The sequence below is a fragment of the Chenopodium quinoa genome, unplaced genomic scaffold (assembly GCF_001683475.1).
Source record: "Chenopodium quinoa cultivar QQ74 unplaced genomic scaffold, ASM168347v1, whole genome shotgun sequence".
NCBI classification, from domain to species: domain Eukaryota; kingdom Viridiplantae; phylum Streptophyta; class Magnoliopsida; order Caryophyllales; family Amaranthaceae; genus Chenopodium; species Chenopodium quinoa.
In genome coordinates, this window is record NW_018744745.1 from 1,435,470 (window position 1) to 1,564,181 (window position 128,712).

At 34.7% G+C, this 128,712-nt stretch overlaps 11 protein-coding genes, 2 long non-coding RNA genes and 1 pseudogene across 27 annotated transcripts; 8 read left to right on the forward strand and 6 right to left on the reverse strand.

The window, feature by feature from the left end:
* Positions 1–873: 873 nt before the first annotated feature.
* LOC110703686 (protein FAR1-RELATED SEQUENCE 5-like) lies at positions 874–1,845 on the forward strand. Its single transcript, XM_021881477.1, has 2 exons — positions 874–1,324; positions 1,787–1,845. Exons 1-2 carry the CDS (start codon positions 874–876, stop codon positions 1,843–1,845), a joined length of 510 nt encoding a protein of 169 aa, XP_021737169.1.
* An 8,492-nt stretch (positions 1,846–10,337) lies between these two features.
* On the forward strand, positions 10,338–17,597 carry LOC110703634. Of its 2 annotated transcripts, XR_002507716.1 has the most exons (12): positions 10,338–11,167; positions 11,962–12,019; positions 12,133–12,241; positions 12,765–12,848; positions 13,179–13,441; positions 13,717–13,937; positions 14,117–14,327; positions 14,802–15,098; positions 15,186–15,341; positions 15,492–15,672; positions 15,762–15,923; positions 17,557–17,597. It is a non-coding gene; the product is annotated as an uncharacterized LOC110703634 (long non-coding RNA). The 2 variants fall into 2 exon arrangements; XR_002507715.1 differs by lacking the exon at positions 17,557–17,597 and having other exon boundaries at positions 15,762–16,682.
* A 1,470-nt stretch (positions 17,598–19,067) lies between these two features.
* On the forward strand, positions 19,068–21,582 carry LOC110703595. Its single transcript, XM_021881376.1, has 6 exons — positions 19,068–19,247; positions 19,705–19,884; positions 20,266–20,396; positions 20,582–20,725; positions 21,214–21,276; positions 21,376–21,582. Exons 3-6 carry the CDS (start codon positions 20,343–20,345, stop codon positions 21,496–21,498), a joined length of 384 nt encoding a protein of 127 aa, XP_021737068.1. The 5' UTR covers positions 19,068–19,247; positions 19,705–19,884; positions 20,266–20,342; the 3' UTR covers positions 21,499–21,582.
* Positions 21,583–22,407: 825 nt separating this feature from the next.
* On the reverse strand, positions 22,408–23,292 carry LOC110703687 (protein FAR1-RELATED SEQUENCE 2-like). The gene has a single exon (XM_021881479.1). The coding sequence runs from the start codon at positions 23,290–23,292 to the stop codon at positions 22,408–22,410; it is 885 nt and encodes a 294-aa protein (XP_021737171.1).
* Positions 23,293–32,384: 9,092 nt separating this feature from the next.
* LOC110703635 (U11/U12 small nuclear ribonucleoprotein 25 kDa protein-like) lies at positions 32,385–37,923 on the forward strand. 3 transcript variants are annotated; one of them, XR_002507717.1, is made up of 6 exons: positions 32,385–33,246; positions 33,333–33,438; positions 34,853–34,952; positions 37,069–37,212; positions 37,395–37,583; positions 37,664–37,923. XR_002507717.1 is itself a non-coding variant. In XM_021881424.1 (5 exons), exons 1-4 carry the CDS (start codon positions 32,982–32,984, stop codon positions 37,162–37,164), a joined length of 567 nt encoding a protein of 188 aa, XP_021737116.1. In that variant the 5' UTR covers positions 32,385–32,981; the 3' UTR covers positions 37,165–37,212; positions 37,316–37,923. The 3 variants fall into 3 exon arrangements, 2 of the variants coding, with proteins under 2 accessions (XP_021737116.1, XP_021737114.1); XM_021881424.1 differs by having other exon boundaries at positions 37,316–37,923; XM_021881422.1 differs by having other exon boundaries at positions 37,395–37,923.
* A 1,687-nt stretch (positions 37,924–39,610) lies between these two features.
* LOC110703636 (rhomboid-like protein 19) lies at positions 39,611–48,175 on the forward strand. Its single transcript, XM_021881425.1, has 9 exons — positions 39,611–39,826; positions 39,942–40,077; positions 40,311–40,435; positions 43,001–43,061; positions 43,179–43,345; positions 44,861–44,966; positions 45,098–45,294; positions 45,388–45,525; positions 47,758–48,175. The coding sequence occupies exons 2-9, from the start codon at positions 40,054–40,056 to the stop codon at positions 47,858–47,860; spliced, it is 921 nt and encodes a 306-aa protein (XP_021737117.1). The 5' UTR covers positions 39,611–39,826; positions 39,942–40,053; the 3' UTR covers positions 47,861–48,175.
* A 3,921-nt stretch (positions 48,176–52,096) lies between these two features.
* On the forward strand, positions 52,097–53,466 carry LOC110703637. The gene is made up of 2 exons (XR_002507718.1): positions 52,097–52,272; positions 52,364–53,466. It is a non-coding gene; the product is annotated as an uncharacterized LOC110703637 (long non-coding RNA).
* A 3,953-nt stretch (positions 53,467–57,419) lies between these two features.
* LOC110703688 lies at positions 57,420–59,968 on the reverse strand (annotated as a pseudogene).
* An 8,394-nt stretch (positions 59,969–68,362) lies between these two features.
* LOC110703638 (high mobility group B protein 9-like) lies at positions 68,363–86,750 on the reverse strand. Of its 2 annotated transcripts, none has more exons than XM_021881426.1 (6): positions 86,450–86,750; positions 86,019–86,097; positions 85,761–85,926; positions 84,770–85,170; positions 84,579–84,663; positions 68,363–68,722 (listed from the first exon to the last, which is right to left on the reverse strand). In XM_021881426.1, the coding sequence occupies exons 1-6, from the start codon at positions 86,581–86,583 to the stop codon at positions 68,649–68,651; spliced, it is 939 nt and encodes a 312-aa protein (XP_021737118.1). In that variant the 5' UTR covers positions 86,584–86,750; the 3' UTR covers positions 68,363–68,648. The 2 variants fall into 2 exon arrangements, with proteins under 2 accessions (XP_021737118.1, XP_021737119.1); XM_021881427.1 differs by lacking the exon at positions 68,363–68,722 and adding an exon at positions 82,892–83,545.
* Positions 86,751–88,845: 2,095 nt separating this feature from the next.
* Positions 88,846–89,798, reverse strand: LOC110703596 (non-specific lipid-transfer protein 1-like). Its single transcript, XM_021881377.1, has 2 exons — positions 89,379–89,798; positions 88,846–89,107 (listed from the first exon to the last, which is right to left on the reverse strand). The coding sequence occupies exons 1-2, from the start codon at positions 89,729–89,731 to the stop codon at positions 89,092–89,094; spliced, it is 369 nt and encodes a 122-aa protein (XP_021737069.1). The 5' UTR covers positions 89,732–89,798; the 3' UTR covers positions 88,846–89,091.
* Positions 89,799–91,765: 1,967 nt separating this feature from the next.
* On the forward strand, positions 91,766–92,845 carry LOC110703689. The gene is made up of 3 exons (XM_021881480.1): positions 91,766–91,864; positions 91,946–92,197; positions 92,300–92,845. Exons 1-3 carry the CDS (start codon positions 91,766–91,768, stop codon positions 92,843–92,845), a joined length of 897 nt encoding a protein of 298 aa, XP_021737172.1.
* A 3,637-nt stretch (positions 92,846–96,482) lies between these two features.
* On the reverse strand, positions 96,483–103,951 carry LOC110703639. Of its 11 annotated transcripts, XR_002507723.1 has the most exons (6): positions 103,545–103,944; positions 102,658–102,703; positions 102,066–102,118; positions 100,984–101,180; positions 100,093–100,246; positions 96,483–96,790 (listed from the first exon to the last, which is right to left on the reverse strand). XR_002507723.1 is itself a non-coding variant. In XM_021881429.1 (4 exons), exons 1-4 carry the CDS (start codon positions 103,630–103,632, stop codon positions 100,182–100,184), a joined length of 252 nt encoding a protein of 83 aa, XP_021737121.1. In that variant the 5' UTR covers positions 103,633–103,932; the 3' UTR covers positions 99,832–100,181. The 11 variants fall into 11 exon arrangements, 2 of the variants coding, with proteins under 2 accessions (XP_021737121.1, XP_021737120.1); XR_002507726.1 differs by lacking the exon at positions 102,066–102,118 and having other exon boundaries at positions 103,545–103,942; XR_002507722.1 differs by lacking the exons at positions 100,984–101,180; positions 102,066–102,118 and adding an exon at positions 98,657–98,876 and having other exon boundaries at positions 103,545–103,941.
* A 222-nt stretch (positions 103,952–104,173) lies between these two features.
* Positions 104,174–106,613, forward strand: LOC110703641 (54S ribosomal protein L37, mitochondrial-like). The gene is made up of 2 exons (XM_021881430.1): positions 104,174–104,378; positions 105,788–106,613. Exon 2 carries the CDS (start codon positions 105,797–105,799, stop codon positions 106,190–106,192), a length of 396 nt encoding a protein of 131 aa, XP_021737122.1. The 5' UTR covers positions 104,174–104,378; positions 105,788–105,796; the 3' UTR covers positions 106,193–106,613.
* Positions 106,614–107,025: 412 nt separating this feature from the next.
* On the reverse strand, positions 107,026–108,267 carry LOC110703690 (F-box protein At2g26160-like). The gene is made up of 2 exons (XM_021881481.1): positions 108,196–108,267; positions 107,026–107,988 (listed from the first exon to the last, which is right to left on the reverse strand). Exons 1-2 carry the CDS (start codon positions 108,265–108,267, stop codon positions 107,026–107,028), a joined length of 1,035 nt encoding a protein of 344 aa, XP_021737173.1.
* Between the last annotated feature and the right edge of the window lie 20,445 nt (positions 108,268–128,712).

Below are 128,712 nucleotides of genomic sequence, written 5' to 3' on the forward strand. Positions count from 1 at the left end.
TTGTTCGTAATTTTAATTTTGAATTGCATGTTAATCTGAATGTTCAAAATATTTTGATTTTACATCTCTGAAAAATTTGGAATTGCATGTTAATTTTCAAATTGACTTACATGTTAATTTTCGAATTACATTAATCGAATTGAATGTTTAATTACATCAATTATTTGATTGAATTGAATCAATTATTTAGGTTTGATTAATTTGATAGAGATTTTAATAATATCAGATTAAACTTGATAGTGATTGAATCAATTATTTATGTTGTTAGTAGGTTTTTATTTTCAATTGAATGTTGTTATTATGTTCTTATTTTCAATCAAATTCAAAATGAGCAAATAAATTAAAATGAGCAAACCTAAATATATATAATAGAACATTTAAAATGAGGTAACTACAATTAAAATGAGAAAATATTAATGACATTCATAAGTGATTCAAGGATCTATAAGTACTCAGTGTTTCGGGTAGAAACACCAAGTATACAGAATTGTGTATGTATGTGTGTGTGTGTGTGTGTGTGTGAGTGAGTGTAACAGTGTGTCTGTGTGTGAGTGTGAGTGTGAGTGTGATTGAGTGTAAGAGTTTATATATGTGGGCATTGAATTGCATGTTCATTTGACAAATGAGCAAACCTATCCCCCCTGCCCCCTCCTCTTTCTGCTTGCAATTCTGATTTCAGAAACTGATTTCATTTCTAATTATAGATTATGAAATTATTGTGTGTGTGTGTGTGTATGTGTGTGTGTGTGTAAGTGTGTATCTATGTCTGTGTGTGTGTAAGTTTGTTTAAGAATCTGATTTTTGTTCTAATTATTGAGAGTGTATGTGTGTGTATGTGTGTTTAAGTGTGTTTAAGGAGGTGCATATTCACAAATGATGAGCAACAACGAACAAGTTGAGAGTCAATCAAGTACCATCACAAATGTGCCAACTACACCTACAATAGTAGTTTCTCCTAAAGTAGCACCTTTGATCACTCCTGGAGGAACAAAAGAATGGCATCCAATATGCCCCAATGAGTTGAAACCAGCTATAGGGATGAAGTTTAATAATCTTGAAGAGGGCCTTGAATTTTATAAAGGCTATGCATTTGCTTCTGGTTTCAATACAAGGAAGTCTACAACTAAAAGACAAAGAAGAAGCAAAGAATTGAAATATCAGTATATCTTGTGCAATAAGGAAGGATACAAAGAGAAAAGAAAGACTACTGTAGAAAAAGATTTAAATAACAAGGAAGGGGAAAACAATGAAGAAAAATCTTCAATCAAAAGGAAGAGACTCGTTACTCGTGTTGGGTGCAAGGCACATATTGTCCTAAAGCATTGTGATGATAACACATTCATAGTGACAAAATTTCATGAGGGACATACTCATGCACTTTATACACCTAGCTGCAATCTATTCCAAAAAGAAGGAAGGAAAATGAACATTTTACACAAAAAAATAATTGTGAATAATTCTAAGGTAACACTTTCAAATTCTCTTATGTTTCATGAATTCTATGTATGTTCTAATAAAAGTTGTTTGCTCATTTGTCAAATGAGCAAATAATTTTTTGCTCATTTGCCAAATGAGCATTGAATTGTTTCATGAATTCTCTTATGTTTCAAATTCTCTTATTTTTCATGAATTCTCTGTATGTTCTAATAAAAGTTGTTTGCTCATTTGACAAATGGGCAAATAATTTTTTTCTCATTTGACAAATGAGAATTGAATTGTTTGCTCATTTTAAAAATGAGCATTGAATTATTTGCTCATGTGACAAACTGTTTTGTTCTTTAAATAGGTGAATATTGGTCCCGTTACAACTTTTCGAATGATGAAGGAAATTGTTGGAGGATATGAAAACATTGGTGCATCTAAGGAAGATTTTAAAAATTTTCATAAAGATTTAAAAGCATACATTCAAGGAAGCGATGCTCAAATGTTCGTGGATAACTTTACCAACAAAAAGCTAATGTGGAGCGCTTTTTTCTTTGATTTTGAGATGGATGAAGATTATTGCCTTTGTAGAGCATTGTGGGCAGACCCCCTTTGTAAAAAGAGTTATGCTCTATTTGGTGATATGGTATCCTTTGATACCACATACCAAACCAATAGGTAATTCATTTATGTGTTATTACTAGCTATGTTAATTGCTCATTACTTCTATGTGAAAATTGAATATCCCCATAAGTCTAATATTCTTTGATAGGAGTATGTATATGGGCATTGAATTGCATGTTCATTTGACAAATGAGCATTGAATTATTTGCTCATTTGACAAATGAGCATTGAATTGTTTGCTCTTTTCACAAATGAGCATTCAGTTATTTGCTCATATGACAAATGAGCATTCAATTATTTGCACATTTGACAAAAGAGCAAAGAATTGTTTGCTTATTTCACAAATAAGCATTGAGTTATTTTCTCATTTGACAAATGAGCAATCGATTATTTGATAATTTTTCAAATGAGTATTAAATTATTTGCTCATTTAAACTTTATTTTGTATGTGTAAACAGGTACAACATGGTGTTTACTCCATTTACAGGGGTTGACCATCATAAAAATTGCATTAATTTTGCTGCTGGTTTCATAGCAAAGGAAGAGATATCGTGTCATTTGAATGGCTGTTCAGATCATTCCTCAAGGCAATGGGTGGGAATGAACCTAATTGTATGATCACAGATCAGGATCCAGCAATGAAAATTGCTGTTAGAAGTGTGTTTAAGAAGACTGAACATCGGTTCTGTATGTGGCACATAATGAAAAAGTTACCAGATAAGGTGGAGAAATCAATCATGCAAGAAGAAACTGATTTCCTAAAAAAATTATGTGCTTGCGTTTGACACCTTGAAATTGAACCCGCTGAGTTTGAAGAAAGGTGGAACAAGGTGATGATTGAATACCACTTGGAACAACATGAGTGGTTAGGTATATGTACAAGATAAGAGACAAGTGGTTTTCGGCCTATTACAGAGATGTGTTCCTTGGAGGAATAATGCATACAACATCAAGATCCGAAAGTGAAAACAACTTTTTCTGCTCCTTTATCAATCCTCATGTGTCACTTGTTGAGTTTTACTTGAGATATGAAGCTGCAATTGATGCCCAGAGACACACTCAAGGTCAGAATGATAATGATTCAAAGCACAAATATCCTGAGTGCAAAAAACCACTAGGGATAGAAAAGCATGCCTCACATTTATATACTAACTCTGTCTTTTATGAATTTCAATACGAGGTTGAAATTGCTTTTTTTTCTTGTGGTGTTGATGAATTGAAGAAAGAAAATGAATTGGAAGTTGCAACAATAAGTGAAGGAAATTGGACTAGAACATTTGATGTTGTGTTTAATCCAACTAACTATGACACCACATGTTCTTGCAAGCTATTTTATAGGCAAGGAATTCCATGTAGACATATGATTTGGGTTTGGAAAGCAAAAAGGTTTGAAACCATTCCCGAGCAGTATATGCTACACATGTGGACTACTATGGCATTAAAGAAACCAATTTTTGACTTGGGAGGAAACCTGTTGGAGCAATGTGCTAATATAATAGACAAGAAAAAATTGTTAAATGATTTATGGTCAGAGATACACACTTGTGTAAGTTTGGCAGAAGGAAAAGATGAAGATATTCAAGACCTTGTGATAAATCTTCAAGGAATAAGAAAGGATTTGGAAGCAAAGAGGATTGCAAGAAATAATGAAACAACAGCTGGAAGTGCAAAAAACAAAGAGCAAGACATTGAGCTATTGATTGGAGCTAGTGTGCCACCTGAAATAATTGTCAAACCTCCAAAAGTTTCAAAGAATAAAGGGATTGGAGTTCATGTATCAAATGAAGAGACTTCAAAAAAGAAAGCGACTAAGATTGATGTGTCAAATGTTGAAACAAGAGGTAGAAGTGCAAAAAGGCTTAAGGGAGAAAAAGAAAAGGCTGTAGAACAAAACCAAAAAAAGAAGAGATTATGTAGAGGTTGTGGTGAATTGAGTCATCATGATATTAGAAATTGTCAAAAAAAGTGTAATGGTACTTTAATATACATATAAGATTTTGTTGAATTTTTATATTTAATAATATATTATTAATTTTGTACCAATCATAGTTTAATGCTTTGTAATATTGTTGAATTGAAAATAGAACATATATTCAAATGAGTGACTAAATATTTGTTCATTTCTCAAATGAGCAATAATTCCTTGCTCATTTATCAAATGAGCAAATAGTTAACTACTCATTTTGTCAAATGAGCAAATAATTATTTGCTCATTTGGCAAGTGAGCAAATTAGCTATTACATGAACTTGGAACAATTGCACTCCTGTTTCATCTCCCAATCCAAAATCAGCTCTCCTCGGGCCAAATGAGCAAACATATCTTTTCTCAATCATCAAATGAGCAAGTAATTCCTTGCTCATTTAGCAAATAATCAAAAAGGTAAAAGCTCATTTCTTAAATGAGCAAAAATAGTTGCTCATTTGTGAAATGAACAAACATTTCTTTACTCATTTATCAAATGAGCAAGAAATTCTTTGAACATTTATCAAATGAGCAAGAATTCATTGATCTATCATTTAATGAGAAAGCATCTGTTTGCTCATTTAACAAATGAACGAATATTTCAAATGAACAACGGCTGTATATAACAAGGTATGTGAAGTAAAAACAAATAAAAGATTGAATATTAATTCAAATATAATCATCACTACAGTAAAAAAGGGTAGGCTTCTGTTGGTAAAATCTGTTTATAAATCAGTTTTACATCATTCAAAGACTACTTAAAAATAGATAAAATCTTAATTTACCCAATTCTTTAAACCAAAAAAGACAAATCATCACTACTAACTATTTAATTCCCTAACATTCAGCTTTCTTCAGTCTTTTTCTCTTTCTTCCTTGAACTTTTTCTTCTTCAGGCTCTTCTTTTTCAGCATTTTCTTCTTTGTCAGCAACAGAAACTTTACTTTGCTTTTTCTTCTTCTAAGTAATTTCTTTAACAGATTGAATAGTGTTCACTTCACTTGTAATTATTCCCAGGGTGTACTTTTCACAAAGTTTAGCCAAGATTATCAGCTGCAAAACAAATAACATAATCAAACCCTATACAATTAAGGAGATTTCAATAACATGAGCAAACATGTAAAAGTAACACCACAAGTTGCAGTTGTAACTTGGAAGGCAATGGCCTACGGTATTGCTAGATTAATGGACCATAGACCTCAAAATTAAAGTAAACATTTGATAGGAATCCTTGCTCATTTATGAAATGAACAAGTAAATCCTTGCTCATTTGTCGAATGAGCAAACATTTCTTTGCTCATTTGATAAATGAGCAAGTAATTTCTTGCTCATTTAGCAAATAATCAAAAAGTTAATTGCCCATTTCTTAAATGAGCAAAGAATTAGTTGCTCATTTGTGAAATGAGCAAACATTTCTTTGTTCATTTATGAAATGAACAAGTAAGCAAATAGACCAAAACATCTTATTATTAATGAGACTAATCTGAAAGACTTACATTATTTTTCTACAAACCAGGATCCCACTTTGCACAACCCATGTATGTTTCCATGAGTCTCATCACTACAACTCCATAATGCAAATGATTTTTATCCGAATACTTCCATGAACCATTAATCACAGAAATTTCCATCCGCTTGATATCATTTGCCAAAATAGAACTCTGTACATTTCCTTCACATTGAATAAAGTTTGAAAAAGCAGTTCTCTGAAAATAAAAACATCAAATAAGAAAATATAATAAAATCTGATCATTCAAGTAAAAGAAACAAACATAATGTGAATAGAGATTAACTTTTAAGCCATACCAAATGTTTTAAAAGCTGTTTATGATCTCCAGCATCTTCGTTATAATCAAAAAGCTCGATATTACCATTCAGTGTGGTAGTGTTAAAACATACCAAATAGTAATGATCTTCTTCATAAACTGGGAAGAAAAAAAGCTGAATATCCTTGTGTGGTACAACTGATTTCATGTACAAATTCTCAGCAACCTCAAAAAACATCTTATTCCGATGGGCAACAGAATCTATCTCATAGTGAATAAGACAGTCCTACATGTTAAAGAAAAAAAATTAATTACAACAAAATAACAAAATAATTCAATAAAATAAAATAAATGAAAGAATTTGAACTTACGGTAGCACTAAGGTCAAAAAAGAAACGAGCAGGAGAATTTGGATCTCTAAATTGCTCATTATAATTCAGAATGATACACCAAGCATTAATGATCTCTGTATCAACTTTATATTTATTATAAAGCTTCTCAAGATGTAATCTCAAAATTTCAAGACCATTCTCTCCATTAAATACTGGTTCACTGCATAAAAAGAATAAAGAAAGTTAGTATGGCTAAAACAAATGGAAGTTAATGTACAAGATAATAAATTCTATAGATAAAAAAAAATACTTACAAACGATTTTTATCATCAGCAAACATTGCTCTCAAGACGCTCATCTGAACTGGTGATAATGGATTGTAAATTATCATAATGCGGGACTTAAAAGGTGATCTAAGAAGCACTGATGGCTGAGGTTTGCGTTTCTTTGGAATAGAACTCTTCTTTTCAGTATCACCTTTTCTCTTATGCACAATCAAAGCTTCTTGAGCATCAGAAATGAGATCTTGAGGATTAGCATTCAGAGCATCACCAACAGCTTGAGAGGCATTAGCAACAGAAGCACCAACTTGTGCACTGACAGAAGCAACTACAGGTTCAGTAGGCGCATTTCTAGGGGGAGAATCAGTTTCTTGAGAAAAGAATCAGTAGGCGCATATTCATGAGATGCATATGAGTAATGCAAAAGCACACATATGGCCACTTGCCTCTATGCATCATATTGAGAAGAACTCTACAAACTACAATGCCAAGTCACCCCATTCCTCTTCCCAAAACTTGAAACAAAGATCTGCTCAACATACTACAACTCCACTTCAATTAATGAGTCTTGCAAACTGATGACCATGCACTAAGATCTAAGAAGACAGTAAATCTGATACAAAATAACTAGAAGCAATAGTACTAGAGCAAAAAAAAAAGTATTAATCCTTCCACTTCTTCATTTTTTTTCTCACTTGCTTCTTTATGTTGTTGATGGTAATTTCAAGAATATAATATGTTCCCTTTTTATTAGATTTGGCTTTTTTTTTCTTTAAAATTTAATTTTTCAATTCTTTTTTTTATTCTCAGGCTTTATGTGCTCTTCACATTCCACGGCCGGTTCTAGAGCAAAATATTAATTGCTCATTTCACAAATGAGCAAAAAATTGATTCAGATTATGATTGAAGAATGACAAATAAACAAGAATAATTGTGTGTGTTTGTGTGTGTGTTTAAGGGGTGGAGGAGGGGGGGAGTGCAGAATTAGAAGGGATAAATACTCTTGTTCAAACAATGTCTAAAAATGAACAAAAAATTAATATTGGTTTCCAGAAAACTCATATAAATACCTTCTTTGGATCTTGTTCACTTTCTTCATTTTTTTGTACGAATTGGATCAGATTGTTCCTAAAGTCAAACAAAAACAAAACAAAAAAAAAAGAAAGTTAGAACAAGTTGAAAGCAAATATCCTAACAAATATAAACCAAGCTTACTTATAACACATAACCAATTGCATAATTTGCTTATCTGTCAAATGAGCAAAAAATTATTTGCTCATTTCAAATATGAGCAAGTAATTGCTTACTCATTAGACAAATGAGCAAAAATTAGTTGGTCATTTCCAAAAAGAACAAAGAATATTACAGTATATATATGGTTACCTTATTGACAACTACTTGAGTTTCCACTTCAGAAGGAATGAATTTTTCATAAATAAAAAAACAAAAAAGTTAAAAATGTAGGATAAAAAGAAAAGAATAAAACAGAAAATTATAGTTAAACACCATTTTAGGCTGTGTCATGCTAGAAGAACCAGCATCAAGTTTTTTAGCACGAATATTTCCAAGCCTCCCTTTAAAGAGTTCCAACTTCTCACGTGTTGACAACATAGCTGTTGTCCACCCTTTCAAGATTGGAATTTCACGTGCAGCTCAATCTTCCTCAAGTACAAATTGATCAACATATAATAACTACAAACAAGTAAGAAAAGAAAAAATAGTAAATTAAAAATCAATAAATAAGTAAGAAATACTACATTAAAAATAAACAAAAATTATAGTAATACCATAAGAAACAATAAAGACCCAGGAAAAGAACGAGTTGGACGTTCTTCCCATAAAAGCTTGCCCTTCACGAGAGAATCAAGGATATACTTTGACCAATTCAAGTCCTTGATTTTATCAACATCAGAAAGAAATGTAAGAATATCATAATTAATATTCATGTTTTGTTTCCTTGACAAAAAAATGAGCAGAGCAAAAGAGAAATGAGCAAATAGAAATTTAAGTGAGCAAAATAAAATAGAAAGGAGCAAACTAAATTGAAAATGAGCAAATTGAAAGTAAAATGAGCATAATAAAAATAAGAAGACTACCATCCATCAGTGTAGACACACAAAGAACTACAAATTTCCGTTTGAACATAGCACCAGCTGACTTATGCTCCTTCAAAAACTCTTTAAGCTCCCCTATTTTGATAAAGAGTGAGTTGCTTTGGAATTGCTTTTTCCATTGCTGAATGACTTTTTTATTTCTGGAAAAATTATTTTTATTAATCTCTATGCCCCCTATTGGCAACCCAAGAACTTCATGCACAGGTCTTCAGTAATACGGAAAGGATCAGAATCAGGAATATTTAATGAGCACGTCTTAGCATCAAAGTGCTGCACCAACCATAAACCCAACAACAAAGGCAGTTGGGTCACCTTCAAAAACTCCATCGACCCAAATCCTATATCTCTAACTGCTTTCAACTGATTTTGTGAAAGTAAAACTGATTCCATAACTTGAACAATGGATGAGGGTGACATCCGACTATGCAATGTCCCATGAATGTGAGACTTCAAACCTTCCACTTCATTGCCTGACTTCAAACCTTGCAATTCATTGCTGGATTTCATCTCCACTACCTTAATCATCTGTTTTTCTTTCTTTAATGTGTCCTTTAAAACCATTTTTCCTTTGTCATTAGAAGATCATGTCTTGAAACTCCTTCCTTTATATTGTGGTTGTGTAGAACGACCAAAAACTCCTAATTGTGCTGGCCCTGCTGCATCTTCGCCACCACCAACAACTCCTAACTATGATGCCCCTGCTGCATCTTGGTCACCACCAACTCTTAATTGTGCTGCCCCTGCTGCATCTTGGTCACCACCAATAACTCTTAACTGTCCTGCCTCTGCTGCATCTTGACCACCAACATTAACAGCAGAATCTGTCTCAACAGATGTCCTGCTCAACAAAATAGGTATCCTTGATGTCAAATGAGCAAATACTTAGCTACTAATTTAACAAAATGAACAAAAACGTAAATGCTCATTTCTCAAATGAGCAAATAGTTAAATGCTCATTTCTCAAATGAGCAAATACTTAGTGCTAAAATGAACAACAAAACATAAAATGAACAAGTTATCAACTACTTTCAAAGTATGAAGAAGTTTGAGAACTTGTTTTTAAACTCAAATTCTTTCTCACTGATATCTACTTTAAGACCTGATGTACAACATAATGAACTAACTTCTAGGCTTCTGTTGTGAAAAGCCGAACAGTCAAACGCCTTCAAACTATCAGCTTCTTGGCTTCTGATGTGAAAAGCCGAACTAAGTACACGACGAAGTTGGTAGCTTTGTGGTGACGATAGTAATAACATTGCACAGGGAATTTTGATTGTGAGAATTTCTAAGACAAACAAAAGAGATGAAAGCCCTGTACTCCCATCTTAAACTGTTTTTTTTCCTATTTGCTTTCACATTCAAGTATTAACCTGTGGCAGTTTTAGATGTATTGAAAATTACTTCCCAACATAATCTACAACTTTTTATTGCTTGTAACTGTCAATTAAAAAGCTAATATTTCATAAATGAAGAACAAAACATAAAATGAACAAGTTATCAACTAATCTACAAGAACTCCCATACAAGTAATACAACTCATCAACTAATCTACAACAACAACAAAAATAATAATAACTCAAATAATAAAAATAAAATGAGCAGAAACACATACATTGTATTTTCTTGAGGAACATTTGCAGAATCCATAGCAATTACTTCTAGGTTTCCAAAAAAAACAAAGAAAATGTAAGATAATTACTCATATGAAGCAAAATTAAAACTAAAATCAACTAATAATTACTCAAATAAAGCTATAATCAAACAAAAAAATAAGATAAAACCAGAAAATAAAACATAATTGAGAACTAAAGTAAACCGAAAATCAAATTAAAATACACAAAATAATTAAAATACCTAAAATCAAGCTAAAATCAACATAATAGCACAAATTATCAGTATTTCTAGGTTTCCAAAAAAACGAAAAAACTGGACAATAACGAAAATAAGCAAAATCAACTTGATAACTACTAAAAAAACGAGAATAAAACTAAAATCAATGAAAAAAACAAAGTAAAACATTATCGACACAAATTGATAAACAATGTGAGCTGAAATCAGCGAAAATCAAAACGAAAATCAACAAATGTAACTGAATGTGACCTAAAATTAATTGAAAAACACAAAAATATAAACAATAAACTCACCTTGAAAAAGAATTGATGAATATTGAAGGAGTAGTGATGAAAAATCAGAGAGAATAGCAGAGAGAAAGAGAGTAGAAAATAGAGAAATTGTGAGGAGAGAGAAAATAGCGCGTGAAAGAGGAAGAAGGAGAGAGAAAAAACGCAGGAGTTTTGTTTGACCGGGATTTTATTGTGGTCGTTGGATGTAATTGATCCAACGGTTATAATTAGTCCTCACATATAATAGGGTTCTCACATAAGGGATGTGGTCTCATATGATCCCCCTTCTAGGGGAGGGATCCGGTAAGAACCCATCCTTATATAAGAACCTTAATTATATAAGAATCAATCTCATCCGTAGGATTAGATTAATTCGGACGGTTCAGATTAGAACACGTATCCTCTCTCTAACTCCTTACCCACCACCGAAAATTTTCTCTCTCCTCTAACTTTATCTCCCTTCCTCACGTTTCTTTCCTTCTCTCTCTCTTCAAACCCCAAAAATCTCCATAATATTGCAATTTGAAAGATTTTAATTTAAGGTATGTTTTTCTTTTCGATTTTGTTTAAATTTCTATGAAATTAGCATGATGTTGAAGTGGATTTTGTTTTTCTTTTCGATTTTTTTGAGTTCGATTTTCGAAAATATTGGGCTCGAATTTTCGAACTGTTGATTTTTTTGTTTTTCTTTTCGATTTTTGTTGAAAAATTTTATATAGTTCGATTTTTGTTTTTCTTTTCGAATTTTCGAACTGTTTTTCTTTTTTTTTGTTCAATTTTATTTTTTTTTGTTCGATTTTCTATTATTTTTTTTGGTACGATTTTTTTTTTGGTTCGATTTTCTTTATTTTTTTTTTGTTCGATTTTCTTTGTTTTTTGTTCGATTTTTTTGAGTTCGATTTTCGAAAATTTAGGGCTCGAATATTTGTTCGATTTTTGCGGCTTTAGTGTTCAATTTAGGGTTCAATTTTTGCTAATCTTTTGATTTTATTCGATTTGATGCTAATCTTTTGATTTTGTTCGAATTAATTAGTTCAATTTTTGCGAATTATATAGTTCGATTTTTGCGAATTAATTTTCGGCGATTTTGTTCGATTTTTATTGTTGATTTTTTTCGAGCTTAATCCTATGTTGAAACACGAGCATGTGTGTCCTTTGTCGATATTCTTGATTGACTTCTACTGGACTGCCAAATACTACTATGAGATACATTAGCTTTGTTCTAGATTTTGACGAGTCATGTTGGTATTTTATTTTACCAAATTTGTTTATGTTTATCTTTACATTAGTTTGGATGTAAATGAATTAAGATTATGGGAAGTTGTGTTGATCTCAGGACTAAATTAAGTTTAGAAGCTGAGTCATTTGACAAGTGGTTTCGAAGACAAGGCAGGGTATGATTCACTTCTGTTCTTATTTTTTTTTTGGTATTCAGAATTCTATATTTATATGAAATAGCTTAGTTTTTAAACTGAGACATTTTTATCAGCAAAGTCACTTTTGACAGTAATAAGGGTGCTTCAGTGGATCCTGAAAAGGGAAGACAAACTAAGGTAATGGCACGGTTCGGAACAACAGAGTACCTCATAGAACTTGAAAATAAGAGATCCATAAAGGTATTTTGAGTGGCTTGATACACTCGATTAGCATATACTATATCGATATTAGATTAGATTATGTATATGTGTAACAATTAGTATCACACTTCCTAAAAGCCTTCTTTCAGTGCTTGTGTCATATTTGATACATCAATGATGTTAATTATGTTTTTTTTTTTCTTATATCTTGATTGAAGGGTTGTTTCAAGTATAATAATGAGGTTGAGTTTGAGCATCGTTTTGTTGTCATGTTTATTCTCTTCTATGACATATCCATCTTATAGCTCCTTAAGTTGTTTGTTTTGACACAAAGAAGCTTGAGACTAAGATGGTGATTATGTTGGCTTGTATGCTCTTACCATTAATTGTAGCTAGAAAGACCTTTAAATGCATTGGACTTGAATGAATCTTATAAAGAGTTAAAACTTATATAATGCCTACAAAGACAACTATTTTCAGCATGTTCTAAACTATTCTTATGTTTAAAATATATTACTAATGTTGGAATGTTACTAATGTTTTTTATTTTTTAAAATTGCAGCAAAATGCAAGGCCAAAATGAAGAAAAATCAGAAGAAGAAATTACTATAATACCAGATGAAAAAATTGCTTATGGAAGAAAAAGGTAATTAAAGTTTATGTGTTATTTTTCCCTTATGTTCTAAAGTTTTCCCATTATGTTCTAAAGTTTTTCCTTATGTTCTAAAGATTTTCTATTATGTTCTAAAGTATTTCTATTATGATCTAAAGTTTTCTATTATGTTCTAAAATATTTCTATTATGTTCTAAAGTTTTCTATTATGTTCTAAAGTTTTCCCTTATGTTCTAAAGTATTTCTATTATGTTATAAGAGTTTCTATTATGTTCTAAAGTATTTATATTATGATATAAAGTTTTCTATTATGTTCTAAAGATTATCATATATGTTCTAAATCATTTATATTTGATTTTAAAGGAAATTTGTTGAAAAATGAAGCGGAAGTAATTGACAAAGCTGAATTTGAGAAACATGTGCAAAGTCAAAAACGAAAAAAAAGTGTCAAGCTTTCATCAAGGATTCAACCAACTAGAAAAATGAAAAAAAAAGAAGAAGAAGAAGATGATGACGATGACGATGATGAGAATGATGATCAACATGATATTAATGATGAGATGGATGGACCAAAGTTGGAGGAGAAAGATGATAAAAGAGATGGCGTGAATGATGATAGTAAAAAGGTTCTAAATTATATGCTAATGTCATAAATTGCATGTTTATATTCTACATTCATAATTAATATGTAACTTTATTAATTATATGCATATGTTCTAATACATTCATGCTTATGTTCTAAAGTAAATGATTTAATTAATAAGTAAATGATTTTTGTAAGTTACATTCTTACATTTCCAAGTTGATGTTTTAATTATATACATATGTTCTAAACTTTATTTTTATATAACAATAATTTATCTACTAATTCAAATTCTTTCTAATGTTCTACTTTTTTCAGGTGATTTTGAAAAAAAATATGAAAAGAAAGAAAAGGATGATGAGGATGTCAAAATAATCAAAATGGAAAAAAAATAAGAGATCGGCTTATTAAAGAGTTACTGCTAAGAAATTGATGAAACAAGTGTTGGTAGATCATTCTGATAAGCATAAACAAGCAACTAAGAAAATTGTATTTGGAGCTTTTTTGAACTTGGATGCACCACATTATGTGGATTCTTGGTAAGCACTAGCGTTAACTTTTATTTTTTGTTTTTATTATTTAAATATCACCTATTATGTTCTAATTCTTATAAAATTTTAATTAATGTTCTAAAGTTTAATTATCATGTTAATTTTTATTTTTATTTAAATTCTAATCTGTATGTATTTTGTATTCTAAACCTTTAATTAAAATCTAGGTTGACACAACAACTTCTTACGAATTTTGATCCCAAGAGATGTTGCTTGATGCTATCGGGGAGAGAAGAAGAAATACTCTTTGATGAAATTGATGTTCACATGACATATGGATTGCCAATGGGAGATATAGCAATTCTTGATACAATAGAAAACAAGAATAAATGTGCAAATTTTATGCAAAAATGAAGAAAAAACTTTAACCTTAAAGTGGTATGAATATTTTTATGTGTACTTGTATTCTAAACTTGTTATTTGGATTATGTTCTAATTTATTTTAATAATGTTCTAAAGTATTTCTGATTATGTTTTAAGATTTTCTATTATGTTCTATTATATTTTTCCCTTATGTTCTAAAGTTTTCTATTATGTTCTATTATATTTTTCCCTTATGTTCTAAAGTATTTCTATTATGTTCTAAAGTTTTCTGTTATGTTCTAAAGTTTTCTATTATGTTCAATCTTATTTTTTCCTTATGTTCTAAAGTTTTCCATTATGTTCTAAAGTATTTTTGATATGTTCTAAAGTATTTCTACTTATGTTCAAAGTATTTCTGCTTATGTTCTAAAGGATTTTTGCTTATGCTCTAATGTTATTCTGATTATGTTCTAAAGTATTTTTAATTATGTTCTAAAGTATTTTTGATTATGTTCTAAATTACTTGTCCTTGTTCTAAATTACTTACAGGGTTCTCCAACAAATGCACAATTGATTAGTAGGATCCAAAAGGTAAAGGAGGTAGATAAAGAACAAAAACAAGTTTCGGATGAATTCATTTGGAATTTTTTGGTTTGTGTGGTTAATAGTTGCATCCGTTCAACTAATAACAAGCAACTATACGTTAAGTTTTTGTATAGTTGCAAGGATACAAAGAATATAGTTGATTTGAATTGGTGCAAATTTGTTAATGAGCACTTGATGGAAACTACTAAGAAATGGCTAGATGGAGAATCTTTCTTTACGGGTCCTTTAATCTTTCTTATGGTAATTTTTAATGATGTTCTAATTTATATATCTATGTTCTAATTTACATATCAATGTTCTAAAGTATTTCTAATGATGTTCTTGTAGGTATCCTATTTTGAGCAAAGGAAGGGGTTAGAGATACCACGTCAAGTTCCACTAATATCATTGTGGAACCAAGAAAGGTTCCATACAAGATTGAAGTTTGAGAAAGACCTTGGATTTGGAAAAGGAAAAGTACTAGAAAGAATGAAATTGAATGTGGTATGATTTTTGTATATGCTTATGTTCTAAAGTTTATACTATATGTTCTAAACTTTGTAATATATATTCTAAAGTTTATTATCGTTTTATATTTATCTATACATTATATTTATGCATGTATTCTAAAATTTATAATGTATATTTAAAAAGGGATTGGAAAAAAAGGCAAGAGAATGACAAAGGCAAGAAGAAAGAGCAACCCTTGAAAATTAGAGAAAAACAAGGGGAGAAGAAAGTAATAAAAAAGCAAGGGAAAGACAAAGGAAAAGAGAAAGTTGTGGAAAACCAATCAATGACTTGTAATTTTATCACGTCTCCAAATGATATGATGGTATAATGTTTTAATATTTTTTTTATTAATTTATTTACTTATTTCTATAATATTTTAAATATTCATTATTTTATGTTTTAAATTATTAGGGCTTTATAAGCAAATTTGGAGATTTGGCAAAAAGTCTTGCATCGAATGTAAAAGAGATGTATAACATGTGGGAACAAGCAAAGGGTATCTTTGTTGAGGAAGAAACAACTGGGAAAATGCATCATCTTATAGACAACATTTGGTGCAAGTATACCACAAAGGTATTATAATCATGTTCTAAACTATTTTCAGCCTATGTTCTAAAGTGTAATTTTTATATTTATAATAGTTCAACATATATAAATGTCTTATTGGACTCTAACTTATGTATTCTTATATATAGTCATTGGTAAATCAAGAAGAAGAAAAGCAACAGAAAAAAAAGTCATTCTATACTTAGTCACGATCAACATTTCTTCGATGAACCGACATTCATAGAAGAATTGGATATGTTGATGAACATAGCATGGAAGAAATTCAATGGTGAAAAGTCACCAAGGGACACTAGTAGAAAAATACAAAACGGCAACCCCCAAATGGCACCGGTTCAGGCCAAACCGGTGCCAAAAATCGGCCTAAAAATGGGCGGGTTTTTAGACAAAGAGAAATGACACCGGTTCAGCTCAAACCGGTGCCAAAAATACAAAGGGCACCAGTTTGAACCGGTGCCAATCCTTAAAAAAAAATCGGCCTTTTTATCCCTTTATTTTTTTTATTCCATTTATATTGTTATACCACTCAAACCCTAAGTTATTTCACTCACACTCTCGCTTGTATTTTCGCCGCTTCATCTCCTCTCATTCTCTCTCTCATCCCTTTCTCTTTCTCATTTTCTCACTCATCCCTTTCTCGTTCTCATCTGCTCTTTCTCATCTCCTCTTTCAATCCATTTCTCGTTCTCTTTCAATCCCTTTCTCGTTCTCTTTCAAACTCTTCTTTTAATTGATTTTAATTTTTTTTTTTATCGATTTCTCGTTTTTTTTTTTTATCGATTTCTCGTTTTTTTTTTTTTACGATTTCAATTTTTTTTTCTGGGTTTTTTATTTTTCTTTCGATTTCTGGGTGTTTTCGATTTCAACTATTTCGATTTCTGGGTGTTTTCGATTTGTGGATTTTTCTGGGTTAATTTTTTTTATTTCGATTTTGATTTTTTTTTTCTATTTTTGGGTTTTTTTTTCGATTTCGATTGTTTTTTTTTTCGATTTTGATTTTTTTTTTCGATTTCTGGGTTAATTTTCGGTTACAATAATCGATTTTGGGTTAATGCATGCGTTTTTGGGTTTTTTTATGGGTTTGTTCGAAGTTGATTATTTTGGGTTAATACAAGTTGATTTGGGTTTTTTTTGGTCGAACTTTTGTGATCTGTTAATTTTGGGATTTTTGTTTGTTTTGTGGGTTTCTGGTACCTAGAAATGTGTCAAAGATGCAAGATTTGTTCTGGGTTTGTTGATTTTTTTTACTTGATTTAGATCCGTTAATTATCTTTTATTAATACCCTCAATCTGTGTAGAAAATTTGGATTTTATTTGAATGGCAACTGGCAAATCATAAAAATTTTGGGTTTTTTTTTCTTTTCAACTGATTTTCTTTTTTATTTTTCGATTTAAATTCGAAATTTTTTTATTTTCTGAGTTTTTTTTCCTGATTTTCGATTTTGGTTTTTAATTTATGGGTTCAATTTTGGTTTTTAACTGATCTTCTGGTTTTTTTTTCTTTTCAACTGATTTTGTTTTTTATTTTTCGATTTTCTAGTTTTTTTTTTAATTTTTTCGTAGCTTTATTTTTTTTGAAGGGTTTTCGTAGCTTTATTAAATCATTTTAATTGATTTATTTTGGTTGTTTTAATTGGTGCAGGTACACTTAAATCAAAGAATCAAGATGCAAGTATATTGATTTAGATGTTGTATGGGTTTTTTTTATGAAGTAGTAATTTTTTTTTTTTTTATTTATATTGTAATTTTTTTTTTAATTTATATGTTTTAATTTTTTTTATTTTGATTTATATGTTGTAATTTTTTTTATTGATCTATACTGTAAATTTTTGTTGATGATTATATATATATGAACAGAGTATATTATATTGATTGTGATGTTTGATTTTTTTTATTCTCATTTTATTTTAGTTTATTTAATTTATAAGTAAAAAATTAAAAAAAAAATTACTTTTGGCACTTTTGGCACCGGTTAACCGGTGCCAAAAGCAATGAATTAAATTTTATTGGAATTTTTTGGCACCAGTTAACCGGTGCCAATTCCGAGTTTTGGCACCGGTTTGAACCGGTGCCTTTTTAAACCACTTTTTGGCACCCCCACATTGGCACCGGTTCAAACCGGTGCCTTAGGCCAGGTTTGAACCGGTGCCAATTTTATTTTTTCACATAGTGGGACATGGTAATTACATTTTTAAATCAAGTGTTTATGTTCCAACTCAAATCTTTATGATATAGTTATGTTCTAAAATTGTGTTTTGTAATTATTATGAAGATTTGCCATCAAATGAAGGAGAAAGAGAAAAGAACAACGATGAGAGAAATATCAATGAAAAGATAGTTGATTGTATCTCTTCACCTATACTTGGTAATTTTGAATTATTTTCAAACTCATTTCTTATTAATGTTCTTTTAATTAATTTATTTTAAAAAGGAAAAGTACTAAAAAAATGAAATAGAATATTCGTATATGCTTATGTTTTAAAGTTTACGCTATATGTTCTAAAGTTTAAGCTATATGTTCTAAAGTTTGCACTTTATGTTCTAAAGTTTATGTTAATGTTCCAACTCAAATTCTTATGATACAATTATATTCTAATATTGTGTTTTATAATTATGTTTTCAAGAGAAAGAAGAGAAGCAAGACCAAGGACAAGAGGATAATCAAAAAGAAAGGCAAGAGGCGAAGGAAGGAGAAAGCCAAGAGAAGAATGAAGGAGAAAGACAAGAGGAGCAAGAAGGAGTGCAACAAAGAAGAAAACGAAAAGGAATGATGACACACCAAAGACACCAATTATTCCTCCAAAAAAGATGCATAAAGATATTTCACTTCCAAGATTCAATTTGTTGACGCCCTCACCAATAGTTGGTAAGTTTGACTTATTTTAACTTTATTTTTCTTATATGTATATTGAAAATTTATAATATTTATTATGTCAAAAGTTCTTTTAATATTCTAAATTTTTTGAATCTAGATCATCCACCTACATTGAATGAAGAAGAAGAGGACAACAAAACCAAAAAAGAAAAGAAGAAGCATGTTGAAGAAAAGAACAACAAAGAGAATAAGCAACGGTAATTAGATTTAGGCTATGGCGGTTGTTTGATTATTATTTGATTTTAGTTGTTGATTGTTTTTTTTTTAATCCAATTGAATACGAAGCAAGAAGAAGAAGAAGAAGAAGAAGAAAAAGAAGAAGAAACAAGGAAAAAAAGAGGAAAGGATAAGCTTCCAATGTACTTGCGTTCGCCTTTTATGGTTAATCATGAAAAACTCTTCAACAATGTAGATCATAAAATGATAGCTGAGTATGCTTTTGCTCAAGGAGATAACGCGTAAGATTTCATCCATCTATATTTATACGCTTATGATAAAAGTATGTGATTATGTTATAAAATATATATACTTATGTTCTAAACATTGTATTTATCTTCTAAGGTAGAAACTTATGTTTTAAAATACATGTTTAAAATTCCCATCTTCGTCTTCTAATCAAATTCAATTTCGATGGTTATATTTTTCCTAAGTAAATGTTCTAAAGTACTATGCTTATGTTCTAAAGTTGTATGTTTATGTTCAAAATTACGTGCTTATGTTCTAAACTATTATGCTAATGTTCAAAATTATGTTTTGATTAATATAGTTTATGTTCTAAAATATTTCTGATCATGTTCTAAAATTTAGTTCTAAAGCACTATGCTTATGTTTAAAATTACGTGCTTATGTTTTAAAGTATTATGTTTATGTTCAAAATGCTGTTTTGATTTAATATAGTTTTTGTTCTCATTTTAGGGAACTTTTGTATGCTGACAAAGCGGCAATGGTGATTAGGAGAGATGAGATGGATAGTCTTTCAGGATGTAGTCACATGTTCAACAACATTGCAGATGCTTTTTCTTTCATATTAAATTGTGAAAACAAAAGGCGTGGTGAAGACAAGAAGAGTAGATTTTTTTCTCTACTAAATGCTATGTATGTTCTAATTATCTTACCATATAAAATATACAAGACATATATGATTAGTTTTTTTTGGTTTAATTTGGTAAAGAAGGTTTTGGTGTTAAGAATTGACTTAGTTATTTATTTTTTTATTTTTTTTATTTTTTTTTATCATGCTATTATATGACTATGTTCAAAAGTAATTCTGATTATATTCTAAATTACATGTCAATGTTCTAATTTACATATCAATGTTCTAAAGTATTTCAAAAGATATTCTAAAGTAGTTCTGATTTAGTTATAAATCACATGTCAATGTTCTAAAGTATTTCTAATTATGTTCTAAATTACATGTCTATGTTTTAATTATATGTCAATGTTCTAATTACTTGAGTTTTAATATTTTTTTTCCAGCTAATTATTTGCACTGAAAAATACATCAAAAATACTGAAAGTTGGGAAGATAGAATAAAAAAGATTTGTTTCATCAAATGAGAAAAGAAATGACAAATGCCAAAGTAACAACATTTAACAACTTTCAATTGGTAAGTTTTTTTTTTCTTTATATAGTGTTTTATTTATTTTAATTGAGTTCTAAATTACATGTCAATGTTCTAAAGTATTTCTAATTATGTTCTAATTTATTATTATAATGTTTTAAAATATATGATTATGTTCTAAACACATGTTTGTTTATGTTCTAAAGTCTCTGATTATGTTCTAAACGTAGGTTTTCTTTCCGGCTGTTTTAACGGATCACTATTATTTGTTGCACTTCAACTTTATGGAAGGTACTCTCGATGTCATTGATAACATGATTCTTTCACCAAATGTTTCGGTTGAAGACAAATATGGGGATGATTTTACAAAAATGGTAAGGTGTAAAGTTTTGACTTAGTTAATTATAATTTTTTTATTATGCTATAAAGAAATTTAAGAACATTGATATCATATGGAACATTAACCTTATTTGGAATATTAACATAATTTTAAATTATTCTTATTATGTTCTAATGTTTTCCCATATGTTTTAAAGTATTTCTATTATGTTCTAAAGTTTTCCCTTATGTTATAAAGTTTTCTATTATGTTCTATTATATTTTTCCCTTATGTTCTAAAGTTTTCTATTACGTTCTAAAGTTTCTATTATGTTCTAAAAATTTCTATTATGTTATATTATATTTTTCTCTTATGTTCTAAAGTTTTCCCATATATTCTAAAGTATTTCTATTATATTCTAAAGTTCCCTTACGTTCTAAAGTTTTCTATTATGTTCTAAAGTTCACTTATGAAACAAGAAATGTTGAGATGAGATAGAAAAGCAACCGAAATAAACATGAATGTGGAGTATTTCTATTGCAGCACATGGAAACCTATGAAGGCCAATGTCAAAAACAATGGAATTCAGGACTAGAGAAGGATAATGTAAGTACAAGACATATATGATTAGGTTCTAATTAAAGTAATTCTTATTATGTTCTAAATTACATGTATATGTTCTAAAGTCATTTTTTTTTTGTGCAGTTTGAGCAAATGAAAAGGTTACGAGTGGAGTATTGTGGGAATATTATAACATCAGAAGTAAATGAAGAACGGAAAAAAGTGTTGAAAATGGCTAGAAAGTGGTCAAAGATCAACAAATTTTGATATTTGATTGTGTAAATCTCAAGTATATATAATAATACTTTTTTTGTACAAATATATGATTATGGAGATGACTATTTTGAACATGTGTATACTTTGAAACATTAATGTATATAAAGTATATAAAGTAACATAATATTTTGAACATTAACATAATTTTAAGTTATTTTGATTGTGTTCTAATGTATATAAAGTAATTATTAATATGTTCTATGTTGCATGTGTATGTTCTAAAGTAATTCTTATTATGTTCTAATTTACATAAACTATTTCTAATGATTGAGTTCTAAATTACATGTCAATTTTCTAAAGTATTTCGAATTATGTTCTAATTTATTATTATAATGTTCTAAAGTATTTCTGATTATGTTCTAAAGTATTTAAGTTGTTACTTGCAAAATTTGCCCAAAATAAATGGTTCACATTACTTTAAAAATATTGTGTTATCTCATACTCATCCAACCCCATTCTCATGTTATAATATTGCCAAAAATTATGTTAATAAAAGAATAAGAGTTATAATATAATCATGTTATATTATAATTGTAAACATAAGAATATAGAGAATAATTGGAAAAAAATAATATGTCATTATGTTCTCAAAATAATAAAGAAAATAGAAAAAAAATATAAAAAAAAATTTACACAAAATTTTTTCCATGTGCTATTTTCTAAAAATAAAATGTCCCATACGGTTGTACGAATAACATAGTCAACCTGAAAAAAAAAATTAATAATTAGAACATAAACACATTATAAATTTTAGAACATATTTGATGCATTTTAAAACATATACAATATGTTTAAATTAAAAATTCAAAGTATTAAATTTAAAACTCAAAATATTTATATAATAATAATTTTAATTTATTACTAATTAGAACATAAGAAAAAAAATGTTTACTTACAATATCACTTGACTTTCCCTGGACAATTACGACTATCATGATAACCAAGCTCTCCACATGCTCTACATAATCTTTTCTTCTTTTGACTTTGTTCAACAGCTTTTTCTCTGTCACTCTTCATTCTCTTGTCACTATTTGGAACATGCGTATCATTTGGAACATGGGTATCATTTGGAACATTAACCTGATTTGGAACATGAACCCTCATACCTTTGTTTTTTGAAATTTTAGGAGCTTTGATCAAAACTTCAGAAGGTAAACTAGCTCCAATAAGCATTTCAATGTCTTTAACTTTGCTACAAAAATTGTTGCTTCCATTTGTTGTTTTCTTCTGTTCCAAATCTATTCTCATGGCTCGAAGTTTTTTGACAAGATCACTTAGATCATCTTCATTGTTTTGCACTAAACTCACACAAGCATGAATTTCACACCACAAATCATTTAATAGCATCTTCTTATCTACTGCATTAAGACATTCCTCTAAAACATTACCCTCTAAATAAAAAATGGGCTTCGTATAAGCCATTGTACACCATCTATTTAAAACGTAAGTCTTGGGAATTTTTTCTAACATCCTTGCCTTCCACACCCAAATCATATGCCTACAAGGCACACCATCACGTTCAAATTTTTTACAAAAACACTTGGTATCTAAGGTAGTTGGATCAAAGACAACATCAAAATCCCTCCTCCTAGATCCTTTCCTTAATTTGAAAATGTTAATCTCATTGTCCTTCTTCATCTCCTCAACACCACAATTAAAAAATCCAATTTCAAGCTCATATTGAAAATCATAAAAAATTGTTGTTATAAACAACTTGGAAGCATCTTTTTCTAAAGGATTTGGAGTCTTACACTCTAGACGCTTATTCTTCGAATCATTATCCATTTTATTTTGAGTGTGCCTTTAAGCATCCAATGCACATTCAAACCTATAGAAAATAAAAATTAACTTTAGAACATAAAAAATAACTTTAGAACATAAAGTGAATTACATTAGAACATATTAAAATAATACACATGACATAATTATTAGGGAAATTCTCAATGGTACTCTTCAACTTTCTTTTTTTCTCAATGGTAAACACTAAAAAAACAAATTATCAATGGTAATCTATAATTTGTAAAACAAATTCAGTAGTAACATTAATGACATTATTCCATTATTATTAGCTTAACCCTAGTTAACTAGAGGAATAATGACTAATATAACCCTATTAATTAAATAAAAAAAAATTAAAAAAACCCCAGCCACCCAACCCCAACCCACTGCCAACCCCCTCCCCTGCCAGCGACGGCCGGCGACGGTCTCCCTCCCTTCCCATGGTGTCGACGACCTCTCCCTCCCTTCCCCTGATGCCGGCGACCTTCACCTTCCGCGATTTCCTCATATCTTTTTCCCTGATTCTTTCTCCTTCCCCTGTTTCTTTCTCCTTCCCCTGTTTCTCTCTCATTCCCCTGATTCTAAGCTCAGTCACCACCCTTTCATAAATTTCACAAATTTTTTCTCTCTCTCGAATTTGCAGAACACTCTCTTTCTCTCCAAATTTCCGTCACATTTTCCAGAAGACAGAACTACTCTGAAAAGTAACCCAAACCAAACTCATATTTTTGGATTTTTGGTTGAAATTGCTAGGGTTTTTGGAGGCAAAATAATCAGCTTTTGATTTGAATATTCAGTCATTATTTGCTCGATTCAAGGTGTGTTAGGGTGTTTTGGGTCGATTTATGCTTGAAAATGGGGGTTTTGGCTCGAAGTTGCTCGAATATGGTGGTTTTGGCTTAGATTTGTTGTGGTTTTCGGTGAGTTTGTTATCCGGGTCGGATTTCTTAAATCACGGTGGAAAATCAACGGCGATGGTGAAGAGCAGGGGGTGGTGGTGGAAGGAGTTTGCAAATGGCGATGGTGAAGAACAGGTGGTGGTGGTGGAAAATTAATGGCGATGGTGGTTTTCGGTGAGTTTGCAAATTAGTGACGGTGAAGAAGGAATCGCGGCGGCAAGAGAAGCCTGGCGCCAACGCCGGGGAGGTGATCTAGGTAGTCGCGGCCGGCGCCATCCTGGATCTAGGTGTCGAGGTTGGGCGTGCAGGGGTTGGCGGGGAAGAAGTGGGTGGTGGGTTTTTTCAATATGGGTATTTTAGGCATTTCCTTTTTCCTTCCATTTAAAAACATTAATCATAGTTAATATTTTATAAAAATGCTTAACTAATGTTACCACTGAATTATTTTACAACTTAGAGAATACCATTGATAATTTGTTTTTTTAGTGTTTACCATTGAGAAAAAAAAAGTTGAAGAGTACCATTGAGAATTTCCCTAATTATTATGATCTAAATACTATTAAAACATTAAAATAAAACTTTAAAACATGTAAGACAAAATTTATAAAATAAAAGAGAGTTGAAAAAAATGGTAAAACTATAAAACAAAAAAAAGGAAAACTTTAAAGCATTAAAGAAAAACTTTTGAACATAAAGATTAAAATTAGAACATATTTAGACATTTACATATTACCTCATGTAAAACTCAATCAAAGTGAGATGGGGATTTGTGAACATAGTGAAAAAATTATTTTCACTTTTGGATCTAGATGTGGTCCTCATGATGCCACCTAAAAATAAATCTCTGAAATACGCTGGAATCCACATATCACGTATGTTGAACATGTGTGCCAACCACTCATGATCGTTCAAATTGAATTCTGAAATAACTTTGTTCCACTTTTCTTCAAATTCTGCTAGCTCAATCTCTAAATGCCAAACACATGCACAAAGTTTTTTCAAAAAATCAGTTTCTTGGGTAATTGCCCGACCTACTTTTTCAGGCACCTTTTTCATAATATGCCACATACAAAACCTATGTTCTGTAGTTTGAAAAACATTATGAACAACAACTTTCATTGCAGGGTCTTGATCGGTAATCAAACACACATGCTCCTTATTTCCCATTGATTTAAGAAAAGTTTTGAAAACCCATTCAAAAGATGATATATCTTCATGAGTTACAAAAGAAGCCGCAAAAGTAACACATTTCTTATGATGATCAACTCCAATAAATGGACCAAAGATCATATTATATCTGTAACATACACAAATTATATATGCAGAAAATATTAGAACATAAGGATTAACTTTAAAACATAAAGGTAAATTGTGTAGCATAAAGGTATACTTTTGAACATTTAGGATAAAGTTTAGAACAGAAAGGTAAATTGTGGAGCATAAAAGTATACTTTAGAACATTAAGGATAAACTTTAGAGCATAGAAATTTATTTTAATTATTAAACTTGCCAATATTTTAGAACATAAGGCGTCTATGTTTAGTATATCAGCAATATATGTTTAGAACATAAGACATACATAATTTAGAACATAAGAAATATATGTTTAGAACATCAAAACATGATAGATATTAATTTAGGAACATAAAAAAATCTACATTTAGAACATCACCTGTTTGTTTGGAACGTTGTATCAAAAGAAACCATATCACCAAAAAGTGCATAATTTTTTTCGACAAATAGGATCAGCCCATAAAGCTTTACAAAGTCTACCTTCTTCATCAACATCATAGTAAAAAAAAAAAGGCTCTCCAAAGCAATTTCTTATTTTGAAAGTTATCCACAAACATTTGGGTATCTGATCCAGCAATATAAGCCTTCAAATCTCTATAAAAGTTTTTGAAATCTTGTTTAGATGCACCAACATTATCATGTGATCCAGCTAATTCTTTCATCATTGTATAAGACCTCACAGGACCAACATTTACCTGTGTACAAAAACAAAAAGAAAAAAAAATTACTATGATTAAAGATCAACTTTAGAACATAGTAAATCATAACAAAGAAAATAATATTTGGCACATAAAAATAAATCACCTTTGAATTATCAACAATCAACTTCTTATGCATAATATGCATTTTTCTATTATCCTTTTGAAATTTTGCACAACTTGGAGTACATAAACAATGATTATGTTCTTCTTTGAAATGATTAACAACATACTTTCCGACATCATATCTCTTACATATGTGAGCATTGCATCCTACACGAGTGACTAAACGTTTCCTAGTAATACGAACTTTTCCTTCTTCATCAACGGTTTGTTGAGAAATAGGTTTTTTTTGTTGCCTTGAAACCTTCCTTATTGCAAACTTCATATTGAAAAGCAATTATATCTTTGTTATTCTTCATCCTTGAAGTAGTAGATTTCCTAGAAGTAAACCCAGCGGCATTTGCATATGCTTTATAAAAACTAAGACCCTTTTCGGGATCTTTGAATATCATCCCCAAACGAGGTTTTAACTCTTCGGGAACTAAATGATCCAACAACCTCAGGAGTACGATAAATAACACCAACTGCATTAGAACATAAAAAGAAAAATTTAAAACTAGAAGTTAATCTTTAGAAATTATAATAAAAGTCATTGAATATAAAGAAAATATTATAACATTAAGAATAAACTTTAGAACATAAACAGAAAGAGAAACATACATAGAAAACTTTAGAACATAATGAAAAAAGTTTAGAACATTAAGAATAAATTTCAGAACATAGTAAATTACTTTATAACATACATAATAAAATTTAGAATAAAGTGAAAAAATTTAGAAAATAAAGAATTACTTTAGAACATAACTAGAATTTTTTTTGAATATTAAACAACTTTTGAACATAATCAACAAATTTACAAAATTACTTTAAAACATGTAAGTAAAGTTTAGAACATGTAAGTAAAGTTTACACCATATAAGTAAATTGAAATAGAATAAAGAGGAAAAGTTTAGAACATAATGAATTACTCTAGAACATTAACAGAAATAATTTAGAACATTAAAACAACTTTTAAACATAATCCACAAATTCACAAAATTACTTTAAAACATACAACTAAGTAAAGTTTAGAACATGTAAGTAAGTTGAAATTAAAGTATTAAAACAATGAAAATTACCTGAATGAGTAACATTGGAAGAAGGAGAATTATCTTCAACATCATCTAAATCCATGAATATGTCAAAACCTAATTATCATAAATACAAATTGTAGTAAAAAAAAACAATCTGAAATTACTTATAGAAGAAAAAGGTAATTAAAGTTTATGTATTATTTTTTCCTTATGTTCTAAAGTTTTTCATTATGTTCTAAAGTTTTCCCTTATGTTCTAAAGTAATTCTATTATGTTCTAAGATTTTCTATTATGTTCTAAAGTATTTTTATTATGCTATAAAGTTTTCTATTATGTTCAAAAGTTTTTTATTATGTTCTATTATATTTTTCCCTTATGTTCTAAAGTTCTCCCTTATGTTCTAAAGTATTTCTATTATGTTCTAAGATTTTCTATTATGTTGTAAATTATTTCTATTATGCTATAAAGTTTTCTTATTATGTTCTAAAGTTTTCTATTATGTTCTAAAGTATTATGCTATAAAGTTTTCTATTATGTTATAAAGTTTTCTATTATGTTCTATTATATTTATCCCTTATGTTCTAAAGTTTTTCCTTATGTTCTAATTCTATTATGTTCTAAAGTTGAAAATAAAAAATAAAAAAAAAAACTGGAAAATCGACAAAAAAAAACTGGAAAATAGAAAAAAAATGGAAAATCGAAAAAAAAAATGAAAAATCGACAAAAAAAACTGGAAAATAAAAAAAAAATCGAAAAATAAACTTGAAAATAAAAAATCGAAAAAAAAAACTGGAAATTCGAAAAATATATTCTGAAAAATCGAAAAAAAAAACCTAAAAATCAAACTTAAAATCGCAAAAAAAAAAAAATCAAAAAAATCGAACCAAAAATCAAAACAATCGAACTTAAAATCGCAAAAAAAAAGGCAAAAAATTCTAATGAAAAATCAAACAACAAATACATCAAAGCAATAAAAAAATTAAATTAAATTATATTTTTTTAACAATTCATAAACTTACCAAGTTCCTTCAGGTAGAGGAGAGAGAAGAGAGAAAAGGTTGAGGAGAGAGAAAGGGTTGAGGAGAGAGAAAGTGCTGAGGAGAGAGATTTAGGGTATTTTTGTTTAAAGTGTGGAAAAAAAGTTATAAAGAATTACAAAAATGTCATACTAAAGGAGTATTTTAGATGGTAAGATCAAAATCATTAAACGGTTGAGATGAGTTCTTATATAAGATTGGATTCTTATATAGAAGAGGGTTCTTATATGAGCCTTCCTAGTTCTTATATATATATATATATATATATATATATATATATATATATATATATATATATATATATATATATATATATATATATATATATATATATATATATATATATATAGGAGTTGGATCATGTGAAAACCAACCTTAAGTTAAAAACTGAAAACACAAAATCTTGACCGTAGATTCAAACTCATCTTATCCTACGGTAGGGGTTTTTTCCAGCCTTTTGGTTTCTCTCTCCTGCATTTTCATGCATAACATTCTCTCTCCTCTCTTTTCTCTTTCCTGATTTCTACATTCTTCCTCAAACTTCATACTACTTCTCCAAAGCATAGTTGTGATTGATTCGATTCTTCATCAAATTGATTCCTATTATTGTCTACGATCTATCAAGTAAGGAAATCGTTTATAATTTTGCTTTATTTTAGCTTTTAATCAATGTTTTTTGAGTTTTTTTTTTTTTTTTTTGAGTTTTTCGTTTCTTATTTGTGTAATTTTTGAGTTTTTCGTTTCTGTTTTTTGTTATTTTCTGATTTTTTAATTGTTTTTTGAGTTATTATTTTGCGTTTTTCATAATTTCTTCATATCGTTGTTTTTTGAGTAATTTCTTGAGTTTTTCGTTTCCGATTTGTGCAATTTTTTTGAGTACTTTGCTTCTGTTTTTTATTAATTTTGTAATTTTTGGCAAATTTTGTAAGTTTCGTAGGAGTAATTTAACTTTATTTGAGGTAGTTCATTCTTAATCGAGTTTCATATATGTTTAATTATGTTATAATTCAGCTTAATTTCTTCGTTTGGCATTCTGAGCACATCAAATTCGTCATCAAATTTTTCTACGTTAATCGATCATTTCATTGTATATTGATCAATTTCTCTATTTTCAATTTGTGTTTGATTTTTCGGCTTAATTTTTTGAATTTGATTTCGATTTTTTCGGTTTTATTTTTTCTCAATTGTGTTCGATTTTTTCATTTTAAGTTTATCAGTTTGTGCTCGATTTTTTCGGCTTAGTTTATCACTTTGTGTTCGATTTTCAATTTCATCATCAAATTTTCTGAACTTTGTGTTTTATTTGATTATTTTGATGATATTTTTCTAATGTTGCTGCATTTTATTGATGTATTTAGTCTGATTGTCAGAAATGTGATTTCCTTGCTTTTGTGTTGCCGTAGAAATTCTTTATATATACAACCTATAATTGGACAGTAAGCTGCTCGTTTGTGAATGGACTGTAAGCTGCTCGTTTGTGTATAGGTGTGTGATTGGGTGAAAGTTCTGCTTGTGATTGTGAGCGTGTTGATTTCACTCCTGTGTGTTGTGATGTGTAGATAAGTGATTTTGCCTATTAATGGGTTGTTATATGTTGTGTATAAGAAAGAATGTGATTAAATAAGTTCTGCTTGTGATTGTGATTGTGAACGATATTTTGTTTAATTCTGCAGTAGATTTGTACATTTTCATTTAAGATTTTATTCGAACAGTAGTGCAGATCATCCATGACAGTCTAGACATTTGAGTTATTGTTATTATTCCACTCAAAGAGTAAGAGAGTTGAATGTTAATACCAAGTGGTCAATTGTATTGTTATCCTACTATAGACTTTCTTTTGAAGTAATGGTACCAGAATCTAAGTGCACTCTGATACGGAGCTAGATATGTATTGTTTTGTGAATCATAGCCTCATAGGCTTATATCTGTTAAATGGTAGAAGTGTGTCCTTAGAAATTTATTTCTAAAATTCGAGTATGCTAGTTTGCGTTATTGCGAGCTCTATCATGCCTAATCTTACCTTGTCAGCTGGAGTTAGTATAGTAACCTTCTTCAGCCTTTGTGAAGATTTATCTCTGATTGTATGATTTTTGGTGCCTGCCTGTTCAATATCTACATTTAGTTGGGATTCCTCATATACAGGTGGCTTGCTCGTATCATGATATCCTGGTATGCTTTTATTTGCCTCTGCTTCTGTTCTTGAAACGTTGATCTTGTCAAGCTTGTTTTGCTTCAGTCTGTATGATGTTGGTCTGTATGATGTTGGTATGTGATGTTGGTATGCTTTTATTGGCTGTTTTGGCATGTTGAAAGCCTATTAGCTCAATTGGTCGAGCACCGTGTAATCACGGGATGTAGGTTCGAATCCTACATAGACTTTTTTAATACTTATTTTTATATTTATCGACCTCTAGGTAAATGGTGTCAAATTGATATAATTACCCGAAGTTAATATATAGTTACCTTATTTTCGATATAATGACCTTAGAATTATGGAAATGTTGTAAATTTTGTTTCAGTCACCTTATTTTTATAATATATAGTGACCTTTATTTTTGTATATAGTGACCTTTATGTAAATGGTGTCAAAAACTCAGACGATATAGTTACTTTATTTTTGTATATAGTGACCTTAATGTAAATGTTGTAAAAATTCTTATAGTTACCCTATTTTTGTATATAGTGACCTCTATGTAAATATGGTCAAAATTGAAATAGTTACCCTATTTTTGTATATAGTGACCTTAATGTAAATATTGTAAAAATTGAAATAGCTACCCTATTTTTGTATATAGTTACGTTATTTTTATATATAGTGACTCTATGTAAATATCGTCAATTTAGATAAAGTTACTTTATTTTAGCATGTAGTGACCTTTAAAACGCTGCGTTTGTAAAAAAAAAAAAAAAAAAAAAAAAACCTTTAAAACGGTTGAATTGATTATATGTAAGGTTGGAATGATCTTAGGGCTTTAGAACCGTCTGATCTTTTGTGCTAGTAATGAATGGCTAAGATTGCTTGTTTTTAGTTTTCACCATAAGCTCTGTTTTTAGCGGAACCTCCCCGTATATATATATATATATATATATATATATATATATATATATATATATATATATATATATATATATATCATTACATTATAGTAAAGGCGAAACTTAGAGAACACTTGGCAAAATATTATAAAAAGTTTTCCCTCCAAAAACACTTACTAAAAAAAAATTATTGTAATTAAATTATGACTTTTAGTTTGTATAAAATCTAAAATAAATGTCCTAACAAAACAAATTGCCCATTATAACTATTATATGTTTAATTAATTTCTAAAACAATATTTCATACTTTTTACTACTAAATCTATTTATAATATTTATATCCATTATTTTAGGTAAAATTTATTGTCATTAGAATTATTTAACAAACGTGCATTGCACGGGGTTTAATCTATTTTATATAGGAAAAATGGAAATTAAAAATCCAACCTTTGCACTTTTTCCTCCTAAAAATCCAACTTTCATTTTATTCCACAAAAATCCAACCTTTATACCCCCTTCATCTAAAGGTCCATTACCTGTTGATGACCGGTTTTTTAAGTTAGATGCCACGTGTCAGCTATTAATAGGTCGATTATAATTTTAATTATTAAAAAAAATTAATTAAAAAAAAATTTAGAAACCCAGCCCACCCTATCCCCACCGGCCACCGGAATACCCGCCCTCTTCCTCTAAATTATCTGGCAGCCCCAAAAATTTCCGGCAGCCACCTCTTCCCCCCCCCCCCCCCATCTGACCAACCTCCATGATTATTTTTTCAATTTTCTCCATCCTCCATTAAATTCGGCCACCATTCCTCACCACCTCCCTTTCCGACCATCCTCCCCTTACCCTCCCTTTCCGTCCACAACCTAGCTCGCACCACCGCCAACTCTATTTCCACCCTCAAAACCGCACCTGCTCCAACCCTCCAACCCACAAATACGCCAGCCACCAAGAAATAAACCCAGCCAACAACTCCGATCCAAACCCAAACCCCCACAAACTGTCCAGCCACCAATTAAAACCGCCCAGCCACGAAAATACCTGCCCACAAATTAAAACAACCTTTGGGCTTTGAAACAGACCGTACCACCCAAAAATCGTCGCCGAAAAACGTCGCAGTATCACGAATTTGGATGCGGTTGTACGTAGAGGAAAGAGGAAATCACTTGGGGTTGGATATCAGAGCGGCAAGAGGGTGGCAATTGGGGTTTCGGGGCGGCAGGTGGGTGGGTCTTGTGGTTTCAAGGGGGCAGCAGGTGGGTGGGTTGGTTGTTTCCGTTTTTGTGGAGAGAGAAAGAGGAGTGAGAAGGGAAAGTGAGAAAATTAAAAAAAAAAAAATTAACCTGTTAATCAGGTTAAATGGAGAAGGGGATATGAAGGTTGGATTTTTGTGGAATAAAATGAAGGTTGAATTTTTAGGAAGAAAAAGTGCAATGGTTGGATTTTTAATTTTCATTTTTCCTTTTATATATATATATATATATATATATTTTAAAGCCTTTGTTTGTCCAAAGAATCACACGACTACACGAGTCTATAATTGGTTTTGCCTGTGTATGTGAGTTGTGAGAGAGGAGAGCAGAGAAGAGGAGCATGGAATTGAGTGAGAAGAATGACCCTCTAATTTCTACTTCGGCCGGTGAAGGTGATGGCGACGGCGGGGGCGGTGGAGGAGGGTATAGCATTGAGAATGTGAAGAGGGCAAAGCTAAATTCGACGTTAGCCGCATTACTCGACGATCCCATTCTCGCCGATGTCCCAAAGAAACCATCTTTATCAGATGTCGACACCCTTATCAGCTTAGAGCTCGGCAGTGCCATGCGCATCACTATCCTCAAGCTCGACTCCACCTCTTTTGGTAGTTTTCTCATTTTATTCTCTCAGTCATTTTCACAAACAGTTGGTGTGCATTCTCTTATTTGACAATTTTTTTTGCTCTTGTAGATGTTGTGGTCATGAACTCGGCGACAGTCAAGGATTTGAAGCTTTGTATTAAGAAAAAAGTTAATGAAATGGAACAATCAAAGATGGGTCATCGTCATATTTCTTGGTACTACTCTCTTAACTTGCTTTTTTTTTTTCGTGATTGTTTAGTTTATTGTTAGTATGAGACTTCCTACATTCCTAGCTAAAAGATTAATTGTGAAACCAATTTGGAGTTCGGAAATAGAGGGATTAGCTCAGATGAATGATTGTTAGAGATATGAGATATCGGAAAATATGTGCTCTAACAATGATTTAGTTACACTTCTGAAATTATTTACCAAGTTGACAAATAATGGTAAATTGTAGTTTGGGTGCTCTAGAGAATGTTTTCATAAAAACACAACTGCAGATGTTGCCTTTCAATGAGGTAAAGTCAATTATAGTTTGGGGGATGCTCAAATACTCAGTGCCATTCTTATGCACCTGCCTCCCATGAGATAGGCGGCAGGTAAGTAGATTTGAATCACGGTTTATTGTTGTACTTGATGATGGTGTATTTAAAGCTGGAAATTGACAATACGGAGAAGAGAACATTTCTTAGGTTGCCTTGGTAAAATTTGTATGCACAACAATCGTTTAATTGTAATTCTACAATAAGTAGTCTAATTGTACTTTTCAGACAAATTTGATAGTTAGTATAAGTTGGCAATAATGTAATGGTTTAGTAGTGATTATGTGATGTAGAGTTCCCTGTATAGTGAGAATGTGAGATTGACTCATGAGTCAAATGGACTGATTCTTCTTCTTAGTGAGTGTGTAGCGAACTAGAGATTAATAGAGTGGTATTCGACGCTTCTAAATGCAGTGTCACTTGGATTTTGTTTCAGTTTCCTGAATCAAATTAGCTGCCAATCTGGGTAATTGATTAGTGAAATTATCAAACTGTAAACTTTGTTTTCAATACTAGTATCAGAAACTACCTTTGCTATCTCTTGAATTCTTTTGAACCAGTCTTTCTCATTGTTGCACTTTAGCATGAAATGCTCATGTTTTTTAGCTTGGGTGATGTTATACATTAGATTTCAGGGGAAGGTTTACTTCTTACTGTCAAGTGTCGACTAATAATTAGCATAAAATAGGTTTAGACTTTAGAGCATTCTTGTATTTTATTCACTCTAAGCTGGTCTCACCAAAGTAATTAGGCTTTGGTGGTTTGTTTAAGCTTGATACAACTATGATAACAGGCATTATATATTAATGTTTTAGTTGCTGTTTGCCACACATATTTTGATGCTTGATAATTAAGTGTATAGAATGTGACGAGCTAGTACTTCAAAGTCATTATAATGCCTTTGTATTCAGCATTTAAACAAATTCTTGCAGTTAAAAAATTCTATATTGAACTTTTAAAATTGGATAATTTGGGAGTTCAAGAAAATATTAGAAGTTTTTTTTTTCTCTTAACCCACTTCCATGCTTGACTTTTAAATCTTTCACGCTACTTTTTACTGAAATTACTTCATATGTTGAAATTACAGGAAACATGTATGGGCGAATTATTGCCTTTTGTATCATAATGAGAAGCTACTCAATGAAAGTGCGGCTCTTCAGGATTTTGGTATACGCAATAATTCTCAGGTACCCTTTGTTTCCCCAACTTTCCAGTACTTCAAATTTGAGTTCATGGAATGCTACATAACTGCGCCTTTTTACCTCAATTTGGAAAGTGCTTGCTTTGAATTTGACTTTTCGAAACTAATAAAAGCATCACTTGTGATGCGGTTCCAAGGCATCAATATTGTTATTATAATTATTTTTATTGTTATTTTTAGTTTATTATTAGATGACCGAATTTATTAGGATATTTTTGTTAGTTTAATTCGGTTAGTATAAGATAAGCTTAACTTTAAAGATCATATTTGCAAAATATTATCTTTACAAGTTAGAGTTAGTTTCCTAGTTAGATTAGAATTTGTTTTACTGATTTTTAGGCTAATTATTTAGCTTATAAATACGTGATGGTGTTTAACGAAAAGTATGATTGATTGATTTGAAATTTATAAAGTTTTACGTAAGCTTGTGCTTGTGTATTCTTGACCTAGTTTAGGTTTTAAGCTCGTGTTGCTTAGCGTTTCTTGACCGAGACTCAAGATTCCAAACCTTTCAACTGCGATTGAAGGTTATATCCATCAAAATACATATCAAATTGGTGTGACTGCTGTTTGACGAGGGACGAGTTTGACAATTTGTGTCAAAAAACTCAGTTTTGAATGTCATATTGATCGACTTGGTTCTCCTTCGTTTCTAAAGATTTTGAGGTGATTCTTTTTTTCAAATTGATTAATTTTTTGTCTAGTTTTCACCTGCAAAATTTGAGAATTTTTCGAGAAGCATAGCTATTAAACTGGGTTCGTTCTTTACACCTGGTCAAAAGTCAAATTAATCTGCCATTGTTGAGAAAAAAATAAACTGCGATTACTTGGCTGGGAATTTTTTTTCTGAATTTTTGGTCGAGTATTTTAGACAGATAGAGCTAGCAGTATACAAAATTTCAGAATTTTTCGAGGTGTTTTCATTGGGTTTTGGTCCTCGTACTTTCGATCAATTTCTGGACTGATTTTGCGTGTTTTCTCATCCACATAAACATGGAAAATAAAAGTTGGTTTGAAGCATTTATGATGGAAATCAAGAAAATGAATGAATGTTTGGATAGAATTGATGCTCGTTTTCAAATTCGTGACGTGAGATGTGGTGTACAAGATATGTCTTATGAGAAAGAGAAACTAGAGCAACCAATTGTTGAGGCTATATACGAGGAAAAGATTGTATCTTTACCGAGTGATAATCTTACAAATCCAATTTTAGAGCAATCTCATGAACAACTAGTTGAAGAAAAAGAAATTATGGAGCACAAAAGTGTATATTTGTCTAGTTTTGTTGACGAGGAGGTTACATTTGAACTATCTAAGTTGGTAGCAAAAAGTCAAATTTCTACAACTTCCTTTTATGGTGATAATTGGGATACAAATATTTTCACGTATTATTTCCATTATATTTATTGCATTGACAAAGGTGTGTCATCAATTAAAATTTTGGAGAATTCAATTGAAGTTTGTGGTGCATTCATTGGTGTAAAATATAAGCATGACGTGGTTGGATGGAGACATATTCTTTTAGCTCATGTTCGATTAATTTGGATGATATCTTGGTTCCATGATTTGCTAAAACTTGGGACAAGTTTTTTTCAAGAGGGGGAGTATGATGCGGTTCCAAGGCATCAATATTGTTATTATAATTATTTTTATTGTTATTTTTAGTTTATTATTAGATGACCGAATTTATTAGGATATTTTTGTTAGTTTAATTCGGTTAGTATAAGATAAGCTTAACTTTAAAGATCATATTTGCAAAATAGTATCTTTACAAGTTAGAGTTAGTTTCCTAGTTAGATTAGAATTTGTTTTACCGATTTTTAGGCTAATTATTTAGCTTATAAATACGTGATGGTGTTTAACGAAAAGTATGATTGATTGATTTGAAATTTATAAAGTTTTACGTAAGCTTGTGCTTGTGTATTCTTGACCTAGTTTAGATTTTAAGCTCGTGTTGCTTAGCGTTTCTTGACCGAGACTCAAGATTCCAAACCTTTCAACTGCGATTGAAGGTTATATCCATCAAAATTCATATCAACTTGGCACATGTATCTGGTTCCAAGGTAAAAGGATTTATTGGTTTGCACTCCTGTGTTTTGCAGGTGCAATTTATACCTTTCATTGCAGCAAGGCAAAATAAGAAGCATACGAAGAGGAAAAAGCATCGTTTTTTCCATGGTTTAAACAAACGCTCATAAGGGCTACATTATGAGTGCATGATCACCCATACTTCTTACACTTGACAGGTAAAATATGGGCTTTATGGACTTGTGCTCTATCTACCTTGATGCATATTACTAGGTCCACTTTGCGTGCTGCTGTTCTTATATCTGTGACAATGTGTTTCAGTTCTTCTTTGGCTGTAGATGACTTTAGTAGGCCTTGAATAACTTCTTGTGAGTCTGATTTGATGACAATATTGGAGTAGGATTGTGAAACTGCGTTAAGAGCTGCAAGGACAGCCAGCCCCTCTGCTTGGCTCGGAGTGCTAGCAAAAACTCGTTCTGCTACCTGGAAGGTGTCTAGATTCCCTACTTCTGCTACCCAAGCTATGGCAGCCTGCCATTGTCCTTTTTTGCCCTTTCTTGTCTCCTTTCAGGCTGCATCAACATAAATGGTAATAACAGGTTTGTACTGATGCTCCAGATTGGAGGGATCTTTGCTTTCTTCTGATTTGGTTCTTCTGGTTTTGCCAAGGATTTCTTCAAGGCAAGAGCTTTTTCCCATCTTGTGACGTGTGACTGCCTCTCTCAGTACAATGATGCCTTATACAATACAATGTGAGTTAAGGCGATATTGTAGGTAAAATTGTACATGATGGTTGTTGTACATGTCCCATACACGAAGAAAGATTGCAGTGGCTCATCTATTATTGAATGTAGTAAAAATCTCCCCAGATGTATCACTTACTAGTACATAACTCCAGATTTATGTATAATTTCCCTCCACTTTTGTTATTCATCCTTCACGGAAGATAATACCTCTTGCTCAAACCAACTATTTTTAGACTTTCATGAGCTCAAGAACAGAACAAAATATATTGGAAAGAAAATTATTTTCAGTTCTCGTATATGATGGATAAATAACCTCATGAGTCATAGCTGTGTTCCGAAGCAAACCATAGCTTTATATTGGTAAGAATTGTATTAAGTTCACTAATAACCATAATTGTCACCACTGTCAGCAAACAATGCCGTACACAATCTCCACCATAACCATAATCAACTATACCAACAGGCAAGCACTTTGTTCTCCTCCATCTTCCTTCTCTCAAGAACACTATCAAATACTCATCCCAACATTCAATAGAGGAAGTTCTAGTTTGGCACTCTTAGGAGCTAAAGGAAGGTTGTCATTTCTACTCATAACACAGAGCAACATCTTTGTTAATAGGAGGGGTGAGGATTTATGACTTGAGCAAATTGCTTTGACATAGCTCATATTGAGGTTTTATATTAGAGCATTCATAGTGATGAGAAGAATTTTCCTCGTCCATGAAAAACTTGGTAAAAATGAATTTCATGAATTTTCAAAATCAATTTAGAGAGTATTTTTGTTCACTTACATAAGGCATGATATGTATATGCATCTGTAATAATCAAAATCTTAGTCTCTTGCTCAAATTTTTATTTTATTTTTATTTTTAATTAGGTTGTAATTTTCCCTTTATTTATGTAGTTCTGTTACCCAATTTTTAATTGAACGAAATTTAATTTTAAAATTTATACCTTATACCTTGCATGAGATATAAATGTACACTATATGGATTTAATCCACAAGAGGAGGTGATTATAACTATTAAGTGTAAAAGTGTTTACGTCAATGGGGCGGGGCGGGGCAGTTGTTGACCTTCTCATCCCCATTCCCATCTCCCCATCCCAATCCCCACGGCGGGTCTAAAATTCATCCCCATCCCCACCCCAACGAGTACAATTTCAAAACCACCCCGTCTCACCCCCTACTTAGATATCTACCCCACCTAAGACCTGCCTAATTCCCGCCTCCCAATACTACATAAAATTTTGATAACAATGATAAAAAAATCATTATTAATATTACAAATTTTTTGTTTGCTATAAAATAAGTACATTACAAATTATTATACTTTTACTACAATATTTGACTTAATTTATTTTATAAAATTATAGAAGTAAATAATTTTATTTTTTTAAATATATAAATTGTGGACATGGGGTGGGTACGAAGTGGGGCGGGGTAGGGATGGAACACCTAAAATCCACCCTTGTCCCATCACCCATGAGTCCATGACGGGTATGGTTTTTATCTCTATCCTCGCCCCACCACCCGCCAAATGGGGAGTGGGGCGGAGATGGAACGGGTTTCCTACTTGACCCGCCCCGCTGACATCTTTACTCTTGAGCATTTATTTGTCAAATAAATAAAAAATATTCATTCTCCAACAAAGTCAAACAAGAGATGCAATAATCAATTTCCAAATCATACCATTTCCATGTCATTCCTAAATGTAAACTTGTACTACCCTATAAACCAAATGATAAGTGTTACTTTCCCTATTTAAATTTTAAAAGAGGTGTCAAAAATTAAGTTGATCCATTGGATTAAACCAACTCCTAATAACCAAATTTAAAATTTGATTATGTACACAATAATTTTAATATTAGCATGAACTCGATCGGACTAATCGAACTCGACTCGAATGTCAAAATTTACACTTCTAGTCCCAAATTGTAAATTTGTAATCATGACCAAATTCCTAAATTGAGTTTCACTCTTTCCCAACTCCGGGCTTCCGAGAAAAAGACTCGCCATCCATCAATCTCCTGAATTTCTCAATCCAATTTCTTCTACCTTTCGGACACTGGGGAGCAACATTTTCAGGTTCGTTCAATCCCTAATTTCATAAATTTAGATGTCACTTGAATTTGTATACACTTTAATTCAATAATTCCAGTTTTTTTACGCACAATTTTCTTTTCAATTTCAAAATTCTCAGGATTTGAATTCAAAGGCGAAGAAATTCGAAAATCAGCAACAAAAACAACGAAGATCATTGATAAGTGAGTCATTATTGGTTCATATTCGTCGTCAATCGAAGTCCTTAGGACATGAGTTCTCCGGCACTTTCTGGAGTATGATCTCTTTCTCATCACTTTAATTTTGATTAATTTAAGTTTAACTGAGATCTATAGATGTTCATATTTCTAGCTAAGTAATTTTCGTTTGATTATTGAATGTCCAATTTGCTAGATTGATTGCATTCAAATTGTGTTAAATTGTAAATTCGCCTTTTGTTATATATTTACTGGTGTTGCTATTTTTTTTAATGGTGTTGTTGCTTCGTTGTCGATGTTGGTGTTGGTAGGGCGGGGGCTTATTTACCGGGTTTACGAAACTGTGTAAAGGGCTTGCTGTGGTCCTTATTGGTGGACACATTCTAGTTCAGCTTTTCCCTCCGGCAGTCACTTATCTCGCTCTTATTCCTGCAAGGTACATTGCACTGTCTTTGATTGGATAGATCATGTTACTTCAAGAACTTTGTGAATGTTTATGTTTGCTATATTATTGAAATTGGAAATATGGTTTGTTATTTTTTTTTTTTTTTTTTTGGTTAGATATACTATGTGGTAGTTGGCATATGTGATGAAAAATAGCTATATAGGGGCTATGTTGCCATAAATTGGTGTGTATATTATTCAGTATTCTGGAGGCACTATTGGTATCATGTTAGAATTGATAGTTTTATACTGCCTAAATAACTGGAAAGATACATGGTGTGTAGACACTTGGGATTAAAACTGTACAAATGAAGTGTTAGAAGCTTGATTTGTACATAAATTTATTTTATGGGTAGTGAACACTAAATAATAAATGTAGGCAAGAACTTGAATTTTGTTGGAACCTTGGTTTTAAAGGGCGTAAGGCGCATCAAGGCGCAAAAAGTCCTTAGAGCCTAGGCGCAAGGCGAAGGCGCGCACCTTTTGTAGGTGAGGCGTATTTTATTCATATAGAAAGGAAGTAATAATTTCTATTAAATAGTGTAAAAATGAAATTATGAGAAAAGGTGAAAGGGCCATGTGAGGCGCACTTTATTCATATAGAAAGGAAGTAATAATTTCTATTAAATAGTGTAAAAATGAAATTATGAGAAAAGGTGAAAGGGACTTGTGATTAATAACAAGAGTTCTTCAAATCGAATTATAGGATATGGGATTTCTCTCTCCACTAGAATTGAAGACAACCTGTTCATAACAAAGTCTCTTGGTATACTTTAGGAAAAATAAACTTACTCAATAGTTTTGATGCTTTAAAGCATAAAGCGCAAAATAAGGTGCAAAGGCACAAGAAGCAGCCTAGAAAAAAGCGCAAAGGCGCGTGCCTTTTGAGCCTCAAAGAGCTAAGGCACCGACTCTCGAGCCTCACTGTGCTAGGCCCCTAGGCACGCCTAAGGCGCGGTTTTTATAACTAAGGTTGGAACTCTCAAATATTTTAATTTAACGCTTCTTGAGATCATAATTGTCCATTAATGCAAGAATCTCACTCAAATTATTCTTCATGATGTTATTGTGAAGGATTAATCTCTACCTAAACGCAATTTTTAGCTTTTTTTGGTCCTTGATGTCTAAGTCAATAAGGTGTTCTATTAACTCTTCTCTTTGATGCATGTGTGGGATGAAGCTTTGGATTTAACTGAATTAGATTCTCGCCAAAACTCAAGGATTACATTCAAAGATTGCTAGGTTTTCAATTGTTAATTTCTAGAAGTAATGGAAGGAACAAGGAAATGTGAGCGATATGAATTTAATCTGTGACATATAATATGAATTTAATAGAAATCAGAGACTAGCTCCATTATCTAACAATTAGCAAAATACTACAAGATCCATATTTACTCCACTTGGGTTCTCCTTTTGGAGGAAATCAACATTTGAACTCTTTTGATGAACTCTCTATTTCAAGGATTCATTAGAAATTGATTGGAGTAAGGTCTACTTTTCTCTTTCTGGAAGCATAGCTTTGATCATAAATTTTAGCTGGTCTTGTCCAAGATTTTGGCTTTTATTGAAAATAAGATTGAGAGGATGAAGAAGAATATATTTTGTCCTGGCATCTAGCAACACAAGGGATGATAATCTTGTGAGTTGGGATTAGGTGTGGTGTGGTAAGTGAAGGTAAAGCAGATGGCCTTAGGAAATTGGTGTCAAAAGGTTTTGGCAGTTGTAGGATTATGGTTGTGATGTTTCCTTGTGATTCTAATTTGCATTGAGTCCTCAAGAAAATCTTGCATGACAAAGGTGGGATGCTCAAAATGCCTTTATAGTGACACTTGGTTCTAATTTGAAGTTTGTTTGATAGTTTTCTATTCTTTTCTCATGTTTAATGAGGTTCTAGATAGGGTATGTTTGTGGTATTCAATTTTGGGAAGATGCTTGAAGGGAAAAGCAGATGGTTTTTCTTTCGATAATGTTTTGGATTTACAATTTTGAAGGCTAGTACATGATAGGGAGTTTCAGGGGTTCTCTTCTTCAGTGAAGGCTTTGGATTTTCACTTAGTTGTTGTGGAGGATCCTAGTGTATGGATTGGTGATTCATGACTCTTTTTCTTGTATTTTTATTTATGTCGCTTGAATTGACCCCAATTTCCAGCTTTTCTTGTAGCAAGCTTCATTTGGAAGGTGAAGAATCCCTCTTAGGCTTGCCTGGATTTGTTGGTATTGGGCCGGATTAATCATGGAGCAATAATTATGGGACTCTAAGTCTCTAACTAAGCCTGGAATGAGGGAAAATGTTTGGGCCTGAAACTATTGCCACCTAGATTGAGACGGTCTGCTACATTTCATAACAAAGGTCTTCATTTGACTTGTTTAAATAAAATCTTGCATTGTTGCTTTTTGAAGAGGAAGTTTTTTTTTGACATTTACTTAGAACCTTGAGGGGGTTGCATGAGAATTGCTTCTGCTCTCTTGATTTATATGCTGTTTGTGCTTGAGCTGCTTGAACTTTATAGTTTTATGTTTTTAATGGATTTATAACCCCAGTCTGTTTGATTTGTAGGACAATTCCTTTTGCATGGAACCTCCTAACAGCTGGTTACACTGAACAGACAATATATGGGGTAATTGCACTGTTCATTTCTTCCTGGCTATAATAGTTATTTCCATCTATCCTGGATGACTCTGCTTATCCAAATATTTCTTTTTTTTATTTAAATTCTAAATTTTAATATCTCCAGGTGGCGATTAGTGTATTTGCTCTGCTTTTCATGGGCAAGCTGCTTGAGCCGATCTGGGGTTCTAAGGAATTCGTGAAGTTCATATTTATTGTCAACGTTCTTACTTACATTTGTGTCTTCATCACGGCAATAGCTTTGTACTATGCAACTAGGCTGGAAGTTTATCTGTAAGTGCTTTGAAATTGTCAGATTACTGTGACTTTTTTTTTACTTTGTTCTTGGTTTATGTGCTTATCATGTAATAGCATATTTTATGTGTTTATTAGGTTTTGGCCTTTGGCAGAATATATGTATACAAAATCCAATGTGTCCTCTATCTCATTATCAACTGTCCCAAGTTGACTGCACATAAATCAAGGGGAAAAAATGGAGGAGCAATAATTAAGTGCTACATGTTATTAAAAAACCTATTTTGAGCATGTAAAAAGATTATGTAGTACATGAGTTTGTGAGTTAATTTGATTATGTGTATCTTTGGAGTTTGGACAAAAGGGACTGTTGATATGGAGTAGATTGGGTATTTTTGATAAATGGGAGCAATTTATCATTTTAAGTTTGGTAGTTGTGTGTTACATGTTCATTCTGTTTGTCTCATTAAAAACTCTCTCAACCATTGTTTGATTTTCAATAGTGTGGTCCAGTTACCCTGAGGATACCCTCTACCTCATCACTATGTTTGTACTTCTGTTGATGAAGATTAGAATCTTTTATTGGAATTATCCATGTCAGAAATTGGCATCTTTCTAAGCACCACTTGAATGCCTTGAATTTATGTAACTGAAACTAAAATAGAAAGCCGCATTAGCTATTTTAAAGACATAATGTAACTTAAAACTCTGACTTTGATAGTCAACATGAGGCAATCAAAGCAGCAAGGCTTTCCTGTGTGATGGTGCTCCCTAGCATCTTTAGTTTCTTGTGTCATTGATGCCTAACATGCTATTTTTAGCTCTGCCCTGGACGTAGTATTTTTTTTGTTGATCAATTCTCCTCCTTTACTCTCTAACTCACTTTTCTGCCTGAGTTCTCTTCTTTCAGCTATCTCTCCACTTTGTCATCTCTGTCTTGTCCTCATTATCCACTCTTGCGACCCTTGAGCTACATCAGATATCTTTTGGCGCACATGTTTGTATCTTGTATGATTTTTGTACCCAGTATTGCTCTTCCATTCATTTAGAGTTCATACAAACAAAATTATGCTACCCAGTTCCAGGACTTTGCACTTTGCCAGCAGCCGGTATATTTTTGGTTGTGGTGTTACTGATAGAATTAACAGTTTGTTATCACTGGATTTTTCAATCTAAATTTTATTTTTATTTTTAAAATTTATGGTTCTTAAAAGATCTTATGGTTTTAATAATTTCTTGTACTAATTAGGTTTGACTAGAATATTCTCCTGCACAGTTAAGTATGAGTATTATACCTTTTGTAAGCAATTAATGTTGGGTCTTGAAAGTCCTGAAAATAGGGATCTATGATCAGAGTGTATCTGTATAGATGCCTGTCCATTATTGTCATTTTGGTTTAAGGAAGTGCTTGATTTTGACTTTAGCCAACTTCAGTTACATTACTTGTCCTAAACCTTATCTGGATGTACAAAATCAGTTTCTTGTTTATCCCTACACTGCATTAAGCTCTTTCCATTTCATTTACTGATACATTAACCTTTTCATCTTCTGCAGCTATATGCCAATCTCTGGCTTCCATGGAGTGCTTGCAGGATTTTTGGTTGGTATCAAGCAAATTGTCCCAGATCAGGAGCTTTCTGTAATTAGCATCAAGGCTAAGGTATTTTTTTACCTCCCAACAACACTATCCTTAAAAAGATTTACAAAATTTAAAAACACCTAATTATGCAAAATATATACTGAAACATAAAATTCTGATTATATCACGGCTTTTGTGTTATTATAATGCAGTGGCTACCGTCTATCATGATTCTCCTGTCGATCATTGCAAGCTTTTTCTTGGCAGATTCGGCAGCTTACCTTCCCATCTTTGGTACATATATGAGCTGGATCTACCTGAGATACTTGCAGAGAAGATCAGAGACTAATTTCAGGGGTGACCCAAGTGATGAGTTTGCATTTGCCACTTTCTTCCCAGAATTTATAAGGTAACATCATGTTCACCTATTTAGGTATCGAAAAGTGAGTTGCACTTTAATTATATCTTCATTTGATCCTCTTTTGTTGCTGTTAACCTGCAGACCAGTTATCAATCCTATATCATCTATTTTTCATCGGATGTTCTGCGGAAGATCTGATATTTCTAATGATGGCAAGGCTTATGAAATGGGAGGTTTTCCACTTCCTGGTTCTGATACCTTTGAGGCATCAAGACGAAGGTAATATGTGTTCTTTTTTCTTTCACAAGCAATTGTCCTTGCTATTTCCTGCATCCAATGCAGATGCTCTGTCATTGTGTTTTGACTTCTGTGATTTTCATGATAGTTAAAGCCTCTTAGGGGGTGTTTGGTTCTCGGAATATAGGTATGAGGTATGGGTTTGGATTGACTAAAACCCATACCATATGTTTGGTTGTCAAAAGTATGAATTTTAAACCCATACATCAAACCCATGAGGTATATGGGGTTTAGAAACCTTGGGGGGAGGTGGGTTTGGCCCATTCCATTCCCTTAGGTATCAAATAAAAGGAGGGAATCGTGAGAGATTCCATTCCAGAATTGAACCATACACATGGTATTAAGTATCGAGTTCCGACCTGATACCAGTTAAACCCCATACCACTATGTGAACCAAATGCCCCCTTAATGATTTAAACTGTGCTAAGACTTGTGTCTTATTTATGATTTCTATTGCCGTAGCATTATATGTAAAGTTAATGTTGCTAGGGAGATAGATTGGTACCATATGTATCCTCCAGTTTTAGTTTGTACTATAGATACGTAAGCACCAGAGAGGTGTTCTCACATGAGCCTCTCCCTATATATATATATTTGTCTTCTCCGCCCATGAAGAGTCTACTTTCATCACCATGCCACATTTATTTGCAAGGCTTAATGTACCAAATCATGCACAGTGATACCTGATTGCATCTTTTTAACGGTTATCAAAATATGCCTAATAAGTCACTCTGATCCACCTATTTCTATTCTTCTATTTTCTCTATTCTAAATTTCTTTCAGCCTCATTTGCTTTCGTTCCCAGATGTGCAGCCTTCTGGCACATAAAATCTATATGTCACAATTTGTTTTCCTTCCTCTCTCTCTCTCTCTTCATACCTCAAGCCATTCATTCCACTCCCCCAGCACCTATTGCAGTCATGTCCTTTCGTGTAACATTAAATTGTACCTATGAGGGATTGATCATTTTAAAATAGTAGAATGTTCACAATCTGAAATCCCTTATTTTTGTGTGCTCACAAATCACAATAATATACTTCCTCCGTTTCTATTTAGTTGACACGTTTAATTTAGGCACGCATATTAAGGAGAGGAGAGAGAATGAGAGAAAATGATAAAGCAAGTGGGGTACACTAGTAAGTGGAAGGTATAAAAATTACCTCAAAAGGAAACGTGTCAACTAAAAATAAACTTCCTAAAAATTAATACGTGTCAACTAAAAAAAACGGAGGTAAGTAGTAGGTAGTGAAATTGTTTTTTTAAACCCAAAAACCAAAAGAGATACAAAGTATAATTTTGGATGTCCATATTAAAGAAGATGTGAGAAACTTTGAGAGACAAAGGGAGAAGCATTGTTACTTGTGTGTCTTTACATTCTTTACATTTAAAAATGATATTATGACATTAAAACAGGATTAAGTAATTGTGGGAGATATAATTCTAGACTTCCAAAATTAATGACCTATAGTACTTGGACTCAAGTACCCATGTTCGACACGGGTACGTGTTCAAGTGTCCGACTTGGCTTTTTTTGTGAAAACTATCTATGATTTTGAACTAAAATAAAGTGGTCGAATTGTCGTACTCATGACTGAGTGTCGAGGGTCTGACATGGGTACTTGAGGTGAAATGAAGAGTTGGAGCATCATAGTCAATAACTGAAGAAGAGGGTTAAAAGAAGATGAAGCCGGATTGAAGTTGATGGTTACTTGGCTAAATTTGAAAGAAGAATAGCTCAACCTTTAGTCTGATCAAAGATCCAAATTGAAATTCATGTGATTAATTCTGTACTTCTCAAATCAATGATGATTCTACCTGTGAGTGTGACTGTATGAGCTGCTTTATAAGCGGCTGCATTTTAGTCCTTGGGGTTGATATGTCGAATAGAAAACCTTAAATTATGCCATACATGGATATATGATTCTACAACTTTTTTATCAGCACTTTGCTGAGTCAGGCACTTTGAGATGTTTCTAAGCTCACACTATAACTAGAAGGTATCTGTGTTGTCCGATTTTGATCTCCCTGAATCCAAAATCAGCACTTTTTTCCTTTCTGAAGCATTTCTGTGCAGCAGTGCAGTATACCTGTTTTTTGTTTTTTCCTTACTGTTTTGTTTTGGCTTGCGTTTATGTTGTATGTTTTTTCCTTTTCCACTGGATGAACTGTCATAGTCATCTTTGTGCTTAACCTCCATTTGTTTTAATATATCAGGGAAAGAGGTGCTCGAGCACTGGAAGAAAGGTTAGCAACGGAAAAGTTGCCTGTTGCAACAAGTGCAGATGGATCGCATATTGATGCCTCTGAGGAAGTTTGAATCTGAACTGCTCCATTTTCAGCAAGCAGCTGAATGATTGTGGTAAATTTTATGGAGGTGGATTCCTTAATTTTAGTTAGAGAAGTAAAAGTTTTGATATTGTCTGACCTTTGAACGATAAACTAAATGAACTCTTTGGTTTCTTGGCCTTTGGGTATAATTTTTAAAAGGAATACTTGTTCATATCAAGTCGTTAGGAACTTCATAGTGCCTTGCGCATAAAATTCCTAAGAGCATGAACTGGCTTCAAATTTATGCTTATCTTTGATAGGAAAACTCGCTAGTAAATGAAGTCCGACTGAAATTACCGAAGTACTAAAAAAGTGCATTTATAAATGTTTAAAAATTTTCTTTAAACTAGTAGCTCACGAGAACCCCGTCCACCTCATGGCTTAATTATCATAGCCTTGATTTCTGGCAAGGCCTGCGTCTAGCCCCCTCCATTTTTTGTAGCCTAGCAGGCTAACTGCAGTAGCTTTCTCATGTTTATGGTACTAGCATCACAGTATCTGTAAGCTCCGATTTAGTCTTATCAGCCTCTTGGTTTAATCAGGCAAAATGCAATGGAACGGCACCTTTGATATATGGAAAATTGGAAGACATCTTTTGTCTCATTTTTTTGTTCATCATTCTCAAGATGGCCATCGTGTGGACAAAAGCTATCATGTGTGGCTTGTGTCCTTTTGCCTTGCTATAACAGCTCGCAATGTAAAAAGCTCTACTAAACAGCTAAATGTCAAATACATCTGCTTGAACATATGATGAATAAAATATTGATGTAATTGGTCTGCATTACCTAGCATGAAGATCAACATTATCTTTCAAGTTGGCTCCATAGTGTTTCGGATTGCTTGACTTGCTTCTATCCTATCCCACAGATTTTGGGTTCATAGCAACCAAGGCAGTAATTGAAATATGATTTACTTCTGGGTATTGGACATCACCCCAAAATTCTATTCAACTAAACTAGTTGACATAGGAGGCAAACTTCTTCAGTCTACTTACTGCTTTTGCAGTGACATGATAGGTAATTTGCATCATCAGCCAGTTTATATAGTCCATATGTAACCATTAGGATTAGGTACACTTTGAGTTTAGCTCTAAGAAGTATTGTGTTCTGCAAATAATACAACAGTTCTTCCTGTCAATCGGTAAACTATGACTTGTTTGTATTGACTTTCAGTGCTGCTAACTTCGCGTTGTATTCCTGAAGTTCTCTTTTATATCTTTCCTTATCCCTTTCCTCTATATTCTGATGCACCTGCACTTGAACAAATATCAAAGCAAATTTCGTAAATCAATCTTCTATATTAAGACTTAAGAGCCATATAATAAGGCCATATGCTTCAATAATTGACTAACCTTTCGCTCTTCAGAGTTGAGATTGTTCCATAATTCTCCTATCATTTAAGTAAACTCCCTCTCTCGACTATTAGGATTAAAGGGATTTGAGGACTGAATGCTTCTCTGAAAAGAAGAAATTGTAGCCACTTCTGTTGGGTTTTGGGTGGCTGGGATCTCCACTCCATCGCTTCCTCTTACGCCTTCTCTTTCCTGATAGCTGGCGAGGTTGCTTATTGGGATCGTAAGGGATGATTTCCATGCTAAGATCAACAGCTGGAGAGGAGTAAGCGCATTGCTTATCTACAGGATGGTAAATCACTCCACTCCGCAGTTCCCGTCCTAGTCTGATTGAGACTAAATACTCGCAGTCAAATTTCCCATGAATTGTTCCTAGTGCTGAAATGCTCAAGGAACTAGAATCTGGAAAACAGAAGAAGAATTTTTACTACTAGCAGGAAAATAGGAGAATGACAGTGTTCTGTATATATACACTTCGGATTTGTACTTCATTCGTTTTACTTTGATTTTCATTATCTATACTTATTAGCCTTATCAAAGCTTGTTGACCCTTACCTAAACTCGGTTTAGTTGTACTAATTTCTCAACATGTACTAGGGACCAAATGGGCATTGATCAATCACCTGTAGCAGTAGGAATCAAATTTACAAGCTAATTTTTTTTAACCTTAATTAAGGATATGACATGATTTTACAAGAAGATTGTATTGTGACAGACGAGTCACTCTAATTCTTTATCACTTAAAGTTGTTGTGACATACTTCTTAGGATTAGAAAAAAGTTTATCATAATCTATTTTGAGGATTATTTAATTTAATACTTGTACAATATATGCAACTATTAATTCTGAACAATAAGAGTATATTAAAACAGTTCAAGGTGTATTGAAAGAGAAGTTGAAACAAATAGGCGCGACACCTGATGGAGGAGTTGAGAATACAGGGCTCTTTGTACATTAAAGAAGTAAAGTTGTTCATACTGGTAGAGAAGGCATGGAACTATTAGAACTTTTGCTCCAGTCTAGAATTTCTCTCTCAATTTGTAAATTGCTTAATTGAATAACTGAGGATATTCATCACGCTGCGGGGTGTGAGGACCTTAGGAGTTTAATTAGAGTGGTTTATAGATTGTTTTCACTTTTAATTTAAGCTCTTCCATCTGATGGAAGAGGCTAATCCAATTCAGCCTGTAGATCATAAGGATGAACAAATGATCGAAGCTAGTACGAATGAAGTGATTCCAATTGCAACCCCCACTATTTCTTTTAGGGAAGTTGTGGCAATCTCGTCTCAATGGTTTAATGAAGCACGTAACATTGCAATCACTAGCCTAGAATGAGATGATGTTTCTAATGATTTGCCGAGAACAGTGTGTGCTTCTCTTTTGAAACACTGACAAGATTACGAAAGCCATGGAAACTCACTTTAATGGGAAAGTGTCTAGGTTTGAACATTCTCTCTTCTTTCATGGCTACTCAAGCTAAGATAATGTGGAAAATCAAAGGTACACTAGAAACCATTGATGTGGGTAACAATGTTTATCTTTTTCGTTTTTCTTCCTTAGATGACTACGAACGTGCTTTATATGGTGGTCCATGGTTTATCCTAGATCACTATTTGGTTATTACCAAATGGAAGCCTAATTTCAGAGCTTCAAGCACAAATTTTGACATCATGTCAATCTGGATTCATTTTCCTAAACTCCTAGTTGAATATTTTGATAATGAAGCTCTCTTTGAAATAGCAAAAAAGGTAGGTATTCCTATTTGAGTTTATTATGCCACAGATAAACTCCTCTTTGGAAGGGTAAGAGCCAAAACTACAAAGTTCAAAATTAGAACTCAAAATCGAGTTTTTCTGGGGGTATTTCGGGAGAAAAAAAAACTCACAGCAATACCAAGCCTCATTTAATGCCAACCACATCTACTCAGAGTATTAATGCACATAAGATACTTGCATTCAAGACGTTCCTTATATACACTCCTCCCCTTCTTTAGTTTTTACTCAAAAAGATATTGTCTCTACTATTAGCTCACCTACTTCTTCTATAGCATTCAATACTTCTTCTTCTCCAAAGCTTTCACCATCAAAAAAATGGAAAAAGAAAAAATAATCCTACCATCATCTCTGAGTCTAACTTAGGAAATTCCATCCCCTAAGAAGGGCAGAAACAATAGTGAGTAAAACAAAGAACAGATGTCCGACTAAAAATCCATTTCAAATAATTGGAGCTAACACTAAGGCTTAATGTTCCAAATTGTCTACTTTATCTAACATATCAAATTATGAGAGCTTAACATTAAGGCATTGATGCAATCCATCATTATTCATTGGCAATATTAAATATGCATGTCACCCTTGTGAGAGATATCCCTATATGCTATTTGTTGACAGACGCTTAATAAGAGTTTAGAAAAAATAACCTTCCCGCAACATAATGATCTCTTGAGTACTTGACGCTATATTCAATCACACTCCAACCCAACAAAATCATAGCAAAGAAACACACGGTTTCCAAGACTCCGATAACAATGGCCAACACATTCTTTTGAAAGAACTCTAAAACGTACCATAAATACTAAAATAGTTGCTGAGAATGTATAATAATATAAATCTGGATGCAAAACATTGATGTCCATCCTACGTTCCTACTAACACCACATTTCAACAATACATATTTGTAATACTTTGTATTTTTATGTGTTTTTATAAAGTATTTAAGTATTTATAAAATATACTTTTAAGAGCTCAAGTACTTTAATTACAAGGTTTTATAAAAGTAAAATATATTTTGGGTCAACGTTTATTAATTATTTGGGCTTATTTAAAATATCGTATGTAAACTAGTTCTACATACTACTATTGGAATAACCCATTTCATTTTAATAAGCCCAACCCTTTATTTGAACCCTTGTGGGTCAAATATTCCATAACTCAAGCCCATTTATTTACCAATTCCAAACCTACCCTATATTCTTTACTCTATAAATAACCCTCATAACCCCAAAATTCCCCCACACAAAAGAGGCTCAAAGAAATCAGATTACACAATGTAAGTACTTCTTTTTTTTTTCTTTCCTCTTTTTTCTTTATTTTTCTTATTCTTTCTTTTGTGTTTCCTTGATGTTGTGCGTGGGAATTAGACATGAGGTCCAACACCGCTGCCACCTCACGCCTGCTGCTGCTACGTTACCAACCACGTCGCCGGACAACCACCTCCCGCCGGACTACCCGTGACCAACCCGACCACCATCCATGGTGGTACTACCCTCTCTCCTCTTATTTTAATTATTATTCTTATTTTACTTGGGTTTTGATTGATAAAATTATATTACTATATTGTATAATTATGTTTTGATGATTAAAGGTTGTAAATTTTAGAGTATAAAGTGTTTTATTTTCAGATTTTATAAAGTATTAAAAGTTAGAGTTTTAATTATAAAAGAATTGATTTTTAGGGTTATAAAAGAGGTTCTCCCTCTAAACACTTTTGCTCTCTTCTCTCTCTTGTCCCAACAACCAGCAAACCCTTAGGAACTCGTCGGAGTTCTAGCGCCGCAGCCAAACTCCGGCGAGTTCCTATTCCTTTTTTTCCCCTCTGTTTTCTCACAAATTCATCCTCCTTCTCTCACAAACAAATTTTTCTTTTTTCCCTAGCCTTCCATTTCTAAGAATTCAATCTCTTCTTAGATTTGTTTTTTAAAGGTGTGTTTGTAGGTTTTTATCCCAGTTAAGAAGACGAGGGGAGAGTGCTTTTGATCCACAACTTTGTGTCAAAGAAAGATTTCCGTCGGCGAAACAAGGGCAAAGGGCTAGGCCTAATGCCGCCGTCAGTGGTCATGGTGGTTTTGATCGTGACGGAAACGGTGAAGTTAGGGTTAGGGTTCCGGGTTCCTTGCGTTGGATAGTAACGCCACCGTCACGAGTGTTTGTGACGGAATTGGTGAAGTTAGGGTTAGGGTTTTGGGGTCTTTGCTTTGGGTAAAGATCGTTGGGATGCCGCCGTCACGAGCAGATGTGATTTGATTGTAAAGTATAGCAATATTGTATTGATGAATCGAGCAGATGTTAATTTGATATTAAAAGCTACTTTCAATAGGAACTTAGATCTTATAAATTACGAGAGCCTGTTAATCATGTTATATGTGCAATGTTAATTATTGATTGTTATGTTTTATCCTGGTATATTATCATTGGTGAACCTTTGACCCTAGGCTTTCTATTATTGATTTCTCCCTATTTTTAATCTCCGTAGTATAATTTCCTTTTAATAACAATATTTTGGTTACTTAATAGTTTAGATTATATTAATTAAATAGGTTTAGAAAGACTTGTTTCCCTGTGGATTCAACCCTACTTCCCTATCTACATTAGTTAGAGGACTTAAGTATACTTTTGATTAGGTGATACGACTTTAGCCTATTAAAATCCGTTTGATGCGTAATCAAGTTAAATAAATAAATTAGTTATTTATTGGATGGTCATGTGGTATGTTGTGTGCTTGTAAACAGGTGCAACACGATAAGTTGTGTGATGATAGAGTGAAAGCATGTTAGTGTGTTTTATTTACGCTTATGTACTCAGCATTGCTAATTGTGTGTTTTTTTGGCCTTGTCTATACTTTGGCCCTACAACGACCCATTTCTAATGGCGAGTTGTTGGGACAAATAGAGATGAGCTTTTCAGGTGATGAAGCATATTCATGGTGGGCATGAGTAAAGAGCGAATCATGCTTAATTTCCATAAGATTATGATATAATTTATTGCTTTATTGATTATATCATTATTATGCTTGTGAGACTAACACAAAGGTTTTCAAGTCTTTTTTGGTTTTAGTGAGGGCAATGGTTCCAATTTATAGGTTGTTTTCGTTTGACTTTAATTTCGTTTGGTTGACTTTTAAGTTGACTTATTTTGAATGGTTTTAAATAGTCTTCCGCTGTGTGTCTTTGATAATTGCCTTAGCCGTTTTCGTGGTGGCGGTAATATCTTAGATTTTCCTATTTTGAGTTTTAAAGAGAGCAAAACATGTATTTTAAAGGAAAGAAATTTCTAGGGTGCTACAAAGTGGTTTACGAGTCATCTCTACTCTAGCCGGTCTAAGAAGTCATCCTCTTTCCCACTGCAACCAAATATCTTTTATACACTAATTAGTTAGATATCATCAACTTAGGAAGACAATGTTTAGCATATGTTAGAATCGATAACACTACCTACAATTTTCTATAATAATTCCAACACACACAATAAAAAAAATAAAAAAATAAAAAACATACATCTTAGATAGGGAAAGGAGGAAATCATTCTAGAAAACAATGTGTAGCATATGTTAGAGCAAATAAACCTCCTAGAATTTTCTTTTATAATTCAAACACACAAAAATAATAATTACGATTAGGAAAAACACCAAATCTGACTATGAGATTAGCCATCATAATAATCGCATTATTGAAACCATTGCATGCAAAATCAAAGATATACACTTGTATATCCTCAACCATTGATTGACGAGAAAAATTCCAATCTATTAGTTGAAACTCCTCACCTCGGGTGAAAAAACATAAGGCAACACTGCCCTCCCATAAAAGATGCATCTGGTTGAGATTTTTCCCAATTAAATCCAACCTATTAGCACTAGGAAAAACTTTTCTAATTTCTCCATAAGGTACCAAAGAATCTTAAATTCTCAAACGACAACTAGATTGAAACAACTGTCGACAGATAAAAATAGAGGGAGAATAACTAGTATTAGATGTTCCCTCCTTAAATACAAACCCAAAAACTGATATTGTCTCCGAATAAATGAGCTCATGGAAATTTGCATATCACGAAGTTGTCGAACCAATTTTTCTTCATTAGCAGCAATATCATGTCTGATCACTTAAGGTATAGTGGTGAGCATGGACAGATCTAAATTCAAAGCAACATAGTCAATTGACCCAACTTGTATTTAACTAAAAATTAAATGAAATAACTATGTAAGATATAATATTTATGTAGTTATACATAATTTGTTATTTTATAATAATTTCACGTAATTTGTTAATGCATAAATTATTTTAATACTAGTATTTTATATTTCAACAACTAACTTTATTTTAATTATATAAACACCGAATTAATTATTAATAAAACAAAATTGTGCTCATAATTATTTTCATAACAAAATTGTTTTTCATTGATTATATTTGTTTTGTAAGTCATTAGAAAAATGCATTTAAATGTTTTTAAATGATTCATATAATTAAATTTATTTTTATTTGAATCATGAATCCACTTATAAAAGATGCTAGATTCGCCCCTGGTAGTGAGTGATAAATTGTAGAATGTGCAAATCTTTAATCATGTTGGGACCTCCAATGACAATAGTGGGCTCTAAAATCGCATTATCAATCGTAGCCATGACAACTCCCATCACATCCTCAATGTTAACCTCAAGTTCCCGACTAACGGTCGCTACCAAATTGAAAAGAATTCTCCCATAACACCAACACAACAACTTGAAGCCAATTTACTAAATTGTGCCACTTTAAAGTTTGAACTCAATAATATTCCTTGCCCTATTTGAAGATAAAACTCTCGAACAAAATAAAAAAATTGAATCATATGCCAGATTTCATAGCCAAAACAACTAGGACATGATGAATTAGTTACTGAATTGTTGTTCCTAAAGAAAAAAAAATTGAGGGTTTGATATTAGAATATCCTTAGGTTCACGAAGCAAGTTAGATAACTTGTTGGTATCCATGGAAGGGAATGGAGAAAAGTCAATGATCAGCTTTCTGTAGTCGACATGGTTATCATGTAGACAAATTAGACTTACAACTTTCTCCTAATGAGATAGGTCAACATTATTAGGCTCCAATTATTTGGCTAGGCTTCAACAACTCTAAATCTGGACAAATAATCACAACATGGGCATACATAATTACATTGACGTTGTTTATTTGAAATTGAAAAGTAACTTTTGGGTTATGACACGTATATATATCAACGAACATTTGATTGAATTCTGGCTCTTGAAAAGGCATATTTACTGGTAGAAAAACTCCAACCATTAACCTAACAACCATTAATTGACACCTTTCTAAAATAGCATCATCGACATCAATCACAATAAATGGTTTGAGAGAAAACTGTAAGCCAATATATATGTGGTTAGCATCGCTAGTGGACCAGACCCTATACATCATATATTTGTTAAATCGTCAATATGTGTTACCTGAAATTAAAAAATTTGGAAAACATTAAAATAGATAAGAATATGTGGAACCATTTTGTTATATTGTTGTATAATAATAATCACAATTTCACATGCCATGATATTTATAAGTCGCATAACATTAAACAAAAATAAATAAATTGGAAACATTAACGAAATAATTATACCGCATTGAAAATAACAATTGGTTTATTGTTGTCATCCTGCCCATCAATTGTCTTATTGTTACCATCCTTCCCATCTATTGTATGGAACCATTGCAGTGAGAAGTAAAAATTAAAAGAATTATTAAAATTTATTAATTTAAGAAAATTGTGAATTACTTTTTGTTTAAAATAAACTGATTTTAGATAATTAAGTGTCTCATTGCCTATTTAAAGTGTAACCCATTTCTAAGTAACCATGGGCGAATCTAAGTTCAAAGCAACGAGTCAATGTATGTAAGATATAATATTTACGCATTTAGACATAATTTGTTATTTTATAATAATTTCACGTAATTTGTTAATGCATGAATAATTTTAATATTATTTTGGTATTTCATATTTTAGCAACTAATTTTATTTCAACAATAATACAATGGATTACACAAGTTTGAAACTATATATATATATATATATATATATATTTATATTTATATATATATAATAGAGTTACTGTATTAATTATATAAACATATAATACATTTATATTTAACACAAAAAAAAGTGGCAATGTGTTTTGCCACTGGTTAACCGGTGGCAATATTGGTTTTTGCCACTAGTTAACCGGTGGAAATATTGATTTTTGCCACCGGTTTTTAACCGGTGGCTTTTTGATGGAGAATTGCCACCCCTCAAATGCCCAGCGGTTCAAAACCAGTGGCATAATGGGGTTTTGAACCGGTGGCATTTACTTTTTTCAAACTAGTGTTACCTTTTCAAGATACAAATTAGTCAATATCTCAAAGTATTCAATAAAAGGTTGTTTTGATTCTTCTAGTCCCCTTCAGTGACCAAAAATAAGGATGGAGCCATTAATGTAACCTTTGTCGATGTTCCTTAAGAAAGATTGCAAGGATCAACCTCAAACTCTTGAAATGGAGGATGGTAAATTTTTGTGCGTCCATTAGTACCCTTTACGTTGAAGCCCTTAAGTATATCAGGTCAGCCCTGAAAATAAGATGAATTTAGTTAGATATACAATACTGATATGACTAATCACATCCCATACTTGCTTAAGTGTACAACTCCTGTCAAAACCGAGTTTTATCAATACCTTCAAAGTAAAAATAAAATGAGGAAAACACAAATGAGCAAAGAGCAAACGAAGAAAATTGTATCAACATCAGTTTTTCACTCACTTACTAACCAACATAAAATGCTAGAACAATTAAGTACTACTGACATTCATGGACAAAAAATGCTACTGACGTGTTGAGAGTAACCATTATCTAAAGGAAGTGCTCAGAAGAATACAAAGAAACATCAGAATAATTTTAAACATTGGTAACAAATTATTCAAGGATTGTACCAAGAACAATACAATCTACAACTAAAGAATTAAGCAAGAATCGAATATCAAGCATGTACACCAAGAGCTTACCAGTTTGTATGTGAGCATATCACATGAAGTTTAACATCCCTCTTCTTGGGAGTTAAACCAACCTAAACAATCTGAAGTTGCCATACACTCGATACAATCACCAGATACATATCCATGTAGTTCCTTTTCCCCCAGGCACAACGCTTCACCATAATTTAATGTTACATAGTTTATCAGGAAAGCTGCTAGCACATCCACATTCCACATCACCCGGATACTCCTTTCCAAGCTATAGGACCAGTTGATCCTGTGATGTTCACTAATATAAAAAAATTTCATTAGATAAAAAAGGACCCCACATAAGAGAGGAAAATAATTTTATCTTGGTAAATAGAACAAACATAAAGCACATGTGCTAAAACACATCTAAAAGATCCCGTCACAAACAGATAGATTTGTTAAACATTCAGGGTTTTCTAAAAAGATGTCAAATCTACATCAGATAAGCTATAAGAGGCGTAGGTCCAATGGGCAATAGAACACTTTTAACACCAGGCAGTCCTTCATTATGAATCCAGTTATTACATTAACACTTTTAACACCAGAAATGTAACTAACACTGCACTCGTATACTCTATTTTTGCACCATGATATTATGAATTCAGCTATTACATAAAAACAAAACCAATGTGGCGTCAGATATCAAGGTCAAAAATTGCATATTAGCCCATTTTTACATTAAAAATTGAATTAGAATCCAGTTTATTTCTTACTACAACATATATTAAAGTAATATGATTTGCCAAAAGTGTTTCAACATCAACATAACAAATTGGAAAACTAAGGACTCCATGAAATGAAGTACAACACAGAACCAATAAGAAAAATAACATACCTCATCCTTATTCCTTAGACAAGAAATCAAATGGGATAGCACCTCAACAATCACATGCTCACTTGCTGACATAATTTGAGTAAACAGTTGTTTCAAGGCATTTTTATCTACATCTTCCACATCTTTTGGGGTGATGTTCAGCGGTTGATCCACAATTGCAGCACCAACCAACTGGATATTTCTGAAACACCTTTAAGAATCCTTTGGAGTTCCTGAAATACAAGAGGAAACTAATGAATGAATCAGCCTAAAATAGGTTTCATGTTACAAGTTACTCATTGATTTCGTAAAATCAAGGGTGGTGGAGATTGCACTTCTAAGAGATTACTTCCTATAAGAAAATTTAACTATAACGACCTAAAGATAAAGACAATAGCGGTCCACAGAAATACATGTATAAGAAAAGAAGACAAAAGTTTCTCGATTATGTTTGAGTTAATGTATCTAATACACTACTATATCAAACAAACAACAACATATGAGCTCCTCATAAAAACTTTTAACATGTTAAAACAGCAAAGACTTCTAGTTTACTACAACTTTAGTTTCAAGCACTTTTTCAATAGAAACTTAACTCTGAAAATTCAGATAATCAGTAATAGAGATTAATGAAAAGGAAACTCGGGCAAGCTTCATACCTCGATACTGACAAAATCGCAAAGGATATCAAACTTTGTTACTACAAGAGCCCTTTTTGCTTATGATTGACAATCTTGTATACAAGTTAGTCCCTAATGTGCAATTTCTTTGCCAACTCCTTGCATGGATGAGCTTGTATCAACAATGTCTTTGCGATCGACAATGCCTATAGAACTTCAAGCTTCTGGATTTTTTGCACCGAGAGAGAATGATCATTGTAAGTAACTGATTCCCTAAGAATTGACTACCTTACAACTACATATATTTTCCTGGTTTAACTTCTTTATTGCAATTAATAATCAAGTTATGTAAGAAACTGTCGTAATTTCTTTATTGCAAATCTCGATGGATGATAAAATGCTAATATTATGATTACTTGGGGAATTGCAAATCTTGATGGATGATAAAGGCTAATATTATGATAAGAGCGTGTACTCTACCCCTAAAAATAATAACCATAAACAACATCTTTTTTCCTTCACTTAGATACAACAGCACCCTAAACAACTATGCACCTATAAGTAATTTATACCTATTTATAGCCTACTTATAGCCTACTTATAATCACATTCAATTTAATAAACAACATTATTTATATAAAGTTATATGTATAGTGATTTTTTATATAGTGACCATACCACCCAAATTTATCATAGCATTATTATTTATATAGTGATTTATAGAGGCAAATTATCTTGATTATTGTAGGGAATATTTCAAGCATTACCCCAAAATTGAACCCCACTGTGATCATACACTTAAGCATGGTGGTGTCCAAAGGGAAAGAAGATAGAGAAAAAGAGTCGCCAACAAGTTTTAGGAACTTGTAAACCGTTCACAAGGTGAAGGTTACACCCCTTCACGATCTAGGAGATCGTCAACTCCAATAGGTCTGGAACCATGACTGGTAGTTCGGGGATGAAGGTACAAATCCAACCTAAAAGAGATTGAACCTGCCCTAATTATAGGCCTCTACTTTATTCTGGTCGTATTCATGTGCGCTTTCTGACTAACATGCAATCAATAGGATTAACCCTAAACCTGTTTAATCTATGTTGGTTGAATATTAATGCACAATGATGTGTCTATTTTATATAGTATTTTACCCCCGTCCCTTGGTCATAATTAGTAGTGTTTTTGGCTCTTTAGAGCCACTTTCATTACTAATTGGTGTTTTCTAGTGTTTTCGTAGATTTGGTTGACTTTTGCAGGGATTTATGCTTTTGGAGTATTTTCCTGAGATATTTTGGAGCAATCACGAACATTGGAGAAACACGACCAGATTCTATAGCCCAGGGCCGGTTAGAGCCATCGAACCGATGATTAAGGGCTCGGTATAGGTGATACCGGGGCACTTGGACCGAGTATTCAAGACCGGAAGAGGAAATCCAGATTGGCCCGAAGAATTGGAGCCCAATCGTAGTCCAAATAGTGGCCCAAGTGAGCCGCCCGACCAAAGAGGCTGGCGCCCGGAGGCGCGCCCGGCCGGGCGGGAGAAGCTAAGGTGGTCGCCCGGTGACGCGCCCGGCCGGGCGTGAGATTAGTATTAGGAACCAAAAAGGCGCGCCCGATCGGGTGCGGGTATTTAGTAGGAGAAGATTAGCGTCATTTTAATTTGTTTTAGTTTAGGATTTGTACGGAGTATAAATACTCCTCCTTAATACGATTTTAGCTCTCTTCTTCTTCCTTTGACTCTTTCTTTACTCTCTTAATTGTTTTTCTTAGATTTTCTCTCTCTCAAAACCTTTGTTCTTAATCTACTCTTAATTCCAGATTTGTTTGGTAACGATTTCTCTTCTCTTAATCTTAGTTGTTTATTTTATTCCTTTCATCATGACTTGCATTATTGCTTTGATTAGTTTAGTTTTTACTATGTGTGAGTAGTTCTATTTCTAGGGTTTATGGGGATCCAAAAACAATATGAAGGGGTAATTTATTGTTGTTAATTATCAATGCTAGATTAATTCTCTATTGATTGGTTTAATGCTCTGTGACTAGATTTGCGCAGATCTTTTATGCATGAGTTTGACAATATTGATTCGAGATTCGACAGATGAGAATTGATGTTTAGGTCTAGTTTCAATAGGCAGATTAATTTATAAATGGTTAAGTCGAGATTCGAGAGATGAGATTTAATACCGGTAGATTAATTCTGTGATTGTAATACGTAGCGAAAGCCCTTTACAATCTGGTTAATTGATGCATTGATGATTGACTATTATTGGTTTTTGATATTGCATGATAATTTCTTATTGAATTGTTTTAACGCTTTACAATTATGGCTTGTAAAAGTATAGCAATATTGAATTGATAAATCGAGCAGATGTTAATTTGATATTAAAGGCTATTTTCAATAGGAACATAGATCTAGTAAATTGCGAGAGCCTGTTAGATCTATGTTGATTAATAAATTGCAAGAGCCTGTTAATCATGTTATTTATGCAATGTCAATGATTGATTATTATGTTTTACCCTGGAGTATTATTTATTGGTGAACCTATGCACTAGATCCTTTTATATATTGTTTTCTCCCTATTCTCAATCTTCGTAGTTAAGTTCATTATTCAAATATAAATATTGGGTACTTCATAATTTAGATTAAATTAGTTAATTAGGAATAAAAAGACTTGTTTCCCTGTAGAGTTTGACCCTACTTCCCTATCTGCTTTAGTTAGAGGACTTAGGTATTATTTTTGATTAGGGGATACGACTTTACCCTGTCAAAATTTGGTGCCGTTGCCGGGGAAACGGTTTTTTTTTTTTATTTCTGATTGTTTTTGTAGTCTATATTATTTTCCTTTTGTCTTAGAGAGCGTTATTTCTCTGAGGCAAATCTCATATTTGCTTCTAGTTTTTGTTTATGCCCAGGTGTTCCAGATCAGGGTACATCCCATTAGATCCTGAGACGAACGTTCCTTTCATAGACAGAAAAATCTCTACAAGCAAATTCTGGCGGATTCTGGTGACAATAATAATCACCACGATCCTCCAACTGGTTCTAGCGATTTAGAGGTATCATCAGACGCAGAATTAGAGATGGCGGTTCCAAAGAAGCTCAGTGATTACTCACAACCTAAGCTTACAGATTTTCCACATCTCACCCCTACTCCGGCTCTTGATGGGGTTCAATTCGAAATTAAACCTCAGTTTATAACGATGATAGAGAGGAAGCAATTCAGTGGAGCTAAGGGTGAAGACCCGAATCTTCACATTGCCGACTATTGTCAATATTGCAATACCATCAGGCAAGCCGAGGTCACTCAAGACCAAATCAGGGAGATTCTCTTTCCCTTCTCTTTAACTGGAAAAGCTAAATTGTGGTTTAATGGCTTAAATATAACTGCACTTGGTATAACTGACTGGGAAACTCTTGTTTTGAATTTTTATAACAAGTATTATCCCACAGAGAGAACAGCCGTACTACGGAGTGCGATTCAGAATTTTGCCCAAGAAGCCGATGAATCTTTATATGAGGCTTGGGAGAGGTTCAAGGATCTTCAAAGAGACTGCCCCCACCATAATTTAGCACAACGGCAGTTAATCCAAGCCTTTTATAATGGCCTTGGAAATTCTTCTCGAATAATTTTAGATTCTGCAGCTAGTGGGAGATTTATGAATCTTGATGTTGAAGATGCAGGTCAGGTTATTGAAGACATGGCGATACACAATTCCCAATATGGGAATCCTAGAGGATTTGCTAACAAGGGGAAACATAGTGTTGACTCTGTATCCTTTTTGCAAGCTCAACTGACCTCTATTTGCCAAAAATTAGATAATCTAAGCACTGCTAATGTAGCTAATGTTTCTGCGATTAATAATAATTCTAATGAGGCTTTCTGTGAAAATTGTGGTATTATAGGTCATTGGGAACAAGATTGCAGGAGTTCCGTGGAGCAAGTAAATGCCTTTCAAGCCTATAAGCAGAATAACCCATACTTCAACACCTACAATCCTGGGTATCGGAACCATCCGTACCTTTCCTACCGGAGTACTAATGTTCAGAATCCACCACCACAAGAACCACAGGCGCCACAACAACAGCAGCAGAAATATTACATCCCAATGCTAGTCAGAAGAACCAACCACAACAACCTTCCTCATCTTCTGACCCTTCTCTGGTGGAAATTAGAGCAATGTTGGCTAATATGCAAAAGCACATGGAGAGTAGAGATGCGACAATTGATCAAATTCTAGCACATAATAAAATTGTAGATAATCAAATTGCGCAACTTTCCGCTACTCTACAAGCCCGCCAACAGGGGGCTCTATCGGCACAGCCGACCCGACCTACGGATCAAGCATTTGCAATTACTCTAAGGAGTGGTTCAAACTATGAAGGGCCCCCTATGCCCAAAGTTGATGAACCTGTTTTATTAAATAATGCTAATCTTGATTCCGTTAAACCAAACAATGTAGTTGATAACCCTGCAGAGCTAAAGGACAATACTAACATATCTAATTCTACATTGCAGGGTACGACTCCAGAGAAGGTGGCTACTCCAGAAAAGAGCAATAATGCTCCAAAGCCAATTATCAAACTTCCATTCCCCAATCGTCAATTGAAGACAAACTTGGATAAGCAGTTTAGTAAGTTCCTGGAGGTGGTAAAAGATTTGAAGGTAACAGTTCCCTTCACTGACTTAATCACACAAATCCCCTCGTATCCAAAATTCATGAAAGAAATATTGACGAGGAAAAGGTCTATTAGTTAAGTAGAGACAATATCTTTCACTGCAGAGTGTAGTGTCGTACTTCAAAATAAGTCTCCACCTAAATTAAAAGATCCGGGTAGTTTTTCTATCCCTTGTCATATTGGCAATCTCTTGATTGATAATGCATTATGTGATTTGGGTGCTAGTGTTAGTGTCATGCCATTATCTGTGTGTTCTAAGTTGAATATGGGTAAATTAAAAGCTACCAATATAACTCTACAAATGGCCGACCGTTCTTTCAAATACCCCTTAGGTGTTTTAGAGGATGTCCCCGTTAGAGTAGGTAAATTTTATATACCTGTTGATTTTGTTGTTCTTTATATGGCTGAGGATGTGCAAACCCCAATTATTATGGGTAGACCGTTCCTTAACACTACAGGAGCAATCATATATGTGAGAAGTGGTAAGTTAACACTATCGGTAGGGGATGATAAAGTTATTTTTAATCTTAATAATACCCCTAAAAACTGAGGATGACTTCAAGTAAAATTATTTTCAACAGCGTTCGCTAAGATTATGGAAGTTGTCACCAAAGATTTGAGAAGATAGCACGAGATGGGCGGTCTTCGACGACATTCGCTAAGAATGTGGAGGTTGTCACCAAAAATTTGAGAAGATAGCACGAGATGGGCGGTCTTCGACGGCGTTCGCTAAGATTGTGGAGGTTTTCACCAAGATATGAGAAGAGCGGATGATGAGGCGATCTTCGACGACTTTTTCTATGATTAGAAAGGTTGTCACTATGATTCAAGAAAAGGCTCGAGATGTAGCAACATTGATCGACGGCGTTCCCTAGATTGCGGAAGATTGTCAAAACAAGCAGCAACTGAAGGTGATTTCAGGCGAAGTTATCTTCGATAGTATTCCCTTGGACGTGGAATATTATCAATACGGATGAGGATTGTTTCAAGCGAAACAATCTTTGATAGTATTCCCTTGGACGTGGAATATTATCAATGCGGATGAGGATTGTTTCAAGCGAAGCAATCTTCGATAGTATTCCCTTAAACGTGGAATATTATCAAAGCGGGAGAGGATCGTTTCAGGCGAAGCAATCTTCTGAATTGGGAGCAGTCACAAGCGTAGCAGTTTTCAAGCGGGATGACATTCTCTAGCTTGCAGGAGGTTATCAAAACAGTAAAGCAGCAGCAAATCGGTTACTTTCAGAGACGTGTGCTCGACGGTGTAAGATACGCGTTTCATAACTCTTTTATCTGTTTAACTAACGCTAGTTTGCAGGTATCGACGTTACAGGAATGGTTTAGGATCGCAGAACGTTCCGGATCATTCTCTGTCCCTATCGATACTTTGACTTTTGTTTTCGAAACTCGCGTTTCTCCAAACTCAGTCAAAGTGGAGGCTTCTGTAGACACCCATTTGTGTCTCCCCAAAACCAAACCCAGTGATGAGTACCTTTCACGTCGAATCATAATCGAATGAAGTGAAAGTGTGGAAAGTTTAGTGTTGCGGATAATTTTAATTTCTTTTCTCTTCTCTCTGTTTTTGAAAACTTATTTTAAGAAAACAGCCAATCCATTTTGGTTGGTCCATGATATGGGTCCAATAGTAGTGTAGTTGGATGGGGCTTGACAAGAGCTTTCCAACAATATATTATAAGCCCAATTCCGATGAATAATGAGGAAGTTATGACCAATTTACTAAACTGGGCCCGATTTGAGCCTTATACGCGGCCCAATGATCTAGGGGAGGGCCTAATATGATTTATCATTCCTAATTCAATTAGCATTGATAAATTGACTTTTTTTTTACTTTTCAGAGTGTTAATTAAAATCAAAGAGCATTTTTTGAGGGAAATACGATTTTATCCTCCTGTACAACAATTTTTATCTGATTTTAAGAAAACGTGTGATTTTTTGAATCAGCGCCAAACGCCAGCTGTAGCGCCTGGCGCTACGCTTGGCGCCAACAGCCAGCGTTGGCGCTGGTTCGTTTTTTTGTGCGCCAGACTCTATTTTGATATTTTTATCTTTTTAGCTGATTTTCTCTATAAATAACGTCGTAAAAACTCCGTTTTCATTCACCTACAACCAGTTTTCATCAACATTCACCTACAACCAATTTTCATTCTTTTCAATAATCATTCACCAACTCTCATCAAGATTCTTTTGATCTCTCTCTCTCCTTTTCTAAACTAGTTTTTTACACATACAAAATTCCGCTTTCATTAGATCTAGAAATACCTAGCCATATTCGAAGTTGCCTTCGCCCTAGACGTGAAAGGTTTAATTTCTGAGGGTTTGGTTCCAAATCTCTTTTTCCATTATTTAATTTAATTGTTTTGTTTATTATTTTCCTTGAAGTTACTAACGTGTGTATTTTGTTATTAGAAAGAGGTACGAGGCATTAAAGTAAGTACCTTAATTGGTTTTTATTGATGTTATGATGTAGAAATCATGTTTAGATTGTTATTATGATTCTTAGTATCATGTCTAGGGTAACTTTAATATCAAATATGATTAAAAGTATGATGCTTCCTATGTTCTTCCTAATGTTTATGATTGTTAGTATCATGTTAGGGTTAAAACTTTGATTTTTATTGTTTAGTGACATGCTAGGGTTTGTTATTAATCTTGTTAGTATCATGCCTAGGATCTTGCTATGCTTTAACATGATTATTATTATAATTATTAATATGATTGTTATTATTATAATTGTTATGATTATAATTTCATTATTATTATTATTATTATTATTATTATTATTATGTTTCTTGATATTTATTGTTATTGCTTGATCACACCTTTTATGCATGCTTAAAGGGAATTTGGTATTTGTAATCACGCTTGATAAGATATTTAATAATCTTGTTTAGGATTAATTTGATTATAATTCAAGTGATTGTCAATAATAGATTTATTTGTGCATTAATATTCAACCAACATAGATAAACAGGTTTAGGATTAAACCTATTGATTGTATGTTAGTCAGAAAGCGCACATGAATACGATCAGAATAAAGTAGAGGCCTATTATTAGGGCAGGTTCAATCTCTTTTAGGTTGGATTTGTACCTTCATCCCCGAACCCTTATTTGGTTCAAGACCTTATGGAGTTGACAATCTCTTGGATCGTTAAGGGGTGTAACCTTCACCCTGTGAGCGGTTTACAAGTTCCTAAAACTTGTTGGCGACTCTATTGCTCTATCTTCTTCCCTTTTGGACGCCACCGTACTTTAGTGTATGATCACAGTGGGGTTCAAGCTAGGGGTTAATGCTTGAAAATATTCCCTACAAAGATTCATGGTAAAGATTATAAAACCTACTTCCTCCGTTTTTAATTATTGTCACACGCATTTTTTCACGGCATTTAAGAAATGTGGGGTTCACATGATATAATACACTTTAAAATGAGGTAAGTGGTCGTTAGGAGTATAATTTAGTGGACCATGTGCTTTAAATAAGGGAAATAGTACATCTTTTCCCAAAAATAACTTTTCATGTATAGTGTGTTGTAAGTATTATGATATTTCTATTTTAGGAAAGTGTTGCAAGTATTAAAAAACGGAGGAAGTACAACTTAACAAGTCTTAAAAAATAAACCATGAATTATCTACAACAACATAGACATGTAAACATTAGGTACTCAACATATAGCTAATAGAAATTAATCTATAGCAATATCCTAATATATATACTCCCTTCTTTTTTAAATACTTGTTCCATTTCTCTTGAACACACATGTCGTCGATGCTAGTCTTTGATCACTAATATCATTTAATTACCAATAAGTATAAATTCTAACGATTGAAAATTAATAATCTATTCATTGATATGATTCCAACAAGTACCCACATGACTATATTTTTTCTTATGTATAAATTACAAACATTAGTCAAAGTAGGACAGATGAATAGTGCAAAAAAAAAAAAAAAAGAAATGGAGCAACTATTTAAAAACGGAGGGAGTACTTTCTTAACGAACAAAACAATACATATGTTCAAAAAAAAAAAAAAATTGGTAAATAAAACCAATTAACATATTTTTAAGTACTAAGTTCAAAACAAAAGCATAGAACAAAGACATAGAAATCATCATACCATGTAATATCACATATGTATAACATGGATTATGCTTAAGCCTATAAACTAATAATCATGTAACAAATAATACATTGTGGATAAAATAATCATCCAACATTATAATGCCAAAAATCACAACTCATTCATATAGGTAAAAAAAAACATGACTATTAGAATTAAAATCACATTCTAAGCCTTACCAAAATTAAAATCAGTTTAGAAAGGACCTCCCTTGAATTAAATCAAGTGACAAAGATGAGCATTCTCCGTAGTACGCTCAAATATCCTCTCCAAAATAGCAGCTCAAATATATTGTTATAAATCCAAAACGTGAGCAGATATCAACAATCCAACCGTTGAAAATGAAGCCTCGTAAGTCTCGAACAAGCTCCCAAAATTTCAACCAAATCCAACAACAAATGACCTTTGCAGTGGCGGATCTTGAAAAATTTTCTTTAGGGGGCCGATCAAAACTGAATGTGTTACGCCATACACATAAATACAAATTAAAGTATAGAACTTGAGTAATAAAAACAATAATCTTCATTGGTTGGGGTTGTATCATTCTGCGGCGCTTTCCTCTTAAAAAAAGAGGTAATTAATTTTGTTTGTTCATAGTTAATCTGAAATTTATTTTATATTAAATTTATTTGTTATTTTGTATTAAATTTATTTGTCACAAATCATATAAACTCATAAACAAATACGAATATCATGTTAATATTTCATTAAAATACATAAAACTAAAAAAAATCAAAATTTATAAAATTAGAAATTGAAAACATTAATAAATAATAATAATAATAATAAAAAGCACAGTAAAGGATTTAAATTTACCTATGGATTCTTGATTTGGTGCAAAAGTAATACTCATATTGTAATAGTGCTAGTCTTCCTAAGCAAATTGATGATAATAAGTACTAGTAACTTGCTTTGACCGTGTAGTACCTAGGGTTTATTAAAAAATTAGGGCAAAGAAAAAAGAAAATAGGCCACTAGGGGTAATCTAGAAGGGAGGTAGATAGGAAGTCAGTTACACGGTCAAAGCAATTACAACAAATTTGGGCCTCTACATGTATTTCTTGAACTATTTAATACACCAATACTCATCCTATTGAGCTAAATTTTTTTTTTGGGCTAGTACCAGGGGCCAGGCCCATGATGGCCCCCCATGAAGGTCCGCCTCTGGACCTTTGATCGAGGACCATCTTTGGGACTGCTCCTAAAAAAACGTGAACAGAATTTGCTTTCAAAAATTATTTTTTCTTCACACCATACAATCTTTCAATCAGTAGCCATTGAAAATTAGGAATTCGTTTTCAAAATTGTTGTAAAATAAGTGTTTCAAAAGCTACAAAAATATAAGAATAATGTTATGTGTTTGTTTACTCAAAAGGAAGATGGTGTGGCGTGACTTCGTCATCACTGACTTTGAAAACGAATTCCGACGCAACCAGGGTACACATTGTATCGCCAATACGTTCTCTAAGGTTACACATCACTCTCTCAAAGACTTTTTTGGGTGAGAGGTGGAGCCACATAAACTTATGCCCAAAAGAAGAAGAAATGTGTTTACCACTTTGTGGATAAGTATATTGTAGTACATATGTTCTCTAGAGAAAATGTTTCCAAGCAATATATATAATTCGCAAGGAGATTCAAAGAATTGAATGAATCTAGACACCAAAGGAGTGATTAAATCAAAATAATTATTCACTTTAATGGGGGGTTACAATGGAATTTAAGAGGAAAGAAAAAGAATATCAAGAGAATGACTTTATACATCAAAAAGTCTACTCTACAACTCGCTTGTGGGCAATCGTAGTTGGTCACAACCCACTTGTGGAGTAAACTGATTTCTTTCTAGAATAGACATGAAACAGTCTACTCCACCATCCACCATCGACTATTAAAAAGAAGAAGAGAGGAAGCAGGGATGACTTGGGCTCGCCGGTAGCTAGGAAAGTGCAAAAGGGAGAGGAGAAGGCGAGAAAGAGGAAGCACCAAGGGTGGGAGTGTGTGCGAGAAAGAGGAAAAAGCAGATGTTCGAGGTGGTTGTACAATTCGCCGGCGGTGGATGAAGCCCGGTGGTGATGGTTTGAGGTTTAATTAGGGATAGGAGAAAGAGTTACATTTTTAGGGTTTGATGGCAAAAATAGTATTATTACATAACAATCTGTACATCCGTTTTTTGCTGTGGCGTTTTCTCTCTCTCTTTTTTTTTTAAAAAAAAAAAAATCTTGCTTTTTCCTTTTTTTTTTCTTTATCTTTTTCTTTACAACTTTACTTCATCCAAATTTTGTACTTGTATGTTGTTTACCTTATCCAAATCAAGATATAATAAAAATCCAAGATAATCATATATACACATGATATAAAAATTAAGATATAAATTTAAGTTGTACGTTAAGATATTATTTTAAAAAGATTTAAATATCAAACTTAATGTTTTATGACAAATTCTCATTGTTTTATGAAATGAGTATATTGTTTTATTATCAAATTAAATTAGTAGTAATTGTAGAAGTATATACAATACAATAGTATACGAATCTCTAAACTCAATGTTTTACAACGAATCTTGATTGTTTTATTAAATGTGTATATTGTCTTGTTATCAAATGAGTAGTAATTGTAAAAAGTATATACAATTCGATGGTATCCCAAATCTATTGAACTTAATTAATGTTTTATTCATAAAACTCAATGTTTTACGACAAATCTTAATGTTTTATTCGATGGTATCCCAATCAATCTATTGAATTTTTTGAACATATAGACATTCCTCTTTATTAAAAAAATTATGAAACGAATAAAATAAGGAGACAAACAAAAAAACGAGGTTTACCTGAAATGTGGATACAAGATATAAAGATATTATATAAAAGGATATAAAACTTAAATTATTTCAAAAATAAATCTAAGTTAATATTTTCATCCTATGCTTTATTTATTTATTTATTTTTCTAATATCATAAGATATTATATCATGTACTGTATATCCATTAAAAATGTACATTAGATTTGAACATATTTGCTTTATTAATTTAAATATAATGTTAAATAAAAAGGATGTACACATGATGCTTATACATCCTGTTCCACCATCCACTAATTCCTTTGATGGTCGGCGAACATTGGAAAACAATGCACTACTAAGTACTTGAAAGTTAGGGTTTGTTTGACATTGTTTTTTGTTTTCAGTTTCTAGTTTTTTTTTAAAACCAAAAACCAAAAACAAGAAAGAACAAATAAGAAAAAGGTGTTTTCATTTTTTAGTTGTCAGCTTTCAAAATTATCGTGATTTTAATAAGTTTGACTAATTTTTGATTCATTACATGATATATATCATATGATTTCAAAAAACAAAAAACCATAGTGATGCCAAACAAACCTTTTTTTTTTCCCAAAACTATTTTAGTTACACCACTTTGATTTCTTAATTAAAAAAATTTACTTTCAGTTAAACACATTCATATTAATTCCTCGTCTGTAAGTGTACGTGTGACGAACTTCCCTCTAGGTTTTCCTTGGGAGGGCGATTTTTCTAGGTTATACTAGTCGATTTTCCTTCTGATCTCGAAGGTTTGATCTCGGTTCCTCCGAGATTGCCCTTAGTCCTTATGGAATCTTCTCAGCAATTGGCTCTTGACTCAAGTCTTACGAAAAGAGGTTTTAAAACTGGAAGCACATAGGATGTGGTTAGAGAAGGCTTATAGATTGATTGGGTGGTGGACGTGGAGGAGGAAGAGGATGCGAAAGTATCCCTTGCTATCGTTGGTAAAGTTCGGACTGAAAGAAAGGTGAATGTGAATACCATAATGTCCATGATGAAAAGGCTTTGGAACCCTAAACATGGTTTGGAAGCCTCTTGCATTGAAAAAATGTTTTCTACTTTAAATTTCATCACTGGAAAGATAAAGAGAACGTCATGGAGTCGCAACCGTGGCATTTCGATCGTCACACTATGGTGTTGAAAGACATTGAAGATGATTCGAAACTGTATGATACTCCGTTGTGTGATGTTTAAGGATTTTAACGAAATAGTCTGTTTGGAGGAAAAGGAAGGGGGAACCACTAGAAGCGAAAGAGCAATAGATGGTTTTCGTGGGGCAATTGACGAGTGTGAATTGAGGGACTTAGGGTTTAGAGGTAGAATTTTCACTTGGAAATGGGGCAATGATCCTACTACTTTCATTAGAGAACGCCTGAATCGCTTTTTGGGTGATACAAATTGGTGCCGACTTTTCCCGTACTTTGATGTTCGACATTTTCCAATTTATCAGTCGGACCATGCTCCAATTATCCTTACTTCTAGTGATCAAAGGGAGGATCATAGAAATAAAAACAATTCAAGTTCGAAGCCCTTTGGCTTTCGAGTGATGAATGTAGTGGTGTGGTGAATAACTCTTGGGAAGGAAGTCAAGGTGACCTTGTAGCTACCAAAATTACGAGATGTGTTGATGCCTTATCTTCATGGGCTGTTGCCATGTACGGAAATATTAAGAAGCAGATCAAACAAACCGAAAAAAACCTGAAGGAGGCCCAAAGTAAATGTCCCGATGCTGCCATGCTCGAACAGTGTAAGTTGCTTGCTTCTGAGTTAGATGATCTTCACCGTCTTAAAGAATCCTACTGGCATGCTAGAGCTAGAGCGAATGAGATGAGAGATGCTGATAGGAACACATTATTTTTTCACCAAAAAGTAAGCATTCGGAAACACTATAACCGCATATTGGGTCTCATTGATAATGAAGGAGTTTGGAGAAGCAGGAAAGTGGAGCTAGAAAAAATTGTTGCTGACTACTTTGGTAATCTATTTAATAGTGCCCAACCATGTGACTTCGAGGCTTCCATGGAGGGTCTGGAAACGGTGATGTCCAAGGGCATGAGCGTGAGCTTGGACGAGGTTTCGACAGATAAGGAGATTAAAGACGCCCTTTTTCAGATGCACCTTAATAAGGCCCCTGGCCCCGACGGTATGCACGCCCTATTTTTTCAGAAATTCTGGCATATTGTTGGTCCCGATGTGATTAATTTGGTTAAAAATTGGTGGCATGTAACTTTGATTTGACTGAAATTAACAAAACATGTATTGTATTAATTCCGAAATGTGAGCACCCAATACATATGAAGGAATTTAGACCCATTAGCTGCTATAATGTTCTGTATAAAATAATCTCAAAGGTGATGTCAAACAAGTTAAAACCTTTTCTACATTAAATTATTTCAAAGAACCAGAGTGCTTTTATCCCAAAGAGAATGATCACTGACAATGTTTTAGTTGCTTTTGAGATTTTTCATGCCATGAAAAGAAACGGGGAAGGTAGGATAGGCTCACTTGCGATGAAACTTGATATGAATAAAGCCTACGATAGGGTGGAATGGGTGTTCTTGGAAAGGGTTATGTTCAAAATGGGGTTTAGTGACAATTGGGTTCGCAGAGTTATGAATTGCCTATCTAGTGTTTCTTTCTCCTTCAAGATAAATGGGGCAATTTCAGGGTCGGTAACTCCTACTCATGGTCTGAGACAGGGTGATCCAATATCTTCTTACTTGTTCTTGATTGTGGCTGATGCTTTTTTAACACTTCTTTCGAAAGCTGCTAGAGAAAACAAAATTCATGGGGCAAAAATTTGTAATGCGGCGCCTAGAGTCTCACACTTATTTTTTTTCGACGACAGTATCCTCTTTGCTAGGGCAACAGTTAATGAAAGCTCGGTGATAGCTGATATTATCAGCAAGTATGAGAGAGCTTTAGGTCAAAGTGTTAATCTAAACAAAACGATGTTGTTTTTAGCAAATGTGTGAATTACCTGGAAAGAAGGAAAGAAATTGTTGATGTTCTTGGAGTTAAAGAGGTGGAAAAACATGAGAAGTACCTACGCCTTTTGACAATCATGGGAAAATAAAAAAGGTCATCTTTCCATGCCTTAAAGAGAGAATTTGGACGAGAATCCAAGGATGGGAAAGCAAGCTACTATCAAGATCCGGTAGAGAGGTGCTCATCAAGGCGGTTGCACAAGCAAACCCAACATACATGATGAGTATTTTCAAAATTTCCGAGGGACTCATCGATGAAATTCACTCTATGTTGGCTAGATTTTGGTGGGATTCGAATGATACCACTAAGAAAAATGCATTGGCATAGTTGGGATGCTCTTTGTCGACCGAAAAATATGGGTGTTGTGGGATTTCGTGACTTAAAAGTGTTTAACCAAGAGCTCTTGGCAAAACAGATATGGAGGTTGCACAATAGGCCTGATTCCCTCTTATTCTCAATTCTTAAAGCCCGATATTTTAGGAATGACTCTATTCTTGATGCCCAACGTGGGTATGACCCGAGTTATTCATGGCGCTGCCTATGGGGTATCAAATCTCTTTTGTGTGATGGCTTGAAGTGGCGGGTTGGTAATGGATATCTTATTAGAGTATGACTCGATGCTTGGCTGCCAGGTAACTCAAACTCAGCAGCTCCAACTCATGGACTTGTCTATGACCCAATGCTGAAGGTCTCCGACAATCCTTTCCTAAAGGCGAACCTATTGAGGGAAAGTTGGTGTACACCCTTTCCATCCCTCATTCATTCATTCCACTTGAACTATATAGGAAGTCGAGCTAATGACCTTTAAAAACAAGCGCTTATGGAAGGCAACCTATTTTCTTTCAGCAATCCTTTATTTTGTTTCGGTAAAATATTCGAAAGCTCCCCTCTGCAATTTCATCTAATTGATTGATTCGTAATTGATTGATCTGATGGATTAATCTTTGATTTTGGGCATTGATGTGAATTGATTGCTGCCATATTTATTGACAATTGAGAAGTGTGATTCTAGGGGTTGGAATCGAATCACTAGTAAATAATTAACTTTAAGTAACACCCAAAAAGTGTTACATAAGGTGGTAAAAGTGTTATCATAGACAATAGGTAACACTTTAGTGGGTGATACATCCGCCCATGTTACCTAAGGTATTATGTACCACTTTGGGTAATGTATGGTAACACTTTAAAAAGTGTTACTATAAACCGTCTTATGTAACACATTTTAGATTATTAGTATCACTTTTAAAGTGTTACTTTTTTATTTCTTATGTAACACTTACCTATCTTTAGTATCATTTTTCAATCATATAGTAACACTCTATTAGACATTGCGGGCGTATCACTTTTGCAAACTAGTGTAACACCTTATTGATTATTAGATAACATTTTTCAATCATCCTTTGACATATAGTATCACTATATTCGACAATATGTATCACTTTTTGCAAACTAACATAACACATTGTTAATTTATAGGTAACATGTGTTAGGATTAGTGTGGAGATGCATCAATATATGGAGGCATAAGGAAGAATCAAAGAGAAAGCTTGTTGAAGGAAGTTCGACCGAACATACTATGAGGTTCGGTCGAACCTTGAGACAGAAACTTTTGCGTTTTTAGCAAAAGTGGAGGAGTGGTCGAACCACTGCCTGTTCGGCCGAACCACCTTGAGTTCGACCGAAGCCTGGGTTGGTTCGGCCAAACCTCTTTGCGACTCTGTTTTGCGGTGCGATTTCAGTCCGTATTACTTGATTAATTGCTAGCCCTTGGATTGCCGTGTTTTACCTAGACTATATATATTCTTTGTTTTGCTTCTTCCCCAAGCATTCACAATCTTTAAACACTAATAGAGGGTTTATGAGAGGTTTTGTGAGGAGCATTGGAATTATATACAATTCATGCTTGTAATCTTGATTCATTCATCATCAATACTACTCCATAGTGCAAGGTGGGTTTTTTCTCCTGGTTCTCGGGTTTTCCCACGATAACTTTGTCTCCCTTTTATTTGCTTTAATTTCTTCATGGTTGTTCTTAATTGTTGTGCTTGCATGTTCTTCATTGTTGTGGGTTGATTGCAATTAGTTTGAGCCCTTAATCCTTTCAATTGGTATCAGAGCCAGGTTGAATCTTTGGTGTTTTAGTGATTTTGGGTTGTGTTAAACTTGAATTTGTGATTGAGTTACAAAGTTTGGGTCTTTAGGTATTCAAAGATTGAATCTTGGGTGTCAAGTTGCATTCTTTGTTGTTGAAACCTATTGTGAACTTTGTGTGTGTTTGATTTGCAATAGAGGAAGGCAAGTTAAAAATTGAGAAGTTTGATGGGAAGGACTTTGGGTTTTGGAAGATGCAAATGGAGGACTATTTGTATCAAAAGAACCCATTTTTGCCTCTTTCTAGTAAACCATCGGGTATGAAGGAAGAAGAGTGGAAAATATTGGATAGACAAGCTCTTGGAGTGATTATGTTGACATTGGCAAAGAGTGTTGCTTACAATGTCAAAGATGTGACAACGACGGTCGGTGTGATCAAAGCATTGACAAATATGTATGAGAAACCATCGGCTATGAACAAGGTGTTCTTGATGCGTCGTTTGTTTGAAATTGAGATGAATGATGGTGGTTTCGCCCCGGAACACATAATTGAATTCAATTCGATAATTTCTCAACTAGCTTCAGTTGAGATCAAATTTGATGATGAGGTGAAGGCCTTGATTTTGTTGTCATCGTTGCCTAGGAGTTGGGATACCGTTGTAGCCGCCATTAGCAACTCCTCCGGGAATACGAAGTTGAAATGTGATGATGTGAGGGACTTAATCTTGAGTGAGAGCTTGAGAAGGAAGAACTCGGGTGAGTCATCGGGTGGTGCATATTCTAGTGAAGGTAGGGGACGTGGAAGACAACAAAGAGGTGCTCAAAAGGGAATATCGAAGTCTAGAGGGAGGAGTAAGTCGAAAGGGAAGGTGAACATTGTGTGTTGGGGTTGTGGTGTGAAGGGACATACTAAGAGGGATTGTCCTAATCCCAAGAAGAAGGGTGGTTCAAACCACAAGAACCACGATGATGCTAGTTCATCGGTTAGCTTGGCATCAAGTGATGAACTTGGTGATGCATTGATCTTGAGCGTTGATAGTCCCATTGAGTCTTGGATCCTTGATTCGGGAGCTTCATTTCATTCTTCTCCATGTAAGGAGATTTTCCAAAACTTCAAGAGTGGTAAGTTTGGAAAAGTGTACCTTGCGGATGATGAACCGTTGGATATTGTGGGGAAGGGAGATGTTATGATCAAGACTTCAAGTGGGAGCTCATGGAAGCTTGAAGATGTTAGGTACATACCTAAGCTAAGGAAAAATTTGATTTCGGTGGGTCAACTAGACTCAAGCGGTTTTAGAACCATGTTTGGTGAAGGTACTTGGAAGGTGTCAAAGGGAGCTATGGTGGTGGCTCGGGGCACGAAGACCGGCACTTTGTACACGACCTTAGGGTGTAAAAGCATGATTGCTAAAACCGCAAATGATGAGACTAAGCTTTGGCATACTCGGCTTGGTCACATGAGTGAGAAAGGGATGAAATTGCTAGCTTCAAAGGGTAAGTTGTCGGGGTTGAAATCAATCGACATGCAATTTTGTGAGATATGTGTTTTTGGGAAGCAAAAGAAGGTGTCTTTCACAAAAACCAAACGGTCCTTGAAGAAGGAGAAGCTAGAACTTGTGCACACGGATGTTTGGGGCCCATACCCCATCAAGTCCCTTGGTGGTTCTCACTATTTTGTCACTTTCATTGATGATTCAACCCGGAAGGTATGGGTATATTTCATGAATCACAAGTCGGAAGTGAATGAGAAGTTCAAGACTTGGAAGGCGGAGGTTGAAAATGTTTCGGGCAAGAAGATTAAGGCAATCAAGTCCGACAATGGAGGAGAGTATGAGTTGGAAGCTTACAAAAACATTTGTAAGGAGCATGGCATTGTTTTGGAGAGGACCATTCCCGGTAAACCTCGCCAAAACGAGGTAGCGGAGCGGATGAATAGGACTTTACTTGAGAGGGCAAGGTGTATGAGGTTGTTTGCGGGCCTCCCAAAATGTTTTTGGGCGGATGCCGTTAGTACCGCGGCTTACTTGATAAACCGTGGACCTTCGGTGCCCTTGGATTTCAAGATACCGGAGGAGAAGTGGAGTGGTAAGGAGATGTCCTACACTCACTTGAAGACCTTTGGTTGTGTGGCCTATTTGCAATCCGAGAAGAGAGATAAGCTAGACCCAAAGGCCATCAAATGTTACTTCATCGGGTATGGATGTGAGAAATACGGTTATAGATTGTGGGATCCTAAGAATCGAAAGATTGTTAGGCATTGTGACATCACTTTTGATGAGAGTTCTTTGTATAAGGACAACTTTGGTGGAAAATCCGTGGAAAGAGAATCAATAGGAGATGAGTGGAAATATGTTGAGCTAGAGGGTGAAGTTAAAAGTGGCAAGGAGTTTGAACAAGTAGAAGTTGAGGTGCCAATTCAACAAGCATCTCCTCAACATGGTGCTCATGTCCCGGTGGATTCGGATTCCAGTGATTCTGATTATGATGATCATTTCGAGACGGATGAACGAGTAGTTATGGGTGAGCCCGTTGTGGTTCAAGGAGAGCCTTCTACACCACCAACGGTGAGAAGATCATCAAGACCAATCAAGCCACCTAACCGATATTCTCCATCCTTGCATTATTTGTTGTTGACGTATTCCGGTGAACCGGAATGTTATCAAGAGGCAATGGGCATGGGTGACTCGTTGAAGTGGGAGCAAGCAATGGAAGATGAGATGTCTTCATTAGAGAAAAACAACACTTGGGTGTTGGTTGAATTGCCTAAGGGCAAGAGAGCACTTTTGTGCAAGTGGATATTTCGAAAGAAAGAAGAACCGGATGGTACAATTCGGTACAAGGCAAGACTTGTGGTGAAAGGTTTTTCACAAAAGGAGGGCATTTATTATCATGAGATCTTTGCTCCGATTGTGAAGTTGACCACTATAAGAATCTTGTTGGCTATAGTGGTTTTGGAGAACTTATTTCTTGAGCAAATGGATGTAAAAACCGCGTTTTTACATGGTGATTTGGAGGAGGAAATCTACATGAAGTAACCGGAAGGGTTTCAAGTTCCGGGTCAAGAGAACTTGGTGTGCAAACTCAAACGGAGTCTATATGGGTTGAAACAAGCTCCGAGACAATGGTACAAGAAGTTTGACAATTTCATGCTAGGCAATGGTTTCGTGAGAGCGGAAGGTGATCATTGTTGCTACTTTCAAAGGTATGACAATGGCTATATCTATTTACTTTAGTATGTTGATGATATGTTGATTGCGGGAACTAGTATGCAATTTGTCAATGGCTTGAAAAAGAATTTGTCTAGAAGATTTGAGATGAAAGACTTGGGTGAGGCCAAGCAAATACTTGGCATGAGAATTTCTAGAGATAGCTCAACGGGTGTGTTGAAGTTATCTCAAGAGGAGTATGTCAAGAAGGTGCTAAAAAGATTTAATATGATGGATGCTAAGCCTCGAAGCTCACCTCTTTCAAGTGAGCTCAAGTTGACAAAGGAGGATTGCCCAAAGACAAGGGAAGAGAAGGACAAAATGGCCATTGTTCCTTATGCTTCGGCCGTTGGTAGCATGATGTATGCTATGATTTGCACGAGGCCCAGTATTGCTCACGCAGTGGGAGTTGTGAGTAGGTTCATGTCAAATCCGGGTGAGAGACATTGGGAAGCCGTGAAGTGGCTATTGAGGTATTTGTTGGGTACTTCAAGTATGGCTCTTTGATTTGGAAGAAATGGAGTTGTTTTGGAAGGTTTTGTTGATGCCGATTTTGGTGGATGTTATGATTCAAGCAAAAGCACTTCGGGGTATGTGTACACTATTGGTGGTACGGCCATTAGTTGGATGAGCAAGCTCCAAAAGTGTGTCTCTATGTCTACGACGGAAGCCGAGTATGTGGCTATGTCGGAAGCGGGAAAAGAGATGAAATGGTTGAAAGGTTTTCTTGAAGAAATGGGCATGAAACAAGATGTCTGTGCGTTGTATAGTGATAGCCAAAGTGCGGTTCAATTGGCTAAGAATCCTATGTTTCATTATCGCACTAAACACATCAAGAGACGCTATCACTACACTAGGAGTTTGGTGAAGGATGGCACGATGTGTTTGAGGAAGATTGCCGGTTCAAAGAATCCGGCGGATATGCTCACTAAGGTGGTTTCTAGTGACAAATTGAGGTTGTGTAGGACCTCAATTGGACTCCATCATTAACTTGATGGAGTGTTGCGCTATGGTGAAAAATTGCTTTGATGAATGCGTTGAGTGCTCTTGAGGAAGGAGTGTATATATGGATGTCTATGGTGTATGCATTATTGATCCTATCTCCAAGTGGGAGATTGTTAGGATTAGTGTGGAGATGCATCAATATATGGAGGCATAAGGAAGAATCAAAGAGAAAGCTTGTTGAAGGAAGTTCGACCGAACATACTATGAGGTTCGGTCGAACCTTGAGACAGAAACTTTTGCGTTTTTAGCAAAAGTGGAGGAGTGGTCGAACCACTGCCTGTTCGGCCGAACCACCTTGAGTTCGACCGAACCCTGGGTTGGTTCGGCCGAACCTCTTTGCGACCCTGTTTTGCAGTGCGATTTCAGTCCGTATTACTTGATTAATTGCTAGCCCTTGGATTGTCGTGTTTTACCTAGACTATATATATTCTTTGTTTTGCTTCTTCCCCAAGCATTCACAATCTTTAAACACTAATAGAGGGTTTATGAGAGGTTTTGTGAGGAGCATTGGAATTATATACAATTCATGCTTGTAATCTTGATTCATTCATCATCAATACTACTCCATAGTGCAAGGTGGGTTTTTTCTCCCGGTTCTCGGGTTTTCCCACGGTAACTTTGTCTCCCTTTTATTTGCTTTAATTTCTTCATGGTTGTTCTTAGTTGTTGTGCTTGCATGTTCTTCATTGTTGTGGGTTGATTGCAATTAGTTTAAACCCTTAATTCTTTCAACATGTATTATTACTACTATAATTTGTAGGGTGTCTTATGAAGATGGTGTTATGGAGAGTGGGCCTAAGCGGCTAAGCCTTGCGCGGCCGTTAAAGGGACTCAGATTATGGTATATTTTGTTAAAACTTTGATTAAATGAGACTATATTTTTATTGTTTTGTTACCAAGATTGAATGTTGAGTTGCCTTTGATGTTTATAAAGTAGGATGACCTCTATTTGCTGAGTTGCTGAGCTTTGATACTATTCTGCATACATTTTAATGTTGCTATATTCAACTCTTGTTTTTATGGGTTTCTAGATTTACATTCAACTATTTATTGCTCCTCTGTAGCTTTAAAGAGTCTACTCTTGTTATATTATTACTAAAGATTCTTGCATTTTGCTTTATATAATTAGATTACTGTTTAGAAGTTTGAGTATCATATGAAGATTCAACTCTTATTATGTTACTAGATGATTATTTTTATCTCTTGATGATGGTTACACCTTAATATTGCCTTTTGAAGGTAAGATTTTGTTTTCTGAGTTTGTTTGTGTTTGGGAATGAACTTTCCTAATTAAGATTCTGGGTTTTGTAATTAATTATGAACCGAATTTTTTATCCGAAAAGTTGCTGAAATCACGAAATGGTTTTTGATTTGATCAGAAAAGGAATTGTAAATGAGGATAATCATTTATCATTATTGCCCCTAAAAGGTTAGATCTTTTACCCATGATCTTTGTTTTGGAATTTTCCTCATTTGAATTTATAAGATTAAAATTATAATTATTGTACTTGTGAAATTTGCACGTATAACTATCATATACAATTATTGACCAATAGATTTACTGAGTTATTGATGCATTGTAAATATTATGTAGAGAGTGCTTGATGAATGATGTGCTGTCAGTAGTGTTTTTCTTGCATTTTGTGTTATAAGTACGTTCATGTTGTTGTTCTTGAAGAGGTTGTGGTATTATTGAGGTTTTTTTATGGTTTTCATTTAGTGTGACACATAATCTTCTGTTATTAAAGAAAGGGGAGGAAGGATGTGAGAAAGAGAGAAAAATGTTGGATTGTTGAGTCATCTTGCTGTTTTTTTTTATTGCCAAACAAAATTGCTTGTATTACACTGTCTTTATGTATGTTGAGGAGGCTAAAGATTGAGCATTTGAGCAATTCAGCTTGAGTACATGCTTCCATTTTTATTTAAACTCGAAATCCAATGTTTGATTTGCTGTGTTTCCAAGTGAAATGCAAGCTTCTATGTCTTAATAGACCAATAGAAGCTCTATTTAATTATTCACTGGATCCTTGCCATTTACTTGTCTGGGTTTGTCCTAAATTACAATTTTGCAATTTGCAGGTTCAGTATATAAGGATTGAGCTGAGAGTGCCTGAGCATGGATGGACTTTGCAGAAGTTTTTTAATCTTATGATTTTCATTGTGATTGGAGGCGATTAGCTGGATTATTTATTTTCTATAGTCCAGATAATGTTAATATCTGTTTTGACAATGAGCTCTATGTTTTCAGTTCAGGCAATCATATTCGGGTTCCTCAATCCTCAAGCAAGTATTCAGATTAAATTCCAGGGTATGTTCTCTTCCATGGCTTAGATTGTCCTTTCTTTCGCTGGTGCTTTCATTTTGTGAGAAATTGTGGTTCACACCCTTTACTCTTTGATTTGCAACTAATCATGGATTTAAAAACCATAATAGCTAGGAAACCACATACCACACACAGTAACTTGACAGCAATGAAAGCCTTTTATCATTTTAATTACCATGTACTCGTCCTTGTGATATATATGATCTCCCAGTCACTGCCATGCAGATAGAATTGTAATGATTATTGTGAGATAGAGATGTTTAAAGGAAACCCAATTGTGCCCAATTTAGATGATTTGCAGGTTTTTTGGTAGTCAGAAACCTGAATGTGATGCGCAGGAGAAGGTGGTGTTATCACTACTTAGCTATGACCTTATCATAGTGATTATTGTTAACACTTTGTAAATTTGTACCAAAAATCTATATGATGGATTCTCGTAAAGTGGAATATGTATAATTGGTGTTGCCTCTCAACCTGTCAAAGACTGTCTGCAAATATTGAGCCTTGGAATTTGTAATTGAAATGCTGGTAGCTGCCTTTTTTTTTTTTTTTTTTTTTGAGGAAATTCTGGTAGCTGCATTTAAACTAACTAATTTAGGTCCTGCAGGCATGATTATAAGATCTTGATGTATCAAAGCTAATGCAGAAATTTGTTTCATGTATTTCTAAGCATGAATGCAGGGATCTGAGGATGAACTCATAGATGCTGTGGCATTTGTCCGTCCGGTGAGTGTGGCATTTGAGGTTGTTGATGGATTCAGATTCTAAAAGAAGAGAGTTTACTCAAGCACAACTTGTGGCAGCATACCTATGGTAAGTTTCCAGATTGATGCATAACTACACATCCCTGCAATCATTTAAGAGATGAACAAATTTTTTACTTCGTATTGCTCATGAATGAACATGTTTGGTCCTTTCAACATATTTGTTTTTCTTTATATCTTCTAGTTTGTTTTTTTAAGAGGAGGGGTGACAGATAAGTTAGGTGCTACATTCTCAATTTATCACCAGCTGACAGCCCGTCGTTAGTTGTTAAAACTTTTATATATGGTTCTGTTTTGGATGTATTGCAAAAATGGAAAAAAAGGAACTAATAAACTTTTTTGGATTGATACTTAATAGTAGGGAAATTATCAGTAACAAAAGCAAGAAGGAAGGAAAATATGATATAGAAGGCTAATCAATGTATTACTTAAAACACTACTTTGAGATGTGAATATGTTTGATTTTACATTCACATATTCCCATGATGTCTCACTGACTCACTCGCTGTTCTTTTCTTGTTTGCTTTGCAGCTTTGGCAGGATGTGAACCATGCTGTTCTTGCTGTTGGATATGGGGTCGAAGATGGAGTACCGTACTGGCTTATTAACAATTCTTGGGAGCTGATTGGGGTGATGATGGGTACTTCAAGATGAAGATGGGCAAAAACATGTGTGGTAAGTTCAATAGTTTTTAACTACTCATTCAGTCAAATATTTTTAGCAAATTTACTTGCATTCGTCAGGTTTTTTTAAAGGGGAGAAAAACCATTTTTCTAATGGTGAAAAATTGTTATTTGAAAAACATGGAATACCATGATTTTCCATCGCCTTTTCATTTTCCTCTTTACTTCTGGGTATCGGACATGAGGAAATCACTCCAAAATTTTTATTCAACTAAACTAGTTGACATATGAGGTAAATATAGACTCCTAACCTTGTTCAATCTACTTAGTGCTTCTACAATAACATGAAAGGTAATTTGCATTATCAGCCAGTTTATATACTCCATATTTAAGCATTAGGATTAGGTACACTAGCTCTAACAAGTATTGTGTTCTGCAAGTAATATAGCAATTTCTTCCAGTCAGTCAGTAGATTATGACTTGTTCGTGTTACCTTTCATTGCAGCTAACTTGGCGTTGTATTCCTGGAGTTCTCTTTTATATCTTTCCTTATCCCTTTCCCCTATATTCTGATATACCTGCACTTGAACAAATATCAAAGCAACTTTCGTAAATCATCACAATCTTCTATATTAAGACTTAAGAGCCATATGATAAGGCCATATGCTTCAATAATCGACTAACCTTTCTTTCTTCAGAGTTAAGATTGTTCCATGATTCTCCTATCATTTTAGTAAACTCCCTCTCTCGACTATTAGGATAAAGGGATTTGAGGACTGAATGCTTCTCCGAAAAGTAGAAATTGTAGCCACTTCTGTTGGGTTTTGGGTGGCTGGGATCTCCACCCCATCGCTTCCTCTTACGCCTTCTCTTTCCTGGTACCTGGCGAGGTTGCTTATTGGGATCGTAAGGGATGATTGCCATGCTAAGATCATCAGCTGGAGAGGATGAAGGGCATTGCTTATCTACAGGATGGTAAATCACTCCACTCAGCAGTTCCTGTCCTAGTCTGACAGAGACTAAATACCCGCAGTCGAATTTCCCATGAATTGTTCCTACTGCTGGAATGCTCAAGGGACTAGAATCTGGAAAATACAAGAAACTTTTTACTACTAGCAGGACAATAGGAGAATGACAGTATTCTGTCGATATGTACTTCATTCTTTTTACCTTGATTTAATTTTTATTATCAGTACTTATTAGACCTTACCAAAACTTATTGACCCTTACCTAAACTCGGTTTAGTTGTACAAAGTTAATTTTCACAGCATGTACTAAGGAAATAGTGACAAAGATAAATATCTCTATCAAGTGGACTTTGAACTCTTTTGGGTGTAACTTTCTTATGATTATCACTAGTAATAGGACCAAATGGGCATGGATCTGCAGAGATAGGAGTCAAATTTTACAAGCTAATCCAATAATTGCTCTCTTTGTCCTCATACAATAGTTGGATTATTTTAATATTTAATTTATTAAGGATATGACATGATTTTATCAGAAGATCATTTGACATACTTCATATTGGAATAAAGTTTATCATAATCTATTATTGTTTAAGGAAGCACCTTTCGAGGATTTCCTAAAACAATATATGCGACTATAAATTCCGAACAATAAGAGTAAACAGTTTAAGGTGTATACAACGCTAAGTTGAAACAATTAGGCGCGGTACCTGGTGGAGTTGAGGATACAGGGCTTTGTACATTAAAGAAGTAAAGTTGCTCATACTGGTAAAGAAGGCCAAGGTAATGCTTTTTTAGCACAGATGAAGCACTTGTGGCAGTGACAGAAAACTTGAAAACTGAACTTATTTCCCTCCATTTCTTCTCTGAAACAACCTATAATTACACAAAATTCTGTAACATTAAATTTTAATTAGTAAAATAAAAAAGTAAAAGAAAAAAAATGGGGTTAAACATGTATTATCAACCTTAATATAGCCACCTCTCTTAGTAACTTCAACATATAACACATGCAAATCTAGCTCCCTTCTTCCAATTACTGGTACCCTTTTGGTAGATAACACAATAAATAAAAAAATTAAAAAAATAAAAAAAAAAAAAAAACATTACAACTTATAATTTTCGTGATAAATCAATTATGTAAAAGTAATTTAAAAATTTAGATAACACAATAAAAAAAAATATATTATAACCTTATAATTTTCGTGATAAATCAATTATTAAACGAGTAAAAATAAAATAAAAATTTAGATAACACAATTAAAAAATATTATAACCTTATAATTTTCGTGATAAATCAATTATTAAACGAGTAAAAGTAAGATAAAAATTTAGAGTTACGTAAATTAGATTCTAGAATCGATAATATGATATATTATAGATATTTTAGATGGCGTACGTGAATTTGGTGCCCAACATAGAATGGAGACTTTTGAGTGTATCAAAGAAGAGCTGAGGTTGGCTGATAACTTCTTCATGAGTAGCAAGTGGAGAAGGGTAGTTGTAATTCTCTTTTTCCGACGCTTGTATCATTGGTTTTCACCGGAAAATAATTATTGAATTATTTAATTTATGGTAATAGTTGGACTTTTGAGTGTACGAAGTAGTGTAAATGAACAAGGTGGTTACTTGGTTTCTAGATAAGATAGTGATTAAGACAATGAGGAAATTTTCTGACCCCAAATATAATTTAAGGAAATAAGTAGTCATAAATATAAATGGCATATGTAGTTGGTGTCAAAGGTTTACAATTACAAAAATTTGGCACTTCTTCCTCTTTAAGAGCATAGTTATCAAAAACTATTAATCCGGCTGCAATCCAATGATAGCTCAAGATATCCTTGGGTCTTACTGGCCCGTGAGGCCGTGACACTAAACAATATACATACACACATAACTCATTGGATAATATTTATCTTTACAAATTTTTGTATGCGGCTAGTCATGTGATGCGGCAGGGGTTACATATAGGGTGTTACTGGTTTTGTCAAGGGTTACTTGTAGGTGTTACTTGTATTCTGGGGTAACTTATATTCTGGGGATACTTGTATGGGTATTACTGGTTTTGGTCAGGGGATATTGTAAGGTGTTACTGGTTTTGTCAGAGATTACCTGTAGGTGTTACTTGTATTCTAGAGTTACTTGTATGGGTGTTACTGGTTTTGGTCAGGGATTACTTGTAGGTTGCTACTGGTTTGGTATGGGGTTACTTGTATGAGTTACTCAGAATACAAGTAACTCCACGATACAAGTAACCCATACAAGTAACTTCATAATACAAGTAACACCCTACAAGTAACTCATACAAGTAACACTAGAATACAAGTAACCCCTGCCGCACTATGTGGCTTGCCGCACTGAAAAACCTCTGTGAAAACCAAGGTGAGATCATGTGAGAATCAAGGTGAATAATAGAAACTGGGAACTAATCTCAGCCATTGATCACACTCCGTCTAATGGCTCACATTGCACCCGCTCTCATTAATGGCATTCTCATAATTTCACTGTTTTCAAATTTTTAAGGCAATTTCATTTACTTTAAGACTGATTTCATTTACATTTACTAAATTTTCATTTACTTTTGAGGAATGAAACCGGAAACTACGTTATAAAGTTAAAATATTACAAAAATGTCATTAATGACACGGGAAACATGTGAGTCGTCTGATTAACATGATCTAAGGGCCTAAATTAGTTCCCAGTTCTTATTTTAGCCTTGGTTCTCATTATAACTTGGTTCTATATATAACCAAGTTATAATGAGAACCAAGGCTATAATAAGAACTAGGAATTAATCTAGGGTCTTAGATCATGTTAATCGGGCGGTCGACATACATCCTGTGTCATTAATGACATTTTTGTAATAATTCAACTTTACAAAGTGATTTTCAGTTTCATTTCTAAAAAGTAAATGAAAAGTTAGTAAAAATAAATGAAATCATCAGTCATAAAGTAAATGAAATTCCCTTAAAAGTTAAAAAAAAATTGAGAAATATATAGTTTAAAAATTCGCAAAATTTACAAAAATGTCATTAATGAATACGGGTGAGATGTGAGCCGTCGGATGTAGCGTGATTAAAGGCTTAGATTGGTTCCTAATTCCTATTATTCACCTTGGTTCTCGCATGATCTCAATTCTAGTCCCATGTGATGACTCGGGGATAGCCCAAGTTCATATTAGTTATATTATAATGGATGCAAGGAAGAACAAATATTGAATGTAAAATTAACAAGAGAAATAGACAAAAATTTACGTGGTTCACCAAGAATGCAGCTACGTCCACGGGCAGACGAGATTAATGGTTTTTAATGAACTTGTGGAATACATATTACTGGTTCAGAACAACTTTAAGACTAATCTTGAAAACAGATTTATTGTCTCTAGGATTTCTAATGTTATCAGTCCTAGAATTCACAAATGAGAAATAAACACAAGACTCTCAGTTTTCTGAATAATCACTCAATTAATAATTGTTGCGGAACTCAAGAGTATTTATATTAACCTACAGACTAGAAAAGATATACTTTGTAATTTATAAGGTAATAAAGCCCAGATACGAAGTAACCAAAATCGGTCAAAACCAAATTTTATGTATATCTATCTTATAATTTTGTGCATTCTAGGTTCAACCCATTAAGCATGGAATCATTGACACAACACATAGGCTTGTGCAGCCTAGCTTGTACCTAATTCTACCGTTGAATTTGTGTCTTAATTGTGTCTTCTCAACAATTCTATGCATATCTATCTATATCTGGCCTTATATATATACAATAGCATAGACTAGATATTCTAGCTAGCACATAGGATCGTATGCAACAACATACTTCGTATATCATAATTTTATTTATGTATTACATTGGAAAAGTATAGGCTTCCAAATAATAAATGATCGATACTCATTGGTACTCTTCATGATTTTCCAGTAATTTCAAAGATAGATATACATAAACTTTATTCTAGATATTCCATATTTAAAGCTTGACTCTTTATTCCACGAAATGATCTTACTAGGTCTTGCATGCTAGTCACCTTCAGCTTCAGAACAACGTCACCCTGCAAATCATTGACACAATTATGTATTTTTACAAAATATCAATTGAATAATTATTGAAGACTAAATACGTAGTATTATTGTTACCGGACCATATCAACCGTAAAAGTTTAATCTAATGGTTAATCTCTAAGAATATGTTATATACTCTATCATAATGTATCACTTATGTTCAAGTTTTTTTTTTTACCATGAACTCAAAATCCAAGTAATTATATTGAGTGAATTTTATTTTCTAGACAAGCTAAGATCGAGTAGTATAGTAATACATACTTATTGCAATCAATATCGGGGCTGATGTTGATCTTGTAATTGACACCACACGCCTTAGGGAGCTTGTTAGCAAGGTCATAGTTGATCCCATAGGACTTAGCGGCGGGTTTGATGCACTTACAAGCTGCCTGGCGATCAGGCCTAGTCTTAGCCAAGTTAGCCAAGTTCTTAACCCCTCCACAGCAATTCGCTGGGATGGATCCACCTTTTTTCAAGTAATTGAGGCATGGCATAAGCATTGTTACCACCTGCCCACATGAAAAGGCTTGCGCGGCATGAGGTGCAACCACTATCATGGTTATGAAGATTAGGCATACCGCCTTTTTAGTCAGCATGGTTGAGCTAGCCATCATAAATTGATCGGTTGTAGATATTTAATTTGGCAAAATTTATTTTGTGTAGGGCAACTAAGGTTGCAACAACGTTTATACCGTACTAGCTAGTTTAATTTGTACGTGTTACACAAATGATTTGATGAATCCGAAAGAAGATCCTTGAGATATTTATAGATGGAATTTTATTGTGAGCAAACTCAAAGAGGAAGAGTCCCATTGATAACTCCAAACTTAAGAGTAGTATGATAACATCACATGCTCTATGTTTACTCATTAGTTACAGAACGAAATAGTATTTGTGTTTGTTTGTGTATCTTTCTTTTTTCTGTTTTTAAGGGGAGAAAATGGTTTGTTAGTGTAAAGGTAATGCTTATATTTGAGCTTTTTGTACCAACTGATAGTTATGTTTTGATTTCATACTTGGAGGTGACAAACACTCCTTTAAATCGGGTTTGATACAAATCGCGTGTTATATTATGTTCAACTATAGATCAGCAACTATGATAAATCAATTGTAATCACATAAATTTGTGGTCTGAATCATGTTAATTATAGAGTATTAATTTTGATTATTGTTAAAACCAAGTCATTCAAGTACAATTCAAGTTTAATTTGAATGATATTAATCGTATAATTTGGTATGACATGTCTCTGGTACCGGAATACTAGAGAACTTTAAACTCTAAAAGTGTTGCCAAAAAAAATAGTACATTATAAATGGAGGGAAAAGCATGGTTTGTTATGTGTAAAAATTAGTCCTGTTTTGTAAAAATAAACCTAAGTGTGTACTCCCTCTATATCCAAATAATGGTTACACATTGGATTTTGGCAACATTATTCATAAGCTCTAGTTTGGCCATCATGTGTGATTTAAAGATAAGGTAAAATATTGTTACAAAAGATCTTGTTGTATTCATCTCAAACATATGCATTTTTAAAATATCAACTATTGTATTAATAAATTTAACATATACATAATTATAGTACGTCTTAGAGATTGTATTCATCTCAAACATATGCATTTTTAAAATATCAACTACTGTATTAATAAATTTGACATATACATAATTATATTATGTCTTAGAGATGATAGTATTCATAGTTAAATAAATTGACACACATGAATGAAAAGGTGAAGTGTTAAAATTCAATTTGAAACAAAAGAGTACTCAGGTACTCTTATAGTCCTATCTTCTTAGAGATTTTTCAAATGATATACTATAATCAACTTCTTCTTTTTTGAAGGGATATACTATAATCAACTACTTTATTTATTATATTTGAAATTTTTTTTAATCATTCCTTACACCCATCACATAGTCCAAATAATCGGGGTTGTCTGACTTCGTTCCTGGTCGTGTTGTGTCGGCGGCGGCTCAGCAGAAGCGGGACAAGTATGGGGCACGTTGCAGGGCTAATGGCTATGGTTTTCTTCCTTTCTCCTTTTCTTCATTAGGGGAATTAGACAAGGATGTTATTGCGTTGCTGAAGCGGGTTCAGGCGTTCGCTAAGACTCAGGATATTGGTGCTCGTGCAGCTACTCATATCTTCAGTAGGATCGGGTTCGCTATAGCTAGAGGGGTGGGAGCCCAGATTGTATCTCGGCTCCCTACCAATTTCTTGTAAATTGATTGAATTTGTAGGTTTTTAAATTTTATAATAATAATAATACTAATAATAATAATAATAATAATAATAATAATAATAATATCAGTAACAATATTTATAAACAACTTTCTCTCACCTACCTAAAAAGTAAAAACAGAGATCCATTGCCCACATCATTTTATATGAACATTGAATGAAAAGTTGGTTCTGGCTAAGGGTGTTTCTTGGAAAGTTGGTTCGGGTTCTCAGGTCCGCATTCTTCAAGATTATTGGGTTCCTGGGGACTCAATTTCATTTCGAGGTAATTGTGAGACGCCTCTTCCGTCTCATGTTTCTTCTATCATTAATCCGCGTTCATACGCGTGGGATACTTCTCGGGTTTATCAGTTGTTTGATTCCTCAACAGCTAGCCGTATTTTGGCTTTAGAACGTCCGAGTAGACCAATGGACGATTTCGTTTACTGGAAATATTCAAAGGACGTGGTATTTTCTACTAAATCAGCCTACGCTATGTTGTTAAGAAATCCAGACTACTCTGCTGGGGTTTCAGCCTTCCCTTCTTCATAGTGGAAGGTTTTCTGGAGCCTGCCCCTCTTGCCAAAGCTGCATCTATTCTGCTGGAAGCTTCTTAATAATGCATTACCTCTCACTGGTATATTACAACAACACGGGATTCCAGTGGATACCACTTGTGTTCTTTGTCTGGGAAATCACGAATCGGTTGAACATCTTTTTAGAGATTGTCCTTTGGTTAGGGAAGTCTGGGTGACTGCTCCTCTTATTGCGTCGCTTCAAGTTCGTCGAGACATTACTTTCTCTGCTTGGTTTGTTGAGATAGTTTTGGATTTACGACGAAATAAGTCTTGGGAAACTTTGGTCAACTTAGTCTCTTTTCTTTGGGCCATTTGGATTGCTCGCAATAACAAAATCTTTCGTCGGGCTGTTATTTCTTCTAATTTTGTTTGTCATATAATGCAGGAATGGGTTTCTCGTAGTCTTGCGGCTGAGGATTTTAAGTCTGCTATTCGATCATTAGGGATGGCTTCAACTGCCCTTCGACATCATGTTTCTTCGTCATGTCTTTTACAAGGCTCATCGGATTCAAATGTTGATATATGCCTTGTGTTTGATGGTGCTTATACTCTTCATGACCATACTGCAGGGGCAGGTTGGATTTTTAGATCTTCGGATTCAGACATTGTACTTGGTGGTGGTTGTAGAGCCTTCACTTCGTCCTCGACTTTTCAGTCTGAGTTGCAGACTTGTTTGTGGGCTCTTAAGGCGGCTGATCGTCGTGGTTTTAGGCGTTTGCTTATCTACACAGATTGCTCAACTTTGTTAACTTTCCTTACAAATAAGAGATGTCAGGATATCTCTTGCTTATGGTTGCTTCAGGATATAAAGGTTATCCTTACTCGGTTTTTATTCTGCGAAGTTCGGAAAGTTCCTCGTCAGTGGGTGGCCCCAGCTCATTGGTTGGCATCTCAAGCTCGTCAGCGTCGTATGTTGTTATGGTCCTGCTAGTTTTTTCTTTCTTTCTTTTGTTTTTTTTATTTCTTAGCTCGTCTTGTCAAAAAAAAAAAAAAAAAAACATTGAATGAAAAGAAATAGAAACAATTTGCCATCATGTGTTAGCTTTGAAGCTCCCCAACCCGAACATTTTCGAACAGTAAATACCTAAATATGACACATTTATTAAATGAAGATTAGGCATCTGGATAGGTATGCCTAAATTCATGAATAGACAAATAGTACATAGCCCTATATGCACACGATGCATGTGTTAATTAGAATAATAATGCGAACTGAATAAATGTGTTGTTCCTAAGTAGTTCTAGTTTCGATTTTTGGTGCCTAGAAATTTTGTTCACCTACCTGCAACACAATGTTTATTATATATAGTTCTTTTTTATCTACACTAGTCGTTGGAGCACGCGCGTTACGCGTGCCCCCCCCCCCCCCCCCGACGGCAAGATAAGAAAAATTCGTGGATGTGTTCGGTTGTTGTGATATTCGTGGTTGTGTTCGGGTTTTGTAATAGCAAGGATGCATGAATTTATAAGTACTGAGAAGGAGTAGTGATAAAGTTTCTATGGGGAAATATCTATGGAAAAACAATTGTTATAAGTGAAGTTATCTAGAATTTGATAATTTAAAGATTCTTAAAAAAAAATATACTATTGTTTTAGACATTATTGTAGAACGCAAAATAGTTTCCTATTGAGGAGTACCTAAATATTTTTCGAATAGCTTCGTCTTAGAATGATTGTGATAATAAGGATTAGTTATAAGGAAATGCACCACTAAGGGATAAAGTTATGTAAAATGGATTAAATGTAAAATATACAAAAGTATTGTATATTTGTTTGTTAGACTATTTAAAGTAGAAAATTTTCGAGTGGTTCTTCTATTGAAAATTTTAGTAATTAGAGTTTGTAATCGATATGGAATGTATAAAATGAATGAGAAATATCATATGTTTATATATTAAATTTTATTTATTGGTTATTTATCTATAAATCATTTTATGTACGATTTCAACGATTGTAGTTCTTAGGCTCGCATGTAAACGGTAATAGCATCTTAGTGTTTGACGCATTTAGTGAAATGACATTTATTGTGTACAGTTATTATCTTTAAATATTGTACATACTAATTTATGTACTAATAATCTTTCTTTCCCCCTTCCCTTCCTCCTTTTCTTTTTCGAGATATATATAGCTATTTATGACATTCTTATCAAATAATTATGAGACATGCAAAGGCATATCTTTCTATATTCGTGGCCCTACCAAATTTGACAAATCTACACGCGTGGTCTCCCAATTTGGTGAAATAAATTGACTTACTACTCTCAAGAACTTTTTTTAGCAATTGAGCGTCTTTGGTTTATGACAATAATCACTAATTCTTGATACATGTTTATTAGGATTTAATTAATAGGTTTATAATAATTTTAAGTTTTATTAGCTTAATTAATTTTTATCTTCAAATTTGTTTTCTAATTACCATAATAGGATGTTCTTGTGTTGTTTTAGGAAAGAGAGTTAAGGGCTTTGAACAATAGATTAAGTTCAATTTTAATTTGGTGCGTTGATTAAATATGTATTTTTAATTGTGCATATGTAAACATGAAATGCATGATAATGCGTTTTCTTTCTTATATAACTACTCAATGGCTTTTAAGAGTACTAACTAATAATCTCTCTCTCTCTCTCTCTCTCTCTCTCTATATATATATATATATATCTCCCCTTTTCATTTAAATTCTTTGCAACTTTATCTCCCCATTCCCTTTTTTAAATGGATTTGAAATTATAAGTTCACTTGCTCACATTTCACTCGTTTTTCCTTTATTGATGGCCCAAACTCCTTATCTATCTATTTCTTCTGCCCTAATCCTTCTTGTCCTTGTTCCATTCTAAAAAAAGGCATTTAAAACTATAGATTATACTTTCTCGCTCTCCTTTTCCCCCAACATCTATCTTTCTTTCGCTTTCACCTAAGCCTTCTATCTCTTTCAGCTTCTATTTATCTCCCTCTTTCTTTCGGCCTCTCTCTCTCTCTCTGTCTCTCTCTCATCCTAGATCATTTTTCTCATCACTTGGCTCCTCTCCCCCATCTCTTGGTTCCTCTCTCCTAGCCCTTCTCTGTCTATCCTTCGACATGCCCTTTACTTTTAGCTCATGGGGTGCCTTTTCTCTTTCCCTTTTAAACAACTTTTTCTCTCTTTTCATAGCAGCTTTCTCTCTGAGGCCCTCTCCCCCCCCCCTCTTGTGACCTTGTCTTCTCTCTCTTTCTTAGCACCTTTATGTCTCTCTCTCTCTCTCTGCGTTGCCTTCTCTATATATCTATCCATTCTTTCTCTTTCTCCTAGACTTTTTTTCTCTCACGATCCTTCTCTTCCTCTTTTCCTGCCCTTTTCACTCTTGGCTCCCTCCCTTTTTTTTCCTCTCTCGACCTATAGCTTTCTTTTCTATCCGCCCTACTTTTTTCGATCCCTCTCCTCCTATTTATTCCTTTATATCTCTCTTCCTCTCCTCTCTCGAGTCTCTCCCACTCAATTTTGTAGTCATAAATTTGTAGCTCTATTCTTGTCAATTTTTCTCGTAAGGTTTTTCAAATTATATTGTTGTTTAGTAAATGTGAGTCGAATTCATTAAAATGGTGGTAATTAATTGGTGCAATGTTATGTATTAAGTAATAAAAACGCTTTTGATACATGTTTATTACATTTTAATTATTAAATTTATGATAATTTTAAGTTATGTTCACCTAATAATTATCCTCAAGACTGTTTCTTATTTAACATTAATAATTTGTTCTTTTATAGTTTTACAAAAGAGCTTCTATAGGTTTGAATAATAGTATGTTGACTTTGAATATAGTTAGTTAATTAAACATGTAACTCTGGTAGTACTCAAACTAAACAAATCTTCTTTGAGTTTTTTCATGTGAATTAAGTAGGTTGTAGATTCCTTAAATTTATTATTGAGGAATGAGTATACATGTGTAATTTGGAGTTAGAGAGAGAGAGAGAGAGAATTTAGTTGGGAATTACATCCTTCGTTTTTTTTTAGTTGGCACCGTTTGACTTTTACAGTATTCACCCAACACACTTTAATTCGCTTTTGTGGTTTATAAATACGATAAAAAATATTCATGTGAGATCTTGTTTGAATCATTTTAATGTATATTGTATTAATATCCACTTTTTATAATTTTGCAATGATGCTAATTTAATTAGAGATATTAATCGTAAAAACATGCGTTGGCAAACGTGGTAATAGAAAGGTGTTATAGGGAGGGAGGAAGAAACTATTGGGATTGATATCAAAAGACATTATTAGTACAAAAAAAAAAAAAAAGGTAATATTGTCAAAAGTATTGAAATAGGTTTTTAATTTTGCCTTCCCTAAAAAAGAATGCAGACTTTGTAATACTACCTCCGTTTCTTTTTAGTTGACACGTATTCCTTTTTAGGAAGTTTTTTTTTTAGTTGACACGTTTCCTTTTAGGGTAACTTTTTTACCTTGCATTTACAAGCTACCCCACTTGATTTTTCATTCTCTCTCACTCTCTCTCCTCTCCTTAATACATGTGCCTAAATAAAACGCGTCAACTAAATAGAAACGGAGGAAGTATGAGATAGAGGAAGCAGTACCTAAATTAGTGCTTAATTAAATAAGTCTCATTGTAATCAAACTGAGCCAATTTTGAATGATTCCAAAATTCATACTATTGTTAATGACTGTAGTAATTAGTTAATGATTACAAAATTGTCACTCTTATTTATAATAACTTTGTATACGGGGTATATTTCAACCCTATTGGATCTAAGAAACTTATCTTTCCTGTTTGCTCCTTGAGGCTTATTTCAAAGCTTGCAACAAATATATATCCGCCACTTTCTTTGTGTACAGGGACAGTCTCCAAAAGAACCTTTAATTTGTCCTCAACCTTTTGTTTCTGTCATCATGAAAAAGTAAGTTTAGGACCTTACCAGACATACAAAATAGAGATAGATAGATAGAGAGAGAGAGAGAGAGAGAGAGGGGGGGGGGGGTAGGGGTGGCAAACGGATCAGGTCGGGTCATATTCGTGTTCGGGTCATTTCGGGTTCGGGTTGAAACCCCCTGACCTGAACCTGATCTGTTTAGCATTTCGGGTCGAAGTTCTTGACCCTAACCTGATTTATTCGGGTTCGGGTCAACCCGAAGTTGACCTTATTCAACCTGATTTTTTTTTTTTTTTTTTTTTTTTTTTTTTTTTTTGGGTAGATTAAAGAAAAATTTATCACCAATAAAAATCTTAAAAACAAAAAGAAATCAATACAAGTTGAATCTCAACTTTAAATCTGTAAATCATAAATAAATTTAAATGTAATAAATTTACAACCAAAACTTCCAATTAAAGGGATTTGAAACTTAAATTTACAACAAAATTTTAACTTCTCAAAATCCTTCACATGCTGGTTTGCTGTTCGTTCTTTCCTGCAAACAATAACAAAAACACATTAATAAATATTCAAGTCATCAATTTAGATTATATAAAATACAAAATCAACTTTCAATAATATGTATATTCAATTCCAAAACAATTCAAACCATAAACACTACGACAAAGTAGTAGAAAGTAGATGCAATTTTCACCAATTTCATAAATAGCCATCTTAATATAAGAAATATCAAATCAAACAAGTAGATCTAGATATTAAAATACAAGCTAAGAACATCTAGATGTAAAAAAATTAATAACTAATGATGAATTCGAATATAAACAGCAAATGACTTCGAAATTAAACAAAAATTAACATGTTAAAAACGAAAAAAAAAAAAAACCTGAAAGCATGTAAATAAATTCAAGAGGAAAATTACCATGAGATGATGGAGAAGGTTAAAGGAATGATTGTCGGACTGAAGGAAAGGAGTGAAGGAGACACAAGTGAGGCAATGAGACAAGGAGAGAGGAAGAAACTGAAAAACGGCTGTTTGCCTGTTTCAGAAGGAGAATGTGAGGGTTTTAGGGTTTTTCTCTTTTATTAGGTGGATTTTTGGGCTTGGGCTTAAGAGTTATTTTTCGTTTTTTCTTGTTCGTTCTTTTTTTTTTTTTTTTTTTTTCGGGTTAGATGGGTCATTTTCGGGTTGAAAATTTCAACCTTAACCTAACCCATTTAATTATCAGGTCGGGTTCGTGTCGACCCATTTAAGTTTTCGGGTCAGAAATCTCAACCCAAACCCGCTATTTTCAGGTCGGATTCGGGTCGTGTTTTCGGGTCGGGTCAGTTTTTGCCAGCCCTAGGGGGGGGGGAGGGGAAGAGAGAACAAATATTAAGACAATAAAGTTCTTCATGATTTCATTCATCCCGTGTAGAATGAAATCAAAGAGCCAGTAACCAATCCATCTAAACTTTCAGATAATATTATGATGCTCTATATTCTAATAAGTTTGAATTACCAAAATATACCATATACAAATAGAAAAAAAGTCGTCAAACACAGATAAGTGCACATATATATATATAGGCTGAATAAAATCATCACAAAGGTATGATATAAATTCATCCAAGAAATGATGGTTGTCATAATATGCAACCAAGGTCTGCTGGCCTAGCCCTACCTAATCTGGTCAAAGTACCAAAATCAAAGACCAATGATGCTCATTTGCAAGCCCATTTAACTTGGTGATGCATGCATTAACTCAACCAAGAATAGGTTTCATGCGACTCTCAATGCCATGAAGACATTCTACTTAACCATGTTCCTCTTTTCATATCTTTGAAGCTATGAATATATACTTCTGATTAACTAAATATATCCAAAAATACTTTCCTACCTTGTATTTAAACATGACAGCATGACAGAATGAAGAATGATGCATCCATGTAATAAATGTATAATCAATTTGATTCTCTTCAAGTGCAAGCCTTGCCTTTTGGCTATCCACAGAGAAGGGGTGATGATATAACTACATTGTATCATCAATATCAACTCCAAGGATGTAATGTAGGTAGCATCTCAAAACTTATCCGGTCAATCAGGCAATAACAAACTTCCTGTTCAATAACAAACGGACAATCCACCACCCAAATAAGAAACAATACACAGCTAAAGGGTTTAATTAAGCTTAGGACTTGGAGTTCTGAATAGTTCATGAAGTCTGACATTACATTGAACATTTTAGGCTATATACAACTATACTACATTGAGTATAAGATTCAAGCAAATAATATAGGCTATATACAACTATACTACATCGAGTATAAGATACAAGCAAATGGTTTTGCCGTCACATTGAACGTTTTAGAGCTTTATCTTACTTTCACCACGACCTCGTCCATACAATAATAATAGCACAGCAATCTCAGGCAGATACTAAACATAATCCATTAATTAGAGATATTTTTTAAACCTCCCAAGTCAGCCAACCATGTTAATTGTGTGAAAAAATATAGAATGTGAGTTTCATTGGTATGTCAATTTTAATCCATGAAGATCACATTGACTGGAAAACTGGCATAATCTCCTTTTAATTAGTGAAGATCCTATACCAAATCAAATAGAAAACTTTTAGCAATATGATATTCTACTTCTATCAAACTAATTACAAAAAACTAACTTATTCACTTCTGCCAATAAAAAGGCATGCCTTTCTATAACTAAGTTCCTCCAATGATATTAGCATCAAGCTTTAAACACAAAAACACCTAGTAAAGCTGAATTAAATTCAGAATCAATATTAAATAAATAAATAAAAACCCAGAAAATCCAACTGCATAAAAACCCAGAAATGAACAAAAATTTAATCAGTCTAACATTCAAATAAAAGGAAAAATCTAAACGAAGAGATGAACATTGAACCAATTAGAACAAGAGAGAGAAAGCAAAAAGAACTATACTTGGACGTCGGATCGGGAAATAACCAAATTACCTTTCAAGTTACTTCAATGGAGAGGAAAGTTATTTTGCTTTAGTGGGGGGTTAGAGAAAGCTCTGAAGTATATAAAAAAAAAACCAAATATAAACTTCCCTGGCCATTTTTACAAGTAGATTCAACATAAGAACACAACATTAAGAAAATTTGAAACCAAATATAACAACAACAGTGCAAAATAAACCCTAACTTAAGCATTACCAAAAATTATTGACTTCTCCATCCATATGTAAATAAACACTCAAAACTCTCACTAATTCACTTACCAATCCACTAAAAACACTTCAAACTTCACAAAAAAATTGCAGAGACACCATGAAAAATACGTCTTGATTTACCTCCGAATATTAGAACATCTCCAGATTCTAATTTAATCTTATCAGCCTTTTCAGCATCTGCCTGATCACCATATAAAAATTCTGCAGAGTCACCAATGGAGAAAGACACAATAGGTATTCCTTTCCCAAGACTCTCCCGACTCTAATCCTTGTCCTGAAACAAGCAGATGAATGTATCAATCAAGGCAATGAGGTCCTAGAGCTTCACTTTGCTTGACATTATAGACTATAGAATCGTATAATTGTAGAACAAAAAAGCCAAGTTAATTTCCAGATAGGCAACTTACTCTTAACCTATTAAGGTGTTAGTTCCTTAACTTATTAAGCTGACAGACACTTTGGCCCTGTAGTATAGAGGCTATAGAGCATAAAGCAAGTCAGCAAACACCAGTTTCCTAATTTTATTCTACCTTTTGGGAGATTAGGTGGTCATTACTTATTAGAGACTATGAGTAAAGAAGTTGGAGTTTTTTTTTTACCAAACTTCAAAAGATGTTCTTTATTGTGTGATACAATGCCCATTAACTTCAATTTTGGAGATCATTTACTTGTTTCTAAGAATTAACAAGATCCCATTTGACAGCAAACGAACAAGCAAGCAAACAAAAAAGGTCATAGCAACAGTAAGACAATTTCTAATAGGTATTATAGAAGAGTTGTCCAGATGTTTCTTCAACATGAAAGTGTTAGTTGTCACACTGAAAGCTAAGCCATGTAATTTAAATACAAGAAAAATCAGATAAAACTTTCGAATTACGAGCCTGATGTAAACCAAGTTGTCCAGTTTGTGTATAATAATTTACAACTGGGAGAAGAATGTCTTCTACATTATTTGCCTCAGACTGTTTATCTATAAGAGAGTGAGAGTCATTGATGGCTCTTTCAACTAACATTAGAAATTCATGTGGAAGTGACGGTGGTTTTGCTTGATCAATTGGCCGATTTTTTACATATTTGCTGGCATCAGGATCCCAAAACTGACCAAAACACATCATGCTCAAATGCAACTTCCCTCCCTCTCGAAAACAAGGCTCATAGAAACCTACAGGGCCCATTCCATGGTCACGACATTTCTTTAAAATGTTTGCCTACACGATACAGGATTTACCCATGTTAATATATTTAATTCCTTGTATTAAGTTAAAGTTTAAAAATGATGCGGAGCAAATTCTGCATCAGAAGTTCCTCTCCTCCTCCATAAGAAAGGAATATTAAGTAGTGTGTTTGTAACACAACAAAAAGAAGTAAATTGACCTCATTTTAAATTAGAAGAGTAACAATTTATTATTTTTTGATGACAAGGAAGAGTAAAATTTTAACCTAAGGAATAGTGACAATTTTATTAAAGCCAATGGTACAATACTACTCTACTGATCATTTAAACGGTTCTGATCTTATTGGCCACCATTAGGCTTGTCACATAAACATGATTTTACATTCTTATAAATGATCAGGTTAGCAGCATTAGGTGGCATGATATATTTACCTTCCAATGAAAAACAGAATTTCCAAATTTCAAAATATGGAGTGTTTCATCTCATCTAATGTGACAACAAAAACAAAGGAAGCTAAAAAAAATAGTGGCACCTGTTCGGAGGTTGAAAAGTAGCCCTTTAGTAGAACCATTCCAGATCTCAATCAATCAAATTAAAATTCCATCAATTCCACAAAACAGAAACAAACATCAACAACAACACACAAATCACAACACAGATAAGAAAATCATTACAGATGTCCTAACATAAGAAATAGCTTTAGAATGCTTAAACCACCCCAAATATTTGAACTAATTAAATTAATTCGGAAAAGCTCCAATTTTAAAATGACCATAATTGAATCGAGAAAACCCCTAAATTTATGAACGGAACTAAAATATGGAAAAGCCTGAAATTTCATCAGATTGAATTGAAAAGTTCCCAATGTACAGACGAACTAAATAGAGGAAACCATGAGAATGAACAATGAAGAGATACCTTTGTAGCTAGTTGCTATGTAAGAGCCATTTGATATCAAATTCAATCGAAAACTGCAGTAAAGCCCACAAATGAACCACCACATAAACTACATTAGTTTCGTCTTGCATTTTTATAAGGGTTATAGATTGAATCAAAACCACCCCATAATTCTGAAATAATTTTTCACCCTCCATTTCTGCATATATAGAAATTAAAGCACCGCTCATAATCAAGGTACAAGAAATACAACGAAAAAAAGGGAAATGAACACAACCTTAAAGGAAGAAACAATGAAGCCCACCCAATCTTCATCAAACAATTACTCATACATCACTCATACAAAAGAACACAAAATAAATAAATTTCAAACCGAATTTAACAATAATGGTACAATCGTTCAAATGTACCACTTCATATTTGACAAAAAAAAAGTAGCCTAACATCAACTGAGCTTGTTTCTCAATCAATCAAATTAAAATTCCATCAATTCCACAAAACACAAACAAACATCAACAATAACACACAAATCACAGCACAGATCATAAATAAATCATTACATTCTAGAAATTAAAAACAAATCGACCATGCAATAATGTCTGAGTGTCTTCACCTCAAACTCGAATCCACCAAACCTTGCTCCGTCTTACTCCTTCCGCCTATTTTAGAAAAAAAAACAGAGAAACTGGAGGATGAGAAAAAAAAAAAAAAAAAAAGACATTCATATTAAAGGTTAGATGAAAATTGAACCAATTTGAACAAGAAAGAGAAAGGGGAGATAGAATTGTACCTGGAGATCAACAATTCTGTTACAAATCAGACAATAATGCTACTAACAATATAAAAAATCAACCCAAAAAACATAAATCAATCAAATTCAACCCAAAAAAAAACCACCACACAATCGAAGAAGCACTAAAATTCAACCCAAAAAATGAAAATAAATAGAACAAATAAACCCTTAAAATATCGAAAAACAATAGAATAAATAAACCCAAAAAATCGAAAACAAATCGATCAAATAAACTCCTATTAAAAAAGAAACGATTTCGCACAAATACACCCACAAAGATTCAACCAAAAACATTCGAAAACAACAGGAACATATTAATCTGCAGTTTGGTAATAAGAGTTTTGGAATGAGGGTCCCAAACCTGAATTAAAGTTTTTCATACCAAAACAATTAAAATAAAAAGGTTGTTTAATTTTATACACACAATACTTGGGATTGTATGTTAAATTATTTGTTACTGGTATTATCGGCAGTTCTAGCTATATATTGATATATGGTTCATCACAAATGCTTCATAATTTTAAACATTTAATTTAACATTAATATGATAATCTATTAATTGTTATAATTATATACTTTGAATTCTAACATAATTATCGGCAATGACGAAATACCCATGTAATTGATTTCCATTGTTTGTATTGATTCTGAACAAAGTTTGGGTCTTAAAATTTGATTGTGGAGGAGGAAGGGGAGAGAGAAAGTACCTGCTCGGAGGAGGTCTATGTTGTATGGAAAGGAGCCGCAAATGGCAGCGACATTGATTATTGGTTTCGCTGCTGCGTCCGCCTCCATTCTTATAAGAGGAAAAATCTAATCGAATAGATGAACAAAAGAAATAAACAAAAATTAAATCATAAATTCTTTTGTTTTGTACCTCAGAAACTGCTCCAATGGAGGAGATAAAGAATGGGAGCGCCGAGAGGAGAAGGAAGAAGCCTTAAGAGTTAAGAGAGAGAAGACAGATGGCGACAGCCAGGCCACCAAAGAAACAAAACAATAAAGGGCAAAATCGGCAATTCAATGAATTCAAGGACATCTCTGTAATAGCACCAGCGGGTACTATTCATAAGCTACAGTTAAAACTTTTGCATTTTTATAAGGTTTAAGGATAGCATATTAAATGAGGCTTATTCTTTCTATGGAATTATTGATAAATATATTGAACGAGATTAATATCTTCTCATATAACATAACTATACGACACAAATCGAACATGAAAAAAGTAGTTAGTGTCAAGAATTATTTGTACCCGTTTAATTTCAAACACGAAGTCAAAGGTCACGAATACTAACATGACACGATACGATTGCCATCTATTGGCACTTGCGCCGGTCCAAGATCCAGCCCATCTCTGTTGTGAGTGTCCAAACCTTGGACATTCTATGGGTCATTATTTCATCAATTTTCCTCGCTCATTTTTTTTTTTTCGCCTTCCCACTTGTACGTTGTTCTATTTCTCTCCTCCCTTGAAGCGTACTCTGAGGTCTCCATTGAAGCGGCTTTGCAGCTTTCTTTCCTCCATTGAAACAGCTTCTTAGGTAAGATTAATTTATTGTTTCAATCATTGAATATCAGCTTTATATTCTAGGGTTTAGGTTTATGGTATTGTCAATTTATTTTTTTAGTAGGGTTCTTCTAATGTAGATTAATTGAACTATTGAATAGAATTACTGAACTTATGAAAACTAGAGATTTTGCTGCTGCAATTTTTTATGTCCAATTTACGTTGATATGCCTTAAAATTATGTGATTTTTCGAGCCTAATTTGACGATTGAATCAAATTTGGTTACTGATGTACTGGAGAACCCTTAAATGTTAGGATGGAATTATAAAAATGGACCGTTTCTTTCTGGGCCGCCTTCCCTGGCTCAGGGACAGGCCTGGTAAGATGTTGGCAGATTTCCATATAATTTCATGAAGGATGTGGGGTTTTTTGTCAATCCAAATTTGGGAAGCGATTTGATTGTTGAATAATTTCAGATATTTTGTCAAACATTGGTTTTGTAAAATCCGCGCCGTACCCATTTTGTGAATTTGATTTTGCTGTTATATGGCTGTTTCAGTCCCTGTATCTGCTACATTGCTGCTGAGAAGGTGGGTTTTGGATCTTTAGCTCGTAGTTGAACCTTGTTTTGTTCTTGGACTGATGTTGGTCATACAATCCCTCAAGTTGATGTAGTAAGGCAAAACCCCAAAACCCAAACTGTGTACTTTTTCCAAGTGCAAGCTAGTGGGTTCTCAGCCGGACTTGTATGTAGAAGGAATGCTTTTACTAATTTTACTGTAGATATTGATGTGTGGAAGAGATTTAAGTTACATCTATAATGGTGAAGTAGCAGAATTGGTGTCCTAGCAAAATCCAACAGCTATGGCTGACTAGCCATAGCAGGTTGGTGTATTTAGAATTGTTGATTTGCTCGTTTTAGAGGAAAAGAGAGAGAGAGAGAAATGGAGAGGGGGGATGGGGGCGTTGTTGGATACCTTCTTAGCAAGAATGAGTTGAGTGTTCGAAAGAGCTATAACTTCCATTTGTGTTGAGATGATTGATGGATTGCTGGTAGTTGGGAAGGGGGTCAAGGATTTAGAAAGGGAAAGATAAGCAGTCATAGGTTGTGACTTGTGACTTTGTGAGATGTAAATGATAAAAATTAAGGTAGTATATGGACAATGGATTTACATAATATTGAACCTTAAATGAAAGTTTGTAATGTCAGAGAAACCAAAGGCATCTGATTCATCAGTCCTGTCAAATGTGTTATGTTGTCAGGCAATTATACAAAACTTCTGATAGAGTAGCTAGGAATTTTTCCGAGTTATCAAGTATATCAATCATGGTTTACTGAAGGAGAGCTGCATGAATTTAAGCTGCAGTTTCGTACTCCTTACTTTTTAAAGTTTTATGTTTGCTGAAACAGCTGTTCATGTTGCTGTATATTTTTGTGACAGGAAGAAGAAATGGCATTGAATCATGCAAGGTCATTGAAAATTGCCATGAATTCAATGGAGCCAATGCGGATGATTGGTTCGAGAACATATGCTGCTGGGAAAGCAAAAAAAGGGTCTAAAGGAGGTGGAGCTTCTGATGCTCCTAAGGTATCATCTCTCAGCAAAGAAATTAAGGCTACCACTGTAGTGGGAGCTAACATACTGAAGGAGGGCACAGATCCTAAGCTACGACCAGACTCTGAGTACCCAGATTGGCTTTGGCACCTTCTTGACAAGCGACCAGCCTTGAGTGAGCTGCAACGGAAAGAAGCTGAAGATCTCCCTATTGAAGATCTTAAGCGCTATGTTAAGCTGGACAACCGAGCAAGAATCAAGGAAAACAATTCAGTCAGGGCTAAGAACTAGTTGAGCAAACCTTTTTTGCATAACATCATCTTTGGAAAGTTGGAGGCAGCAGCACACATGCCGGCTTGATTTCATAAGTGCAAAGTGAAGCTACTTAGAACAATATAGTTACCTGCCTTTGTTTCCAGTTGCAACTAAACATGGGTATGTTATTCCCTTGCTGTATCCAATTTTTTATAATCTATTTGTATTGGTGCAATTCAAATTTTGATAGTTTCCAATGCTGTGGGATACTAGCTCTTCCCCTTTATATATGGGTTGGACCGTAGTAGTATACTGGTTCCTTGTTGAGACTAGTACAATCATGGAGATAAATTCCTAGAGTTTTCTGTTACTGAGATATCTGCACTATCATCTGAGTTGTCTAAATCCCAATTTCAAATCCTCTGTCTGAAGATAAAGTCCATTTGGCTACTGAGAACTTGATGTTTGTGTATTGCTTGGCTAGATTTTTTAGTTTAATTATGAGCACTCTATAGTAGAGATGTACCTGGAACTAAGTGAATTATGAATGTAGCGACATTGTACAAATCTGGGAACTAGTTTACTCAGTCAGCCAACTAGCATCATCTTAAATGGTAAATATTGCATAAATTCCTTGCCAACACCCCCCTCACAAAATATAATAAAAATTAAAAAATTGCAAAAATTAATGTGAATAATATATAGATCTGAGAACTGGTATACTCAGCCAATGCTCTAATTCAATGACCTATAGCTAGAGATTGCATTCACTGAAGTACTGAACCACCAGCATACATTGATTTTAGCCTTCAGTTTGCGTGCATATGACACACTAACACGAGTACTGCTGGCCAGTAGCTTAAGCTTAGCTAGTGTGGATTAGGAGTGATCCATATGGGTGACCCCCAATATAAAGGCAAGCTTTCATCGTCTGGAAAACAGGGCAACGAACAAATGCATTTCTCCTCCAAATCAAACACCCCAACATCATTACTATTACAATGATCATCGGTGAAGTAAACACAATTTGCCTTACAACCAGGAAAATCTGACGCTGACAATGCCAAGGAGGCACTCTCACCTACAAACACCACCCCATCTCCCAAACTCCTCACCGGCTCCCAACACACACACCCAGGTTCAAACTCACAAAACCGATACACCTCAAACCCTACAGTCCGGTACAGTTCACAATATGTCCTGATGTCAACTTCTGTTTCCAAACATCGGGTTAACAGCATTAGCTCCCCATTAAACAACACCAAATACCGCAGATCACATGGTATCAGACTCACAGATTGCCAAATGGTTATATCACAAACCCCTTCAACACCAACTCGGAAACTCCCAACATCCCCTACATGATTAACAGCATAAAACAACCCTTTAGATTCATTGTAAATCACATCCTCAGCAGTAAAATTTGAAACCGGAACCCACATCCAGTGATCCTCAGAGGTGTTACAGAAAACCAATTCAGTTGTTTTATACAAAAAAGAAGTGGTAATACCGAAGGCAAATGATGGAGACCCATTTGAAGGAGGAGAAGAAAGAACAAGTTTCCGAATGAAATCATCCCTCATTTGCTTCAACTCAAGAGGGTAAATCTGACCAGTTAACTGATCTTGAATCAAGTATTCTCTACCAACATTTGAAAACCTGAAGGAGACAACACCAGGAAGAGCCGAAAGAGGTGGTAGGAAAACTTTAGATTTGCTAAGAGGATTAAGGCAGAACACTTCAGGGGTGCCAGTGGTGAGTATAAGATTTCCATGGCAAGAACCAAGGATTCGACGAGGGTAGGATGACTCAGGAAGAGATAACGTATGTAGCTTATTAGTAAGGAAGTTGTAGAAGGTATGACGAGGGTCAGTATCAGTGACAGTTAAGTTAGTATAAGGGGTGATAGACGTAGTAGGCGGCGGAAGAAGCAGCCATGGGAGTTGACACGGGAGAGTTTGAGGTGGGGCTATAGGAAGAGATACTCTCCAGTTGGAACAAACCGCTCAAAGGCGGATGTAATCGGAGTAGATTGTGACAGTTTGCGCGATTTTAAGGAGGATATCATCAGGGATTTCAGACCAATCTACTTGAATTTCTGTGTTTGCCATATGAATTTATTTGTTGGGTGTATGAGTTTTGAGAGATTATTTGGAGTTGATGATGGTAATGCATGATGATTAAAGACGTTATATTCGTGGACTTGTTAACTTCTTACAAATTCAAAGACGTTGTGTTCGTGGAATTATTCATTAAAAATAAATAAATAAAAAGAATTTGTGGACTTGGATTAACCACTCTTTTGTTTTTCCAAATAAATGAATGGTTTGTGAATGCCGACACCAACCCAAAAAAATTGATCCATAGCTAGCAAATTTAAAACTTGTCCCACCCTCCATTAGGATTATATATTTAGGGTGTTGATGTTGTCAGGACTAAAAGAATTAAAATTTGTCAAACTTTAATTTAATAAAATATTTTCACCTTCCCGTCAAAAAAAATAAAAATAAAAATAAATAAATAAATAAATAAACCAACACCGTCCTTACCACCCTACTATCCATTATCCAATGCCACAATAACAGTGCATAAATCAATAATAATAGAATAAAATCAACAATAACAATATAATCACAAACATTAAATAGTTTTTTTTTTTTTTTTTTTTTTTTAATAAAATGATAATATTTAAATTAGACACATGAAATATTCCAGAAAACATAAAGCATATAAACCTAGATTCACATTTATGAAAGAACTTTTTAACAATTTGAGTAAAGTAAAAATACCTAAAATTTAATAAAAATGTATATCAAATATGCTACAACCATAAACAAACCAACAATTACAGCATACAAACTAATAATAACCGAAATTAAAATAAATAAATAAAATAAAATTAATATAACCGTTTACAAAGAGGGCGTCCCCATTGATCTTGTACATAAACAATTTTTGTTTATCTATAGGGAAAACGCTACTTCAAAGAACGGTTCTACTCTCATTTTTTTTTACGGGACGGTTCTACTCTCTTTCAATCAAAAAAAAAAAAATAGCGATTCTGCTCATAAACGGTAAAAAAAAATCCATAAAAATATCACGTGTTTATAATATTACCACAATATCACTAAATAAACAATTTTTGTTTATCATGATGATCACCTTGAAGGTTTTCATATATGAATTTTTTATGTTAGAGGCGGATGTACCAAACTTATTGGTACATCCAACCTTTCAAAAAAATTAATAATAAAGTGGAACGAACATATAGTTGTTTTACAAAGAACATATAGCTTTATATGTTCATTTTGTATAGCTCTTAATATGTTTTTAAGTTATTTTGTATATCTTTTGTTATATTTTTCATGTTCTTTTGTTTTATCCATTATGTACTTTTTCTAAGTTTTTGTTTATCTTGTATGTGTTTTATTTCTGTCGTTCTTTACAATCAGCCTTATGTTCTTTGAATTTAACTATTATGGTCTTTGATTTATTGAACTATCATAATAGATGGTTTAACATAATTAATTCTTAAATTAGATTTTAACGTCATTTTTAATACGAAAAAAATTAGAAAATAACACTATAATTTTACAAAAAAAAAACTGAATTATAACACCACATAATCTCAAATTTTTATAATAACACCACAAAAGAAATCAAAAAAATTAATTTCACCACTATCTAACGGATTTTTTGGATGATGGGCTCCGTATAAACACGTGTCACTGATTGATTTGTTTTTTTAAAAAAAAAATAAAATAAAATAAAAATGTGGGAGCTCCCTTTACTCCTTTAGTGCTTTAACTGATAAAAATGTTTCACCTAATTTTTTAGTGAACTGTTAAACATCGCCCGCAAATTCCTACATAAAGCCCACAAAATAAGAGTGAAATGACACTTTTGCCCTCAAACTAAAAAACACAATTTCTCTCTCTACTCTCTACTTCCACTTTCTCTCTCTAAATTATTTCCAGAGCTATGTCGAGGCGGCCCGGCAAGGAAGTGGCGGCACCGGCGGTGGGCGGAAGGCGGTTTGCCGGCCAGAAGGTAATTTTTTAAATTTTTGTAATTTTTTTTAAAAAAAAAAAACCTCCGGCGACGGTGGGGCGCCAAGGCGAGACGCCACCACCACGGAGGAAGCGCCTAGGCAAGACGCCCATACGGTGGTGGCGGCGCCTAGCCCAGACGCCACTACCACGGCGGCGGCGCATAGGCTAGGCGCCACGGCCGTGGTAGTGGCGTCTGGGCTAGGCGCCGCCACCACCGTACGGGCGTCTTGCCTAGGCGCCTCCTTCTCTTTTTTTTTTTAAATTTTTTTTTTGTTTTTTTTTAATTTTAAATTTTTTTTTCGAATTTTTTTTTTTTTTTTTTAAAAAAATTTGTTTTTTTTTTTTTTAAATTGTATGTTCCCTTTTTTTTTATCTATTTTTTTTTTAAATTTTGTTTTTTTATTTGTTTTAATTTTATGTTCTATTTTTTTTTTTAAAAAAAAATTGTTTCTGGTTTTAATTTTTAATTTTATGTTCCTATGTATTTTTTTTTTTTTTTGAATTATATTTTTGTATGTAAAAAAATTATAAGTTCCCTTTTTTTTTTATAAATTTTCTTTAAAATTTTGATGTTCTTCTTTTTTTAAGTTTTTGCAATTTTAAATTTTTTAAGTTTTGTTAGTTTTTTGTTTTTGGTTTTTTCTTTGCATTTTTGATTTTTTGTTTTTGTTTATGTTTTTCATTTTTTAGTTTGTTGTTTATATTTTTTGTTTTTGGTTATATATTTTGTTTTTGGTATATTGTTTTGTTCATATTTATATTTTTTTATGTTTATATTTATATTTTTTATGTTTTTATTTATATTGTGTTGTTTATATTTTTATTTTTTATGTTTATAATTTTATTTCCGTTACTTGTTTATTTGCTTTTGTGTTTATTTTCGTCCTTTTTTGTATTTATATTTTTTGTTTTTGGTAATATTTTTTGTTTTTGTTTTTGTTTATGTTTGTTTTTTTTTGTTTGTAGTTTATATTTTTTGTTTTTGGTATATGTTTATGTTTATATTTCTTATGTTTATATGTATATTGTCTTGTATATATTTATATTTTTTATGTTTATAATTTTATTTCCGTGACTTGTTTATTTGCTTTTGTGTTTATTTTCGACTTTTTTTAATTTGTTTTCGTTATTATGTTTCGTTATTTACTTGGAGTTAGGCATCGCAATTTGGACCTGGTGCGGGGAAGAGTATTGACGTCGTGAGGAGTACGATCTACTCAATGGAGAGCTCGGGGCCCAGACACGTTAGATCCCGTGGTATTTCGGCCTCGGCCCGCAGAGAACGGGTGCACTGTTCTGCGGACGATCAAGATGATGATGATGATGATGAGGAGGAGGAGGAGGAGGTCAAGGAGGAGGAGGTCGAGGACGAGGATGATGCAGATGAGGATGTCGACGATCAGAGTTCACGGTGAACCGTATGCGGAACAGCATGCTCTCCGATAACGAGCGTCCGCCAGAATGGATGAACCTGATCGACATGTAACGACGCCCTGTCTTGCGTAATTACGCGGTGAATGGTGCATGCACAAGGTAATCCATGAGTCACTGATATAGCACATCCGCACCGAATAGCCACTTCATCGCCCAACTCCCTCATCCTGGTATACTCGCTCAGAATCAACCCCAAACAGTGGTGTGACACACGACCGTGGAGAATCTTAAATATGAAATGGCCATACAACATGCCATGTCGTCGTCTGGAGTCTTCGAGATAGTTCTTGATACCGTTCCTCTGAGTATCAATAGCCTTGTTTATTCTCTCGAACAGTGTATCCAGAGCAGCCGTGGAAAATCAATCCAGTCCTTCAAAGCTCTATGAGCGCTCTCGACTCTGCATGTCGTAGTGTTCCCAAAATGAAGAACTTGGTTCGTCCAATATTTGACAAACTTTTCCCTCTGAGGTACCCACTGGTGCATCACATAGTCTACGATTGGCGGGCACCACTTGTACGCATCCTTGAAGTTTTCCAAGGCTCGATCGTACTCTGCCTCTGTGGTAGCTTGCATGATCTTCCGCCACTTACCATTTACCAATGTCTCTGCTGTTACTAAATTCTTGTTGAAAAGATTGTAGGCTTTGACTTTCACGCAGTTGTTGATGTGCCATGTGCACAGTAAATGGCTCGACTCCGGAAACAGCTCCGCTATAGGGGCAAAAAGACCTCCCTCACAATCACTTACGATGGCCGATGGCTGTACATTTGGGCCGATGTAGTTTCTCAACTTTTCCAACACCCAACGGTAACTCGCAGCCGTCTCATCCTTCATGACTGCATAACCAATCAGAAAGTTCTGGTTCGTTGGAGCCATCCCAACCATCTCAACCAGTGGGAACTTGTACTTGTTTGTCTTGTACGTTGAATCGATCAAAATCACATATGGCCAAGACGAAATCATATCAGCACAATCAGGATGGACAAGGAACAAATGAGTTACCTCCGATGTGTCTTCGTCAGATTCAAACCAGTAAAGGTAACCACGTGCTTGTGCCTGGTGCAGAAGCTGCTGTATAGGGTTTCCTTCCCTCTGACCGTTCAAACCTCAATTTCTGTCTGACGTTGTAGATGTGTCTTCGGTTTGGCTGGTCTTCGGGGAATTTCTCTAACACAGACGCTAATATTTTAGCGGGCTTCACTTGAGCATCACTCATTTCTTTTACAACTAGTTTCGCAGCTGGACTTAGGCCGCTTAACTGCCGATGCCCCACTTTGTATGTTATCAGCTCATGGTTGTGATATCCCCATTTGCCGTAACCCTTCACTTCCCAACCGTCACGCCTTTGATGTTGTCGAACCTTAACTCGGAACTGACACCCACAACCTTTCCGCTTTGAGTCAAACCGAATCGCTTTACTGAAATCTCGTTCTTCTCTTTTGCGATAACGGTCGCATCTCAAAATGCGATCCATTCTACCATCCCGTTGAGATTTATGAGTTGCTACTACTAAACAAAAGCCTGATCTAATTGCAACCTGTTTTGCCCAATCAATCGCTTGTTGAGCATCTTCGAACAGGCCATCATGTACAAAAATCCCACTGTAATCATTTCCGTCTCCACCATAATCCTGTAACAATAACATATAACGTATAAACATAATTACATTAAGATTAAATTAATACACTTAACACAAAATTATCACAAACGCAATTTCTAAATTTTAAATTTCTAAATATCATTTTTATATTTAACGCATAATACATTTAAAAAACAAAATAATAACACACATTTCATTTCAAATTTATCAAACATAAATAAACAAACAAAAAAAACCATAATAAAAAAAAATAAACAAATACAAAACAAAATAAAACAAAATAAAACAAAATAAAACAAAAACAAACACAAAATAAAAGATGCATTAAAAAAACTTAATTAAAAAAAAAATTAATTCCCTCCAAAAAAAATTAAAAGGAAATAAAACAACACAAGCAAACAAAAACAAAAAAATTCCAAAAAAAAAAACAAAACAAAATAAAACACCACAAGCAAAAAAAAATCAAAAACAAATCAAAACAAATAAACAAAAAAAAACAAAACAAATCAAACAAAAAAACAAAAACAAAACAAAACCAAACAAAAAAAAAACAAACAAACAAATCAAAAAAAAAACAAAAACAAAACAAACAAACAAAAAAAAACAAACAAACAAATAAAAAAAAAAACAAAAACAAAACAAACAAACAAAAAAAAAACAAACAAACAAATAAAAAAAAAACAAAAACAAAACAAACAAACAAAAATAAAAATAAACAAACAAATAAAAAAAAAACAAAAAAAAACAAAAAAAACAAAAAAAAAAGGGGATTAAATTAAAAAAAAAAAAAAAAATATATATTCCCCTAGTGGCGCCTGGCCAGGACGCCGGAGCCACGACCTGGGCGCCTGGTCAGGACGCCGGAGCCACGGCCGGGGCGCCTGGTCAGGACGCCGCCGCCATGGTGGCGGCGTCCTGGCCAGGCGCCCTGGCCGTGGCTCCGGCGTCCTGACCAGGCGCCACTACCATGGTCGAGGCTTCTCCACCAGGCGCCGTTACCACGGTGGCGGCGTCCTGGCTAGGCGCCACAACCACGGCATGGCCTTTTGGCTAGGCGCCAGCCACCATTTCGTCCTTACGATGCGTTACGAACCTCGTTTGCCGATGACGACGGCGATTCTCCGGTGATCCTCGGCGATCCGGTGCTGCTCCACATTTTTTTAGTGCGAAAAATTTATCTTCGGTTAAAATTATAAAAAGGGAAAATTTGTCAAAAAATTATAAAATGTGGGCTTTATGTAGAGATTTGCGGGCGATGAATAACAAGTCCCTTTTTTAACCCCTTTACTTTTCTTCCTTTTTTTTCTTTTCATTAAGGTAATGGGCATATGCTGTCCACCGTACTCTTTTTTTTTTTTTTTTTGACAAAGTGTCCACCATACTTGATTACTTGGTAGTTACTTATTCTTTTCGTCTTAGACAAATACAGTGGCAGTGCCACTCCACACTTGATCAGGCAACATCTCGTAGCAACTTCCTGTCTCTGATCACCGCCATCCGTCTTCGACTACCGACGAATATCTTGAGCTTAGTCTCATCTCTTTCTTTTTTTGGGTAAATAGACTCATCTCTTCATTCTTTTTCCCAATTGTTTGCTCTACATTCCAGAAATCCCTATCACCTTATGTTTAATTTATGTGCTTTTTGTTTATTTCTGTTTTTGGCCTTCATTTCATTAAAATCATCACACTTTATGATTTAAGAAGTCTGGCAGAGTAATTATAATGTTTAAAACAGAGTTTTATTATAGCCTAGCTCCACTTTCCATGATTTTGCTCTACATTAATGCTTGAAATATCTTATGTGGTAGTTGTACGGGATATACCGGTAGAATCATAATATGCCGGTAAAAGAGTGTCGTGCAGTTTAAAGCCCTTGTTAATCATTGAATAATTCATGTCCTTACCGGCATTAGTCTCTACCACGTGGAGAGCTGCTTCTCGGAACGTGGCATGTCCCTCTGACATGTGGAGAGTTGCTTGGTGCCGCGTAGGCACCTGCTACTTACAAGGTCGGTGTGCCACCTATTTGTATAGGTGGCACCTGCTTAGTTGTGCTCCTATAAATACCCAAGCAGATCCTCATTTCAAAGGTAGAATCTCTCTCTCTCTAAAACACTTTCTCTCTCTTCTTTCACTTTCTTCACTTTCTTCTCACAAAGGTACTGACTTTAGCATCGGAGTGGTTATTCCCGGATAACCCCCAGGCTAGCTAATCTGTATTGGCTGTGTAGGTGAGCAATTGGACGGTAAACCATTACCAACCCTCAGACATTAACGGAAGCAGAATCCAGCAGGAACAATTGGCGCTAGAAGGAGGGGATAGTAATAACTTCTATCGTCCAACAGGTTCTCTCACAGTCATGGAAGGAAGTAAGGAAACTTTAGTACCGGTGCCCGAAGTTGATAACCGGCAATATGACAACACGAATAAAACCGTACTACCAGAAATCATGGTCGAAGATGAAACTCATCTTCTTCACGGTAACACAATGAACAGGCCCATAACACCTGACCGTAGTAGAGCATTAACCCCATATCCCTTGGAAGGGTTTATCCCGGAGGAGCTAGAGATAACGGCCAAGGTCATGCGGGCTATGTCTAAGAAAAGAAAGGAAGTCGAGTTAGCGACAGGGGGAATGCGGGATGAGGTACTGACAAAGCCGCTGATAGTGAACTTGGAGAGTCAGTTCAATCAGGTAGGAGAGCAACAACCGTCAAGAAACCGGGGCCGAGAGACCACACCGGTCGAGCGCCAACTCACACAAGGCGCCCAGGTGGGGGATTCAGGTTCTTACCGGCATGAGGTTTCTAGTGGCTTGGAAAGGCGGGCAGTCAGGGCGATTATCAGCCCAGAATATCTCCGTTCACACAAGAGGTACTTGACCAACAAATGGAGAAAATAAAGATGTCGTCCTGTACGTATGACGGTAAGGGGGACCCAAAGCGGTATGTGGTTGAGAGTCACATGTTGCTATATACCGACAGCGATGCTGTGTGGTGTAAAGTTTTCCCTACGACTCTTACCGGCGCAGCTTCGGATTGGTTCTCCAATTTAGAGCCGGGATCAATTGACTGCTTTGAGACCCTGGTGGAGTTGTTCACAGGTTAGTACATAAGTAATAGTGCGAGACAAAGGACATCTGGCGAGCTCATGGCTATTCAGCAACGAAAGGATGAGTCGCTGATACGACTGTCGCGTGTCTACCAAAAATAAACCTAACTCCAACCTCCTAAAATGTAGTAGGGTAAGCTAGGGTCGATCCCACAGAGAATTGATTTATTAAATTATAACTTGTGTAAGTTAGAAACCCTTGTTCTGAAGAAATAGTACTACGATCTAATAAATAAACTATTATGAACTATGGGACAAATAAAGTACGAAAGAAAGACTACTAAAATTGAAATATGATAAAAATCAATAATAATAAAACAGGGATCGGGAGACATATTAGAACATTGGAGTATTTGTTGATCATCGAATTATAAAAATTATGTTCTTATCTCAATGTTAGCCGATGAACACAAACAAACATTCAACACTTCCCTTAATTGCAAATAAACCAAACATGCTCTTGGAGTATTGTCTAACTAACTAACAATCTAGAACAAGCTCTCTAGACTCGATTAATTAGCAGCATTAATAACTAGGAAGTAGCTAACTTAAGCCACAAATCTCACAAGCTCGGATTCGTGCAACTTAAAGAGCTGATAATCATAGGCATCAGACAAGTTTCAGTCACCTATTAAACACCTAAGTGCTACTAAGGAGTACTAACCGGACAATTACGTATCATAGATTAATATTCTAGCATTTAAACTAGCAAATTATACTAAAGATGGTCGGTCTAAAATATAATCTGGTAATTCATACTAATAAAACAGATTATCAACCCAATTAAGAAATAAACATAATACCCAATAATTATAACATCTCTATTCTCACAACAAAATAATCCAATGCATAATATATATCCCTACCCTAAGAAGAATTAGCCTAACATATTAAGAGTTGAAATTACAATAACAAGTACAAAAAGAAACTTCATAATATGATATAAATAATTAAACATCGAAATTGATAATGCTAGCAGTAGCTAAACGAAGCACAAAGTACCAACATTTAACAAATGCCATAAACTACCAATGATTAGCTTAATAATAAAATTCAATCCTATATCTTAATAAGAAATCAAACTCTGACTATTATTACCAAAATGAAATCCAATACAAAGAGTAAAAGGAGATATTAAACTAATTTAGTATCAAAACCAATTTGATGATTACCGAAGACTATGACACGAGTTGCAGTGCTCCAAGGAATTTCTTTAATTTTTATTCATGAAACCTAGCCCAGAAAAATCCCGTAGCAAATGACAAATTCCAGAACACAGCTAAGTCCTCTCGACTGATGTTGTTTCTCTTCACCGCTACTACACTGCTCTGAGTTCGTTTTCTGATTTTTTTCCTCAATTCGCTGCCCAGAAGATCGCCTCCTCTCGCATGCAATTCGGCTTTACTCCAAAAACAGTCCAAAAAAATCTCCCCCCTTTCAATCTCAAAAACAACCCCCTTTCTTCCCATTCGGCATCCCAATCTTATCACCCGGAATCTTTGATCCCGAAAGCTCTCATCCTTATCTGATTTCATCTCTATCTTTTCTAGCTTGACAGTTTGGTACCCATAAAAATCGCTCAAGAAATTTACCTCACTGCTCATCGAAATAAAGAGAAAAAGATTCTGATGAGTATTGTAGGTTTGTAGCTCTCTTTCCTCTAGTATGCCCATTCGCAATAATATCTTATTGGGCTTGAGACAAATGTGACTTAATCTGGTCATGTGGTCTTGGTTTCTTTTAATCCGAGTGTTGGTAAAAATGTAATTTAGTGCCGTAATCTTCCTTCCTATAGCCAAATAAATAAAATAGTAGTAACTCAAGTCTACGAAAGAAAATTACTTATAATACTCTTAAATTATCAAATGTCAATATAAAATCAAGAGTTTAATATATATAAAAATTATATTTTACGACCCTATCAGTCGCTCAGAGATTTCATTAGACGCTTCAACAACGAGGCTAACACTGTACCAAAATTGCAGCAAAAAATTGCCGTGATGGCATTGATGAATGGGCTAGGTGACAACGACTTCAAAAAATATATGTCGCGAAAGTCTTTCCCAAACTTAGGGGTAACATTTGCCAAAGCTCATGAATACATAAAAAGTGAGGAGCTGCTGAAAACGAGCCGTCAGATATCGTCGGCAGAGCCCTCCAGAAGGCAAAGTGATAATAGCTCGAATTCTCAGATGGGTGGGGTAAGCAGGACGCTGCCGCAAGGCCAGCAGAGATCCGGAAGGCCGACAAGGGGATTGGGTCGTTATAGTAGTTATACGCAGTTAAACACCCGAGAGCGGCAATATATTCAATAAACCAGAATAGAGAAGATCGGAGTCGACCGGCACCGATGATAACGAAGGGCCGGGACGTGAAGAAATATTGCATGTTTCATAGAGATGTTGGTCATTACACCGAAGAATGTGTTCAGTTAAAAGAGAACATTGAAGATCTCATAAGGAAGGGGCGATTATCCCAGTATCGTACCCAGGCAGGTCCCAGCCGACAGCAAAATTCACAATCTAGGCTAACCGAGTACCGAAAGCAGGGAGATCCATCAATGCAAGATGATACTTACAGGCAGAATCATGCGGAAACATCTAGATAGGGAGGTAATCCGACAGGGCGCAAAATAACAATCGACGTTATTATGGGAGGGCCAGTATATGGAGGTTTCGTAAGCGGGGCCAAGAAGAGTTTGTCGGAATACCGGCACCTAGTGAACGCTTTGAGCGTAGAGAAACGACCTCGGCCTTCTTCCATGCTTTCGATATCTTTTTCGGAGGAGGATGCTAAGGGAATAATTTACCCTCATGATGATCCGTTGGTGCTGATATTGACGGTAAATGGAGCAGATATCAAGCGGGCAGTCGTTGACGGCGGAAGTTTCGCAAATATCCTGTTTGCTAGGGCTTTTGATGTCATGAGGATTGGCCGAAAATACTTGACGCCAGTGTCCTATCCCGTTATAGGTTTCAACGGATCGACGGTAAGACCTGAAGGTAGTATTGTTCTTCAGGTTCGAATGGGAGAGGGTCCGACAGTAAGAGACGTCATGGCGGAGTTTTTGGTGATTGATGTGCCATCCGCTTACAACGCCATTGTCGGTAGGCCTTTAATTCATGACATGCAAGCTGTGGTCTCAACGTACCACTTAACAATGGTGTATGTATCCAACGCGGGAACGACAGAGCGCGTACGGGGTAGTCAAACTATGGCAAGAGAGTGTTATGTATCAGCACTGAAGCAGCCAGGCCGACAACCAACTTGTGAACAGAACCAACCAAGCGAGAACGAATTCCCTCCACACATGACTTTGCTATGGAAAATTTTGACACTCGGCCGGTAACTGCGCCACGTCCTTCCCCAGGAGGCGAGACTGTCGAGATCGAATTGCAGCCCGGAGTGCCCGGTAGGGTAGTGCGTGTTAGATCCGATATGGATGTCGACACGCGCTTCCATTTGGTGGAATTGTTGCGAGAAAGTGCTGACGTATTCGCTTTCTCGGCTGACGAGATGCCCGGGGTACATCCCGACGTCATAGTACACAAGCTCAATGTCGACAGGAGAGCAAGACCTGTTCAACAGAAAAAAAGGAACTTCTCAACAGAGAAAATGGAGGCTATTCAGTCAGAGGTGAATAAATTGCTAGCGGCCGGGTTTATCGAACCCTGCACATACCCCGAATGGTTAGCAAATGTGGTTATGGTAAAGAAGCCGTCAGGGAAGTGGAGAATGTGCGTGGACTTTACGGACTTGAACAGAGCGTGCCCAAAAGATTGTTATCCTTTGCCGAGGATAGATAGATTGGTAGATTCAACTTCCGGTCACGCGCTATTGAGCTTCATGGACGCTTTCTCCGGGTATCATCAGGTCAGCTTATATGAGCCGGATCGAACCAAAGCGGCATTCATTACCAATTCCGGAGTTTTCTGTTACAGGGCTATGCCGTTTGGATTGAGAAATGCAGGGGCCACGTATCAGAAACTGGTCGACAAGGTATTTGCGAACCAGAAAGGAAGGAATGTAGAAGTGTATGTGGACGATTCAATTGTGAAAAGCCGTTTGGCTACAGATCACGTCGCTGATTTGAGGGAAACTTTTGAAACCCTTCGACGCTACCGGATGAAGTTAAACCCGGAGAAGTGTGTGTTTGGCGTTCGGTCAGGAAAGTTTCTCGGGTTCATGGTGAGCGAAAGGGGTATAGACGCTAACCCTGATAAGATTGAGGCGATTCTTAGCTTACCAGAACCAAAGTGCATAAAAGATGTACAAAAGCTGACCGGTCGAATGGCTGCGTTAACGAGATTCATCAGCAAGTCAGCTGATAAAGCCCTACCATTCTTTGTAATCTTACGTCAAAACAAGCTGTTTGAATGGGGGAAGGACCAATCCAAGGCGTTCCAGGCTGTGAAAAATCACTTGAGGTCCTTACCCGTCGTCGCAAGGCCGGAACAAGGAGAAACGTTACAGCTTTATATCTCCGCCTCAGCAAAGACGGTAATAGCGGTGCTCCTAGTAGAACGGCAAAAAATCCAACTGCCAATTTACTTCGTGAGCCACGTTTTAAATGCTGCCGAGAGAAGGTACCCGGTAGTAGAGAAGATCGCGTACGCAGTAGTTGTGGCTGCACGAAAATTGCGTCCTTACTTTGATGCGCATGCAATTGATATCTTAACGAATCAGCCGTTAGAGAAATCTTTGCAAAAGATGGAAACATCTGGCCGCCTGCTTAAATGGGCGATTGAATTGTTTTGAATATGTTATTACATATAAACCAAGGGTATCAATCAAAGCCCAGGCTTTGTCTGACTTCATTGTCAAAACGTCCTATTATGAAGAGGAGGATGATGCCGGCACGTGGAAAGTATCAGTTGACGGCTCATCTGCTTCAACTGGCTCAGGAGCTGGGGTAATTATGATCTCTCCCCAGGGAGATGTGTTCGAGTATGTTGTTAAGTTCAAGTTCAAAGCCTCGAATAATGAGGCAGAATATGAGGCAGCGTTAGCAGGGATACAGCTGTGCATATCTGCGGAAGCAAAGCGCATTGAGATGACAACTAACTCGCAGCTAGTGGCAAATCAGTTCAATGGCACTTACGAAACTCGAGAGCCAAGCATGAAGGAATATTTGGCAAAACTCAAGAGTGTTACTTCTGGTCTGGAATACTTCGAAATCAAGTTGGTTCCTCGAGCAATGAACACACAGGCAGACGCCTTGGCTAAACTCGCAAGTTCAAGCTTCAATAACTTAGAGAGGACGGTTATGGTAGAGGTTTTGAAAGAAAGAAGTATTGATGAACAACCTCCTAAGGATGTATATTGTACAACTGCGGGACGAGAATGGTATGACGATATCTTGGCTTACAAGGTACATATTGTCCTTCCTGCCGATAAGACGGAGGCAAGAAAGGTCCAGAAAGATAGCATCTGGTTTATCATGTTTCGAGGTTTGCTATATAAACGGGGGTTTTCATTACCGTTGCGACGGTGTATAACGGCTTATGAGTCGGCAAGACTGATAGAAGAAATACACGAGGGTGATTGCGGTAATCATGCGGGGGGTCGGTCAATGTCCTTGGAAGCAATGAAGCGGGGTTATTATTGGCCGACAATGAATGCAGATACCATGGAATATGTTAAAAAATGTGATAAATGTCAGAAGTACGGGCCGGTGATTAATCAACCTCCAAATGATTTAACACCTATTCTTAACCCAATCCCATTTGCTCAGTGGGGGATGGACATTATCGGGCTGTTTACGTCAGCAACAGGTGGCCGTAAGTTTTTGATTGTGGGGATAGACTACTTCACCAAATGGATAGAAGTAGAACCGGTAGCAAAGATTACAGTGAATGAGGTAAAAAAGTTTATCTGGAAAAGCATCTTTACGCGATTCGGACTGCCGACAGCAATGGTGTTTGATCATGGATCACAATTTGACTGTAGCCCGGTAAAGAACTTTCTAAGCATATACAAAGTGAAGTTTGCATATGCGGCGGTATGTCACCCGCAGTCAAACGGCCAAGCTGAGGCCGCTAACAAGCAGATACTAGGGGCAGTTAAGAAAAAAGTAGAAGACGCTAAAGGCTTGTGGGCAGATCTGATACCTGAGATTTTGTGGGCGAATCGTACGACAACAAGAGAAACTACGGGGGAATCTCCTTTTAACATCGCTTTCGGTTCAAAGGCAGTGGTTCCGGCGGAAGTGGGACTACCTTCTTTTCGGGTACAACACTTCTGCGAAAGTCAAAATGATTTGTTGCTTCGACAGCAATTGGATTTTCTACCAGAAGTAAGGTTGACGACTCTGCGGCATACAAAAACCGAATGAGCCACGCTTATAATCGACGCTTCAATTATCGGCCCATGGAAGATGGTGATTTAGTTCTGCGTAGAACGGTAGCAACCGGCAAAGGGAACACAGAGGGTAAATTTACTGCAACCTGAGAGGGGCCTTACTAAATATATGAAACACTTCGGCAAGGGTCTTATCGGCTAATGACCCTTGAAGGTGTACCCCTGAAGAATGTTTGGAACGCTAGTGTATTAAAGAAGTACTTCATGTGAAATATAAATGTGTTCTATTTTATGTAGTATAAATTTTGATGACATGTTGTCATACGTACGTTCTTGGCATTTACTGGTATTGTAACCTATTTCAACACTTATGAAATACAATCGCATTACCTACTTTCGATACGATCTGACAACAGCCTAGCTAGCTGACTCGGTCGTTCAAGTGAGGAAAGAATAATAAAAAAAAATATAATAATGGACCTCAAGGGGAGTTGAAAGTGCGGTCTGATCCACTGCCTTTGCTCAGCCTGACAAAGGTTGGATACTTTATCTCGGTATGTTTTATATCCGATAGTCAGCACAGGCATTACAGAGTTTTCCCAGAATTTGTTTACGAATAAATTCTTCCGAAAAACACGGGGAGTATTATTGTTAAGGTATATCTTAGAAATACCGATAACAAAGTATTATTGGTAAGATATATCTTGAAATACCGATAACAAAGTATTATTGGTAAGATGTATTTTGAAAATACCGATAACAAAGGTGAATGCATTCTTCGGTTTTCCAAAAATTTTATTCGCAAATAAAATACCGAGAAGTGTAATTTTGAAAGCCGAAAAACATAAATTCGTGTCAATAACCAAGAGAATAACTACAACACGATTCAAGGAAGGCAATCATTAAGTGTTAATTAAAAGGTGAGTTAACGACCATAGCATAAACAACATACGCACGACAGTGAGGATTATGGTAAAGAAGTAAATAAACTAACTGTTCAGAAATAATTGTTTTCAGTGCAAATGTATACAGATAAAATGTTCAACGGGTAAAAGAAAAAACAAAATGTTGCATAATACAGACGGACATAATTGTTTGAAACATAGAACAGATACAGACAAGCATAAACATTACAGCCCAGAGATGACTGCCCTCCTGGTTAATTCTTGTCGGCCTCCTTTGTTGATTCAGCCGCGTTAACGGGCTCTTTCTCAGCTTCTTTGTTGGAGGGACCGACAGACCCATCTTTACCAGCCTGAGTGGTAATAGGGCTACGGATAAGGGCGTCATCAAACTCCACTTCCGGCAATTCGCGTGGGTCTAAATTTGTTATCACAGCATGCGGGGGAAGCTCGTCAAAGTACTCACTCTCATAGCTGGTAGGAGAGTGGTTCATTTCTTCGTTTAAAGCCCTCTCGACAGCCTGCCATTTCGTCGAATCCCACCCCCCCGCTTTGCACACACAGCGATGCACAGAGACCCAGCCGGCAGTATACCGGTCAACCAGCAAGTTGGCGTAAAGGTCGGTCTGCAGGAACCGATTAACGGCTCGGCGCCTGATTCCCGGCTTGTCACGCTCCATTTCCTCAACCTAGCTGGCCAGCTTTGCCTTAGCATCCCGCTCGTCCTTCAGACTCTGCTCAAGGCTGGCTACCTTCTATTGTAACAGCTCCTGATCCGTCAGCTTCCTGTTTAGCTCAGCCACTTGCTTTTGCAAGGTCTTCATGTCAGATCTAACCTTGTCGCGCTCCTTGACGACGAGCTTACAAGCGTCGTCAGCCTTCTTCAGCTTGGTCTCAGCGTTATCGGCGACGCGCTGATAATGCTGGTACATGTGTACCACTTCGACTGCAGAGTTGACGGTCTAGTAAACGATAACAGAAATTGCCGTTAATAATAAATATAAACAGGTAAGAATATAAACGGTCTAGTAAACGAAAAAAAAAATGGTTACAAAAAATATATAATAATAAATATAAACAGCAATATAAATAACAAAAATATGTTACGTAGAAATGATACGTATCTACAGGTAAGAATATTGTATTACCCGGAGCATATTGTTCATTAGCTGACCGTAGGGAGCAGCAGCACGGTTGGCAGGCCTGTCAGCTGGCGTCGCCAAGTCCTTGAGTACCCTCCACCCCATGCTTCCGCCGGTCGCAGGGTCATCACAGAGAACACTCTCCGCGATTGACGTTGATCCGGGGGTGCCATGGGTCACCGGCAGCACCAGAGGGCACACCCAACTCGTCAGCGACGTCTGCCGGGATTTTGACATGAGGAATCTCGATAAAGTCACTGACGCCGGCCAGGACGAAAGCATTCTGGCCTAGGCCGCCAGTGTGCCCCGAGATGATTGTTGTCTCCATGCTTGGAGGCTTTTCAATGCTGGCCATCTTGCCGGTTCTGACCTCGGTGCTGACCCCAAGACTTTTTGGATCTCTTAGGGTGACCGTCAGCTTCTTTGCAGGATGGGGTTCGGTCTCGTCCTCCAGGTTGACAACTCCTTCCGGCCAAGACTCCTGTGCCTCCGGACGGAGAGGGACTGTATCGTCGTCATGTTTTTTCTGCTTCTTCTGTGGCTCTCGGTCGGAGGGCTCGGAAGTCCTCTTAGACGCATTCCCGCCACCCCTTTTCACAGCTAGGGTGCGGGGCTTGGTAGTGCGTTCGGTAGGAGCCATATCTTGTCGTCTTGTTCTTTTTCTTTTGGACGCTCTGGTAGCAAAAGAGGGCAGGGTGTCGTATGACTTCTTTGGCCGATCCAGGCAATGTTGCTTCACTCTCCCGTCAGAGGGCAACCCTAGTCGGCTAAAGTCAAGCTTGTCGATACCTGGCGGAAGACAAACCGATAATAAACGTCAATAAACCGATATGGTAAAGGTAAGCTTGGGCGTAAAAACAAGTGTAAGTAAATACACACAGGCAAGTACGAGAATAAGCAGGAAAAACACTTATAAATTAATTCCAAATCACGAGTACAGTGAAGGTAAATATAAGCAAATGTATATAATTTATAAATGCATCCATACCAAAAGCATCGGTATGGCAGAGACCGACATGAGAAAGAGGGGCGTTGCCTAGTATATAATTACAATGGGGCAACCACACCCCCGTAACGGCTTTATTCTTCTTACCAGCGCTAACATATGTACAATTAAACCATTTAAAAGCTTTTTTCTCCATCGGTCCTAACGCTCTCGACCGTATGGTCTCGAACATGCTGTGTGGATGATGAAATGTCCTACGGACGGTAAAATCGTCAGGCATACTCATAAAATAAAATTCATTCTTCCAGTTCTTGCAACTGGTCAATTTTGGCCACATTGTGCATTTACCGGGAGCGGTAAAAAGGGACCACCATCCGGGTGACTGACTATCTCTTTTTATCCAATGTAATCTCCGAAATAAGTTCAGGGTAAGGGGAAAGTCCATAAATATCATAACCCAGACAAGAGACACAATATTTCGGATAGTCGGAGGCGTTAACTGTGCAATTGAAACATTCCAAGCCCTGAATATTTTTTCGATGTAATGATGGAGTGGAAATCGTAAACCAAACTCTAAATGTTTTGCATACACAACAATGTGGCCGGCAGGACAGTCCAAAGCCGTCTGACCATTACTTGGTAGTCTCAGTTCGTAAACGTCAGGGAGACGGTAGAAGCGTTTGCCATGTTGGCAATAATCTTTTTCGGCGGCTGTCTGCAACCACACCGGATCCACAACTGACTTAGATATTTCATAGCTGCTGGGAATTTCTTGAGGTTCTAGATACTTTGGATCATCTTGATCTGAGTCGTATTCCTCGTCGAGACGTTCCTCTTCTGCAATCTGAGCAGCAAGGTTGAAATCTGTAGCAATTTCCTCGTCGGTCTCGCTGTTTTCTTCCTCATCATCTTCTCCCTCCCCAACCTCTTCTGACCCATCTGCATCGTCTTCGTTACCGATGCTTTCACCCCCACTTTCTTGCCAATCTAGGCTATCTTCGACTGACCGGATATCTTCTTCTCGGATATCCGAAGCTTCAAGCCCAGGGTCAACCATTTCTTCATCAACAGAAGGTCTACTGCTTTCACCAACCTCACGTTGGTAACTGATATGTTTCGTTCTCGGCATCCTGTCAATATTAGTGTCGTATTGATTAAATAAATCCAAATTTGACCTCAAATGATATTGAACGCTAATAGGCTCAACATCGGCAATCTCTATGTCCTCTGGAATATCAGGGTTGGTAGGACGCAAAGCCTTCTCAGCGTCAGCCAGAAACTTATGACGGTAATAAGCTTCTCTTTCTTCTACAGAAGTTAAGGGTGTACAGAGTTCAGCCTCATTGGCTTTACCCATGTTTGCATGCATTCCAGAACCAGACATTCACAAATAATGAAATAAACGCAAAATCTACTTAACCACAAACCAGTGAGAAATCGAAAAGAAAGTTAGGGTTTTTTACCTCTTTTTGAACTCAACTCTTGAAAGCGTAACTCGAGAATTAAGTCTCCTCCGTTTACAAACACCGGTCACAACACAACTGAACAAACCCTTGACAAATTGAGCCTTGAATCGCAGAAATATAAGCGCGCTACGAGCGAAGTGAAGTAGAAATTTTTCGAAATTTTTTCGCAAAAGACATGAAGGGTCAAAAGTACGAAATTTGCTATTTATACTGTCCAAATGAAGCGGTTGATGTGACATTTACTGCATGCAATCCAACGGCTGTAATAAAACGCCTTTTCAAAAATAACCTACTTCGATGACTGACACGTGCCCCATTATTTTACTACATTTTCCCGCCAAATCCAGGGGGATAAATTTTTAAATGTGTGAAATCGTTTTAACTCCTATTTTTGGTTTTAGTATTTTATTGAGCCAAACCATGTCGGCATTTTGCTCGGTAATTGAGTAAACTACTATCGTCAATTTGCTCACTTGAGGGGCAAATCGTAGATTTTTTCATGTATTATTGAGCAAAGTACTATCGTCAATTTGCTCACTTGAGGGGCAAATCGTAGATTTTTTCTTGTCTTATTGAGCAAAGTACTATCGTCAATTTGCTAACTTGGGGGGCAAATCGTAGATTTTTTCATGTTTTTATTGAGTAAATTACTATCGTCAATTTGCTCACTTGAGGGGCAAATCGTAGATTTTTTCATGTATTATTAAGCAAAGTACTATCGTCAATTTGCTCACTTGAGGGGCAAATCGTAGATTTTTTCATGTCTTATTGAGCAAAGTACTATCGTCAATTTGCTCACTTGGGGGGCAAATCGTAGATTTTTTCATGTTTTTATTGAGTAAATTACTATCGTCAATTTGCTCACTTGGGGGGCAAATCGTAGATTTTCTTTTCGTTTTTTAAACATTCTTGTATGACATATTGTACATACCACCACCGTGTTCCATCGCAAGTGAGCATGTCAGTTTTACTAACGCCCTCACTTGGGGGGCTAGTTGTACGGGATATACCGGTAGAATCATAATATGCCGGTAAAAGAGTGTCGTGCAGTTTAAAGCCCTCGTTAATCATTGAATAATTCATGTCCTTACCGGCATTAGTCTCTACCACGTGGAGAGCTGCTTCTCGGAACGTGGCATGTCCCTCTGACACGTGGAGAGTTGCTTGGTGCCGCGTAGGCACCTGCTACTTACAAGGTCGGTGTGCCACCTATTTGTATAGGTGGCACCTGCTTAGTTGTGTTCCTATAAATACCCAAGCAAATCCTCATTTCAAAGGTAGAATCTCTCTCTCTCTAAAACACTTTCTCTCTCTTCTTTCACTTTCTTCACTTTCTTCTCACAAAGGTACTGACTTTAGCATCGGAGTGGTTATTCCCGGATAACCCCCGGGCTAGCTAATTTGTATTGGCTGTGTAGGTGAGCAATTGGACGGTAAACCATTACCAGCCCTCAGACATTAACGGAAACAGAATCCAGTAGGAACAGTAGTAGTGTACAATCAAATACCCATTTAACATATTTTTCCATTTAACAATCACACAATTTCAAAATCTTTTAGTTGGTAGGAAACTCACCTTGTGACTTTGAAGTCACAA

Coding starts and splice junctions, on each gene's coding strand:
- LOC110703686 (XM_021881477.1), top strand. CDS start 874: ATGATGAGCAACAACGAACAAGTTGAGAGTCAATCAAGTACCATCACA. Junction 1,325..1,786: donor ACATATTGTCCTAAAGCATT/GTGATGATAACA, acceptor TTCTTTAAATAG/GTGAATATTGGTCCCGTTAC.
- LOC110703595 (XM_021881376.1), top strand. CDS start 20,343: ATGAGAAAAGAAATGACAAATGCCAAAGTAACAACATTTAACAACTTT. Junction 20,397..20,581: donor CATTTAACAACTTTCAATTG/GTAAGTTTTTTT, acceptor TTCTAAACGTAG/GTTTTCTTTCCGGCTGTTTT. Junction 20,726..21,213: donor GGGATGATTTTACAAAAATG/GTAAGGTGTAAA, acceptor TTTCTATTGCAG/CACATGGAAACCTATGAAGG.
- LOC110703687 (XM_021881479.1), bottom strand. CDS start 23,292: ATGGATAATGATTCGAAGAATAAGCGTCTAGAGTGTAAGACTCCAAAT.
- LOC110703635 (XM_021881424.1), top strand. CDS start 32,982: ATGGAATTGAGTGAGAAGAATGACCCTCTAATTTCTACTTCGGCCGGT. Junction 33,439..34,852: donor GGTCATCGTCATATTTCTTG/GTACTACTCTCT, acceptor TTGAAATTACAG/GAAACATGTATGGGCGAATT. Junction 34,953..37,068: donor GTATACGCAATAATTCTCAG/GTACCCTTTGTT, acceptor TGTGTTTTGCAG/GTGCAATTTATACCTTTCAT.
- LOC110703636 (XM_021881425.1), top strand. CDS start 40,054: ATGAGTTCTCCGGCACTTTCTGGA. Junction 40,436..43,000: donor CTCGCTCTTATTCCTGCAAG/GTACATTGCACT, acceptor TTTGATTTGTAG/GACAATTCCTTTTGCATGGA. Junction 45,295..45,387: donor TTCTTCCCAGAATTTATAAG/GTAACATCATGT, acceptor GTTAACCTGCAG/ACCAGTTATCAATCCTATAT.
- LOC110703638 (XM_021881426.1), bottom strand. CDS start 86,583: ATGATACAAGCGTCGGAAAAAGAGAATTACAACTACCCTTCTCCACTT. Junction 84,664..84,769: donor TTAACTCTGAAGAAAGAAAG/GTTAGTCGATTA, acceptor GTTCAAGTGCAG/GTATATCAGAATATAGGGGA. Junction 68,723..84,578: donor CAAGTTAGCTGCAATGAAAG/GTAACACGAACA, acceptor TAACACATTCAG/TTTTGATCGGCCCCCTAAAG.
- LOC110703596 (XM_021881377.1), bottom strand. CDS start 89,731: ATGATGGCTAGCTCAACCATGCTGACTAAAAAGGCGGTATGCCTAATC.
- LOC110703689 (XM_021881480.1), top strand. CDS start 91,766: ATGGACGATTTCGTTTACTGGAAATATTCAAAGGACGTGGTATTTTCT. Junction 91,865..91,945: donor ATCCAGACTACTCTGCTGGG/GTTTCAGCCTTC, acceptor TTCTGCTGGAAG/CTTCTTAATAATGCATTACC. Junction 92,198..92,299: donor ATAAGTCTTGGGAAACTTTG/GTCAACTTAGTC, acceptor CATATAATGCAG/GAATGGGTTTCTCGTAGTCT.
- LOC110703639 (XM_021881428.1), bottom strand. CDS start 101,718: ATGGTTCTACTAAAGGGCTACTTTTCAACCTCCGAACAG. Junction 101,181..101,679: donor ACTTTTCAACCTCCGAACAG/GTGCCACTATTT, acceptor TGTATCGTGTAG/GCAAACATTTTAAAGAAATG. Junction 100,247..100,983: donor CTTCCACATGAATTTCTAAT/GTTAGTTGAAAG, acceptor TGCTTGTTTCAG/GACAAGGATTAGAGTCGGGA.
- LOC110703641 (XM_021881430.1), top strand. CDS start 105,797: ATGGCATTGAATCATGCAAGGTCATTGAAAATTGCCATGAATTCAATG.
- LOC110703690 (XM_021881481.1), bottom strand. CDS start 108,267: ATGGCAAACACAGAAATTCAAGTAGATTGGTCTGAAATCCCTGATGAT. Junction 107,989..108,195: donor TCCTTAAAATCGCGCAAACT/GTCACAATCTAC, acceptor CTTACTAATAAG/CTACATACGTTATCTCTTCC.